This window comes from Oryzias melastigma, linkage group LG5 (assembly GCF_002922805.2).
Source record: "Oryzias melastigma strain HK-1 linkage group LG5, ASM292280v2, whole genome shotgun sequence".
In the NCBI taxonomy this organism is placed as follows: domain Eukaryota; kingdom Metazoa; phylum Chordata; class Actinopteri; order Beloniformes; family Adrianichthyidae; genus Oryzias; species Oryzias melastigma.
The window spans coordinates 31,227,053-31,347,621 of NC_050516.1; the positions used below are offsets into that span (position 1 = coordinate 31,227,053).

At 38.8% G+C, this 120,569-nt stretch overlaps 6 protein-coding genes across 13 annotated transcripts in view; 3 read left to right on the forward strand and 3 right to left on the reverse strand.

Moving 5' to 3' along the window:
- Positions 1-40,026, forward strand: part of LOC112145700 (AMP deaminase 2) — a 42,184-nt gene extending 2,158 nt beyond the window's left edge. The window contains exons 1-18 of one of the 5 annotated variants that reach the window (XM_024271085.2): positions 1,484-2,215; positions 23,795-23,925; positions 25,368-25,498; positions 25,957-26,025; positions 27,487-27,598; positions 27,683-27,869; positions 28,690-28,831; positions 29,201-29,290; positions 29,379-29,508; positions 29,580-29,774; positions 33,433-33,564; positions 33,643-33,806; positions 34,020-34,146; positions 34,225-34,388; positions 35,487-35,607; positions 37,626-37,799; positions 37,869-37,979; positions 39,313-40,026. In XM_024271085.2, coding sequence (XP_024126853.1) covers positions 23,896-23,925; positions 25,368-25,498; positions 25,957-26,025; positions 27,487-27,598; positions 27,683-27,869; positions 28,690-28,831; positions 29,201-29,290; positions 29,379-29,508; positions 29,580-29,774; positions 33,433-33,564; positions 33,643-33,806; positions 34,020-34,146; positions 34,225-34,388; positions 35,487-35,607; positions 37,626-37,799; positions 37,869-37,979; positions 39,313-39,528 — 2,295 coding nt within the window. In that variant the 5' untranslated portion in view covers positions 1,484-2,215; positions 23,795-23,895 and the 3' untranslated portion in view covers positions 39,529-40,026. Of the gene's footprint in view, positions 1-1,483; positions 2,216-5,970; positions 6,341-17,139; positions 17,412-23,794; positions 23,926-25,367; positions 25,499-25,956; positions 26,026-27,486; positions 27,599-27,682; positions 27,870-28,689; positions 28,832-29,200; positions 29,291-29,378; positions 29,509-29,579; positions 29,775-33,432; positions 33,565-33,642; positions 33,807-34,019; positions 34,147-34,224; positions 34,389-35,486; positions 35,608-37,625; positions 37,800-37,868; positions 37,980-39,312 lie in introns of those variants that run through there. The other 4 variants (XM_024271081.1, XM_024271084.2, XM_024271083.2 and 1 more) reach the window with 4 other exon arrangements.
- Positions 40,027-42,826: 2,800 nt separating this feature from the next.
- Positions 42,827-59,878, reverse strand: eps8l3a (EPS8-like 3a). The gene is made up of 20 exons (XM_024271086.2): positions 59,364-59,878; positions 57,164-57,243; positions 57,002-57,075; positions 56,864-56,928; positions 56,623-56,781; positions 52,851-52,997; positions 52,697-52,761; positions 52,591-52,616; positions 50,133-50,248; positions 49,320-49,419; positions 49,171-49,244; positions 49,018-49,092; positions 47,054-47,199; positions 45,701-45,872; positions 45,506-45,633; positions 45,321-45,417; positions 45,144-45,248; positions 44,990-45,072; positions 43,142-43,274; positions 42,827-43,071 (listed from the first exon to the last, which is right to left on the reverse strand). Exons 2-20 carry the CDS (start codon positions 57,226-57,228, stop codon positions 43,060-43,062), a joined length of 1,842 nt encoding a protein of 613 aa, XP_024126854.1. The 5' UTR covers positions 57,229-57,243; positions 59,364-59,878; the 3' UTR covers positions 42,827-43,059.
- Positions 59,879-62,425: 2,547 nt separating this feature from the next.
- On the reverse strand, positions 62,426-73,587 carry irf6 (interferon regulatory factor 6). Its single transcript, XM_024271090.2, has 9 exons — positions 73,314-73,587; positions 72,953-73,127; positions 69,717-69,912; positions 69,506-69,595; positions 69,170-69,421; positions 67,945-68,337; positions 67,676-67,794; positions 63,267-63,498; positions 62,426-62,616 (listed from the first exon to the last, which is right to left on the reverse strand). The coding sequence occupies exons 2-8, from the start codon at positions 73,124-73,126 to the stop codon at positions 63,268-63,270; spliced, it is 1,455 nt and encodes a 484-aa protein (XP_024126858.1). The 5' UTR covers position 73,127; positions 73,314-73,587; the 3' UTR covers positions 62,426-62,616; position 63,267.
- An 11,481-nt stretch (positions 73,588-85,068) lies between these two features.
- Positions 85,069-99,567, forward strand: LOC112145808 (basic proline-rich protein). Its single transcript, XM_024271280.2, has 5 exons — positions 85,069-85,295; positions 87,924-88,012; positions 94,692-94,782; positions 96,763-98,839; positions 98,920-99,567. Exons 1-5 carry the CDS (start codon positions 85,217-85,219, stop codon positions 99,014-99,016), a joined length of 2,433 nt encoding a protein of 810 aa, XP_024127048.1. The 5' UTR covers positions 85,069-85,216; the 3' UTR covers positions 99,017-99,567.
- A 3,190-nt stretch (positions 99,568-102,757) lies between these two features.
- LOC112145444 (methylosome protein 50) lies at positions 102,758-114,208 on the reverse strand. Of its 3 annotated transcripts, none has more exons than XM_024270673.1 (11): positions 114,111-114,208; positions 113,766-113,950; positions 113,402-113,587; positions 111,779-111,917; positions 110,107-110,156; positions 108,809-108,879; positions 106,987-107,044; positions 103,709-103,780; positions 103,535-103,643; positions 103,392-103,460; positions 102,758-103,315 (listed from the first exon to the last, which is right to left on the reverse strand). In XM_024270673.1, the coding sequence occupies exons 2-11, from the start codon at positions 113,872-113,874 to the stop codon at positions 103,174-103,176; spliced, it is 1,005 nt and encodes a 334-aa protein (XP_024126441.1). In that variant the 5' UTR covers positions 113,875-113,950; positions 114,111-114,208; the 3' UTR covers positions 102,758-103,173. The 3 variants fall into 3 exon arrangements, with proteins under 3 accessions (XP_024126441.1, XP_024126442.1, XP_024126440.1); XM_024270674.2 differs by having other exon boundaries at positions 114,131-114,202; XM_024270672.2 differs by having other exon boundaries at positions 114,032-114,201.
- Positions 114,209-116,403: 2,195 nt separating this feature from the next.
- Positions 116,404-120,569, forward strand: part of LOC112144825 (protein polybromo-1) — a 28,131-nt gene continuing 23,965 nt past the window's right edge. For both annotated transcript variants that reach the window (XM_024269638.2, XM_024269640.2), the window contains exons 1-5: positions 116,404-116,558; positions 119,508-119,654; positions 119,732-119,829; positions 119,896-120,043; positions 120,109-120,255. In XM_024269638.2, coding sequence (XP_024125406.1) covers positions 119,517-119,654; positions 119,732-119,829; positions 119,896-120,043; positions 120,109-120,255 — 531 coding nt within the window. In that variant the 5' untranslated portion in view covers positions 116,404-116,558; positions 119,508-119,516. The remainder of the gene's footprint in view (positions 116,559-119,507; positions 119,655-119,731; positions 119,830-119,895; positions 120,044-120,108; positions 120,256-120,569) is intronic.

The window sequence follows — 120,569 nt, forward strand, 5'->3', positions numbered from 1 at the left end:
ATTTTCTTGTGAAAATCCTGATGCGGCCCGGCCTCACATAGATTCTGTCTCCAGCGGCCCCCGGCTGATTTGAGCTTGAGACCCCTGCCTTATAGTTTAGCAACACGCTAAGGTTTTTGGCTAATTTGTTATGTCCTGAGTTTTTCTGAAGGCTAATTTAGAGTTTAGCTAATATTTTAGCAACATGCTAACTATTTTTGGCTAATTTATTATTTGCTGAGTTTTTTTAGGCTAATTTAAAGTTTAACTTTTGTTTTAGGCTAACGTTTTTGACTAATTGAATATTACAATTAAACTAATAATAATAACTAGTTTAGTTTTCTGAGGAATTCTATACTATTTTGAATTTAGCTAGTATTTTAGCAACATGCTAACGTTTTTTGCTAATTTTTTACTGAGATTTTTTAGGCTAATTTCAAGTTTAGCTTTAATTTTAGCAACATGCTAGCGTTTTTGGCTAATTTATTATCTACGGATGTTTTTTTAGGTTTATTTAGAGTTTAGCTTTAATTTTAGCAACATGCTAAGGTCTTTGACTAATTTAGTTTACTGAGGAATTTTAGGCTATTTTTAAGTTTAGCTAGTATTTAAGCAACAAGTTAGCTTATCGGGCTAATTTGGCATCTACTAAGATTTTTTGAGCTAATTTGGAGTTCAGCTCATATTTAAGCGACACACTAAATATTTTTACAAAATTTTTTGTAAAAATGTATTAAGGATTTTTTAAGCAATTTTTATAAAAACAATTGAGGTCAACTTCAGCACTAATTGTTCTTTAACTGTTCAGTCTTTTTTGCAAATTTAATATTTTGCAAATAGCTTTTGCATTTTCAGCAAATCCTTTCAGCAATTAGAGTAAATTGTGTCACCATTAGGAAAAAACTTCAGCAACTATTTTCAGCCCAAAGCATTCACACTTGCATTATCGCAGGTAATGCAACCTTTCTAGTTATTCTTAATTTATTCTTCTGTACATTTTTAATTTGTAAAAACTCAATCACACTTTTAGCTAATTAAGAAATGTAACCCTTCAACTCTCCTTGGCTTGTTTACATTAAAAGTGGGGTCATCTGGACCCCACAAGACAGTGCGCTGAACTTTTTTTTATCATTGATTTTTGAGACATAAAATCCTGTCGACATTTGTCATGGAAGGAATCACACATCAATATGTGGCTGGAGTCATCTGGACCCCAAGGATAGCAGAAGGATTTGGTATCAAAACTTTCAGCTGGTTAACGACATTACATTACTGTTTATGCTTTTGATATTTGTGCACTTCATGGTTTTTAAGATTTTATGTAACTTAAGCAATTTTTCAGCCCCATTAAATGAAAGGACATTTTTTAATGTATATATTTTACACAATTAAACACATTCAGTATCTTCTTTGGTTTCTCTGCGTCCGGTACTGGGTTAAGGCTACGGTTAGGATACCGGTGCGGTCCACGTCCCGGTACCGATTTAGTCAAGTCCACATTTGTAAAAAGTCTGTGGGAATATGGGATTATTAGGAAAGAAAAGCACATTTGTTTGAAGGTTCCATTGTGATACTAATATTCAAGCATAATTTAGAGGTTAAAGTGGACAGGCTTGTATCTCTGTGGGGCCCGTTGACACCCTGAGGCCAGAATGTTCCTTTGAAAGCAGTGGGGATCGGTTCCGGTTCCCCTCGGACTCTGAAAAGGATGAAAAAGTGCTTTTCAGTCAGAATCCTTCAGGTTTGGCAGACCGCTCTGGAGAGGGATGAGTTCAGCTTTTTTCACACAAAACATCCCATTCTATTTTGAATAATCAGTGAAGCTTTTTAAAGCCAAATTTTCAAAATAAAAAATGACTAAATTTTATTCTCATTAAAGCACAAACAAGGGCTGTGTTTTGTTACTATCTACTGGTATCAAAATAATTAGTTGTGTAATATAAAAAGAGCCTTGTTACTGAAAAAAAAAAAAAAAACAGTTGAGTTTTTCCCTTGTGTTGGCCTCTGCAAACAAAGTGCTGAATTGCACCAGCTTTGCTCTGAAGGGGAAAAGGAGTAAAAAAAAAAAAAAAAACTTTAGCCTGCACAGTGGTCCCGTTTTTAGCTGAAAGGGCGTGCACACAGAACGCTTTCCCAGGCAGAGCACAAGCAAAAAGAGCCAGAGTGGAGCTGTTAAATTCTACGACTGCCTTCTGTTTCCTGCTGAAACCTGGTTTACCCCGTTTTTCAGGAATAGGTGAGATATTCCAGATTTCCTCTTTTTGAACAAAAAGAGGTTTATTGTTTTAGCTGCTGGAGCTCTGACAGATGGTGACTCTGAAGCTGTAGTGCTACAAAAATGTATTTTTCACTTTCTTTTGAGACATTTTTCAAGGTTTTGGTTGGAAAACTGCTCTCTGAAAAAATAATTAACATTATGTAAAGGTTAAGTTTGTTATCAAGGTTTTGACAATCTTAAAGAAATTATTGAGTTTGGACACAGATTTTTTTTTAACAGAATTGTTAGTACTCATCTGACAATGAAAGAAAAATCCACAATAATCACTGAAATAACTTTAATCTGGCAAAAAATACTTAGAAGAAGATCTGGACAGAAATGATTGCGTTCCTAAACTCGGTTGAACATGAGGACAGCATAAACTAAGATATTTTCTTTAACTGTCCTTAGTGTTGCTGTGAATAATGTTGCATATGTTCTTATGGAGTTCAGGATACCAGAGAACAGGTGGTCATAATGCCGTCTCCTGCAAAAATGAAAATAATACATGTTACTTTAGCAAAAAAAGAAGGAGCAGACTAAGTTGTTCCTTAATTCAATGGTTTTCTTGAGTCTTTTACCATAAACGATATCTATATATCTATATATATATATATATATATATATATATATAATCTTTTTTAACACTACAAAAACAAATTAATTATGAAATAGGAGTTATTTTGGAAAACTCTTTTATACCCGGTAGTGAAACGCTTCCATCTCTGAGGCTCCGCCTTTCGGTCCTTAAGGGTGCCGCCCATTTTATGACGTCAACCTAGAGCTGGCCCCGCCAGCCATCATCCATGGAAAAGAAAACAATAAAATGTAAAAACTAAAAATAGCGATGCGCATACTGTGTTGGCCAGGTGTTTATCCCCAAAATTTGGCACAGACAGAATGGTGAAGGCTAATCGGTTAATTTTGTGGTAGATTTTGGTAAAAAAAAATGCAGCCAACACCAGATGAAGATTTCAGGATTTATTGAAATGATGATTGCTGTGATTAGCACTGGTTGTGAACGTTTCTTTTCTCTTTGAAGCATCATCGATCTCCATATTCAAAATCCTTTCCCTCTAATCTGGATAACTTTCCTGCTCAATAATCCATGTTCAAACCAGTTCTTGTGATTCGTTGCTTACATTTTCCCCAAGGAAATAGTCTGTTCCCTTTCTCCTGCCGTCTTCCCAATATCAACCATCTACTTGCGCCATTCTTAGATAGTTTCAGGATCCATCCCAACATGTCGTGTAGATTCCTCACCAGAATGTCTTTGGTGTATGCCACTGCACGAAGTTTGAACTCTAAGTCAAATGAGTATTTCTTGGCCATCGCTAAATTGCTAGACAGCTGGCGTCTGCATGTGCACAAGCCGGGGGTGGGAGGGTTGGGGGCTCCCGAAGCTAGCGGTGATCACTGCTAGCTTCGTGTAGAAAGTGTTTGTGTTAGCCAGGGGGCGGAGCAGACTCTTCCTGAAAGGGGCGGCTCTCAACTTGTGATGTCAGCATGTGAGGACCTGCTCGTTTTTGTGGGTATGGGAGGGGCTGCTGTTGAGAGATCAGGTTTTTAGAGGATTACTCAGAAATGCATGAATGGATCAAAATATCACTTTGGGGTTCTTTATAGTGTTACATCCCTTATGGGTAAACCTGGCTCAGGTCTAGGGGTCTAGGTCTGTGCTGGTTCAAACTAAAAGGCAAAACAAAGGGAATTGGAACCTTGGCCAAACATAAAACAAGTCAGAGGGATTGCTGACCCGACCATGTCGACCATCTGAGTCAGCAGCTCCTGCTAATGGCTGCCTAACCAAAACCACCTGAAGAAAACAAACAAGACTACCAAGGTTCCAATCCTAAACTAAAATAACAAAACCAACAGTCTAAGACTGTTGAAGATAATGAGGGTAAAAGAATGAAACAAACCAGCATCACTAAAATCAAACCCCCAACTGCTACTCAGCCTCCTCCTCTGCTCCCCGCCTGCCTTGGTGAGGCCTCCTCTGCCTTAAATACCTGGCAGGTGCTAATTAAGATCATTTGCCCCACCTCCCAGATGAGCAGAATGGCAGGGAATGTTGAAAAGGTGCAACACAGCAGCAGCAGGACATAACAATAAGAATGAACATTATAACACACCTCAGAAAGTGGAATTTTCATGGAACGGCCCCTGTAAAGACAGACGCTGATGTATAACATGTTTTAGTGGCAATTTTTTAGATATGGAGGATATATTTATATATAAGTATAAATATGAAAGTTAACCTCTAAACAACCTTTCTAAGTATTTATTTATTCAAATAAAAGCAGATGAAAATATCCAATATGAAAAAGTTGTAATTGTGATGTTGAAAATACTCTGGTTCCACCAACAACTCACAGGCGAAGTTCTGATGAACTCCTGCTGCTCTGCAGACACAATCTCCTAGAAAATAAAGGATGAATGAATGAAATGGTTTATTTCAAGCAATCAGGTAATAATAAGTAAAATAACATCTTACATAATCAAAAGTTGATCGCTTGAAAGGGAGTGGGAGGAAGCGAACTTATATAATTCCACCCAGGTTCGACCATACCGTTATCTTTACATGAATTATCAACATCCAGTTCAGGACTTATTATCAAATATTTAAACCCTTCAATCATAGATTCAGGTTATTAAGGATCCTTAAGATCAGTGATGTAATTACATTTCCAACATCCACCGACAAGTTTTTAAAATTAATCTGTACCAAAAATCTAAATATAGTCAGACGATTATTATCAGGAAAAAAATCATCCACATCAATCAATACCAAAAATCCAAAGAATACCCAGATGGTTAATAATCAATAATAATAAAAGGATGAAAAAATTAAATAAAAAGACCACTGGAAATGCTTTGAAAATGGATAAGATGATTGGAGTGGGACTTTTCGAGATATTATTAGTTTACGCCACCAGGTGGAGATGTTTGTTCTTCCCAAACCCCCTTAAACACCCCGAGGAGAAACTTTAGGGTGAAAACTTCCCAAAAATCACCAACTATCATCAGAATTCCTCAGTAGTTTTTAGTTTTTTTAATTCATTTTTGTCAATTTAAATCCTTAAAGGTTTTACTTTTTATAATATACACATTCTGAAGCATATATGAAATAAAAATCAACCTAAATTCTGTAATCTTGTGTTTAAAAGGCGTTAAAGACAGATTGTGTGTGTCTAAAAATCAAGACTTTATGAAAATGATTAAAAGAAAGGTGTCTATTGTTGGTGTTTTGTTTTTAGGTGATAACTGCACTTTTAAAAGTGTAAACAGTGAAAGTAGTGCTGCTCCACAGCAGCAGCAGCAGCCGTGTGAAAGAGTTGCTTAAGCTGTCATGTGTTGCTCTGCCTTCCTGGGCATTGGCTGTCACTATTTATAAGACTTCATGTCAGGCAGCTCTGGCTGTGTGTGTCCAGGCTGTCCCCCTCAGAAGATTCCAGCAGAGGAGGTTCACCAGTGAGCCGGGGGCTGAGCTTATCTCCACCCCTCCATTTCTTTTGTTTTTCTTTCTTTCTTTTTGCTTCTCCGTCTGTTTGGATGATAGTTCCGATTATCTGGAGTGTCTTTCGGAGAACCTGAAGAACTTTTTGCCCTTTGCCCTCCTTGGCTGGGTGCAGTGGGAGCAGGCTGTCATGCTAGCAGCACACGTTAGCAATGCCCCTTTTATGGCTGCATCTCACCGCATCAACTACAGGAAGCTCTTTCCCTGGTTGCCAGGACAACCGCGGAGGATGGCCCTCAGCGAGGCCCTGCAAAGAGCGTTGTCGTGCAGTTTGCCTTCTGACCAGCTGCTGGGTGGGAGTGGGAGGAGCCAACTCTGCAGAGGAGCTTCCCCCAGCTCAGCGCGGGTCCCGCCGCCCCACTGCCCCATTCCGAGACATAGCCGGAGCATTGCTTCCCGAGCTGCTCTCTCCCTCCGCTGGTCCCTCCACAGCTCCAGCACACTTTGGTCCGGGGCAAACAGGAGCACCGATGTTAAGATGTCATCCTCATCCTCCTCTTCCTCTGCTGGTGATGCTCAAGGAAAACCTAAACCTGCATCAGCGCTCTACAAGAGAGCAAGCCTGCAGAGCAGCACCAGCCCCGGTGAGTGAAGATGACAGGGAGTCCCGAGGAAGGAGCGGGAACATGCAGACGTTAGGCAGCTCCAGAGTCCGAAAACAGACCAGTTCTAAATGAGGACTGGGTTTAGACGGGAGAATGTTAGTTTGTTGGGACAGCTTCACTAATCACTTTAGTGTGAATGCTTAGTCAGCATTCACACTAAAGTGATTCTCCTGATCCTTTCTGTACATTTCTTGGCACGAAGAACTCAATCACACTTTCTGCGATTTCAGCAATCTTGATATCAAAACGTTCAGCTCGTTCAGGACATTACTGTTTATGTTGTTGGTATTTATAAACTTTATACTTTTTTAAATATTGAACAAAATATTCTCCATATGAAATGAATGAGAACGTCTTCAAATTTCAACATTTTAAGTAAATTAGCAACAAGCCTTTAAATATATATTCACGGGATATGTTTTTATCTTGTATAGTTATTAAAAAAATGGAGTTTAGCTTACATTTTAGAGACATGCTAATGTTTTTAGCTAATTTGCTATTTACTGGGGTTCTGTAAGCTAGTTTAGAGTTCAGCTTTTATTTTAGCAACAGGCTAACGTTTTTGGCTAATTTAGTTTACTGAGAAATTTTAGGCTATTTTGGAGTTTAGCTAATATTTCAGCAACGAGCAAGTTTTTGGCTAATTTTGGATCTACTGAGGTTTTTTTATGCTAATTTGGAGTTTAGCTAATATTTTAGCAACATGCTAACGTTTTTGGCTAATTTGTTATCCATTGAGGTTTTTAAAGGCTAATTTAGAGTTTAGCTTCAGTTTTGACAACAGGCTAACATTTTTGACTAATTTAGTTTACCGATTTAATTTTGGCCTAATTTACAGTTTGGCTAATATTTAAGCTAGCTTTTTGGCTAATTTGAAATCTACTGAGGGTTTTTGTGCTAATTTGGAGTTTAGCTGATATTTTAGCAACAGGCTAACATTTTTGGCTAATTTGTTATCCATTGAGGTTTTTATAGGCTAATTTAGAGTTTAGCTTCAGTTTAGCAACAGGCTAATTTATTTTACTGATGAATGTCGGGCTATTTTAGAGTTTAGCTAATATTCAAGCAACAAGCTAGCTTTTGGGGTAATTTGACATCTACTTAGGATTTTTATGCTAATTTGGAGTTTAGCCAATATTTTACGCAACAAGCTAGTTTTTTTTTGGCTAATTTATTATCTACTGAGGGTTTTTAATGCTAATTTTGAGTTTAGCTAATATTTTAGCAAAATGCTAAAGTTTTTGGCTAATTAATTGTCTACTGATGTTTTCTTTTGCTTCTATTTTAGCAACAGGCTAAAATTTTTCCGATTTTAGTTTACTGAGGAATTTTAGGCTATTTTGGAGTTTATCTAATATTTAAGCAACGAGCTAGCTTTTTTGGCTAATTTAGCATCTACTGAGGTTTTTTTGGGGTATTTTGGAGTTTAGATCATATTTAAGCAACATACTAAATATTTTTGCAAATTGCCATGTATTAGGGATTATAAAGCAATTTTACTGCAATTTTTTTCAGAAATTTAGGTAAACTTCAGCGCTCTTTCATAATTCTTTAATGACATTTCAAGTCTTTTAGCAAATTTAATATTTTTGTAAATAGCTTTTGCATTTTTCAGAAAATCCCTTCAGCAATTAAAGTAAATTGCGTCACCATTTTCAGCAAGAAGCTTCAGCATCTTCATTGACAAATTTCAGCTAAAAGCATTCACATGAGCATTATCACAGGTAATGCAACTTTTCTAGTCTCATGTGTCTTTGTCAATTTGAACTCTTTAAGACCAGAGCTCTGGTGTTTATGTTCTTTGATTTACTGCAATTTTTTTTAATTGTTAACACGATAATTCCAGTAGATTTTGAAGGAGAAAAGCGGCTCACGCCGCTTTTCTCCTTCAAAATCTACTGGAATTATCGTGTTAATGGTTGAAAAGTTACAGTATGTTAAATATTTAGTGCTTAAGAAAACAGCTGAAAGTAAATGTTGATTTATTTTAAAGCCGTTAACTTGACAGACTTTCGCACAATGGAATGTTTGACGGAATGCAGCCGTACATCCTAAGCAGTAACTCTCTCTGACATTTACTTTCCGGCATTTGCTGAGGAAGCTTGCGCTTGCTGCAGTAATAAATAACTTAGAGCTTTCTCCAGCCATGCAGTCATTTAAGTCCTCTCAATTAGCCGCCTGACTGAGCGCCGTTCTCTTCCAGTCCATCTTCAGCAGCATATGCGGGACACCACCAAAGGTACTTCAGTCTGACCCCTTCACTGCATGTTTGCCTGAAAAATGACGGCTGGAAAACCGGATTGACTGAAGCTGTGGAGGAAGCTAAAGGAGTCGTAAATAATTAGCTTTGACATTTGTTTTTTACTTCTTTTAATTCTGCAGAAATCGCGTACATATTTTATACGTTTCATGGAAAAAATTGAGCATTCAGCTTTACCTTTTCTAAAATTTCTTCTTTATTTCTTGACTCATTTCGGTTAGAATGGAGCTCTACAACCTGATGTGGATTTTATCCCTCTGTTGTGACTGTACAGAAAAATTATAGTTATTTAAATAAATAATGGCTTTGTAGTCTTATTTGTTTTAATTAGGTTTAAATTTTCAAATTTCAGGTTTGTCAGTGGTTGTTTATTCGATAAATGTATCTTTTGCTGCAGTTTTTACAGAACGTAATTGCATTACATGTATAGATTTTTTAAATGAGATTGTACATCAGTGTTGTCATGTTTATATTTGGTAGTAAAAGGATGAATATGCACTAGGAGGTGTAACGGATCACAACACTCACGGTTCGGATCGTGTCACGGTTTTAGGGTCACGTTTCCGATTATTTCTCGGATCAGTAAAAAAGACAAAACAGTTTGTTAGTGACTCGATTAGTCGACTAATCTAAAAAAATAATCGGTGATTAGTCGACTATTAAAATGATCGTCTGTGGCAGCACTAACTGTGTGTTGCTCGTATGATTGTTCAGCACCCTTTGTTTTGTGGTTTTCTGTGTGACATGTGCTGTTGAATTTGTCAATAAAAAAAAAGTAACATAAAACCTATTAGAGTTTGTATAGTTCAGTGATATTTTTATTTAGATTTTTCAATTCCATAATATTTTGTTTCCTGATATTAGCTTGTATTATAACTTATTTAATATTTGAATTTATGTTATTTCTTCCATATACAATTAATGGTAACTTCTTAAAGCTCCATGATGTTTGAATGTGTTTCTGCTCTCTGTGACTCAAACCTGTGAAGTTTAGGAAACTGGAGGACCGCGTTAACTCCTCTGACCACTAGAGGGAGTTTATGGCATGGAAATGTTCAGTCATGGAATCTGCCTCTGCAAGTAGATATCAGTATCTCTGCTCTGTGCCTGACCTGCCTCCCAGCATTGCCGAGGACCAACTTGCTGTGTGTTTGGCTGGAAAATTCCAGAGCCTCCTTGTTCTGGGAATAGCTCGGTTGTTTTCCACGCTGTCTATTCTGGAAAAGAGATTTTGTAAAGCTGGACCCAAGGCCTTGAAAGGTGTCACACCAACCTGAAGGGGATGAAATGGCTCATAACATCTGCACAAACAAAGACACAGGCTCGACATTCTGCCAGCATCTCTCTGTGGGGTTATCAGTAACCCCTCCAACACTCGGTGGTTATGATGGGTTGAATTTCATTGCTAGAGTACAGTTAAGTAGACCGCTTTGGTGTGTTTCTGTTTCCAGAATGGCTCCAAACAAAGATCTCCTTTCATTTAATCCTCCCCATTTGATCTGGGATGAGCCGCCGTAAGCTGACGTTTGGTCCATAACTGGATTTTTATTGTCTCCTGACCTCAGTCAGTCGGCAAATTACGAAAAAAATCTGTTTGTTATACAAAAGTTTACGCTTTCTTTAGGAACATTTGGTTACTCTCAGTTCTTTATAGTAATCCAGTGTGATGTTGGAGGTCACACGCTTTGTTTGGATGCATGGATAGATTTTTCTGTCATTCATATGTGGTCTATTCTGAAGTTATATATCTCAACAACATCAAACCTATAATAACTATTAGCTCTTACAGCTTAGAGTTGAATCCTTGACCTACATTTAGTGTTGGCAACAAAATTCTGACCTTTTGATGTACAAGCGCTGCTGAGAATGCCGTGTTAAATGTGCCAAATGACAAAGTGTTTACCGCTGCTATATTCAGAGCAGTGACAAAGGGAGCATCTGTGGGGAGGATGATAATAAACAGCTTTATTAAAGACTATGTATATACACGTCTTTATATTGTTGCTCATTGTTCTCTTGTTGCTTGATGGCTTGCTCACTACAAAGTTTTGGGTTTGGTTGAATTCATGTCATAAAATACAAAGAGCAGTTAGTTCACTTACGATCCTGTGTGTTGTCCCAGGTCTGTAATGTTCTTCAGATACACTTTACCTATAAAGACAGAATAAAAAAAAAAAAAAAGAAGAATTTAGGAAATCCTATTGTCTCATTTAAAAAGAAAATGGAAAAGAAAAGTTTTGAGAGACCCAGTCTGATCATCTTTTGATCTATTTCTAAGTCATTCCCAGTGGTCTTTTAATTATAACTATGGCGTTTTTAAGCAAAATAATAAATTAACATTGTGTCATTTTCTAGGACATTCATTCATTCATTCATCTTCCAATCCGCTTCTTCCCTTTCGGGGTCGAGGGGGTGCCAGAGCCTAACCCGGCTACTGATGGGCGAAGGCGGGCTTCACGCTGGACAGGTCGCCAGTCTGTCGCAGATTTTCTAGGACATCTTTATTAGAAATGTACCTCCAAGCTGTTGGTGCTGAGTAAGCCTGTCCCTACTTCCCATCATCCCTCTGTTTACACTCTCTCCTGCTAGCTTACAGCCCCTCACACCACAACCTAACATTACCAGTGCAACAAAAATGGTGAGCTATACTGGAGATATCCAGACGTACAGTTTTGATCAGATTCCAGCTCAGACGAGGAAAACAAAGACGTTCATGAATTTATTTGTCTGGAAGTGGACGATCAGAATGGAGCAGAGCAGGGAATTGGTGACCCGCCATTATAGGTCGTCACTTTTTTCAATCTTTTTGAAATTAAATTTTTTTTATCTGATTCACAATGATTTGAATAAAAGAGTAATTCTTAGAAATGTGATGTTAAGCTTAGTTTTCTTTATCTATGTCCTCCATCATGAGAAAAATGCCACAAAAACATGTCAGAAACACAGTTTTCATCAGAGTGGGTCTGTAAAGAATGACAGAATAAACGATGTATCTCACAGGATTGTTGCTGTCCCGTCCTGTTGGTCAGTGAAACTTCTGTTCCCCTCGCCGAGTGATGCCCCAGCCTCTGGTCCCATCTATTTATCACACAAAGTGTATCTCTGGCCTGAGCTAAAGCTCTTTAATTATGGGATGTTGTTTAGTAAGGCGTGTAGTAGGTCCATCAGTCCTGCTGCTGGATTTCAATCCTGTAAATATTTCTGCTGCAGCTCTAGAGGTGTTACTGCTTGTTTTTGACTCCATCGATGTTTGTCTTTATGTCTGTGAGTAGTGTCATTGTGCGTGATACTCCTACAGTGCTTGGAGTTGACCCAGTTGGCCGTTGTCATGATGTTGTTAGTGGATTAAATTTTCCATTCTAAAGTAGATAATTTTGTTTCAAACTCAGGAGACTTTCTCTAAAACTTTCTCTTAAAATGAAAGCAAGAAGGAGAAAATCATCCATTCTCTCACCTGCGTTCTGTAGTGCTGGGATGAAGGTTTCTAGCCCGACTTCAAAAACCACATGGTGGGTTATTGTTTCTCTTTTGTATTGATGTTGACGTGGTGAACGAGCTGATGACAGATTTGTCATGTGATTGTTCCTCAGAACTCTCTTTTCTCCCATATTCAAGTGCATCTTTCAGAATTTATGAGGATTTTTGGAGATCATCCATCCTCCATTTTCTTACTTTTTTTCTCATTAATGTTTTTTATTGATTTTTTATTTTTTTCCCCATAAACCTGACAACAGCAAAAAAAAAAAAATTATCAGAGTATCAGATCAGTACAATTAGAGAAAAGAAAACTAGAAAATTTCCACAATTCAGCTGATGCAGTGGAAGAAGAGTTTTGTGTAGTTATAAATGTCATAAAACGGCTCCACATTCTTCTGTCTTTTCCTGGGTGTTGTTAGTCTTGGCGATCCAAATCTGAAATGAAGCAGTCTCTGTCATGAGTTTAACCCAGTCCATGAGCTGAGGTTTGTGGGGACTGCTCCAGTTCTCTACAATGAGTCTTGCAGCCACTAATGATCCAGCTATTACAAGCCCAAACAATTCTTTTGGAAATCCAAAAGGCCGAACAGATTCATCTCCCAACAGACATAGTTGTGGTAATTGAGGAATAGATAGTCCAACCATGCTTGAGATCGCTTCAGTCCAAAAAGGAAAAAGGACAATCCCAAAACATGTGAAGAAAAGTACCAGAATTATTTCCACATTTCCAACAGTTGTTCTCTCGCAACAGCCCATCTTAAACATCTTACCAGTGCACTATTTTATTTCTTATGGGACCGGGTCGCAGGAGTCTAAGCAAAGATGCCCAGACTTCCCTCTCCCCAGCCACTTCCTGCAGCTCCTCTGGGGGGAACCCGAGGTGTTCTGAGGCCAGCAGAGAGACGTAGTCTCTCTAGCATGTTCTGGGCCTTCGTCAGAGCCTCTGTCTAGTGGGACATGCCCGGAACTCCTCTCAGAGGAGTCCAGACCAGATCCAGCAAAAACATCAGCATTTTCCTCAGCATCTGCTGTTCCTTTGGCTTCATTGTTGGGTTTTCTTAGAATGGGATCCTTTACGTGTAAGACAGGAGTGTCCAAAGTCAGTCCTCGAGGGCCAGCTTCCTGCTGGTTTTCTAGAAACCCTGCCTCTTCAGCTGCAGGTGTGTTTGGCCAATAAGGAGCTTTAATGCCAGGTTGATTGGAAAACATGTAGGGCACTGGGCCTCGAGGCCTGGATTTGGACACCGCTGGTCTAAGATGAGCTATCACTTCAGTTACCTAAAGCTTGTACTTGTTTTCATCCATGAATCTCCTCTTTGGTCTTCTCCGGACCTCTTTCTTGGTATCTCCAACTTCAGCATTCCTTTACCAACATCATCAATCGATCAATCAATCACCATACTTTATTAATCCCAAGGGAAACTGGTGGACAACACATGCAAGACATATTGCACAATGGTGGGTAGCAGCCACGCAAATCTGGGGGTGTAGGTACCACATGTGCTCGGCCTGCAAGATCTGCTCGGGGGCTTGTGACTAGTGATGACGTGACACTACAGTAACTTAGACAAACGACTTAGATGTTTTGCACCGTTTTTCTGTACTGAAACATATGTTTATAATAAAGTTTATTTAAAAAAAAAATAAAGTGTTGAAACCTGGTCGTTCTATTATTTATTTTGCATTGACAGCTCCTTTACTGATGGCTGCTCTCCTCAGTGTTTATGTCACCGAGCAGAAAGTGAGCTGCATATTCCTGCGGGATTTCCTCCGGTCTGTGTGACTAAAAAGAAGTTCAACACTGCCAGGATGTATTTTGAAAAAAATTACAAGCGCATAACCACTTCTTTTTTCTCTTTTTTTTTATGTGCGACCAACAACAAGCTATCATGCTACTCCCGAGCACCCATTTTAGCATAAACTTCACGTTTCCAGCCTGATTTCTTTCTACTAAAATAACGATTAGTATCCTGTGATGATTCACCTCGATTGAATTATTTTGTTGTCGAGGTTTTTGCGGTTGATTGCAAATATTGCACCCCTTTTGTGATTCTTTGTGTATTTGTTCGGACCTCCTCGGTTCTTTACTCGGGAAGAGTCCGTGCATTGTTATGGCGGAAGTGTGTCATTTCCCGTGTCACGTGACAGTGGTCTAATGGTCTGGACCAATCGCAATCTTACTCGTCATCAAGCCGCAAGCCCCCGAGCCGATCTTGCAGCCTGAGCATATGTGGTACCATAGACTGTATACAAGAATGACAATAATTTTTACAGTCAATGTGTGGTACCCACACCGGCACCAAGTACCCAGAAAAGACACATGTGGAGGGGGCATCACTGTTCTCAACCGTCTCCGTCTGCTTCCTTGCATTTATCTCCAAACTCCTGCTATGAACTTTTCCTCTCATGTTTTCATTCCTGATGCGATCCTGTCCCTAACTGTAAGGGGTGGATAAACATGCTACGTTGAATTTTAGCCTCCTGTGGTGTGCCTGTGGTTACAGAATTCTCCTCTGATTTTATTTTTGGATCTAAGTGCCATCTGTTGGAAAACACACTGCTATTAAAGCCTTTTGGGGTTAACAAAAGCCCAAACAGAAAGTGAAAAGTTCCTGAAGCCTGTTAGTACTGTACCGTTCATGCCTAACAAGGGCCCATCCATACTTTCTCAGATTATCTTTAAAGATTTTCATTTAGAAAAACCTTACTTGGTCAAAAACTTTGTTCCACTTGATACAATTATTTATGTTAAATCTTTGGGAATGCAGTTGTAAGTTTCTATCTCATCTTCTGTGCTCTCCTGACACACAAACATCTGAAGAATCTGAGTTTTATTTCTAAGCTAAAAATTTTGGTCTACATGTCAAAAATAGGTCATTGGCTAAATATGCAGGAAACTCTTGAATGTTGTTTGACATCCGACACGTTTAAAATATGTGTGAAGTGTTTCTGTCGTTGTGTAGTTGAGTTTGTTGATCTGGACAGACCACATTCTTTTTATTGAGACTGCTGACAGAAGACACACAACTTTCTAACCGAACTGTATGTTTTCTTTCTTCATTCTTAGTGACATTTTAACCTTCTAATAAGGACAAATGTGCTCTTTAGGCTGATTGCTGCTCGGTGTTCCTTCGTTAATCATGCCAATTGTCTGAATTATTTTAACTAAGTATCTTCTTGACTATTTTGGATGTTACTAAGTTTTAGCCTCACTTTTATGGAGTTGTTAGTTCACACCACTGACTAGGGGTGTACCAATTAAATTTAACGATTCCATTAATATAATAGTTTTTAGTTGCAAATCTAAATATTAATTGATTTTGGTTCGTTTTGAATGATCCGATTGGATCAAATTCACTCACCTAAAATGGATCCAGGAGATCTTTATCCAAAACTTCCACCAGTGAGACTCAGAGATAAATACCTGGTACTGAACGGTGCAGGTGAAGTTTTCCAGATTCTGTGCATTTCTTGAAGATGATCAAGTGTAAATTAAATATATGTACAAACAAACATGTAAACAATAATGAATGTCAAATCCATTCACATTTTAGTTTGATAAAGTTCAGCCCACTGTTGTTTTTCATCCATTATTGGGACAATCTACCACACTGTATGGTCACAGGTCTTTGCTAAAATCAACCTTACCATTTTCTTTCTGTGGATTATCAACATCTGGTGCAGGACTTAATATCAAGTATTTATACCCTTCAATCATAGATTCAGGTTATTAAGGATCTTCAATATCAGTGATGTGATTAGCGCTGATAGCTTAGCCTTGAGTTCTAGGAGTGTTTCTATCTTAGCATCCATAAGAAGCAGTGGAGTTAGCTTAGCCTGTATGTCTGCTAACGCTGCTTTAAGCTCCGTCAAGTCGGCTTCTAGATTTTTCTTTGGTGCTGTTCAACTCTCCTTGCTGCAGAATTACCAGTTTTGCAGTAAAAGTTTGTAAACGGCTTTGAAAAGACGAAGAGTTTAGGAGAGTTAAAGACGCTCGTCTGCTCCCTCGTGAACCAGAACCCGAAAAAAAAGGAAGTTTCTGCTTCAACAAAATAAAGCTCCCATTTTTTCTTGATACGGATACTCTCATGTTAGAGCCAGATGTTGTCAGTAAGCAGTTATTGGTCTGAGACGACGTTTCTATGGCAACCACATGTTTAAAAATGGTATCAGAGCAACAAATGGTATTCTGACCAATAGAATGACTATTTATTTCTTGAAGGTTTCTGAAACCAGCAGGTACTTCCTGTTTGGAATGCCGGGGGGGAGGGGGGTCACTCAGTCCAGTTCTGATAGTCAGTGGTTGGTGGGGTATTGCCAGGAGTGCAAACCCCCCTTTAGGGATCACATGATCAGAAATCAATTTGGATGTTTATTTTGGGAGACTTTGCAGAACAATCAGTGATGAAGCTCAGCTCTGCAGCATTGTGTGGAATAATTACATGGCCCCAAGTGTAACCCCCCCCCAGCATTGTCGACGTAAACAGTTCTGTAAATAGAGGTGTCTCCCAGCTGATGAGGTGCAGACAAACAAACCATCAAGTCTTTGTCCCAGACAGAAGAAGTTCTTTTACAAAACACAAACGATCATGTGATTTTTCTCTTCTATTGTCAGAAATGCTCGGTAGTTCTATATATACGTTCTCGTTTACAGGAGATTCAGTTTGACCATCTGGCAGTAAATTAGACGTAATAGAATTTAAAGGTGAAAATGAAAAGTGGCTGTTGGGGAAAATGTTAGTTGCTTCAGTAAAAATCCACTCAGACAAAGAGGCAGAAGATCAAAAATCAATCTCCCTCCTTCTCTTAGACAGATCAGATTAGCAGCAGCCGGATTTCCCTGACTGATGCATTTGTGAGCGAGGAGAGGAGTGGGAGTGGCCACTGATTCAGAGCCTCCTCCATAATTACAGCACAATAAAGCAGAAGTGGTTCACCCGGATCCTTCCCTATTTTTTTCGGGGACATGGTATATTCCAACCCAGTATTTAAATCCGGGAGCTTTGCTGGCTTTGCCGTTCATGCTCTGAATGATCCAGGAAGCAGCTGACACAGAAACAGAAGTGACTCCGCAGTTCCCTGAAGGCAGCGGCAGTTACGGCTCAGGAAGGGCGGCAGAGCAGAGGGGGGAACTCCGGTTCTGGTGCCGGTGGGGCTCGTTGTGCACTCCGGTTTGCTCTTCCCTCCGTTGGCTGTCATTCTCTGTATCAGCGGGGGAGGGTGCAGCAGACGTCCCAGGCCTGGTTACATGTCCCAGCATCCCGCTGGCGCTCTGACAAGCCAACTCTGAGACTCACTGGCAGACAGACAGAGGTACCGTATCCTATGATAGCTGCTTAAAATGTGGTATTTCTAGAAGTTTGTGCTCCTCTTTGTGAGGTAATGCGTTCAAATCCTGTTCAGGAGATGTCAAGATGCAAGACTGAAACAGCAAGACAAACAAAGCACTTTTGTTTTGACAGATTTTTCTTAACCCCTTGAAGTTTTTGAGGAAAATTAAAAATAAAATAAACTGTTTAATTTTCATGTAACAAATTGCAGCTTAGTGTCAACTTCAGAACTGAAGCAAAAATCAGACAAACCTTTGACACTTTGGATTAGGATATTCTATTTCCTTCTAAGGTCCCAGTTTAAGTCCAGCTAAACATGATGACCTTCCTTATAATCTCTGTGGCGTGGACAGTGGCGGACTCAGCAGTTTGGGGGCCCCAGGCGAGCAGTAACATGGGGCCCCCCTAAATGTTTGTATTCATATTTTTAGTCAGGTTTTACAAAAGTAGGTCAAAAGAAACAAAATACTTTAAAAAATACTTAAAAATAGTTCACAGTGGACAGGTGTCAATTAAAGAGAAAAATTCTCAAAATGACTTTTTTTTTAATGAAAGAAAATAATATGTGAGGAAAAAAGTCGTACAATTATGAGAAAAGTGGCTTAAAAAGTTTTAATTGTACATGGGAGTTTTCTCAAAATAAAGTTAATTTCATGAAACAATTTTGGTTTTATTCTTGAATTTTTTGCCTTTTTTCACACAATTTTAGGATTTTATCTTTATTTAATTTTAGTTCTGTTGTTCTTTTTCCTGTTGTCTTTCTGCATTTTAGTAATTTTCTCGTTTACCTTTTTCTTTTTTTTCACATTACAACGCTTCACCTTACTTCAGAAGCTGCTTACTATTTTTGCTTGACAATATAATAATTTGTTATCCCAAAATAAGTGTTTCAACAAGTGTTAGGCTAAGCTGTATATGTATTGGCTATATTTGTATATATTGGTTATATTTATCTATTTTCTGTTAAATCGATTATAAATTGAGGTTTTGCCAAAAATATTATATTTGAAGGAATTTCAATAATTAATCTAAATTAAAAAAAAAAAAAAGTTGCATTATCTATATATTTAGTTGGTCTTAAATTAATTTATGTCAACAGAATTCAAATTGAATGTAATGGTCCCAGTATAAAGAAGGTTCTAGAACTGTACTGTCACTAAAGGCTTCATGTTGAGTCTTTAATCATCACATTTAAGAAAGTCTCTAATGTTGGAGTTTTTATTTTATTTGTCTTGTTTTTGTGTATTTGTGTCACACAGTGTGCTGCTGTCTTAGAGTTCATTTTCACTTCTATTTTCTTTTTTTCAAACCTGTATTTTCTGTCTCTGACCTTCATCATTTACTGGTTTTTCCAGCGGCACACTACTGAAATAACAATTCACCTCTTCATCTGTGGAGCTTTTCTAGCTTAACTGAATCACTTGGAATACTTTTACATTTCACTTTTTCTTTTTGGACTAGAAAACATTACTGATCGAGACTTGGAACCGATCTGCCGACTGAATGAAACGGTCTACATACAACAGATTCAGCTCGGCCGGCAGATGAGGAACATCTGGACACGAGTTTTAGAATGATGACACAAAGCTGGAAACGCTGCGTGTTAAAAAACAAACCTGTCAGCAAAAGTTCTTTTTAGGATATTCGTAGTTTGCTTTTAATGTCCTGTAGAAATATCTAGAGGGTCTCCAACATACGGTGGCCCTGAAGGGTCACAACACTTTAAGTTCACAACACGACACTTTAGTTTCACAACAAAGCAATACTTCAATTGCACAACACAACATTTTCGGGTCACAACACTTTAATTTCATAAAATAACACTTTCATTACACAACACAACATTTTCGGGTCACAAGACTTTAATTTCATAAAATAACACTTTCATTTCACAACACAACACTTGAATTTCCTAACACAACCCTTTGGGTCACAACGCTTTAGAGTTACAACTAGAGCTGTCAGGCGATTAAAATTTTTAATCGCGATTAATCGCATTTCTCGAGTCGACTCGCGATTAATCGCAAATTCATACGTGGCCTTTTTTTAAGGGGAAAAAAATGTGTGCTTCGTGGAATTTAGCAGTTCTACATTAATTATGAAAACAAGAATGACAAAATTAATAGTTTTCATCAGAAATACTTTATTTTGTAACATTGTATTGAGATAAACTTTCTTAACAATAAAAGGCTGTAACATAAAATGCCTAACAAAAGCCCAAGTCCAAGTGAAGGGCATTTTAAATTCAAAACTTCAATCAACGTTCAGTAAAATAAAATAAAAAACATCAAAAATAACATTTCCATAACACTTTCATGTTCATTTTTTGTCAGGACCAAATCTTTTCCTCCTCTCCTGAACTACAGTAATAAATGAAATAGAGATTTATCATTTCCAATTAACTTCTGTTTTTTAAAACATTAAAGACTGAGAAAAGCGGGATACTCTGTGGATAGTTTGACAGTCTGTTACTGCCGCCGCGTTCTCTGGCTGCAGCTCGATGCAGCGACGTGTCCAGCGGAGCTCACGCCATGAATATGCCGGCAGACAGACCGCTATGCTGGGGCTGGATCACGCTTAAACCTCCAGAACATTTAAAACGTCCCCCGGTGCGCTTGCTGTTCGGAACGTCGGGGGTCCGCAGCTCTCGGGACGCGGCGCCGGACGCGAGCCGGTACCACCAGACGTGGTACTGGACGCGAACCGGAGCCGGGTTAGGGTGCAGGAGCTCTCCAGGTCCTAGCGCCGGCCGGTTTTAGCTAGCAGCTCGGTGGTTGGAGACCCGCCTGTGATCTAATGAGAGCAGCCGGTGAGTTAGAGTGCGGGACGCCCGCGAGCGGTATAGAAAGGCACGTATGAGAAAAATCCGCGATTAATGCGTCAAAAAAATTGTCGGCGTCAAGCACATGTCAGATTAATGCGTTTTTAACGCGACAAATCTGACAGCCCTAGTTACAACACAACCCTTTAGGGTTCCAACCCTTTGGGGTCACAACACGTTATGTCAAAATAGAAGTTTGACCTACAACAAAGTTCAAGACACGACACTAGGGTCACACCACAACTTTAAGGTCACAAAACTTCAAGATCACAACACTTCAGGGTCACAACACAACACTTTAATTTCACAACCCTTTAGGGTTACAACACTTTAAAGTTACAACCCTTTAGGATTACAACACAACCCTTTGGGGTCACAACACGTTATGTCAAAATAGAAGTTTGACCTACAGCAGAAATTGAACTGCTTTTATTCTGAAATTTCCATGGGGCTAAACAGCCAACAGAAAGTTATGTATTACCAGATTTTGTGGTTTTGGTGAACTTAAAGTTTTGTGTTGTGGCCCTTCAGGGCCTCCGTACTAACACTTCACGGTAGCATATTTAAAGTCATTTGTTTTTAAAACGATAAAAAACAACCCAACAATCTGTAGTCTGTTGACAGGGACAGTTTGTGTATTTGTGTGTGAGCTGATTCTGATCCAGCGTCGTTTAAAGATATCATGGATCTGCTTTATAAGCTATCGGATCATCTGATCTTAAACCTGTTTGTTCAGGCACTCCTGGTGGGGTATTTCTGGAACCGTGTCGCTTCTGTTACTCTGGTTGATCTTTGTGTCTGAAAGTATCTGTTGTTATGAGAGTTCTGCTCCGTCTGAACCGGACCGCTCTGGACCAGCACACGACCGACACTAAAGTCACAATCCATGCTTGGCCTCTTTAAAACTCCTGCCCAGCTACAGAACAAGATGCTCCGTGTTCCTCAGTGGATTTCAGTCTGCAGAAGAACTTCTTCTGGCTTTTAGTGGGTCGATTTAATTATTTATTATTTTTTTCTGTTTTCTGATCTGCGGCGCTTGAGCTGTGGGTCTCCATGCTGGAGAGGGTCCGTCCACGCTCCTCTGTTCCTTCTGAGAGGACGTTTTATACTCACTTGTACATGTTTCATGGACGGTGAACGTTTGGAAGTGTTAGTTTAGTCATTCGTACAAGTGAAAATAGAAAAGATATCAAAATAGAGGTAAGCTGAAAGGATGTTTTGGGCTTTTTGATGGGAACTCTGCCGTTCTATGCAGGCAGAGAACAGCCGACAATCTTCCGGGCCGAGTTCATCCCCCCCGGAGCTTCCTCTGTGCAGCTGGGGGAGCACACAGCAATATGCTGGCGGAAGGACACCAACCGTCTCTGATCTGATGCTTCTCAGCAGCAAAAACTTTCTGCAGATAATTATTGTCGTTCAGGCTCTCCTGTTGGCGGTTTCTCTTGTTTTTTAAACTCATGGTTAGATTGTTTGGGTTGATGATGAAGTCTTCTGTGTCGTCAGAGAACTGGAGACGTTCTTCATCAAGATGAAAGAAACCGATGATGAAATATCCTCACAGTTACATGTAACTAGAACATTTACACTGACGACTGCTTCTCACTAACATTCACGGCATTTCTCCAAGTCCCATTATCCTTCATTTAAACTGTGACTTTGTACGTTTCCGTCTCAACCATCATTTGAGTCTCGTCTGTGGTGACACCCCCCAACATTTTTACTGCCAGACAGTTGTTTTTCTTTTTCTAAATACATCTTTTACTTTAGAGCGATCCTGCTTTACTCATATTTTATGTAAAGACGACCCTTACAAATAAAACAGAGCCAGTTTACAAACATTATTTTAAATACGACCTCAAATCTTGTACATTTACACAAAAAATTCGTAGCTGTCATATTACGAGAATAAAGTCATATTTTTATGACTTAAAACACCAAAGGCTAAATTTATGACTTTATAGATATAGATGGATGGATAAGCTTTATTCTGGACTCATAGTCCAGTCGGTGAACATGAATGGGACAACAATTAGCAGTACACATACTGTACCAGGAGTACACAAGAAGACTAAGAGGATAAATAAATAAAAATACAATAGTAAAAATCTACAGAAAATATTAAAAATAGTTATAAATACATTACTCATTACTTTAAATCTGGTAAATTTATGAGCATAAAAGTCGTACATTTACGAGATTAAAAGTCGTGCATTTATGAGAAAATGATTTGTAAATTTGAAACTTTAAAACAGGTATGACAAAAAGTAATAAATTTACCAGAAAAAACTAATATATTAAATTAAAAGTTGTACATTTATGAGGAAATGACTCATACATTTAAAACACATATATTTGCGAGAAAACACTCATAACTGGTAAATAACGAGAACAAAGTTGTAAAATTATGATTTAAAACGTCACAGGAATTTTTTTTGTTTTTTTTTTCCTGTAAATTTATGTGTTTTTAAAGTCGTGCATTTACAAGAAAAAAGTCGCATATTTGCATGTTTTTGTAACTGTCTTATACTTGTTTTTTTGTTAGGCCTTTTTCTAAATATTTCCTTTTTCTCAGAGCCCTCCTGCTTTATTCATATTTCATGTAAAGACAAACCTGAGACCTAAAATAGAGAAAAGTAAAGAGAGGTTTCTCTGAGCTGCCAAGTCACTCCACAGAAAAATGCTTGTTTAGTTTCCTGGAACACTAAAGTCATTTCTGGGTAAATTAAAGACGCATATTGAGCCTTCTCAAAATAAACTTTACTAATTCGGGTTAAGATTCTGCTTTTTTTTAAACAGAGAAGAGATTCTGTGTTTGTCTTCTCTAAAATGTATCCTGAACCAGGAGGGATGGTTTTCAGGATCAGTGAATTTCCAGATTGATTCCAGTGAAAACATTGATTAAAAGTTCTGATGACCCGATCAGATCTCCCAAAAGGCTTTGCAGCAGTTCTCTGTCCGTCTGGGAGCTCGGACTGATTTTGGAAATGCTTCTAAACTCTGCCGATCAGGTTCTTCTGTGGAGCCGGACATCATCGTGTAGTTCCTGCAGTTATTTCATTCAGATTTCTGATTGAATTTATTATTTCATGTAATTCATTTTAGTACGAATTAATTTCTTATATTTCTAATGTCAGACTTAATCATTTTAGTAATAAAAACAGTTTTTATAAACCTTTCTTCTAAACTAAACAAGCTTCTAGACTTTTATGAATAAATGTTGAATGGTTATATAAAAAAAAAAAAAACAATTGAAAAGCTGTTTTTATCCCCGCAAAGACTTAAAGCAGGACAAGAAGAGATTATTCAATAATAAAACTCATGGGTTTTAAGATTGAACTGATTAACTGATGATGCATTTTGTTTGTAAATATAATTTTAAGATGTTTGGTCGTATTTTTTTAAATCTAGCATTATTTTAAAGGGAAGAATTCCTCTTCAGTGTTGATTTTAGTGTCACTGGTTTTAAATCCTAAAACTGCTTCAGGTTTGTTAGTTTCAGGAAGACGCAGCAGCACGTTGAGAGTCTCTGCTGTTCTTCTCTGCAGACCTCCGTGGTGTTTCCGGGCCGAAGCCCCTCAAACCTCAGCGGTCCCTCCCAGGAACCCCCGTTTCCATCTCACACCCCCCCATCGACCTGCGCACATCAATGGAGGAAAAATACAAAGAGATCGCAGAGGTGAGGAGTCCAGGTGATGCATTCATGTGACGTCGTTTTAGAGGATTAGTTTACAAAGACTGAGACAAAAACTAAACTAGGTTTGTTTGAATAATATAAAAAGGATTTTAGATGAGATTCTTTTTACGATTGTGTATTAGCTGCAGTTTACAAACATTTTATTTTATTACTACTTTAAATCTTTTACATTAACGAAAAAAAAGTTGCAACTTTTAAATCGGGAGAATAAAGTCGTATATTTATGACTTAATAGGCTAAATTTATGACTTTTTTACTCAAATGTTTGTTTTAAAGTCGTAAATTTACGAGAGAAAAAACAAATTTACTAGATTAAGTCGTAAACTTGTGTTTTAAAGTTGTAAATGTATTACGGTACTTTAAATCTTTTAAATTTACGAGTTTTTTTTCTTACTCATGACTTTTTTTGTAGAAAAAAAATGCAAATTTACAAGATTTTTAGTCGTAAATTTACACGAAAAAAGTCACAAATTTAAAAGAAAAAATCTTAAATTTACAAGAAAAAAAGTGTACATTTATGGGATTAAAAGTCTTAAATTTGCTTGTTTTAAAGTCGTAAATTTTTACTTTAAATCTCATAAATTTACGCATAAAAAAGTAATTTTACACGTTTTTTTCTCGTAAATTTAAGAGATTTAAAGTCTAAAATTATGAAAAAAAGTTGAACATTTACAAGAAAAAAACGTGCAAATTTAGGAAATTTAAAAGTTGAAATTTACTAGGAAAAAAAATATTTATTTTTTGTGAAGAAATCGTAAATTTACGAGAGAAAATGTAATGAATTTGCAAGTTTTTTTTCTCGTAAATTTATGACAATTAAAGTCAAAATTTACGAGAAAAAATCGTATACATTTATGAGATTAAATTCTTAAATGTACGTGTTTTAAAGTCGTAATTTTTTTTACTTTAAGTGTTGTAAATTTTTTAGTAAAGTCAGTTTTTTTCTCGTGATTTCAAGAGATTTAATGTCTAGATTTATTTTTAAAAAGTTGAAAATTTATGAGAAAAAACCTTGTAAAATTACTAGATTTAAAGTCAAAATTTGCTGGGAAAAGAATCATAACTTTACAAGAAAAAAAAGTTTGCATTTAAAAGAAACAAAATTGTACTTTTACGAGAAAAAATTGAAAATTTGCGAAAAATAAACTCGTAATTTTCCTCTTTTTTTTGGTGGCCCTAATACTCCGTTGTATCTTTTTAAAGATTTGTCGACTTTCAGAAACAAAGAAAAAAGAGTTTTATAAATCCCAAATAATGCGTTGAAACAATTTTTTAAATGAAATAAATCTTCATCTTTCCTGCGTTTTTATCTTCACATAACAGACGGGTTTGTGTTTGTGTAAACCTCGCTGTCTTCCATACGTTTGTTTGTCCAAAGCTTTAATTAGACTCTATGACACCAAGTTTTATGACCCGTTCACCAGGAGCTGTTCACGCGCAGCATGGCGGAGAGCGAGATGCGCAGTGCGCCGTACGAGTTCCCCGAGGACAGCCCCATCGAGCAGCTGGAGGAGCGGCGGCACCGCCTGGAGAGGCAGATCAGTCAGGATATTAGGTGAGGAAACGCAAACAGACCGGCTTGTCATGGCGGGAACATCACGGTATTGACCCCGGACGGACAAACACACCCCCCTCCTCCCTCCTGTTAGACAGGATGCCGAGTTCATTCATGCACACGTTCTTATCAACGACTCACTAATACAGCCAGCAGGTTAATGAGCTGTGCACCACCTGCTCTTCTGTTACACCTCTACCTGTTCCAACTCTCCTCCAGAGGCGGGCTCTGTCTGTTAATGCTAACCGCACCACTAAGCCAATCATTGGGCGGTGACCCCCCCGGTAAGGCCGGGGTCGACTGTTGCTCCGATCTCTCTGCGTACATCTGTAGAACGCTTGGGTGTCGGCTTTTTGCTTGTAAATTGTGTCCTCCTTCTTGTGTGCTCACTTTCCTCTGGTGTTTGCCCCCCCCCCCGCCTTGCCCACACAATAACGCCCGCTCCGCATCACCCCAAGGCTTGAGCCAGAGATCTTGCTCCGCGCCAAACAGGACTTCATGAAAATCGACAGTGCTGCAGACCTCGAGTGAGTGAGCCTCAGTCTGCATGCTTCCTCTGCTGGTTTGACTCTGTTTTGCTTGATTGTTCTCTGAAAAGTAGATCTGACACCTTCATACTTATTTTCATAAACCTAAACTTTCAAAGCTTTTCTCAAGTCGTATGCAGAGAGAGCTAAAACTCAGAGTTGCTAAGCAACAGCCTCCAAGTATAAATGATTTAAAAGTCATTTGTTAAGAAGAGTGGACCAGCATTCCTGCAGAATCATCAACTATAGGAAACCTCTGAACTCAGTGTATTATAATAAGTCCACTAAGTCTTCCTGACAAGAGGACTAAATGTTTATTTCTCTCAATGAAATAAGATAAATCACATGTGAAAAGTGACTTTTACTGTGTTTGTATGTCTTTTACAGACTGTTCTTTCTTCTTATTTTGTCCATTTCTTTTAAGTGGACAAACCAACAAAATCTGCAAGAGATCAAATACTTATTCCCTCCAATGTATATTATTAAAGTGTAAATAATACTTTACATAAGTCTTTCTGAACATGCATCTCCCTCACTTGGTATTTAGGAAATATAGGAAGTCAGTTTTAACTGCACAGAGTGAAAGCTGCTGCAGAATTCACTCAGAAGGATTGAAGAGGCTGTTTAAATGATTTATGCATTTGATATTTCTCAGCACAACTATTGAGTTTACTGCAAATGCATCAACAATATTAACCAATCAGGCTTTCTGATGTGCTGCAGTTTGATGGAGTTTTTATTTCTTCTGTCAGAAGCCAAACGTTTACATCCACCGTTTGATTTCAGCTCCTGTTCATATTTATTACCTAAGATGAAATGATTCAAATGATAAAATGATGAAATGTGCATCTAAAGGAAGCAGAACTGCCTCATTATAAGACAGAGATTTAGCATAAATCAGTTCAGAAAACGTTTTCAGAACAGCTCATGCAGCTGACGGAGAAATAAGTGAACGCAGTTTCTAGCAGCTGAAGGTGTCAAACTCGCACTGCTGCATGCTGGGAAATACAGTACCCTTCACCGGAGCTCAAAGGTGACTTTCCTCATGAAGAGATGCAGTCTGCACTGTCAGGTCTGTGTTTGTACCAACAGCAGACTCAGCTGTGCATTGATGTTTAGTCGACTTTAAAAAACAAGTCCACCTTTATGAGTTAAAGTATCAGAATGATTATCAGTTTCAGACTCGGTTCTCTTAAACTCTTCAGGTTTGCTTCATACTAAACATGTTAAGCAGCTGCTCTACTGTGTTCTGTGAATGAACGTCTGTTTGTGGTGACGATTGTGTTCAGTTCACGGCATGAAAGTCTGAATCATTCCTGCATTTAGAGAACACTCTCCAGAAACCTTCAAAACAATCATGCTGACGTAGAACTTTCAGAATAAAAGCATCGCTCGCCCTTCTAGTTGAGTTTCAGAAGCTCCTCTCTGTTTCTGCTCCTTTAACTCTCTGTGTCCCAAAAGACTGATGAAGGACACGAGTGTGGACACCGTCCACATGGGCTTTCAGGAGAGACAGATGCCGCTGGAGAGGGAGTACCAGCGAGTCTCCATCTCTGGAGAGGAGAAGTGTGGGGTAGGACTCTCACTCCAGTCCGTTCTGCACAGAGTGACTCGAGTGAAGCGAGTCCTCCACGTTGTCATTATTGTGACTTCTCAGGTGCCCTTCACGGACCTCGTAGATGCTGCCAAATGTGTGGTGAAGGCGTTGTTCATCAGGGAGAAGTACATACACCGCTCCTTACAGACCTTCTGTAAGACCACGGCTCACGCGCTGCACGACCTCGGGACCAAGACTCTGGATCTGGGGATCTACGACGACGTTCCAGAGACGCCCGTAGATGCCGGTATGCCGTTCACGCTCCGGTTTGGAACATCCTCATATGGACACTTGTGGACTCTTTGGTCCATTTGTGTCTTTGAAACACAAACTTTAAAATATCTCTTCTTGTTGCATAAATATTTTACCATCCTTTAAAAATCTCAACCAATAAAATGTGAGGAATGATGATAAGATTGCATAACAGTCCAATCATTGGTCACTTTATTGGCCTTTTAAAATTATTACAAGATTGGAACGACTCGGAGTCACACGTGTCCTGATTTAAGGTAACTGTTCAAATCATTTAACAAACTAAAATCTTTCTAATTTCCAAATGTGCTTTTATTGTCTTAATTTGGTCGGTAAAAGACTCAAAGAGCAAAACCTCAACCTAGATTTACCTGCAATACCCAGATCAGCCACAGAATCAACACCAAACTCAAATCTATCCACCCATTTCAAAAATATTTTAGCACTCTAGTTGTTTTCATGTCACATAAATGACTCGTCTTCCTGCTGCTCCTCATCATTTCATTGGTCAGTTCGTTTGAAGTCTCGCCATGTTTGTGTTTCACATCCATTCACATTGTCGTAGTAAAACCTGCTGTTGGTGCAGATTTTTTACCAACCAGCTAAAGCTTTGAATTGTGGGAGATTTTCACCCCTTAACTGCATTTCATACAGTATATAAAGGTTGTCAACATGTTTTACACTTTGTTAGAAAGACAATGTTATCCCCAAATACATGACGAAGCCTAAAACTGCTTTGACTGAAGAGATGAAAGTCTTCATGACGACGTTCTTTGTAGTTTTCTGTCTCATAGTGTTTTTCTTTTCTCTCCCAGACGCTCCTGTCCATCCTCCCGTCTCAGAGACTCATCCGTACGACGACATGGACTCCATGATTCTGCCGCCCGACGCAGGATATGGATGCAAGATGGTGGATGGCGTGGTGCACGTGTTCACCAGGAGCTACAACATGGACAAGTACGGCGATGAACCCTCCATCATGATCATGTTTGCACAGAGTGATGAATGGTTTTACACCCAGTCTCTTGGTAAAACTCGGGTGTGTTCAGACCGGACACATTTGGTCTGTTTATTGAACCAGAGTTTGAGCCTCCAGGACCAGGAACCGCTCTTTGATCTTTCCAGGTGGTCTCGGTTTGTTTGATCGGGTTTGATACTATTGATCATCTAATAATAACTATTAGAAAAGACCAAACCAAAATGTAGTCTTTATGTTACTGATGTTTTCCTTTTGAAGAGGCTGGAAAAACAGTTGCATTAATAGTTTTAATTGCATGAAATATTATACATTTTCACTAAAGTGTAAATAACTTGTTTACTTCTCAGGAGCACAGAGCTGGAGCTGCTGTATCCAGATTTGAAAGAGTACATCGCAGACATGAACGTCATGATGTCCCTCATCATCAACGGGCCGGTGTAAGTTTCCTTGTGTCATATGTGGTGTAACGGCTTTTTAATATCACTCATGCCTATTTCTTTTTCTTCTTTTTGGAACGGCCCTCAGGAAGTCGTTCTGCTATCGCCGCCTGCAGTACCTGAGCTCTAAGTTTCAGATGCACATCCTCCTGAACGAGATGAAAGAGCTCGCAGCTCAAAAGAAGGTTCCTCACCGGGATTTCTACAACATCAGAAAGGCAAGAAAGTGCCGCCGTTATTTACAAACGTGTAAAAAGAAATCCCGCCTACAAACGCCGCTGTGTTGCAGGTGGACACGCACATCCACGCGTCGTCCTGCATGAACCAGAAGCATCTGCTGCGCTTCATCAAGAGAGCCATGAAGAAGTACCAAGGAGAGATCGTCCACGTGGAGTGCGGCCGCGGGCAGACGCTCAAGGACGTGTTTGAGAGCATGAACCTGACGGCCTACGACCTGAGCGTGGATACGCTGGACATGCACGCGGTGAGAGATGCCGTCTGTTGAGGTTAGGGGTGTTGCGGATCACAAAACTCACGGTTCGGATCGTGTCACGGTTTTAGGGTCACGGTTCGGATCACTTTTCGGATCAGTAAAAATTTAAAAAAAAAAACAACAAAAAAAACACAAACACCAACAACAACAACAACAACAACAACATGAAAGCTAAATTAATTTTTGGAAACGTTTCAAATCATATATTCAAAATGAATATAAAGTACTTCCCTTACACAAAAGTTCAAAACTTTTGCTCACTGAGGCCTATTTATTAAAACAAAAAATCTTTAAAGTTTGAACACAAGCAAAATGCTAAAACTTGTAGTTTCTGAATACATACAAATCTACAAAAACAGAGAAAAGAATGCTTAAAAATAGTTTTGAAAATACCAAATCTATCTGGTGTTCACTTGAAATACAAATGTTCTGATCCCACTCGCCAAATGGGGACATTTAAATATTTAAAATAATAATAATTATCTGTAAAACGTGGCACTGTTGCACCCGCTTTTCCTGGTGATCTTTTTGGCTTGCCATAAAATCATGTCCATTACGGATGTATTCTTTGAATCCAGAAATTGAAACGTGTACTGATGCTTTTATTCAGGTCTTAACATTAAATAAACCTGATATCTATCCATCCGCGTCAAGTTGAGTAAAGTTTGTGACGGAAGCTGCAGGGTTTTTCCTGGCTTAAAATAAGGTGGTGGTGTCTCGTGGGGACTTCAGATTTGTATACCTTAACAAGTTTATTTTATTATTATTATTATGTAACTTTATTGAACATTCTTTCAATTTACATATTTTACTATAGATCACCTCATTATAAAACAGAAATGTAACTAACAAGCCTAATTTTGATACACAATAAAACAACAAATTATTCTAGTTTGAAGCTCCATACAAAAGCTTCAGAAGAAACCCTCAAATTCATGGCCCCGCCCCCTTGTCCGTTTACGAGCACTCTCTCCTTTCCGCGCGGCAATAGACAGACTGTCTCCTTTTTTCTTTTTTCACGGAGGTTCTCCTCTAAATCAGGTGTTTAAACTCCTGATTTTAAAGCGTGTCTTCTCTCCCTTAAACTCTGTGGGTCTGACGGTAACAAACAGCTGTGGAAGAATAGTCCAGTCGGACCGAACCATTTTCAATTAAGAGGAAGGGGGGTCCACAGACGATGTTTCCAAAACAAAATATTTAAGTATTGTTACCTTGACATTAAAATCAAAATATTTGCGATTATATATTGGTTATTGGTTTACTGAAATTATTTTTTCTGTTGTATCATTTTGTCATCATTCGGGTCTCCGTGGACTCTCTCTCAGTCTGGGCTCCTAGAATCAGCCACATCCCCCCTTTTCCAGGAGCTGGTGGCGGCCGACACCAAATTCTCTATGCAGGAAAAGCTCTGAAAGCTCCGCCCACACGCAGCGGGAGATTCAGGAACAGACTTTAAGAAATAACCGTGAAGCTGTTACTTCAGCGCTGGTCAAAACAAAGAGGATTTACAGGAATTTGACAGAATTTCATTGATGTGAACGGACAATGAATAAAATTATGAGAGCCCGAGGTGTGTGCGCTCGCTGGGGGTGGGGGTCGGAGTGGTCCGCGGTACACACGTGTCCGAACCGTGTCCCGAACCGTGGCTTCTGATCCGTACGGACCACGGATAATCCGTGATCCGCAACACCCCTAGTTGAGGTGCATTCACACCGATGTGCCTGGTCAATGCGACCAGTTTCAATGTAAAGTCAGTGGAACAGACGCCACATGAGGCGATCTGAAGTCCTGCTGTACGATTTGAAAGACAGGTGCGGCGATGAGGTCTGCCAGCAGCTTGATTTAAGCAACGAGGCGCAAATTGGGCGACAGCCAAGATTTAAATACTTGAAGTTTGACTGGTCGCCACGTCGCCTCTACCAATCAGAAGCTCAACTTCGGGCATGTGACGTTTTAGTGACCTAATCAGCAGGTAGAATACTAATCCAAAGAAAACGTTTTTGTTCTGAACTTTCATCTATTTCATTTACCCATCAGAGCCGCAGGTTTTCAGTGCTCATCCGGCTACTTTGGGGTGAAGGCGGGATACGCTGTGGACAGATTAGCAGCTTTCGCTCCTGCGGCGGATTCACTCGCTCGATACGCCGACAGACAGAGAACCACTGCGGGGAGCGGAGGCTGCAGGCTCGGGTCTCATCCAGACATTTAAAAAATATTTTAAAAAAAATTTAAATTTTTTTCCCCCTTTGGGTAATACGAGACACAGAGACACAGAAACACCGTGGAAGCGGCTGTCATACAGACACAGCCTCTGTACCGGGAAAATCTTTTAATAATAATCATATAAACCCAAACATGGAGACATGATTACTGATGTTTTTATAGAAGTCTCCACAATAAATAAACCTGATTTCTTTCTCAACATCATTTGTGTCTTCCATACAATCTAAGTGACACGGTTCCTTATAACGGTGGTCCCGACCTTTTTGTGGCTGCAGACCGGTCAACCTATAAGGATTTTACCCTGGAGGGGGGTAATAATTATCATTTCACTCAGTCATTTGACATGTGTGCATGATTTATAAAGCCTCTTAATTTAGTGTCATGTCAGAATGTGGTTAAAATGAAGTTTAAAAAGAAAAAGATAACTTCAAAACATAAACAAAATGTAACCAGCAAATTGATTATTGATGCTCAGTAGGAAACAAACCAGACCACTTTGGAGCTCCATGCAAAAGCTTCGAATGAAACATTTAAACAAATACTCACTGCTTTTAGCGCTCAATCTAATCGAGAGAATCCGGTTGATTTTCAAAATAAAAGATTTCCGACTCAAAAAAAATTTAATAAATCAATTAATAACGGGTATAAGTTGTTGCCCAGTGGCAAGGGGTCCACGGACCGGGACCGGTCTGTGGACCAGTGGTTGGGCACCACTGCCTTATAGCATCATCCTAAATGAGTTAGCTGGTAGCTCCTCCCACATGCGGCTGCTCATCTCATTTAGAATGTGTGGAAGACACAGATGATGTTGTCAAATCTGGTTTATTTATTGTGAAAAGTTCTACAAAAACATTGGTAATCATGTCTCCTTGTTTGGGTTTATATAGTTTTTATTAAAAGATTTTCTGGGTACAGGGGCTGTGTCTGTATGTCGGCCGCTTCCACAGTGTTTCTGTGTCTCTGTGGCTGAGTTTGAAGGCTGAGAGGGAAAACATAAAATAATTTTTTCCTTTCTTTTTTTCAATGTTTCGATGAGACCTGAGCTGGCTCTCTGTCGGCTGGCATATGGAGCGAGTGAGCTCCGCTACGGGAGTGAAAACCACCAAAAACGTGGCCAAAGCTGAGTTCCTGATTGACAGATGCGACGCAGTAACCTGTCAAACTTCACATATTTAAATTTATCTGCGCCGCCAAATTTGCGCCTCGTTGCTCAAATCAAGATTGCAGCAGACCTTCGCACCGCGCCAGTCGCTCAAATCACGGCGCAAGGACCTCAGATCACCTCATGACGCGTCTGTTCCATTGACTTCACGCTGAAACTGGCCACCTCGACCTCACGAATCTCATTCGGTGTGAATGCACCTTTGGAGAGCAGATATAGCTCACAGAACTGGTAGAGATGTTAATAATGGTCTCCTTCCTTCAGGACCGAAACACGTTTCATCGATTTGATAAGTTCAACTCCAAGTACAACCCCATCGGAGAATCCATCCTCAGAGAGATCTTCATCAAGACCGACAACTACATTGAAGGAAAATACTTTGCACATATAGTAAAGGTGTGGAAAAAAATACAGGACATTCTGAACACAGTTGTTTATACTCAACTGATTTTTCTTCTTCTTTTTTTTTCTCAGGAGGTCATGTCTGACCTTGAGGAGAGCAAATACCAAAACTCTGAGCTGCGCCTGTCCATCTACGGCCGCTCCCGTGACGAGTGGGACCGGCTGGCTCAGTGGGCGGTCACTCACAGGGTGTACTCTGATAACGTGCGCTGGCTCGTCCAGGTGCCTCGACTCTTGTGAGTTCTTGTCTATTGAGAGGAAAAGACTGTCTGGTTTTATGAAAACGGGGAAACTTGTTCAAGTATTTATGGAAACATTGCTTATCTCAGCTGGATTCTCTTTTACCAGCCAGTCTGAGTTTTCCGGAGCTCAAATCAAAGTGTTTCCATGTAAAATCAATAAAAAAACCACGATAATACGTCTGTGACCACAGCTCCTGCTCTTTCTAGTGATGTGTACCACACAAAGAAGCAGCTGGCTAACTTCCAGGAGATGCTGGAGAACATCTTCATGCCTCTCTTTGAGGTCACCATCAATCCCCGCAGTCATCCTGAGCTGCACCTCTTCCTGGAACACGTGAGTGTCACTTCACCAGAAACCGGATCACCCCGACTGGCCCGCCGTCAGGGTGTCGCTCTCTCTGTGTGCGTCCAGGTGGTGGGCTTCGACAGCGTCGACGACGAGTCCAAACCCGAGCATCACATTTTCAACCTCGACAGTCCTTTACCTGCTGACTGGACTGAGGAAGACAACCCACCGTACTCCTACTACCTCTACTACACCTACGCCAACATGACCGTTCTCAACCAGCTCAGGAGGTACGAAAGGAGTCACAGTTATCATCTAAATCGTGGGACGAACAGGATAAACATTTACTGAACACTAAAACTACATTTCTGAAACTCTAAAACGTAACTTCTTAACACAATTGTGAACTAGATATATAACATTACCTGTGATAATGCAAGTGTGAATGCTGTGAGCTGAATTTGGCTGCTAAAGATGCTGATAGCTGAAGATGCTGAAATTGATAGCTAAAAGCGCTGAAGCTGATAGCCAGCTAAAATATTAGCTTAAAAGCCAAATTAGCCTAAAAGAAACCCAAACAAACTTAGGTTAGCTAAAACAGTTAGCATGCAGCTGAAAAAATAGCTAAACTTTAAAATATCCTAAAAACTGAAAAAAAGCCCAAATTAGCCAAAACAGCTAGCATTAAAATATTAGCCTAGCTACAAAACAGCCTAAAAAAACGTAAAAAGAAAATCAAAATTAGCCAAAACAGCTAGCATGTAGCTGAAATATTAAACTCCAAAAACAGCCTAAAAAACGTAAAAAGAAAAGCCTAAATTAGCTATAAAATAAAGTAGTTAGCATGTAGCTGAAATATTAGCTAAACTCCAAAACAGCCTAAAAATCTTAGTAAATGCCAAAATAGTTCAAAAATCTATCAGAATGTCAATTATTAAAACTTTAAAACTGTAACTTTTTAACATATGAATAATAAAAGGGCAGGAATATTATTCCAGAATAAATAAACTTAAACCTTAAATAACTTTCAATATTTTACTCTCCATAAAAATATATTTTGTCAAAATTAAAAAAGTTAGAAATAAGCCAAGATAACATCGGATCATTAATAACAATAAGATAAAATGATCTGGAGGGCCGGATAGAATAACCCGGAGGGCCGGATCCGGCCCCCGGGCCTTGACTTTGACACGTGTGATCTAAATACTCCGATTTTATCTCCTTTATTTGAGCTAATGTGAAACATAAAACGAAGGACCCAGCAGAGCTCCATCTCCTGTCAGGATCAGACCATCGACCGGATCAGTGAAGTTCTGACAACCTGCAGGCAGAATGAGGAGAAATCCCTGAAACGAGGAGTTAACCGTGAGTCCTTTGGTCTGACACAGGCAGCGAGGCCTCCACACGTTCGTGCTGCGCCCTCACTGTGGAGAAGCTGGTCCGATCCACCACCTGGTGTCAGGTTTCATGTTGTCAGAGAACATCTCCCACGGACTGCTGCTCCGAAAGGTCAGAACACCTCAACAGTCTGATTCATAGATACTTTGGAACGGTTTGAATCTGCTTATGGACCGATGTGCAAAAGTTTCTATTGTTTTTCAGGAGATAAACCTCTAACTCCTCTAAGAGGATCTTAACAGAAATCATCCCATACATGTAAATATAGTTTACTGGAAATGAAGTAATGACTACTTAAAAAAACAGATTATACAACTATATTTGTTAGATGTAACTTTATTACTAAATGTTGATGTATCTCTGTAATATTAATGATTGTGATTTTCCAACAAATCTTTATTTTTGTTCTGAAGTTTTAAAACAGAGTGACTGCAGATCCTCAAAACGTCTGTTTTGTTCTTCGTACTAACTTAATCCACAATCATTACAGAGCACAACATTGTAAAAGTAATAAATGTTAATGAGTCTTAACTCTTTATTTTTGTTTGTGAGTCGATTTATACGGGCACAAAGGCGGGGTGCTCGCATTGGGGGCGTGGCCAATTTTCTGGCCAATTTTGGGTTTTTTTGTTTTGTTTTGCAATAGGTTTTTTTTTTGTATATTTTTGTTTATATATTTTTGATACATTATTTATTTTTTAAATAATTTTTTCTTACTTTTCTATAAGAAAATTTTCTGTTTTGTAGATTTTTCTTTCTTCATCTACAACCGTTTTAGTCCTTAAAACAACACGTCTACAATATAGATTCCTCGAACATGTTGGTTCATTCTAAGAGAAAGAGTCGAGATATTAGAGATTTCTGTGTTTGTTTTAACAATGAGAACTTTTCATAGTTTTGAGATTGTTTATGGTAAGTTAAACTGCTATTGTTTCTCTAGGGTGTTTTCATGAACTTTTTATGTCTTTTATTCAAAAAAAAACTCTGTAACTCGTTTCTGCATCACCACAAACAAACAAAAAAGAATTTATACTAGACAATATGACCAATACTCCCCCAACGTTTTGCTCTGTAACATCTGTGGATAAAGTAGGAAGAACAGACTGGTGGTATCACGATGAACAGACTAAACAGACACAAATCATGTCTGTCACTCATGTTATCTTATCGTTTTCATGAGCTGATGAGATTAGTGCCCGACCTGTTTAGAGTCCTTTGATTTTGTATTCTTTAAAAAAAACTGACACAAAAAAAAACACCAGTTTTTTGTTTGTTTGTTTTAATTGAATTCAAAACACTCCTATAAAGTTGTAAACAAAGATTATAAGTAACATTTTTGGAGGAGATTCAAGAAAAAATATGTCTAAAATATTTGTAGTGAGCCCCTAAAATGGAGTAAAAAAAAATGTTTTCTAATATTTTTTAAAAATTTAGAAACAGTCAGTTACTGATGCTCACCAGATAGTAACTGGTGCTCACCCAACAGTATCTGGTGCGGACCAGATAGTAACCAGAAAAAAATGTAGAAAAAATCAGTGACTAGTGCTCACCAGATAGTCACTGGTGCATACTAGATACTAACCAGAATTTTTTTTTTTTAAAAAAACGGATAGTAACTGTGCGCACTAGGTAGTAACCAGAAAAAAGTTACTGGTGTGCACCAGATAGTATTTGGTGTGCACCAGATACTAACCAGAAAAAAGGGGAAAAAAACAGATAGTAACTGGTGTGCACCAGTTGGTAACCAGAGCATTTTTTTAGAAAAAACATCAGTGACAAGTGCTCACCAGATAGTATTTGGTTTGCACCAGATAGTCACTGGTGCACACTAGATACTAACCAGAAAAAAAGAACAGATAGTAACTGGTGCACACCAGATAGTAACCAGAAAAAAATTATAAAAAATCAGCTAGTGACTGGTACTCACTAGATAGTAACTGGTGCGCTTACCTGATAGTAACCAGAAAAAAAACGTAGAAAAAAAATCAGTATTCAGTATCCTGCTGGCAGGAAACGGATCAAGCGTCTTTTTAACTCGACATGAAGCTGAACAAAGCTGCAGTGACCCATCAAAGCTGCAGTTATCAGCTGGAGTGTCATGCTCTTTGTTCTCTCTGCGATGCATTCAGGCTCCAGTGCTCCAGTATCTGTACTACTTGGCTCAGGTTGGCATCGCCATGTCACCGCTGAGCAACAACAGCCTGTTCCTCAGCTACCACCGCAACCCACTGCCGGAGTATCTGTCCCGAGGCCTCATGATCTCCCTGTCCACCGATGACCCTCTTCAGTTCCACTTCACCAAAGTCAGTGCAGCCAAAGATGGTGTCGTCATGTTCTAGAGCAGGTTCCCACCAGTGTTCTTCTGTACGCAGGAACCTCTGATGGAAGAGTACAGCATCGCCGCTCAGGTGTGGAAACTGAGCTCCTGTGATATGTGTGAGCTGGCGAGGAACAGCGTCCTCATGAGCGGCTTCTCTCACAGGGTGAGTTTACCACACATTTTCAGCTCGCCAGGCTAAATTTACCATTAGTACCCACATGTTTTCTAAAGTAGCTTCCCAAGGATCCTCGAGAAGTTAGAAGGTTAAAATCCTGAGGAGGAGTTCAAATGTGTTCCTGGTACTAAAGGGGATTTTTTTAATTCAAGATTTGGTGCATACATCCAAGGTCAAAGGTCAATGAAACTTTGGCTGTAGACTCAACCTGGCAGTAATTTGTGAGAATCACTCCAACAAAAGATTGTTTTCCCATATTTGTCTTAAAATGTGAAAATCACCACAAAAAGGCCACCAAGCTGTAGGTCCCCATCCCATAATAATTCCTAGAACTGTCTTTGGATTTGTTAGTGGATTTTGAACTTTTTTTTATCCCCGTAGGAAATTTTTGCCTTAGCTGTTTTGGCTAACTTTAGCTTTAAAAAAAAAAAAAAAGTTTTTAGGCCTCTTTGGAGTTTAGCTAATATTTCAGTTACATGCTAGCTATTTTAGCTAATTTAGGAATTTTTTTTTCATTTTTTTTAGGCTACTTTTAGTTTAGCTAATATTTCAGCCGAATTCTAGCTGTTTTGGCTAATTTAGACATTTTTTGTTTTTTTTAGCCTGTTTTGGAATGTAGCTAATATTTGAGCTACCTGCTAGCTGTTTTGGCTAACCTAAGTTTTTTTTAGGGTATTTTGGAATTTAGCTAATATTTCAGCTGCATTCTAGCTGTTTTGGCTAATTTAGGCTTTTTCAGCTTTTTTTATTAGTCAACTAATTGGGAAAAACAATCGGTGAATAGTCGACTATTAAAATAATTGTTTGTGGCAGTATTAGTGTGAGCTGGTGCTGGGCGATGATGATACATGTCGTGTGGGTGATTTAAATATATATATATATATTGTGAAATAAAATTAAATATTGTGTCATTTTTCTTTTATTTCTAATGTTTTTATGTGTTTATTTTTATAGCAGAACTTTAGTGCAAACTTTTCTTTTCCCCCTAAAAAACTTGAACTGTGCACTCTAAAAATGTTTCTCATTTGTAATTATTCAGTTACAAGTTACTTGAAAAATAGTCAGAAAAAAGTAAGTAATGACATTTTTGTCAAATGTTTTTCAGAGAATAACTGAAGATACACTTCATAGTGGTTTATCGTGATATATATCGTTATTGTGATATAAAATAATTGATATCATGATATGGCCAGCACTCGTGTGAACTGAAAATGGATTAAAATAATCTGCGTGTGGGGAGTCAATCTGCTGCACACCCAATTTAAAGGACCAAAGTGGAATTTGAAGCCAGTGACGTCATAAAACTGTCCTCTGATTTCAGGCTAAGAGCTACTGGCTCGGCCCGAACTACTACAAGGAAGGTCCCGAGAGCAACGACATCCGCCGCACCAACGTTCCGGACATCCGCGTGGCGTACCGCAGCGAGACGCTGACGGAGGAGCTTCACCTCATCACTCACGCCGTGCGCACGGAGGAGCTGGACTCCATCGATGAGGAGGACTCGCTGACCATGGGTCCCGTCTCGGGCCGGCGCTGAAGCCTCGGCGCTGCTTCCTGCTCCGAACGCCAAGGTTACGCTGCCGCCTCGTTTCTGAGGGTCGGCGGTCGTCCACATCAGTCGTAGATTTTTTTTTTCGATCCCTGACATGGTCTTAAGTTCCCTCGATGACTCGTGGAAGGGGAGTCCAATTCACTTTTCCTTTGATTTGGTGTTTAGTCGACTAAGTCGAAGGTTTGCTGGGATCAACGTTCACCGTGGGTCATCGGGCCGGTCTCTGCATGCGTCGGTTTGCTCCCCCGCCCCGGATGACCCCCGTCGTGTCTGCTGTGACACACGGATGCACCGGCATGCCTAAACATCCTACAGTCACAGCTGAACTTCCACCGTGCAGTCCAGTCGCATATATATCTATGCTAGCTGCACTTGCACGACATATAGCGGACCGTCTTGGACCTGCGACAGCCCGCCATGGCGGCTGGTCGTCATACTTGCACAATAAACTCGTGTGTCTGAATGCTGCGGCGCTAAATTGTAGCCAAACACCGTTTTCTTTCTCTTTAATGTACCGAGCTTTTACAATCCTACGTTAATCCTTCTAGAAACTGTAGATCATCAAGCACGAAGAACTCGATGGCCTTGAAGAAAAGAGGAAATGTCTGGTGTCTGCCTGCAAACATTCCTTCTTTCAGGTGCACACAAACACGTCCAGAACCTGCTGGAGGTTCGGTCATGTGTTTAGTGTCTGTGTTTTAGAGCACAAATGAATGTCGGTGGTGAGGCGATTCCAGAACGATCTTCTGCATGCAGCACCAAGCCAAGACTGACCAGTGCCTTTTTCATTTGTAGCTCCTCAGCATGCACTTTTCCCCTGGTGGAACCGCCCCGCTGCATGCTTGTTCCTCTTTGGTTTCGGCATCCTTTCCTGCAGGCGTGCATGTCTGACGGCGTAATAGTTCAGCGCTGCCTGCAAGCTTCTGGATTCTGCCGACAGTCGAAAGCGCCGTAGAAGCGCTTTCCGGTTCCACCCTTCACACGCTCCGTCCCGTCAACCTGTGACCTCTAGAGAGAGTAGCATCAGTAGCAGGACCGGACCAGCAGCAACGTAAGCGTCCTTTGGTGTTGAGCTGTTAGAATGTGTGTGTCAAACACCAGTTATGAAGAGAAAACATTTTCAAAAAATAAAAGCAAATTTCTGACCCAGGAGTGTCAAAGTCAATCGGACAGGGAGCCAAAATCCAAAACACACCTTATGTCACGGGCCGATCAGGATCAACATTTAATGAACACTTGAAAACCAAATGTTTAAACTTTAAAACCGTAACTTGAGCATAATTATGAACTAATTCTGCTAGTGTGAATGCTGTGAGCTGAATTTGGCCGCGGAAGATGCTGAAATTGATAGCTAAAATCATTGAAGCTGATAGCTGAAAACACTGAAGCTATTTGCCAACTAAAATGTTAGATAAATGCAAAATTAGCCTAAACAACAAAAAGAAAAACTACTAAATTAGCCAAAACAGTTTGCTTGTTGCTGAAAAAAATCGCTAAACTTCAAAATAGCCCAAAAACTGAAAAAAAAACAAAACATCTAGCATGTAGCTGCAATATTAGCTAGGCTCCAAAATAGCCTAAAAAATCTCAGTAAATGTCAAAATAGTTCAAAAAGCAGCAGAATTTTATCCAATTCTAGTCAATTTTTGAAACTTTAAAACTTTTTAACATAATTATGAATAATAAAAAGACAGGAAAATTATTCCAGAATAAATCAACTTAAACATTAAATAACTCTCTGTGTTTTACTCTCCATAAAAAAATATTTTGTTAGTTAGAAATGTTAGAAACTTCGAAATAAGCACAAGATAACATCGAACCATCAGTAACAATAAAATAAAATGATCTCGAGGGTCGGATAGAATTACCCGGACGGCCGGATCCAGGGGGAGGGGCTAGATCGGCGGTTAAATTCATCTTTTTTGACCAAAATACAAGTGGGTGGGGAGTGAATTTACAAGTAATTTTATATAAATAAAACAGACAAACCTCTGCTTTGAGCTCATATTCTATGGAGCTAAATTGGGGCCAATATTATCTGAAATCCAAATGAAAAAAACAAAAACGATGTTTGGCCCAAAAAATGATGCGATGTCTTTAACGGGCCACAACAGGGCCAAAAGTTTTTAAACTGAAACTTTCACATTAGAAAAAAAAACAAAAAGAGTTAAAGGGGAAAAAAAATGTTTGAAACTGAAATTTTGAGTTTTTAAACCTAAAAAAAATATCATTTTAAGATGAAAATAAGTAAATTTTAGAATAGCAAACAGTTTTGGACATTATAATTTTTTTTTAATTTTCTTTGAAATTGTCCTGTGTGAATGTACAAAACAAAAACAAAACTACAGACAACCAGTTTCGCGTAGGTCATGTTGCCTTTATGTTACTGGTCCGGCCCACTTGAGACCAGAAGTTTGACACTCCTGGATTGGATCTTAGTTTGTTTGCAGGATGAGCAGCAGCGATGTTCTCTAACTCTGAACTTGTGTTCTGGAAGGTAAAATTAGACACTTTAAGGAGATGACCGTCGTAGTTAAAGCAGGTGTTGTTGTTGTTGTTGTTTTCTAGCACAGTCCTGATTTTACTGTTGTAGCCGTTCCTGATGTTTTTCCTGGAACTGAATTGGTAGATAGAAGAGGCCTGGATTAAAGTCGTTGCCTAGCAACCGACTAACATTAAAAAGGCAACTTGTTTTCCAGTTTTCTTCGTTTATGATTTGAAATCTTTTCTGCTTTAGGCTTTTTTTCTAATCTTCTGTGATTTATTATTGATGTTTGACCTCGTTTGTAGTTTTTACAGATTTCATCCCTGAAGTTTTACGTTTGATCACACCAGAAGTATTGACTCTAACAAACCCATCCGGCTCGTTTGAGCTTCTTCTCCTCCTCCATTTCATCCTACCTCACAAATGTCTCCATTCATACCTTCCTCTGACTAACGTTTAATCTCTTTAAATCAGGAACATTTAGTTGAAACTGTCGGGACTCATTTCAGACAAAAAATCTGCAATTTCCAACAAAACAACAACATCGTTTACTCTTCTAGAAACAGATCAGATGTTCAAACGTTCTCCTGTGGAGCTTCTGAAACTAAAACACAAATCAGGTCACTGCATTTCAGAGGCTTTTTAATCATTTAACCCACAGATTTCCTTCAATTGTCCGGCGACTCTGATTCCTGAAGACGTTCTTTGTTCTCTCCAAACTGTCAGAACTTTTCCACCGTTGTCACTTTTTCACCATGATGGTTTTGTTTGAAATAAAGCATGAGAAATCACCAAACATGAGTCCGAACATTTTATTAACATACATCTGTATATGTCACAGTTGCAGAAATCAGTTAAATTCTAAATTGTGGTATTTTTTGTATTTATTTACACTGATGCTCTGATTTATGTACAGAAAAACTTCTTTTAAAGTTGCGACAGACATTTTTAGTTTAAATAATACATATATTTCTCTTTAAGTTATGTTCTCTTCATGGTGTCCTGCAGCTTCGGTCTTGATCCAGGTTTATTTAACTGTTATTCTAAGGGTGGAAAAAACATGGATGTAAAACATGGACACGATCTGAAAGGGAAGCGACTGATGTGACTCACAGCCAGAGCGGAGCGGACCGCCTGCAGCTGGAAGAAGACACGTCCTCCCTCCTCCTGACAGACCGTCTTCAGCTCCTCGCGACTCATCCCCAGCAGCATGGAGCCGCTGAGCACGCCCAGACAGCGCACGGTGCTGCAGGGAGGCGCTGTGTTAGTTCACGTCAAACTTGTTCCTCCAGAGGAAACGTTCTAAATCGGCCTTCAGATAAACTCCAGACAGACGATTGGTTTCTGTTTGTCCGGCAGGTTACATCACACCACTTCAAAGCAGAAGCATCTGTCAGTTTGATTCACTTCAGGGCTAAATTTCTATTTTCATTTTGAATTTTTATGTTTTATCCTTCCCCATCAAGGCTGAAACCACAAAACAAAAACCTTCAAAGAAAACTGCATCAAATCTAAAAGGTGAAATGGTGTTTTAGAACAAATATTAATTTTCGGACAATTCAAGGCTGAAAATAAAACATGAAGGACACGAGCTGCACTCATCCTCATCCCCATCACAGATGCTGTCGTAAAGTTTCACTGAGTAACGAACTGAAGGAACAATTTGAGCTTCAGAGGTCAGAATGAAACGGCATCAGAGCGTATGGTGTTAAATTTACGCCAAAACTAACAAATGCAAACGTATATCGAACTCCACACACGCAATGAACATACTCCAGACGCGCAGGGATCGTACTCCAGGCCCGCAATAATCGTATTCCACGTGTGCAATGAACGTATTCCAGGCGCACAATGAATGTACTCCAGGCGCGCAATGAACGTACTCCAGGCGCGCAATGAACATACTCCAGGCGCGCAATGAACATACTCCAGGCGCGCAATGAACGTACCCCAGGCGCGTAATGAATGTACTCCAGACGTGCAATGAACGTACTCCAGGCGCGCAATGAACGTACTCCAGGCGCGCAATGAACATACTCCAGGCACGCAATGAATGTACTCCAGGCGTGCAATGAATGTACTCCACGTGTGCAATGAACATACTCCAGGCGCACAATGAATGTACTCCAGGCGCGCAATGAATGTACTCCACGTGTGCAATGAACGTATTCCAGGTGCGCAATGAACGTATTCCGGGCCCGCAATGAATGTACTCCAGGCGCGCAATGAACGTACTGCACGTGTGCAATGAACATACTCCAGGCGCGCAATTAACGTACCCCAGGCGCACAATGAACGTAATCCAGGTTGTTTCTTATGGTTTGATGACTCTTATGCATTCACTTGTTTTTACTTTTTATATAATTTCAAGAAGTTTTTATTTTAATAAATTATTTTTCATTTAATTGAAAATATTGTCCTAATTCATTTTTTATGTTTATCAAATAATTATAAAAGGACATTTTACAAAAACCTTTCACGGCGATTAAAAACAAGATGTTGAGGTTCATGTCACGTCCACAATTATGAAAAATATCGATATTGGTATTGATATCGGTGATATTGATCGGTATTGGATCGATACAGGTCAATGCCAGTAAAAAAACATTTTTGTCTGTTTGGTACTGATCCGAACCTAATAAGAGCAGCAGAGCCTTTTTTTCACCCTTTTAGGAACATTTGACACTACTTTGCATCATTACATCGTCGTTTTTTATTATAAATATGAATTAGATTTATTTTTTTGCACAAATAAATACAAAAATATTAAGATAAACTGGAATTTTCCCCAAATCGTTTTTTACTTTAACAGAAACTCATATGACTTTTTTTTTCACTTTCATTTTTCTCCTTCAGAATCTGCTGGAATTATTTTGTTAACAATTAAAAAGTGACAGTAAATCAAAGAATAAACATTGGAGCTCGGCTGTAAAATTGAAGTTAAAAACTCTGGATACTCACATTGGGCTGAAGCCTTTGTCTTCTAACCAGGCTTTTACCTCTGCTGGTTTGGACTTCTTTGTGAGGACAGGAGACGCCACAGCCTGTTGTGAAAGCAGGACATCCTTCTATCTGTCATCCTTCCTGCACGTTTGGAGTTCTGGAGTGTAAATACCTCATAGGGCTGCTCATCTTCATCCTCCAGGACGTTGTTGGGAACATAACCTTCCTCCCCTCTGCTGTTCCTCACCTTCCACCACTGCTTCGACTTGTCCAGCAGCTGAAAACACAGGAGACAAAGTTCTCCATGTTTGCATATGTGACTCCAGAACAGACAGAAACAGCTGTTTACCTCCACCATTTCTCCTCTTCTGACAGTGAGCTCTCTGGAGTTTCGGGAAATGAAATCGTGCTTGACACGCAGGTCACAGATTTTTATCTCAACTGGGCTGAAAAAAAAAACCAATTTCAATTCAGGTATTTTTGGTCTTTTTTTATTTTTATTTTTTTTGGAGAAAAGTGTGTGTCTGAGCGCACCGAGGCTTTTGTGGAGGCGGCTGCAGCCGTGGCTGAGGCTTTAGCTGCGGCTGTGGCTTCGGCTGCGGCTGCGGCTGCGACTGCGGCTTCGGCTGCGGCTGCGACTGCGGCTTGTGATTTCTGGGAATCTGCATATAAAACATGAGTCATCATGGTGGTTCTTTGTTATGTTTCGGCCAAAAAGTGAGAGGCGACCTCCTCGTTTTTGCTGCTAGGTTTATGTGAAGGTTTGAGGCTGGGTGGAGGTTCTGGACTGGCCTGTCGGCTCTCAGGTTCTGATCCCTCTGTGACTTCAGGAGGCTGCCAGCCGTCATAGAACTCCAGAGTGTATGTTGGGATGTCCTCATCGTCTTCAGGCCACTGAGTGCTGGGATTCAGTCAAAGATCTCAGTATGGATGGAACTAGAAAAGTTGCATTACCTGCGATAATGCTAGTGTGAAGCCTAGCTGAAAGGATTTACTGAAAATGCAAAAGTTATTTGCAAAATGTTAAGTTTGCTAAAAGACTCTGAAAAGAGCGCTGAAGTTGAGCTAAATTTATGAAAATATTGTGGTAAAATTGGATAAAAATCCTCAATCAGTGCCAATTTTGCAAAAATATTTAGTGTGTTAGCCTCCTCCAAAAAAATCTCTGTATATAACAAATTAGTCAAAAACGTTAGCATGTTGCTAAAATATTAGCTAAACTCCAAATTAGCCCAAAAAACCTCAGTAGAAAACAAATTAGCCAAAAAAGATAGTTCATTGCTTAAATACTAACTAAACTACAAAATAGCCTAAAATTCCTCCATAAACTAAATTAATCAATAACATTAGCATGTTGCTAAAATAGAAGCTAAACTCCAAATTAGCCTCCTCAGAAAACCTCTGTAGATAACAAATTAGCCAAAAACGTTAGCATCTTACTAAAATATTAGCTAAACTTCAAATTAGCCCAAAAAACTTCAAAAGATGCCAAATTAGCCACAAAAAGCTAGCTCGTTGATTAAATACTAGCTTAACTCCAAAATCCATTAATTTTTTTAGTAAATTAAATTAGACAAAAATGTTAGCATGTTGCTAAAATAGAAGCTAAAATTAGCCTGTAAAAACTTGAGTAGACACAAATTAGTCAAAAACTTTAGCATAAAGTAAAATAATAGATAAACTCCAAATTAGCCCCCAAAAAACTCAGTATATACCAAATTAGCCCCAAATAAATAGCTCATTGCTTTAATATTAGCTAAACTCTAAATTTTTTGAAAATTACTTTTAAAATTTCAAAACATAGCCCATGAATATATTTAAAGGTTTGTTGAAATCTAATTATTTTTTTAACATTTATTTGAAAAACTATAAAGTTTATGAATATAAAAAAAAAAAAAACACAAGTAATGTCCTGAAGAAAATGAACGTTTGATACCAAGATTTCTGAAATCACTGAATGTGTGATCAAATTTTTTAATGAGCAAAAAATATACCAAAAGAAGCAGGAGAATCACTTTAGTGAATGCTGACTAAGCAATCAAACTACTGCTCCCAGCGGGGACAGAGTTTGGGTTTTTGTACCTCGGGATGTTCCAGGGATCTCCCAGAGACTGCCACAGCTGGTCCTCCTCTGGCGTTGCCTCCTCACTCATGAAGCGGATACACTGAGGCGTGAAGAGGGGAGCGATGATGGTCTGAGACAGATTCTCAGGACAGTGAGGAATCACCTGAGAGGGAGAAACGAGTCACAGATCAGTCAAGTGGTTTGATCTTAAAGCAGCTGCGAGTCCAGGTCATGCCTAAAGGCCACTTCCTGATCAGGAAAAGTTTCCACGTTTACCAAACGATTGGATTTGACAGGATGTTCTCTGCACTGATTTTTTCTTTAAACAAATCAGCTTCATTTCCACTCTATAAAAGGTATTTGCAAACAGCAACCAGGTTGTGGTTCCTGTGCAAACACCGGAGATTTGCATTTATTGACACTGATGAACATTTTCCACAAGAATAAAAAAAGGAGCCATTCCCAGTTTGACTTAAACACCATGTCATAGAGAAACATTAAACTAGAAAAGTTGCATTACCTGCAATAATGCTAGTGTGAATTGAAAGTAGACTTTGCTGAAGATGCTGAAGCTTTTAGCTGAAAATGGTGACGCAATTTACTTTAATTCCTGATAGGATTTGGTGAAAATGCAAAAGCTATTTGCAAAATGTTAAATTTGCTAAAATACTGGAAATGTTGTTAAAGGGCTATGAAAGAGCGCTGAAGTTGACCAAAATTTCTGAAAAAAAATGTGGTAAAATGACTTAAAAATCCCTAATACATGCTAATTTAGTAAAAATATTTAGTGTGTTGCTTAAATATGAGCTAAACTTCAAATTAGCCCAAAAAACCTTAGTAGATGCAAAACTAATCAAAAAAAAAAAAAAAAAAAAAAAAAAAAAAAAGCTAGCACACTGCTTGACTACCAGCTAAACTCTAAAATAGCCTAAAATTCCCCAGTAAACTAAGTTAGTCAAATATGTTAGCATGTTGCTAAAATAGAAGCTAAACTCTGAATTAACATAAAAAAAATCAGTAGATAACAAATTAGCCAAAAACTTTAGCATGGTGTTAAAATGTTAGCTAAACTCCAAATTAGCATAAAAAGCTCAGGGGTTGTCAAATTAGCAAAAACAGAAAAAAAAAGCTAGCTTGTTGCTTAAAAACAAGCTAAACTCTAAATTAGCATAAAATTACTCAGTAAACTAAATTAGTCAAATATGTTAGCATGTTGCTAAAATAGAAGCTAAACTCTAAATTAGCCTATTAAAACCTTAGTAGATAACAAATTAGATAAAAACGTTAGCATGTTGCTAAAATATTAGCTAAACTCCAAATTACCATATAAAGCTCAGGGATGCCAAATTAGCAAAATAAATAAAAAGCTAGCTTGTTGTTTAAAAAAACAGCTAAACTCCAAAACAGCCTAAAATTCCTCAGTAAACTAAATTAGTCAAATATGTTAGCATGCTGCTAAAATAGAAGCTAAACTCTAAATTAGCCTATCAAAACCTCAGTAGATAACAAATTAGTCAAAAACGTTAGCATGTTACTAAAATATTAGATAAACTCCATTTTTTTTTAAAGTACACACAAAAAAATGTTGAACAATATCGGAGCTATCAAGTCACACAGTTTAGATCCAGATTCCAGCTCAGACGAGGAAAACAAAGATGTTTATGGATCTATTTGTCAGCAAGGGGCTGCATCAGAATGGAGTTTTTTGGAACATATTTTCTATATCACAAATGCAATCTTTTTCAGATGGCAGTCCTGATTCACTACAGTTTGAATGAAGAAATACTCAGAAATCCCATTTTAATCTTAATTTTCTTCATATACATGTCCTCCATCATCAGAAAAATTCCACAAGAACATGTTAACACCATAAAACACAATTTTAATCAGTCGGTCTTTAGTATAATTAATCCTGGTATTTGAAAGTGTTCTTAGGTAACATGAAATTACTTAAAAGAAAAATTAAATATACAAAACGTACATATTGTAATGTAGAGAAGAGGGAGTGCACAAAATCCGCCGCACTGGGATTATTGATCTTCCCGTTGAGCTCTCCCTGTCAAAGACAACTCATCATTACTGCCTGAGAGGTTTGGTCTGATGGAGCCATGAGAATATGTGAGAAGACACTAACCAGAAGGTTAAGACCATATTTAATTTTACGGAGACATGCCGCAAACTCCTCTGGAGAAGGCATTCCTTTGACAACTGAAACACATCACATAATCCACTGAAATGATTTATCTGGAGAATGATGTAAAATGAGAGATGCAAACAAATTACCTTTTTTCTTTTTCTTGTTTTTCTTTTGATTTTTGGCATCCACAGCCGCTATTTGCCCGATGAAGATCTCTACATCATTTAAAATATGATTTAAAATGTCCTGCAAAGAGACAAAAACAACCGGCTTTCAATCAAAATTGTAATTTCTTTTTAAAGATGTAAAAGAGCATCAACATTTCAAACAGTTCTGGATCGTTTAATTTAGAATTACAAGTTCTAAGGATGGATGGATGGATGTAGAGATGGATTAGTGGATGGATGGATGTAGAGATGGATGGATGGATTGATGGATGGATGTATGTATGGATGGATAGATGTAGAGATGGATGGATGGATGTAGAGATGGATTAGTGGATGGGTGGGTGGATGGATGTAGAGATGGATTAGTGGATGGATGGATGGATGGAAGGATGGATGGATGGGTGGATAGATTGATGGATGGATGGATGTAGAGATGGACGGATGGATGGATAGATGGATGGATGTAGAGATAGACAGATGGATGGATGGATGGATGGATGGATGTAGAGATGGATTGATGGATGGATGTAGAGATAGACGGATGTATGGATGGATGTAGAGATGGACGGATGGATGGATGGATGTAGAGATAGACGGATGGATGGGTGTAGAGATAGACAGATTGATGGATGGATGGATGGATGGATGGATGGATGTAGAGATAGACAGATGGATGGATGGATGTAGAGATGGATGGATGGATGTAGAGATAGACGGATGGATGGATGAATGTAGAGATAGACGGATGGATGGATGGATGTAGAGACGGATGGATGGATGAAGGGAACGCACCACATTCCTCTGTAGTTCTGTGTACGGTTTAGTAGACGGACGACTGGGAGGTTTTTCTTCGTACTCATCCTCATCAGGAGGTCCGTCCAGCTTCAACTCATCAAATTCATCATTTTCTTGACACAATGACAAAAAAGAGGATGATTTCATTCAACAATTGACCTTTTACCAACATTATTACCCATTTAACCTTCTGTTTGTAGATATTAAAGTAATGAAAATATCAGTTCAGGCTGAGAAGAACCCTGACAGTTTTGCAGTTTTGTTCCTTCTGCCACATACTTTCAAAATTACAGATACAATAATCAGGTCCACCTTTCTAACTCAACGCAAAATTCTAATCAGCCAATCACATGGCAGCAACTCAATGTATTCATTCATGTAGGCGATATAATGGTGTGGGGGTATTTTCTTGTCCCCCTTTGAGCCTCCTAGTACCAACTGATCATGGTTCCAATACTACAGTCTATCTGAGTATTGTTAATGACCATGTCCATCCCTTTATGACCACACGGGACCATCTTCTGATGCTACATCTTCTGAGAACAAGAACTAGAATTATCTCAGCAACTGTGTGAAACTATCATGTCAATATCACCAAACTCTCTGAGGAATGACTCCTTGTTGAATCTATGTCCCCAAGGATTAAGGCAGTTCTGCAGGTAAAGAGGAGGTCCAACCAGGTACTAGCAAGGTGGACCTAATAAAGTGGTAGTTGAGTGTAGTTGTGCTTGCAGATTCATTCTTCTTCTACCTTAGTTTCAAAGCCACACATGTGATCCACCAACAATAGTTTCTGTTCAGTAGGAGAAAATGTGGGTCCGGATGGGTTTGTCCACATTCTGTGGTGGCCCCACCTGTGTTTGCCCACTTTGGCTTAAGTAGGGACTCAGTGAGTTAGCTCGCTACACGAGCTAGTCCCCTTATAGACAGCGTAGCGTGCTAGCAACCTCCACTGTAGTAAGCTCCATTGTAGCAAGCTAGCGAGTTCTGCTGTAGAATGCTAGCAAACTTGTCTGTAGCGAGTTAGTGAGCTAGCAAGCTCTGTAGTAGCATACTAGCAAGCTCCCTTTTAGCAAGCTCTGTGGTAGCATACTAGTGAGGTCCTCTTGAGTGAGCAAAAAAACTCCACAGTAGTATGCTAGCGAGCTCCTCTGTAGTGAGTTAGCGAGCTCTGCTTTATCAAGCTTGCGAGCTCTGCTGTAGAATGCTAGCAAACTCGTCTGCAGGGAGTTAGTGAGCTCCTTTGTGTTCAGCTAGCAAGCTGTGCGGTAGCATACTAGCAAGCTCTTCTGTAGTGAGCTATCAAGCTCCACTGAAGTACGCTAGTGAGTTCCTCTTTAGCAAGCTCCTCTGTAGCGAGCTCCACTACACTGTAGCATGCTAGCAAGCTCATATGTAGCGAGCTCTGCTGTAGAATGCTACAAAGCTCAACTGTATCGAGTTACCGAACTCCTTTGTATCGAGCTAGCGAGCTCCGCTGTACCGAGCTAGCAAGCTCCACTCTAGTATGCTAGTAAGCTCCTCTGTATCGAGCTAGTGAGCTCTACTGTAGTGAAGTAGCAAGCTCCACTGTATCAAGCTAGCGAACACCTTTGTATCAAGCTGGTGAACTCCGTTGTAGCGAGCATTCAAGTATGCTACTACCCTCCTCTTTAGCAAGCTAGCGAGCTCCTCTGTGGCAAGCTAGCGAGCCCCTCTGTATCGAGTTCGCAAGCTCCACTGTATCAAGGTAGCGAACTAGCGAGCTCATCTGTATTGAGCTAACGAGCTCCTCTGTATCCAGCTAGCGAGCTCCGTTGTATCGAGCTAGCGAGCTCCTATGTATCAAGCTAGTGAGCTGCTCTATATCGAGCTAGCGAGCTCCGTTGTATCGAGCTAGCGAGCTCCTTTGTATCAAGCTAGTGAGCTGCTCTATATCAAGCTAGCGAGCTCCGTTGTATCGAGCTAGCGAGCTCCTTTGTATCAAGCTAGCGAGCTCCGTTGCATCGAGCTAGCGAGCTCCTTTGTGTCAAGCTAGCGAGCTGCTCTATATCAAGCTAGCGAGCTCCTTTGTATCGAGCTAGCGAGCTGCTGTATATCGAGCTAGTGAGGTCCTTTGTATCAAACTAGCGAGCTCCTTCGTATCAAGCTAGCAAGCTCCGTTGTATCAAGCTAGTGAGCTGCTCTATATTGAGCTAGCGAGCTCCTTTGTATCGAGCTTGTGAGCTCCGTTGCAGCTCGCTGGCCACTGAGTTCCCACTTTAGCCAAAGTGGGCAAATACAGGTGCGGCCACCACAGAAACTGTAGACAAACCCATTCGGGGTCCACATTTTCTGCCACTCTTAAACCATATGGGCCCACTTAGCCTTGCTGGCTGGAACCATTTGCATCACAAACTGCATGTTCTGTTTGAAGTTCCTCTCAGATTTTTGATGTTTTTACTGTAATAACTGTAAAGCTGGACGAGGTTCTCACCATGTTGTCTCTGCTCTCTTCCATTGCTGCTTCCAAAAACAAGAAAGGAACCCATTAAAAAAAAGACCAATGAAGTTAAACTTGATTCACATTGTTTTTACTGTACCTGTAGTCTGAGGCCTCAAACCTGTTTTCTAGAGCTCGCTTTAGATCCTTCTCCACATAATCTGCCTGGAAACAGGAAACAGTACTTCTGTTCAGTCCATCAAACCTCATGGTGGGATTTCCTAAATAACTATTGACCTCCTGCACATCCTCACCCGGATTTCCTCGCACTGGAACATGAAGATGGTGGTGGGTTTTCGGCGCAGCTGCACCGACACGATGAGGAGGGAGCTGAAGCCTTCAGTGTTCAGCACGGCGTCCAGCTCCAGGATGTCACTGAGGGAAATGGACTCCAGCTCCTCCTAAAACGCACACGTGTGCATGAGCTTCTATTTGGGCTTGAAAAGATGAATCTGAAGATACTTCAGTTGTTACAAAAACTTTGACTTTTGCTAAGGACTGGTGATTAGTCTACCACAACTATTTTAAGATGCTTTTATCCCAAAAGCCGAAACATTTCTTCTCTATTCTACTAAAACACAATGAAAATTTGCTATTTCTGATCTGCAGAAAATGGAGAAAATTGGTTATCTTGCGCTTATTTCTAACTTGAATAATTTTGACAAAATATATTTTCATGGAGGGTAAAATATTGAAAGTTATTTAAGGTTTAAGTTAATTTATTCTGGAATAATATTCCTGCCTTTTTATTATTCATATTTATGCTAAAAGTTACAGTTAAAAATTGGCATTCTGATAGCTTTTTGGAATATTTTGGCATTTTAGATTTTTTTTAGGACATTTTTTCTAATATTTACTAATACTTCCGCTACATGCTAACTTTTTTGGATTTAGGCTAATATATACACGTAGGCTGTTTTGGCTAATTTAGGCTTTTTTTCAGTTTTTCTGGATATTTTGAACGTTTATTTTTTCTGCCTCATGATAGCTGCTTTGGCTAACCTAAGGTTTTTTATTTTTATGTTTTTTGGACTAATTTGGCATTTAGCTAATATTTTAGCTGACTATCAGCTTCAGTGTTTTTAGCTATCAATTTCAGCATCTCCAGCAGCCAAATTCAGCTTACAGCATTCACACTATCACAGGTAATGCTGCATATCTAGTTCATAATTATGTTAAAAAGTTACGGTTTTTAAGTTTTAAAAATGTAGTTTTAGAGTCTCCAATAAGTGTTTATCCTGTTCAGTCTGCGACCTAACGTGTGTTTTGGATTTTGGCCCCTTGTGCGATTGAGTTCGGCACTCCTGCGTTAACACTTGAGGCGACACCGGTGACGCTTAAACACAAAATCTTTAACATTCTGGAATGTTTCAGCAGTTAAACTGTTAAAGGTTGAAACATTACAGTAAATCAAAGAAAATAAACACTGGATCTCTGGTGTTAAAGGGTTAAATAATAACAGAAGTACAACACCAAAACTACTACTACTCAAATAGTGACGCCAGAGGAAGCCGACGAAGAACCGAATAACCACAAAAACCAATGTAAAAAATTACAGGGCTAGAAAATCCACTGGAGCAGAAGAAATTCCAGCTTCAACAAGCATCCAGGTCAGACTAAGGAAAAGATTCCACCCAGGAATTCTCCTCCTTTCCTACTGTTTTGTGGAGCGGAAACCCCTAAAGTCCCACTCCAACCATATTTGGATTTGATTTACCATCATCCCTTTGTTTACAGTCTCTCCCACCCTTTAGCAAAAAGCAGTACACCTGAAATTTAAATTATTAAAGGGTGACCAAACAGGTAAAGTTGGAGGCTGACTCCGCCCCCAGCCAAAATGTGAAAATCCAGTCAGAGGGGTGGAGCTTGGGGGCAGGACTGTTATCATTACTGGAGCTACAGATCATGGCGTCAGACTACCTGAAACTTACATGGTTTGACCTATCACAAAATTCATCTGTAATACTTCAATTCAACCTGTAGGGGGCAGCACACCGACGGTTTTTGACTATGTTTTCAAGAATTAATCAATTTTATTTTAATTTATCAAAACTTTGGCAATGACCAACAGACAACACTTTTAAAGCCCCATTTATAGAATTCAAAAAACAAAAGAAGTTGATTTATGGTTTGGTTACGCTTTAAATTTACTTGAGTGTACTCCCACAATGGTTTTTAGATCTTTTCTAGCTTCAAATAAAAAGTCTAAATTTAACCTCATAGATTGTATTTCTCCTTTAAAAAAAAAAAAAAAATCACATGTAAACAGTTGGGGGCTCGTCCGGGATTTCAAAGAGTAGTAAGGGCCAATGTAAATTCCCCCCCTCTCCCTCAACTTCCATTTGTAGCGGAATTTCTCGTAAAAGTGGTGTCCTAAGTACTTTTTTATGATCCCACCCTCCAATTGGAGGGATACAGAGGCCACCGTGTCACGCTGTGCCGCGAAAGGGAAGCGCTTTTCTCCACGTGGATGTTCTCTGGAGCACAGAAGTTTACTTTTAAATCTGAGTCATGACTTTTTGTTGCAGCATGACCTTTTTAAAGTTATAGAACCGCTGTTGTTATGCATGTTCAAGTGCTGGAAGCTCCGCCCTAACGCTAGCTGACCGGCGACTATTGGCAACATCACTGAGCAAAAGTGACGTCCAGATCCAGAGACACTATTCTTCCATAACTCTCCGTTTGGAGGGCTCAATGAAGGGCTAGGGAGAAGGGAAGATTTTGGATTGGGCCGTGAGAGGATGTCCAACTTTGCTTCTGGGCCAAGTGCAAATGCACCACTGCAATTGAACGTCCTAAATTCTATCCTACCTATAAGTGCAGAATGTACGATGGAACTCGTCATTTTTTGACGTGCTGGTTGTTCCAATTAAATCAGGGGTCCCCGACCTCTGGGACGCAAATTGGTATCAGTCCAGTACTGGGACGTGGACCGCACCGGTATGCTTAACCCGGTACCAGGCACAAGTTGGTACCAGACGTGGATCAGTATTGGATGCAGATGAGAACCGGTTCCAGATGTAATACCGGTTCTGGACGCAGACCAGGCTAGAGTACCAGGATAGGGTCCCAGTACCAGCTGCGTCCCAATGTTCGGTTCGAGTTAAAAAGTTTTAAAGTTTTAAACATTTAGTTTTAGTGTGTTCATTAAAAGTTTGTCCTGTTCAGGCTGCGATCTAAGGTGTGATTTAAGCTCAGTGGCCTTGTAGTAGAGTGTCCGCCCTGAGATTGGACGGTCGTGGGTTCAAATCCTGGCCGAGTCATACCAAAGACTCAAAACATGGGACCCAGTGCCCCCCTGCTTGACACTCAGCACTAAGGAGTTGGACTGGGGGGTTAAACCACCAAATGGTTCCCGAGCGCGACTGTGTCTGCAACTCACCGCTCCCCCAGGGGATGGATCAAATGTGGAGAACAAATTTCACACACCTAGGCGCGTGACAAATAGTGGGACTTTAACTTAACTTTGGCCGCCTCTGTGATTGAGTTTGACACCCCTGATGTACATTTAGTGCGGAATAGATACTATCTGAATACTTCTTCAGACTAAATTGGAACATTTTAAGTTTACAATGTATAGATAGTGTTTAAAGAGTAAACTTTAAGTAAACTGTCTCACATTTAGAATGGACTGAGTATACTGTAGTACACATGACCCTTGTGTTATCCCAGGTATGTTGACGTTGGGAGTAGGGTCATCTAGACCCACACAACAGTGCGCTAATCTTTTTTTTTCAATAATTTTTGATTTTCACTGGCGTTTGTGTCAGACGTAAAATCCTGTCCACCTTCATCCACATTTGTCAGGATGGATTACACGTCAATTTAAGGCTTGGGTCATCTGGAACCCATAAGATAGCACAAGGATTAAACAGACTACTATTTGCCGAGGGACTTCAGCCTCTAACAACCCCCAATCTAAGCAACAAAAATGGCAAGATGCTTAAAAAACAACATTTGCATACAAAAGTCTTGCTTCCTGTAGGACTGACTTCACCGCATCACTGCTCCACTCATGCTGCTTACCTTCGTCTCAATGTCACTGAGCAGCAGGTTTGCCCCGTGCACCTCCAGCATCATGTTCTGACCCCACACTCGGCCCATCTGGTCCAGCAGCTTCAGGCGCTCCACACAGTCCCTGGCGTTCCTCAGATCCTTCCCGTCCAGATCACAGGTGAACAGGTGCTGCAGCAAACACCCATAAACACATGCTGGTGATCAGAGCCTGACTCCAGGAGCGCACGCTCCAGCTCGCCGGTCGCCGTACCTCCACCCTGTACTGGTTTTTCTCCATCATTTTGTTCACTGCAGCTGCGTAATGCCTCCTCTGTACTGTTGAGTCACAAATGACAGTTATGAGGGATTTCTCACTGATTCATAATAACCAGTGACTACAGTAACTCACAATAAATGGACTTTGCACTAGGCCTGGACAGATTCGATATTTCTGATGACGTCTCGTCCATCGTGGAATAACCACTGAGAAGCGCCACAGCAGACAGAGTTGGTGAAAGCGGTTTGAGGTGAAGAGACTCGATGGAAACAGGAGAAACTCAAAGATACGTACTTGGACCTCATCGATCCCGTGTAGCTGTTGGTGTCATAGCTGAAGGGACTGTTTTCCCTGAACATCCTGTCCACGGCAGCCTGCAGGGATTCACGTAAAACACACACACCATAAATGTCCCATGTTATGCTGACTCACCGACCATGCATCTGGAATTAAGCTGCTAATCATTTATCTAGGGCGTGTGTTTTATCGTCCCATTAAGGGAAAAGCCACTATAAAATAAAAGAATGCAGAGACTTTGAATCGGAATTTAAAAACACTAAAACAGCTTTTACACTGCTGCACGGCAGAAAGCATTTCAACATTCTTATAGTATTGTAAATGATCTGCAAGAACTAAATATGTCCACGTGGCTTCAGAATATATTATTATAGAGCATCATGTGTCAAAGTCAAGGCCCGGGGGCCGGATCCGGCCCTCCAGGTAATTCCATCCCGCCCTCCAGATCATTTTATTTTGTTGTTATTAATGACCCGATGTTATCTTGCACTTATTTCTGATTTGTAGAATTTTGACTAAATGTATTTTTATACAGAGTAAAATATTGAAAGTTATTTAAGGTTTAAGTTGATTTATTCTGGAATAAAATTCCTGGCTTTTTATTATTCAGAATTATGTTAAAAAGTTACGGTTTTAAAGTTTTAAAAACAGACATTCTGCTAGCTTTTTGGACTATTTTGGCATTTACTGAGATTTTTTAAGCTATTTTGAAGTTTAGATAATATTTCAGCTACATGCTAGCTTTTTTGGCTCATTTAGTTTTTTTTTTTTTTTTAAGTTTTTTAGGCTAATTTGGGAATTTAGCTAATATTTTAGCTGGCTATCACATTCAACATTTTCAGCTATTAGCTTCAATGATTTCAGCGACCAAATTCAGTTTACAGATTTCATTCTAGCATGATTGCAGGTACAATGCTATATATCTAGTTCAAAATTGTGTTAAAAAGTTATGGTTGTAAAGTTTTAAAAATTGGTATTCTGCTAGCTTTTTTTAGCATTTACTCTTTTAGAATATTTTGGATTTTAGCTAAAATTTCAGCTACATGCTAGTTTTTCTACCTAATTCAGGCTTTTTTAAATGTTTTTTAGGCTGTTTTAGAGTTACGCTAGCTGTTTTGGCTAATTTAGGCTTTTCTCAGTTTTTTTGGCTATTGAAGTTTAGCTATTTTTTTCAGCTACATGCTAGCTGTTTTGGCTAACCTAGGTTTTTTTCTTTTCTTTTTTAGGCTAGTTTCCTACGCTAATTTGGTATTTACCTAATATTTTAGCTGACTATCAGCTTCAGCGTTCTCAGCTATTAGCTTCAGTGATTTCATCTTCAGCAGCCAAATTCAAGTTACAGCTTTCACACTAGCATTATCGCAGGTAATGCTATATAATTATGTTAAAAAGTTACGGTTTCAAAGTTTTTTAAATTGGCATTCTGATAGCTTTTTGGACTTTTTTTTGGCATTTACTAAGATCTTTTTAGGCCTTTTTGGAGTTTAGGTATTTTTTCAGCTACATGCTAGCTATTATGGATAATTTGGGCTTTTTTTGTTTTTGATGCTTTTTTGAAGTTTAGTTAAGGTTTTAGGTACATGCTAGCTGTTTTAGCCAATTTAGGCTTTTTTAAGTTTTTAGGCTGTTTTAGAGTTAGGCTAATACTTACACGCTAGCTGTTTTGGCTAATTTAGACTTTTCTCAGTTTCTTTTTTTTTTGGCTATTGAGGTTTAGCTATTTTTCAGCTACATGCTAGCTGTTTTGGCTAACCTAGTTTTTTTTCTTTTTTAGGCTAGTTTTTTTAAGCTAATTTGGTATTTAGTTAATATTTTAGCTGTCTGTCAGCTTCAGCGTTCTCAGCTATTAGCTTCAGTGATTTCATCCTCAGCAGCTAGACTCAGCTTACAGCTTTCACACTAGCATTATCGCTGGTAATGTTATGTATCTAGTTCATAATTAAGTTAAAAAGTTACGGTTTTAAAGTTTTAAAAATGTCGTTTAATAAATGTTTATCCTGTTCGACCCGCGACCTCAGGTGTGTTTTGAATTTGGCTTCTTGAGCGATTGAGTTTGACTCTCCTTTCATAGAGAACAGAGAAACCATTATTTCTCTGATCCTGAAGTCTACGGACTGTCTCAAAGTATTAGCTCCTAATTACACATCATTTGCAGAAAAAAAAGAAAGATCCAGAACAATGTTAAGTCTTCACTTACCTTTGAAGCTGACTGTTTTTTTTTCCCCGAGTGTTTAATGTTCCTCAGAAGAAACCCAGTTCAGTTCATATTTCCCTCTGGCTCCTGGGCAGCATGCGCCTGGACTTCCTCGTGAAAGAAGAGAAGTGCAAAGTCCTGTGTCATTAAGTAAAGTGATCAGCAGGACGGGGAGTCGTCTCGGCTCAGGGAGGGAGGAGGGAGCTCAGAGGAATTACATCCCACTGGAGCAAAGATCAAGACGAAACTTTTTAAACCTTTGGGATTTTAAACATAATATTTGGGTTTTAAATGAATCTTTTCCAAGACAATAGTCTGAATGTCTTCAGTCTTGTTTGACCTTATATTAGTCAGGGTTCTTTATCCACCATTGGAGAATGTAAGAAAAAGATCAGGAAGATTAATCAGAGTTTTTCGTATATTTTTCTCAGCGGTTGTCTGGGTTTCCCGGTCTGCTTTAATATCATCTGATCTGGTATCAGGAAGCAAAACATTAACCAGAAAGATTTCCTCCATGATGTAATATGTGCTGGTTGCAGCATGGACACATTCTTAATGACTATTGTAGCATTGTAAAAGTATATTAGCCCTGTGACGCCTGTATTTATTTACAGCATTTAAAAAAAAGAACATTTACATTAGGGGCAGGAATCAATTAAACAATTAACTAATTAATTTGCAATTTTTTATTTTTAGTATTTAAGTAATAGTATTTACTAACCTCTTATTGTCTGCAAATAATCATAATAACAAGATTCAAGATTCAAGATCAACTTTATTTACTTTTTTTTTTAAACTTTTTTATAACCTTGGACCCATAGGAACCTATAGGGTTGAAATTTCATTTTTTGTCTGTTTAACTCTGGATTTTCAATATGAAAGACTACCTGCTCGTTGTTTGGTATCATTTTAATCAGCACAACCTCACCTATATAAACTACCTTTATTTTGTAATTTTTTCCTATTGTATTCTCCCAAGACCTAAAATCCTGCAAAAACAAAAAATTCCATCTGGGAAAAAGGAATTAATTTTGCTGTGGAAACAAAAGTCACATCAGGCAGCACAAAAAACAAGAATTTCTCAGTGCTGTCTGTTTGACATTTTTCCTGGAAATCTGTTTTTTTTTTTTTCTTTCAGCTTTTTCTTTTTTTTCCTCTTAAATTTTCATTATTGTGTTTGTGAAAAATAATAAAACACATTTTTTGGATCCAGCTGGGTTTCAGGTCAGTTCGGCTGGAATCTGCGACGTCGGTGGGTCGGACCATCGCGGAGAATCGCAGAGTTTCCGCAATTTTTGGACGGCGCAAGTGGTCATTATTGTAGAAAAATGAATGTTGGTCCCCTTCAAAAATAAAACAATGATCTGTTTCATTGTTGTTGGATTTCTACATTCATCTCCCGTTTAATTATTAAAATAAAAGATCAGTTTTGTCCAAAAAATACAAATAAATGCCATATTATCTCTTTAATTAATACAATCTCAATCACAGAATATTAAAGAAAGTTTATTTTAGACTGAGGCGCTGAATTTACAGCTGAACAGCAGGACGCCTGAGGGCATTAATACATTTTAACGCGTTAATTCGGTCGGATTATCTTTCCCAGCCCAAGTTTTTATATCTTTATATATATATATGGAGAGGCTAAATTAAGGTACTTTTGAAGCCAAAATTGTCTCAAAGCATCAAAAGGCATTAAGAGGTTTCTAGAATCTTGAATTTCTTTATATGTGTATTGCTTTTAACGGTGTTTATAATTTTTTATATTTGTACAGTCTCACTGAGAGTCATAAAGGGTGCTTTTAAATAAAATTATTATTATTAAATGTGTTCTTTAGAGGCAAAAATAAAGTGAAAGTTTTTTTAAGGTTGTAAAGTTTGTCTGCTCTCATGATATTGATCAAAACAAATAATTTACATCTGCTTTGTCAGATGTGGCCACATTCAAATGTCAAATCATTTCCTCTTCTCTGTTGCTATAATTGTTAAATTCATGTGTACTGTCTGCCTAATGTAAATACAAATGTTCCCTGAAATCTTATATTCACTAATAGAGTCATTTGGTCCATTTTCTTACAGAACAAAACCCTATTTATGCTTTAGCAGCCATTAAGACAACCATTTATAAAATTTAGATTTTAAATATTTACATTAATTTAATTATAACAGTTTTATGTTATTCTAAAACAATTTTAAGTTCTTTTAAGGTGTTCCTTTCAAAATAAAACACATCCTGTGTCAAATAAGATCCTCCTACTGCTGCAGATTTACTTTCAATATTAATTATTTTTAGGGCCGGAATTGTTTTAAAAAAAAGTTAGCTAATTAATCACAAACTTGGAAAAAATTAGTAGCGATTAATTGCCATCATTTTTTTTTTTGGTCTCAGTATTTGTCGACCACTTATCTGAGAATAATCACAATATGAAATTCCACACGAAACTCTAAATTTAGAACATTTATTTTTAATTACTGCTGTCAATTAGAAAAAAAACGGATTAATCGCAGTTTTGTGTTGGGATTAATCATTATTAATCACAATGTTTTACCAGGTAAAATGTATTAGTACAATAAGCGACCGGACCATGGATCAGATAGTCCTCCTTTGTGAAAAAGTGATCTAAACCACAAAAATAGCAAATATTAAGTGGTAAAAACCGATTGAATATTTATTTTGTGAGTGACGAAGGTATAAGCGGGATAATACCTAAAGAATTGTTTCTGGAAAAGTGAAGGACTGTTTCTTTGATTCATTTGCGTTAAAACATATTCTTTATCGCGTGCGTTAATGTTCACAATTCTAATTATTTTACAATAATTTTCTTTCAGAGTACTTTGCCTCTGAACATCAACTAGACAAAACTGTGCAGAAACAGACTCGGATGCAGTCAAGTGACCTTCCACTTTCACCTTTTTGAATTCTTGAATTTAAGATTTTTAATTAAGAAGAACCAAAGGAATCCAAATGCTCTGGATTCAAGGTCAGCTGTTATATTTGAAGATATTAACAGATTACTAGTTCACAAACAAATTTTTGATAAGAAAAAAAGATGTTTTGATAAAAGTTAATTGAAAAAAACAATTTTTATTATAGAAACAAACTATTAACATAGTCCACAGTTGCTCTCTCCTCCTCCACAGCCACCTTCAGGCTTCTTCTGGTGCTCCTTCACCTGCTGGCTCCAGTGTTGGACCATCAAGGAGATCACCGAGGCTTCATAAGAACAGCTTTAATACCAACAAACCTCTTTTACTCCTATAAAAAAACAAAGTTATGTAATCCTTTTTATTGATAAAATAAACATGCAGTTACAGAGCGTATATACAATCAGCGAGTCGTAAAACACAGTTCAGCATCCGAACAAAAATAGATGTGTGAAGCTGAGTGCTCCCTTTCAGACTGTCAGGACACGACAAACTCATCCAGAAAAATATCCTACAGGTAAATAGAAAACTAACATAACAGTCGAGGAGGAATTCTCTTCATGCCCTTTAAAAGTTCATGAACGTCTATGCATGGAAGTCCAGACAGGACCGCTGGATTCTTAGGAAATTTGATTTCTTTAAGGGAAAACACAAACAGCCTCTCTGGACTGAACGCTCAGACAATCCGATGTGAAAAACTAAAACACAGGGCAACATCTGTAACTTATTAACCATGATGAATGTTCCCTGCAGGAACAGGACTTTGGCCCATTCAAACACCACACCGGCGTTTTTACCATGTAGACTACAAGGCTCAACTTCTATGTACAAGGAAACATTTTCACAGTAAAAGTTTAACAGAGAGAGGCTGAGAAGTACTATGCATGCGTGCAGGTTCGATTACATGTTGAGTATTTCTTTCCTAACAGAAGTGAAAAAAGAAAAAAACACACATGCACAGTAGTGAACGGGGCAGGCCACCTCACTGAGTCTGCAGGGCCTGGGCAATGTTCAGGCCGGGGCCACCAGGCATGGCCCAGCCCTCCTGACCCTGGTGTGTCTGCAGTAGGCAGTACAGCTGCTTCAGGTGGGCCACGATGTTGTCCTTGATGTCTGGAATGGAAATCTGCAAGCGGACACTGCCGCTGTCAAAGGATCGGGTGCTGTCGTTGGAAAACATCTCGCTTATCATTCGGGCCACCACAGGAATGACCTGTGAAGAGAGAAGGGGTTACCATGGAAACGCAGATACCAAGGAATGTTGTTCCCTGTTGTTTCACTGAAGTGGATCTTTTGATTAAAGGGTAATACAACCAGACTGTTGGATGGAGGCTGACTCCACCCCCAGCCCAGATTTGAAAAATGCAACAAAAAAAGGGGGCGGGCTGAGTGGGGGGGTGTGGTTTGGATCTGTGATTGACAGTGAGGTTAGCTTGAGGTTACCTTCAATATGGAGAATGTTACAGTGCAAAACCTTTCTGTGGAGGCAGGCACTCGCGGCCCAGACCGAAGGGGACCTGTGTCTTGGCGGTAAAATGATGCTAGCATCATAGCTAATTGAAGATAACGTATTAAGCTAACAATCCAGAGTGAAATGTTCATTACAAATCCCTCAACAGGACAGATTTCTCTGGATTCAATGCCAACTAGTGCTGCCACAAATGATTATTTTAATAGTCGACTAATCGGGTCATGCACAAACTGGATGTAAAGCGCACATCTTAACCATCATTAGCTTTAAACTAACTAAAAACTAGATATATAGCATTAGCTGTGATAATTCTAGTGTGAATGCTGTAAACTGAATTTGACCGCTGAAGATGCTAGTGCTGATAGCTGAAATTTTCTGAAGCTAATAGCCGTGAATGATGAAGCTGATAGTCAGCTAAAATATTAGTTAAATACCAATTTTGCCTAAAAACTGAAAAAAATCCTAAATTAGCCAAAATAGCTAGCATGTAGCTGCAATATTAGCTGAACTTCAAAACAGCTACCGTATTTTTCGGACTATAAGTCGCACCGGAGTATAAGTCGCAGGGGCCAAAAAATGCATAATGAAGAAGAAAAAACCATACATAAGTCGCACTGGAGTATAAGTCGCATTTTTTTAAGTAATTTATTTTACAAACTGGTTGAAAAAAACGATCTTACATCATCCTGGAAGGTAAGTTATAACATTCAGAAGTGAATAGAAAACACATATTCACATATTAGCATCATGAAAAAAACGAAAAGGTGTAGCATTTATATAACATAACAGTTTTATTTAACTATAGCCTCAAGAACTCATCAACTTTGTATCTTTACTGTAATTAATTGCACACAATCTCACTCCATATCACTAAATCTGTTAAATTCTTTGTCCTCTGTGTCACGTCTGAATAATGAAAGTAAATAAAGTAATTGCATAGATCACCATAAGAGGGCACTCTAGACTTACGGTCCATATCTCATCTCATTAAAAATTCGTATATAAGTCGCACTGGAGTATAAGTCGCAGGGACATTCAATCTATGAAAAAAACCGCGACTTATAGTCCGGAAAATACGGTAAACTAAAAAAAAAAAAATTCGTAATTAGCCAAAATAGCTAGCATGAAGCTGAAATATAAGCTGAACTCCAAAACAGCTAAACTAAAAAAATAAAATAAATCCGTAATTAGCCAAAATAGCTAACATATAGATTAAATATTAGCTAAAATCCAAAATAGCCTAAAAAAACGTAAAAAGTGCCAAAATATTTTAAAAGCTAGCATAATGTTAGTATAACTTTCAACTTAACTACCCTGACTCCATTATAATACAAAGTAACGACGAATCGACTATTAAATTAGTCATCGACCATTTTAATAGTCGATTAGTCGTTGATTAATGCTAATGCTAATTACATTCAATCACTGATGATTAAGTTCAAAGACCACTGAAAGTTGTGTCATTCATTACCGAAAACGATGCACCTACGAGCCGTGCTAAAGCTAACACGACCGACCATTACAGAGTCAAAGATGGGCGGGGCTTTTATACCGGAGCTGCAGACCACGACGACGTGAAACTTCAGAAATTACGTGGGGCTTACACCAGTTGACCAATCACAAAATTCAATGGTAATAGCTCATTTCAACCTGTAGGGGGCAGCATAAATTATTATTTTCAGGAATGAAACTACCGGTAGTTTAAATTGTCAAAAATGTAGCACGGATGAACCGACAGCACTTTTAAAGCCCCATTTCTAGAGGTCAACAGCCAGAAAAAGTTTTTACTTTTTGGTTATCGTTTAAACATCTACTTTTGTCTGTGTTCAGCATCACAGAAGAAATGTTAACTTTTCTAACCAAACATAGAAACTAGGGAAAACATTGACTACAACCCATTCTGATGCATGAGGTCCACATAGACCAGGGGGTGAACTCCAGGGTTTGAGGGCTGCTGCGTTTGCAGAAAACATTTCACGGGCTACCAGGACCAGGTGTGTTCAGCCTAGGGGTGTCTAATTACCCCATTACCCGTGATTAATCAATTATAGACAATAGTTTTTTTAATCATGTCAATCTAATTTGTATTACAGACATATTATCTTTTATGGAAGTGAGGAGGCATCAGCGGGCTGATGGTGTTAGATGGTTGCTTCTGCCAAGTCCACTCATTTCTTATAATTGACAAATTGACGTACATTATCCCACTTATACCATGGTCACCTATAAATAAATAAATATTAAATCCATTGTTAGTACTTTAATTTTGTATATTTTTTACATTTGAATAATTTTTCACAAAAAGCAGACAACTGAAACTGTGGCGCGGATCATGCTCAGCCTGCTCTTCAAAGTTCATCACAAGTTTAACAAAGCGTCATGGCAGAGGAAAAGTTCACATTTTAGCTCTTGTTTTTGTTCAGATGATGAAGCACAAGTTTGTATTGAAGAAATCACACCTCTTTGTGTGATCAACTGTGGAACAATGTATATATCATGGTATTAAGAAGAAGTTAATCGTCAATATTTTTGGATTGGTCATTAAATTGTTCCTACTGATTTTTGATGTATTAAATTAGAGCCCTCTGGACCAGATGTTTTTTTTTTCCTTATTGTTCAAGATTTTTTTTAAAAATCCCCTTGGTTGTGTAAAATGAAAAGTCTGTTATAGTAAAAAAAAAGTAATTACGCCAAAGTTTTTGGGGTATTTGGATCTTTAAATGAGCCACAATGTCACAAAAATTAATGAAAACCTTCAAAAAATAAGACTTTTCACGACCATAATATAATATTATATATATTTTACTATAATATATATTTTAATGCAATATGATATAATATAATATATTATATAATATAAAGAATTATATATATATATATATATATATATATATATGCCCTCTAACTCACCGGCTGCTCTCACTAGATCACGGGCGGGTCTCCAACCACCGAGCTGCGAGCTAAAACCGGCCGGCACTAGGACCTGGAGAGCTCCTGCACCCTAACCCGGCTCCGGTTCGCGTCCGGTCCCACGTCTGGTGGTACCGGCTCGCGTCCGGCGCCGCGTCCCGAGAGCTGCGGACCCCCGACATTCCGAACAGCAAGCGCACCGGGGGACGTTTTAAATGTTCTGGAGGTTTAAGCGTGATCCAGCCCCAGCATAGCGGTCTGTCTGCCGGCATATTCATCGTGAGCTCCGCTGGACACGTCGCTGCATCGAGCTGCAGCCAGAGAACGCGGCGGCAGTAACAGACTGTCAAACTATCCACAGTGTATCCCGCTTTTCTCAGTCTTTAATGTTTTAAAAAACAAAAGTTAATTGGAAATGATAAATCTCTATTTCATTTATTACTGTAGTTCAGCAGAGGAGGAAAAGATTTGGTCCTGACAAGAAATGAACATGAAAGTGTTATGAAAATTTAATTTTTGATGTTTTTCATTTTATTTTACTGAACGTTGATTGAAGTTTTGAATTTAAAATGCCCTTCACTTGGACTTGGGCTTTTGTTAGGCATTTTATGTTACAGCCTTTTATTGTAAGAAAGTTTATCTCAATACAATGTTACAAAATAAAGTATTTCTGATGAAAACTATTAATTTTGCCATTCTTGTTTTCATAATTAATGTAGAACTGCTAAATTCCACGAACCACACATTTTTTTTCCTTAAAAAAAGGCCACATGTAAATTTGCGATTAATCGTGAGTTAACTACGGACAATGCGATTAATCGCGATTAAAAAATGTAATCGCCTGACAGCTCTAGTATATATATGTATATATATCACATGGCAGTACTAGTTCAGCCAATTAAAACATGCCAGAGCAGATATGTTGGAAAACCAGCAGGAATGGCGTTTTCTGTCCCCACTCCGCTACACCGTATGACCGTCTGATGTCACTGAGGTCAGTGCTTCTCACCTGGACCATGATGAGCTTTCTCTCCCTGGGTCTTCCATCAGGCCACTCCTCCCCAAAACAAAGGCTGATTTCAAACGGAGGGGAGCTCGGTGACTGGCTACGTTGATGAGCGATCACATCTGCGTGTGGGTAAAAACAAAAAAGTCTCATTTATATTTGATTTAAGAAGTGGATTGCCTCAGAATCTGGATCTGGCTTTGCTTTGTGGCCCACGTTATTTAAAAAAAGTTTACTAATTTATTATTTACGGTGAAATAAAACAAACTTACCAGTAAGGAAAGACTCCAGAGAGAAAAGTTTGACCTTCCTCTGCCGCTCTATAAGATTCGGTGCCGCTGGGTTTGGAGCGCAGGGGCCGGACCAGTACACCTTACACTGGCAGAGGCGGATTGCGTAAATGTCATGTCCGCTGACCTCCAGAATCAGGCCTCGGTCCATCACATCCAGCAGGCGGTGAGTGAAGACCCTCTGCTTGTCATTGGCGATGTGTTCTGGGGACGGGAAGCGAAGCTGTTCCAGGTTGACCGGCCCGAACAGCTCCTCCTGGTTGACCATGGGTCCCAGGTCCCCGTAAAACAACCTGCAGCCATGCTGGTTGCTCACTGTCGCAGTGGGACACATCTCCTTCCCTCTGTACAGAAACTGCACCTCCAGGTCCGTCACTGGGTCAGAGACGGAGGGGAAATAAGGTTTTAGATCAAAGAAACACTGGGACAGGAGACAATCTGGATCAAGTCTGTGCTCTATCAACATGTCAAAAATTAACAATACAATGAGGGAGCCTTTTGTCCCTAAGCTATTTTGGGGAGAAAACAAAAGCATTGTTTCATCTCTTAGAAGTTTTAAGCTGTTTTAATTTCAGATCTTGCAAAATACCACAATTACTATAGTTAACATAAGTAGGAAAACTCTAAAATCACAAGGTCTGTGCTGCTCATTGCGTTCTGGTCCTGCTCAAGTCTCCAAGTCCTTCGAGGTCCACCCTAAAGGTGCATTCACACCGAACGCGTTCTGCCGCTCCAATGGTCCAGACGCACTCTGAGGAGAATTGAAGCCAGGGAGGGTGAGGCGGGGAGAGCGGGGCGGGAACCGGGGAGCGAAGTACTGAAATTGGCATCGATTAGGAACCGAAACCAAAGAACCGCTTCGGCACCAGAACCGCATAAATCCCCACCTACAGATCAGTGGCTTTCGCTCCTGCGGCGGAGCTCACTCGCTCCAGCAGACATAGAGATGATGCGGAGGTTGCCAGCTCGGGTCTCATCGAAACATTAAAAAAGGAAAAAGGACTCCTAATTCGCCAACAGCCCCGCCCACAACTCAGAGGTGAATTTTTTAATGAACTCTCCAAACGATTTTAAAAAGAACAAAAAAAAAAATGTTTTCTACAAACTTCATGATGACACTTAAAAGACCACTATAGGAAGGATTTGACAGTAGATCAACATTTGATGGGAGCAGGTCTTTAAAGACCCACAAAACTAAATCGCTTACTTGGGAGGGAACTGATCCACATTTCCGGAGAGGCAAAGAATGAATCAGTCAGAGGGGTGGGCTGAAGAATGGGATCAGGAAGAGGAGCAGGAGCCAGGTCAGCCATGGGTGTAACCTGCATCTCCACATCTGGGGGCTCGATTTTGACGGGCTCCTCTTTGGGCCAGGCCTCGTTAGAGGAGGGACAGCTGGGTGGCGGCATGGAGGACTCTGAGCCCATTGGAGACCACATGATGTGTGGTGAGGGGGTGCCTGAATGGAGGAGGAAAAAGTGGGAATTAGTTGTAGCTTCTGTTTTACAACTACATCTGCAACACTGAGGCTACAGCCTCTCACCGTTGGATGGGTACGGAGGAAGAGACTCTGGCGTGTTTGGAAGATCTTCTTCACCATCATCATTATCACCTGGTGTCCAAGATCCAGCATCTGAGCAACATGCATCAACAAGCAAAACTTCAATAAGTCGACATAATGTTGGGTCCCAGTGACCCTAAAAGGGATTCGGCGGGTTTGGAAAATGGACGGACATGGACTCCTCCTCACTCACCCTGGTTACTGGAAGGCTGCGGAATGTCGCACACGTCATAGATCTTCAGAGGGTTCATGGGGACCTCTTTGGTGCCGTCATAAATGAGGTTGAATTCTCTGCTTTTATTCAAGGCGCACCGAAGCTGAGCCTTCCACTTTGCAGGATCGGGTTCATCCACTCCCTCCTGGAACTTCCCGGTCTCCACGGCCCACGCCTGAAGGAGAAGTCAGACGGGGATCGGTTACATCTGTGGTACGCCGCTGGTTTTAATCCAAATCCCCTTTGACTAGTATTTAGTGTGGCATCTTTCACAAACACATGACGTTCATAGACATTCATAAAAAATGCTTTTATTAAAAAAAAAGGAAAAGCATTAAAATGAATAACAAATACAAATAAATAGCAAACAGAAAGATAATTTATTGTAAATGACAAATAAAAATCAATATAAGTGAGAAACACTTTGCTTAGGGAAGCTGTCTTAATTTTTTGATTAAACAAATTTCAAATAATAATCAAAAGATATATTTAAAGTCCTGCTATAACAATTTTTTTTCTTTTTAAAACCCCCCAAGTAGTGTTTTAATTATGATTACGAAGTTTTTAACCTAAATACCATAACCTAAATGTTGATCTGAAGCCTTATTCCAAAATCTCCTCTGAGGGGGCGTGGCTTTTGGAGCTCCGCCCCCAAACCCCCCTGTCTGATTATGATAGTTCTGTGTAAATCTTCACCAAAAACATCCATCAATCTGGGTAATGTCCAGCCGTATGGTTCTGATCCGGATGTCAGCTGGACAAGGAAGTGAAGATCTTCATGGACAGAACTTCCTCCAAAATCCTGATTCTTTCTCCTTCCAGTTCACCAAAGACTCTTTAGCTAATTCTCCAATGTTTATTGACTGTGATCAATACATTCAATCATTGGTTTCTCAGAGTTCTTGATAAAATAATCAAAGCTAACATCAAAATGCTCTTTCATTGATTTACAATCCTTTCCAACTGCGGTCAAATGAGCCGCCGTTCACATTTCCGTGGTCACATCAAGAAGCTCCGTGGAGTCTGGTGGAGATTTTCCAGCGTTCTCAGTCCTGCTACCGTAAGTATTGGATGAAACTCACACCAAAAATCCAGTGATGCTGATTTGACCACAGAAATGTGAACGGCGGCTCATTTGACTGCAGTCAATGTGAAGATACCATCTTCTCTTCTCCAGAACCTGAACTAGACACTAGGAACAGATGAGGGTTTAGTGCATGTGCAGCAGAGCTGTTGATGGAAAGAAGATCATTCATTCAAACAGAGTCTGTCCAAGACAGTTTGATTGATTTGAAAGGAGAAATACTCAGAAATGCAAAACCATAAAGATTTATTTTGACATTTGTTCTCTTTAAGAAAATGTCACACATACATGTTAAAAATTCAAAAAACAGGATTTTCATCAGAGGGGAATTCACCTAAGTTTTAGATGGGTTTCATGCTGTAGCAGCTCTATTGTATTTTGCTGTTTAAAAAAAAAAAAACGAATGAAAATTATGTAGCTAAAATGCATATATGGCATTTTTCTGATAATCAAATGTATAGATAAAGAAATTAATCGTAAAAATGCAATTCTGAATTATTATTTTTATTCAAATCCTTATGAATCAGAAGCAGATGAAAACATGCTGCTGGAAAAAGCTTGTAGCAGTGACGTAGAAGCTACTACGGCAAGCCACGAGCTCCCTGTTCCGCTCCATTCTAATACCGAGGTGAAGTTAGTTGGATATTGGATATTCGACAGACATTCGCTCTGGGCGTAGTTAGGGACCGTCAACAAATTAAAGTTTTACCATCAGCAAATGAAGGTTTTTCTTCAACAGCTTCTACGTTTTTATACTTAAATGGTCCTAATCACTCTAGAATATTAAAGTTAGCTCTGACCTATCAGGGTCAGCAATTAACATTCATTTTGGATTCTTTTCCTAATTTTAGTCATTTTTTTAATGCAAATTTAAACATTTTTTTTCAATAGCTTTCAGGTTTTTATTCCTAATTTGTCCAAATCACTCTAGAATGTTAAAGTTAACTTAGATCTATGGGGGTCAGCAATTTAGATTAACTTTAGGTGCTTTTTCTATTTTTAATCAATTTTTTACTGTAAATGTACGCGTTTTTCTTCAATAGCTTTGAGGTTTTTATAACTAATTGGTCCAAATCACTCTTGAATATTGAAGTTAGCTGAGATCTATCGGGGTCAGCAATTTAGATTGACCTTTGGAGTCTTTTCCTATTTTTTGTTAATTTTTTACTGTAAACTTACGCGTTTTTCTTCAATAGCTTTCAGGTTTTTATAACTAATTGGTCCAAATCACTCTAGAATGTTAAAGTTAGCTAAGATCTATCGGGGTCAGCAATTTAGATTCACTTTGTGTGCTATCTCTATTTTTTGTCAATTTTTTACTGTAAATGTATGCGTTTTTCTTCAATAGCTTTCATGATTTTATTCCTAATTGGTCCAAATCACTCTAGAATATTGAAGTTAACTAAGATCTATCGGGGTCAGCAATTTAGATTCACTTTGGAGTCTTTTCCTCTTTTTTGTTAATTTTTTACTGTAAACTTACGCGTTTTTCTTCAATAGCTTTCATGATTTTATTCCTAATTGGTCCAAATCACTCTAGAATATTGAAGTTAGCTAAGATCTATCGGGGTCAGCAATTTAGATTGACCTTTGATGCTTTTACTATTTTTTGTCAATTTTTTACAGTAAATGTACGCGTTTTTCTTCAATAGCTTTCAGGTTTTCATAACTAATTGGTCCAAATCACTCTAGAATGTTAAAGTTAGCTAAGATCTATCGGGGTCAGCAATTTAGATTCACTTTGGGTGCTTTTCCTTAGACAAATAGATCCATGAACGTCTTTGTTTCCTCGTCTGAGCTGGAATCTGGATCTCAACTGTACGGCTCAGATATTGTCCTTTTTGCTGCAGCTGTAATGTTAGATTGGGGTTGAGAGGGGCTGTAAGCTAGTGGGAGTAAGTGTAAACAAATGGATGTTGGGAAGTGGGGGTGGGCTTACGCCTCGCCAACAACTCAGAGGCTAATTTCAGATGAACTCCTGGCGCTCTGCAGAAGTTTTTAAAATTTGGCTAAAAATTGAATAATTTAAAGATGACTGGTTTGAGTTTTATTATAACAAATCATAAATTTGAATACAACTTTAGGATAAGTACGTGTATAGTAAAATATTTGTTTGGATTGGGTTCTTTACCTTGAATATGGTGTCCTCGTCCTCGTGCTGGGGTGTGTGGCGCGTGGCGTGTTTCCATGGGATCTTGAAGCGCATGGCCTCGCGGTCAATCCACTCCAGACCCGGATACCGTCCGCTGTTCACCTGAGCGACCAGCCAGGGCTTGAGGCGCACGCGGCGGGGGGTCACCGACATCCTGACAGACAGACAGACAGACAGACAGACAGGAGGGAAAGCTCCTTCAGCCGCCCTGAACGCCTCACAGCTGCTCGGCCTCGCGGTGACCTCCAGCAGGTCGCTGCCCCTCTCTGCACGCGCGAGCCCGACAGGTGTTGTGGGGTAGATACAACCAACAAACCGACACCAAGAGCGACAGCCATACCTGAGCAGAAGCAGGAAGTGGGAGAGGTCTGCCAACAGCTGCAAATAAACGCCGTTTGTTTTCCTCCAAACTCTCCGGAAAAACCCGAAGTTTCCCGAAGGATTCCTCGACGGGACGAACCGATTAAAAACAACAAATGTAGAAAAGGTTTATCTCGGAAAAGCTGCAAACAAACAGCCGGTGTTTTTCCTCCGATTCGGACCGTCCTCTCCTTCCGCCTTACCGAAACTCAGGTACAGGCGTGACGTCACACCGGTGACACACCTTTCCCGAACAGCCGGGCGAGAGTAAAGCAGCAGGCATGTAGACAGGACACGTTTACACGAAAATGTTTGCTGAATATTAGATTTTTATATTTAAACAGCCTTAAAATGTGTATTTACAATAATAAAAATAATAGTAATGTTTTAAGTTTGGAATCAAATGTCATAAATAGGGTTTATTATGTGTGTGTGCACTGTAGGTGGAGTCAGGTATGAGGTGGAGCTGACAGGTGGACGTTTGTAAGGATCCAGTCAAATCTAAAAACAGCAGCATCACAACAAACTCCACCCTGAAACCTTCCCGAGCGTGACTGCGTCCGATCATCTCCTGGTTTCAGGTTGACGCTCATAATGTGGTAACCATGGTGACCGTGGTTGTAAAGTTACCTTCTGGGCAGGAAGAAAACCTCATTCAAACGTAAATGTTTGAATATGTTCATTTAATGACAGTTTACTGGAATGTGTATTCTGGAGATGAATCACCCTTCGTATTATGATAGAAATATCAATATTTTTGAGTTTTTTAAGCATTTAATCAACTCAAAACTATATAGTTTAATATAAGAAATAAGAAAAATATCTGTCCAGCCTAATTTAGAAAACAGATTTTTCACTATTTACAATGAGTTAGGGATTTGGTTTTGATATTATTAATAATGGTTTTAACCTCCAAATAAAATACAAATACCCGCTATTACTATAGCTAAGAAAACTCATCAATTGGAAACCAAAACATCACATCAAATGTTAATCATTGGACCAACCATCTCATACAACATATTCATTTTGAAAAAAAATCACATCTGCTAAAAAAGTACTATATCATTATTCAAAAACATTGGGATTTCTTTTATCAATAACTTTAAATTATATGATATTTTAGAATACTCCTAAAATTCTTATATGGGAAGAAAAGAAGGATAGATTATACATTGGGTTATTTATCGCATCTGTTCATTCATTGATTTGGTACACTTATATATATATAGATTCGGGGTGCGAATATTAACGCACTCCACGGCATGAGTTAAAACATTTCATTGGGTGTTATCCCGCTTATCCTATGGTCACTCACAAAATAAATAAATATTCGATCAGTTTTTAGTACTTTATTCTTGCTATATTTGTGGTTTTGATCACATTTTCACAGAAAGCTGACTATCTGATCCATGGTCCGATGCCATATTATGCAAGTAAATTTCACCTGGTAAAACATTGCGATTAATCGTGATTAATCCCAACACAAAAGTGCGATTAATATGTTTTTTTTTTGTAATCGATTGACAGCAGTCATTTAAAATAAATGTTCTAAATGTAAAGTTTTATGTGTGATTTCATATTGTGATTATTCACAGATAATAAGTGGTCGGCAAATACTGAGACTTAAAAAAAAAAAATTATAGTGAATAATTGCGATTAATTTTTTCCAGGTCTGCCATTAACTAGTGAATTTTTTACCGAAAATATATATATATACACTCGTTTGTTGTACTGTTTGCTAAATGTAAATATATATATATATAGATATTAATAATGAATTAGAATAAACATAATTTTCATTAGTTAGATATTTATCATCCCAAGAATTAGGACGATAATAAAAATAGCCCCAAACCACAAAAACATATCATGCCAATAGCTGGTATTGTTGCAAGTGACTTCAATGACAGCTTGACATTGACGTCTCTTGCTTCTCACTAGACTCATTGCGTTCCACTCTTCCACAAGTTCTACATGCAGTTCTAGCAGGTCACTTTGGTGCGAGGTCATCCAGTGTCTGCTTCAGCTGGTGTCAGGTGTTGGGGGGTTCTGGTGGATTTCAGGGTTGGTTCTATGATGTCTCTGAGGTAAGAACCTGCAGTGACTGGACCATCTAAGTACAACCAGCAACTCTGATGACCATCATTTGACCCAACATTCATCAATGAACAGGACGGTGGACTTTTACTGGATTTTCCAGGTCACATGGTCGTGTATCCGTTGTAAATCTTGGTAGTGGTGTCTTGGTTTCAGTCTGTCGTTCAAGTCAAAGCGTTGGAGTCGGTTGTGAACGGTTTGTCTGTAAGCTTTAGTCCTCTCACATCTGGTAAACGGCCTGCGGCTGTGTGGCGTTTGCTAAACTATATCTGAGGTCAAAGGTCCGTAGGTTCTGGTCATGGTCTGTCTCTTGTCCTGGTCTGTAAACACCTGACTGTCTACTCCCAACCTGAAGACCAGGTGGTGCTGTTCATCCGTCAAACAACGTCGTGACTGTTTGAATGATGAACTTGAAATAACTCACTGACAAAATCAGATTTTTAGACCCACAGAATGTTGACATTGATGCCACATTTAAAAAGATTTCTCTGGTTTTGTATCCAATCAGTAATACACACTGTACACAGTGTGACCGTTGTGTGGAAAAACACAGAATATGTGTTTCTATCACCACAGTCAGTGTCCTGAAAATCTGTCAAGTGAAACAAACACGACATCCATGTTCACAATATTTCTAACTTGTTGTGTAGGGATGGGGATCCATAAACACTTCCAGAAACGATTCGATCCGATTTTTTTCGCTTCTTTCAATCCATTCAGTTCAAGTTATTCTATTTTGAGTTTACACATTTAGACTCATTTGTTTAGAATTACATTAATAATCTATAATATGTGTTGAATATATTCATATTATTCTGATACAGCTCACATACTGTAACATTAGAGAAATAATGAGATTGTTAATATCATCCAGAGTTACATGGATTCTCTAAGGAGAAGTTCTAACAAAAATGTTCAGATCATTAACATTATGAACATTGTTCTGCTTCTCCTGGAGGACGTTTCAGTTTGACCACTAGGTGGCGATCGCGCTACAGCAGTACACCTTATTCCAGAAGAAGAAGAAAGTATGAACTAACAATAGTACTTCAGACCACAAATGGTTACTTCAACAAATAAGAGTTTGGAAAATCATACCTGTGAGTTTATAAAGATGTTCATTCAGTCAGCAATGTATGTTCACGTCGACCAAGTGTTAGCATTAGCCGCCGTATGAGAAATTTCATTAAACGTTAGCATCAAGCTATCGGACTTTAGCTTTATGTGTTAGATCGATCTATATTTTTAAGGATCGATTATTGATCTATGAAGATTAAATCGATTTTATCAACACAGCCCTATTATTGTGAGTAATTTTGTTTCTATGAGAGTACAAATCATGTGAAGTGCCTCAGGGTTCTAGTCTTGTACCTCTACTATTCAACTAGTAGGTTCTCTTTCTGAATCCGATCATCTGCACTTATAATGTTTTACATCACATGATCACTAATCAGGGGTCAATATTTCCTCCCTAACTGAATTTATATTTACAAAACACTCTTTCTCTTTTAAAATGCTTCACTTCCACAAGTTTTCTTGTATTTTTAATTTTAGCGTGAATTATTAATGCTGCCAAATCCTTTTGTTGAACTGGCAGAAACTTGTCTTCCATGGATTTTTTAAACGATTCTGCTAATGATCAGTTCCTTCAGTCAACAGTTCAAACAAACACAAATATTCTGAGACTCAAGACAATGGATCACTGATACTACCAGAGCCATGGAATTGAATAGCAGCATAACTTTCTGATTAATCATTGTTTTCCATCAATGCTGGATATAACGCTTGTGGAATCCACACAAAACCAGAACAGTTTGAGGAAAAGATTTCTTAGTTAGTTTTCATTAAATAAAGACATTTACTTCCTTTTCTCAGACCACCAGAACAAGTTCAAGGAAATCCAAAGGGAACGTTCTTTTTAAACATTACAGAAACACTCATGGAGGAGCAAACAGCTGAATCATTTACACACCTCACCCTTTTAATGTTCACCAAAATGTGTTTACACCTAAACTGTAACAGTAGCAACCATGGATAAAGGCTAAACTGGCTGATGAGGTCATCTATGTGTCTCTCTGTGGAAAAAATGTGTCTAAAAGTACAAACATTTGGACTATATATGTTTCAGTCACAGTTGAAACCATGGTTGTAAGGTTTCTAGATATAGGGCACATTTTAAGTTTCTAATTTAAACATTTAACAAACATTGATTTCTGAATTGAACTAATGAAACTTTAACCTTTTAACACCTGAGCTCCAGTTGATTTATTGCAACTTTTCAATTGTTAACGCGATCAACATAATTCCAGCAGATTTTGAAGAAGAAAAGCGAAACTTAGACCCTCCTTATTGGTCCTTAAAAAACCTGATTCCAGGAAAAATTAAAAAAAACCTTAGAGGTATCCACATGAAGGAGAGATCCTCTCCCAGGACGGACAGACGATGTACCCGGAGTGTTAAAGAAGAATGAACTTATCGAACTCTATAAATACGTATTTGAATTGTGTTCACCCAGATAGGACTGGGGGATGGGTGGGGGCCAAGGCGAGCCGGAGGCAAGGTCCACGGCCAAGAGCAGGAGCACAGAAGATCCACCTGGAATCTGAGATCTCTCGAGGAACAACACATGAATCACACTGCACCAAACAGAAGCACAGATAAAATCACAATAAAATAAAAAATAAAGAACAGAAGAGAAAAGAAGTAAATGAGAATAGAATCTTCCTTTGCTTCAAACTTCTAGCTTTACTTATTCTCTTTAGCATTTTAAAAATAATGTATTTAAAAATCAAACAACGTGATTCCTACATTCATTTTCACATTTCGTCTCTACAGCTGAAGTGTTTTTATGTTGAACACTACAGAACAAACTGTGTCTGACTGACACATATGTGTGTTGTCTCACTGTATATGCTCCTTAATTTTACTATTTTTAACTCTTTTTCTATTTTTCTTTGCCTGCAGGTTTTAGTTGCCCCGCTGTTCTTGTGTTCATTGGAGTTGTTGTTTTGTGTGTTTTTACAGGCTTTTCTTCTTTTTCACTTTCCTTCTGCTCTCACTTTCTGTTCTGAACACAAAGAGTATGAAGAATACCTCTGACTGCACATTCCCCCATGCTATGAAACAGGTTTTGTGGGTCAAAAAGGGCTAAAATGAAAACGGTACACGGCCTTATCTACATGTCAGATTTATTTAGCAGCAGCAGATGTCAGCAGAGGGCTGTGTGTCAAATTCCATCTTTGTTTTTCTTTCTGGATCCGAGTTCACTTTGAAACACTAGCTTGATTCTTTGTTCATTTTTTATTTCCTATTTGCTCTCAAGCTAATTCTCTTCATGTCACCACGTCGCATGTTCAGAAATATTCAGAGAACCTCGCCTAAGCCTCACAGCTGCTAATAAAACGACCTCCAACAGCAAACTCTTAAACTCTAAGCATTAAATAAGTGACATATCCTCTACATGGTTTCTTAAATGACATTTTTCAGAACGAGACTCAAAGTTAAAACATGTTTATTCTGTCGTCTTTATCTCTCTTCACACATTCATGCGGGGGTCTGTGTGTGTTTTGTGGGGTAAGCTCTTCTTGCGCAACTCTTCAGCAAATATTTATTCAAAGACAAAACAGTTTTTGCTTCGGTAAAAACCAATCATCTGTCAGGATTTGTTCTTTATGAACCATTTTACCACTAGGAAACTAACAGACATGTTTAAGATGGAAAAACCCACTGCAGCACTAGAACGCTTGTTGTTTCTAGTGTAATAATGACCAAGAACAAGTATTATAACGTAAAGACCAAATCAGGTTATTTTTATGTTGAATTTTCTTAACATTTAGGTTAATAAAACAAATAGTTTTTCCATGAGGTTAACTGTTTTGGTGTTGAGAGAGGGCCAATGCTATTTATGTAAGAATGTAAGTATTTTATTTTGCTGATTTGTTCTTTTTGTCTGTCTACGGAGCTAAATTGGGACCAATATTATGTGAAACATGATAAAATAAATAATAAAAAAAGTGTAAATGTCCAAAACTTTTAAAATAAACTGAATTATTTTTAACTTCAAATGTTCTGTTTTTAACTTTTGAAAAAGAAGAGCAAAAAGAAACATTAAGTATACACTCAAAATAATAATGTTGCTAAACGTCAGCTAAAGAAAAAGTTAGAAAACATGAAAAAAACCAGAGGGACTTGAACTCACGTTTCCTGCATGAGAAAAGGCTGAAGTGCAAGAGATAACTGGAGCTCTAGAAGAGTTTTTGCCATTTTGTTGAAGTTTAAGGATGTTTTTGATGCCGGTATTTAACACAATAAGATGGCACTTTGAACGGGCTAGAATAGCATTTTGGATGCACGTTTGTACCTGATAAAACTGCTTTTTACAACGTCTTGGAACAAATTCCGACTATGATAGTACAGACAATACAGTCATTGAAAGTGAAAGTTTCAGATTCGAAAACGAAAAAATAGAGTTGAAAGTGAAAAAATGTTTTGAAATTGAAATTTTCAAACCTTAAAACAGAACATTTCAAGCTGAAATTAATTAAGTCTATTTAGAATAGCAAAAAAATGTGTTTTATATGGGTTTTAATTAATATTGGCCCCAATTTAGCTCCATACCTGTCTGCCGTTTGAAACCTGTGAAAAGACACAAACATGGAATGTGATTTGTGTGACAAACTCGTCTTGTACTAAAGTCCCGCTGAAAGGAATCAGCTGTTTAGCCCTTTATTTATACAGTTGAGGTCCACTGAGGGCAAACTTTTCAAGGACGTCTTGGTCACGCTCACACAGCTCCACAAATGCACCGGAGCGGCTTCACTGGAGCAAATCCCTCTTGCTCAAGGACACCACAGCGGGGTAAACACTGCTCTGCTTAGTCTTGGCCATTGACTGTAACCGAGAACTGGATCGAGTGAATGTGATGTCACTCAAAGAAAATGTTTTACTTTCAGCTCCAATCAAATGAAGTCAATTTAGTCGCCATAGTTCTGCGATAGGGACGCCGCCATGTTGGAACCAGGAAGAAGTGAGCAGTATAAGAGGGTTTGATTCAACATTTATGTGACAACAACTCTGGCCAATCAGAAGTAAGCTTGTTGGGAGGCCACACCCCTACCACCTGAAAGAGAATCTGCCAATCAAACATTTCGTACTTTTATTCAGGCATCTAAAATATATATATATATATATATATATATATATATATATATGTATATATATCATATTTTGAAAGATGCTAGGTTCTTTTTATATTTTTGCTTTTGTTTGTGCCAAAAATAGACATAATTCTTATTTATTATTATTAAAAAAAGAAGGTCATGAGTGCAAATCTAAATTTCTTAAAGACTAAAGTTAGACTATACTTCTCCTTCTAGGTTTGAATCAGTACAAAATAAATGAGCTTTTTTTACTGTTAAAGGTTGCCGATACCCGGCTGTAGTGAAATCACGGCTCATACCAGCGAAAACGAAAGATTGCAGTTGGTTTCATTTACAATCCAGCCCTGATATACCAGATCCAAATGGAATGCATAAATATTACTGCTGTTTGCTTCCTCATTTCCTCTTATGCTGGTTTCTGTACAAAGATGCTTTTTAACCCTTTAATCTTGAACTTTTCAACCATTAACATGTAATTCCAGCAGATTTTGAAGGAGAAAAGCGGCTCACGCCGCTTTTCTCCTTCAAAATCTGCTGGAATTACGTGTGAACAATTTAAAAAATGACAATCAAAGACCATAAACGCTGGAGCTCTGGTGTTAAAGGGTTAAAGACCTGCTCTCATGTGTTCAGTCACATTAAGGGGTCTCACATTTCAACCAGGACACTACCACATTTGTTACATCCCAAAATAAGACTTGAAAAGAACAAAAAAGTGACAAAAAGACGTCTCCTCCGAGCGCGTGACGCAGACATAGGAAACCGAAGAGAGAGACGGTCGTCACACACTGTCACTGCGGGCATGTTCAGTCTGTTCGACAGGTAAAACACCTGAGGCCTTTGTCAGCACATTCTTCACATTCTATTTCACAGAGCAGGAAGAATTCCCACGAAAGACGGCGAAACTGGATGGACCTGTGCGGTTTGTCTCGTACGAGGAGGTCCGGCAACAGACAGATCTGACAGAGACAAAGCAGTTTCTGGACCGCTGAACAACCCTATGATTATGTCATGAGTTAAATGCCTCCTTAATTGATCTTAAACACACACTGTGCTGTATATTTACGTAAAATCGTTAATATATAATCTTCACAAATCACTATGAAAAATGTGCAGGGATTTAATAATGTTAAACATCAAGACATATATGTTATTAATCACTTCCACAGAGGGCAACAAATGGTAAAAAAAAGAAAAAAAACATAAATATGGGGTAAGATAGCTATCAAATGAAATGTATTCATAAAGCCCCAAACTAAAATAACAAAACCCAGCAGTGAAAGACTGCTGAGGACAAAAAAGGACAAAACCAGCACAACTAAACCCTAAATCTCAGCTACCTCCTGCTCTGCTCCCTGCCTTGTGAGGCCGCCTCTGACTTACCTGGCAGGTGCTAATTAAGATTGTTTGCCCCACCTGCCAGGTGAGCAGAATGGCAGGGCATGTTAGAAAAAGGTGCAGCAGCAGCAGGACGAAACAACAACAACATTTAGTTTTTTGTTGTCTTGAATACAAATGTCTATTTTTGTCAAAAATAAGTCACAGGCTCATACATGGAGTCCCAGAACACCGATTCAACTCGTTGTGACTCATTTATTAAACTATGATAGAAGTACGATAGTTAAAAGAATCTAGCTCTGCTGGAAAAAAGAAAAAATATTAACAGGAAAAAATGAAAAAGAGAGAGATGCCGGTGTTGTATCAATGTACGTTTTCCCTGTTAGAACTTGTTTCTACGGTCTCAGACATCGTTCTGGAGGGAGGAACGTTCCTTGGAACAACACCGGCCGGCAGTGGGATATTAGCATGGGGGATATTAGCATGGGGGATATTAGCATGGGGGATATTAGCATGGGGGGTATTAGCATGGGGGATATTAGCATGGGGGTATTAGCATGGGGGATATTAGCATAGGGGTATTACCATGGGGGATATTAGCATAGGGGATATTAGCATGGGGGATATTAGCATGGGGGATATTAGCATAGGGGGTATTAGCATGGGGGATAGCTGACCCGTTATTCCAGGAACAGGCGGGGTGGGCGAGCCCACTCCAGCTCCTAGACCTGTCCAGATATACCCTCGCCTTCGCCCATCATAACCCGGGCCAGGTTCTAGCAGTACCAGGACCCCGAAAGGGATAGCTGGTTAAGAAAACGGATGGAAAAACAAAAACAGCTAAGCTAACTCGGAGTATTCTAATTGGTAGCCGACCGCAGCGATAGTTAAAAAGAAAGAAAAGTTACAAACAGAAAGAGAGTTAGGTATTGTGACCTTACATACTTTTTAAAATTTTTTATTTGTTTCTACCACCCCAACAGTTGGCTACCAGTTGGCATACTTTAGCTCCGAGTTAGCTTAGCTGTTATTGTCTTGTTCACATTAGCGCCAAAAAACAAGTTTTGTTCTTGTTATCAAATCATTTCAACAGGCGAGTTTTTTTTTTTTTTTTTTTTGCACAAGTGGATCGGGACGTCTGCTCCTTTTTTTTGTTCTGTTTTCCACCACTTTTGGGTCTAAAACGATCCATTCTTTACACAATCAGCTTTTGTAGTCCGACAACCACAAAACGCAGGCGGAGATCGCTGTATTCTGATCTGTTTTATTCCATTTTCAACAGAGTTATGATTTTTCCTTTATAGGATCAATAACATTCTAAAAAGTTCTATTTTGTTTCAGTTTAAAAAATAAACTTTAACACACATGCAGTTTGACGATCGGTGTTCCGGTGTGACGTGTTTTCGACAGTTTGTTACAGGAGAAATACGTGTTCAAAAAACAGAAAAAGAAAAAAAGTGGAATTCTAAAGAGACACGTTAGACGTAAAGTTAAATGTTGTATTCATATGTTTTTACTCTGAAGTTGTGCACAAAATATTGATTTGTAGACAGCTTTCTCTTCATGAATATATTTCGTTTTGACTGCTATTTTACCCCATAGGTACCCAAAAAAACACAAGAAATGAGTGGAAAAATAGCAGAAATTCTGGACTCATAGTAATTTGTGTTGTTAATTTATTGTGTTTTTATATAATTATACATACATATATTATACTTTGTACAGTGTCTGTGTTTTGAAAGGCGTTTTCAAATCAAATGCATTATTATTATTATTATTATTATTATTATTATTAATTTGTTAATTGGTAAAGATGATTCCAATAATCAAAACCACACAAAAGTTATGAAAACAATTAAAAAATGAGGAAAACTTTTTAAAAAACAGCAGAAATAAGGAAGAAAACTGTGTTTTTTTTTTTGCACTAATGTAAACTCAGTTGCATTTTTCCTTAGTGGCCATTGAACCTATAGAACTGCAACATAAACAGTAAATTTAAAGCATGTGAGAGGTGTTTAATGGATCGTTTAACTCTTAAAAATGTACCGCGCTTGAACAAAGAATGCCAGCAAGCAGCTGCTTGAAGTGATGACAGAAAAAAGTCATCAATCAGCTCAAACCGGAGAGGAGGACAGTAAAGGTGAGGCTGAAGGTGGGATTCTGTTTACACCTGTGATGTTCAGATTAGAGCAGGTTCGACTGTAATCTGATATAATGATGATATAATAAGTCGGAAATTCATAGAGTGCACCACCAAGGTTTTCCTTGTGCTTCTTAAACATGAAGGATGATAGGATTTTATCCAGGATTTTGCAGAAGATTATTAAAGCCTAAAACGACTGAAGTTGTGGCAGCTTTTGTGAAAAGTTGCATAAACAACGTTTTTGTGCTTTTATTTGACATAAATGGATCTGTGAAACCCCAAATCACGTCTTGGTCCTCCTTGCTCACAATAACTCAAATATTTCTGTATTGATTTAAACATACTTTAGAATAAAACAACATTTTGCAGAGAAAAAAAATATATATATTTTTTTAAATGCATAAGTGGGGTGTAATATCATGTATTATAATGATGTGGGAAAATAACAGAGGGCTGAACTTTATCAAACTAAAATGTGAATGGATTTACTTGTTTATTCACATATTTAATTTATTGTCTTGTAGAAATACAAGGAATTTGGAAAACTTCCCGTGTACTGTTCAGTACCAGGTATTTATCTCTGATTCTGGTGGAACTTTTGGATAAAGATCCATTTTAAGTCAGTGAATCGCATCGTTCAACATGAACCAAAAGGATCTGAATTGCATCATCAACCATAAATTATTATTTGAAACTCTAAAATGAATATTTACAAGTCTTTATTTTGAAACATCTGATCTTTGTGTTTAAAATTACTTTAAAAACAGTATATTTTACTTCCTTGTGTTACTCAAAGCAAGAAAACTTGAATGATTGTGCACAGACGTGCAGAAACCCTCCTTGGAGTAACGGAGTGTTCGGAGCTCTGCAGGTGACACCTGTGCTGGAATGTGAAAGGTGAGTCCAGGCCTCACCTGCTGCTCGCTGGGGGGAGGTGCATGTATCCCTGTAGGGCGGAGCTTCTCCATTTCCTGTGCCTGTCCTGGAAAGTGTTGAGCTTCTTGTCATTTGGAGCAGGTCCACCTGCAGTGCGGCGCACCTGCACCTGCCGCAGAGAACTCTCACCTGCGTGTTTCTCCGGATTTACCTGCCCCAGACGATGAGTCTTTGATCTGCAGGAGAAGACAAACCAGAAGAGCAACGATGAAGAAAAGGTCGCTGAACCTTCTGGGCCGGAAGAGCGAGTCCCTGTTCGGCCCCAGCGTGGAGGTGGAGGACCGAGGTGAGAGCGGAGCAGGTTTACTGTAAGGACGAGCAGGAATGAACAGAATGTCTTCAGGACGACCTTTGCACTTGCTGTTGACATGAACAGCTGTTCACAGCAGCTCAGTTTACGCTTAGAAATGCTGGTTACACATGTTTTTGCTTTAAAAGAACCAACTAATCTAACAAAAAAAATGTTTTAAATAAAAGTTCATCAGAATACTCATGTAGTTTTTACTAAATAAACTGAACATCCCAGAATATCCATATAATGTAGTTGTTCCCTGGTAATTGATGTGTCAATTACAGTTTTATATGGAAAATAAGTGTATTATTTGTACCATAAAAACTGAAAAAATCTAATATCTGTTTAAATGTTTAAATGGTTTGGAGCATTACTTAAAAAAATCAACATAATCTTTCTTTGTAGGAGTATTATAGTAGGATTTACTTCAGATTTTAGTTTTTGAAAAAATATTGATATTTCTTACACAAAATTAGCTTTTCTTTTCATGTTGAAGGTCTTATCTGCGATTGTTATTGTAAAGTGAGATGTTCTCATGCTGCTTCTGGTCTCTTTTGACCAGAGTTCTCAAACTCCATTTATTTGGGGCCGCTGAAGGTTAAATCTGGCCGAGGCGGGGCCGTACGGGGTTCCATTAGTGCCAAAAATATGTTTTTAAGATCACCGTCTATATCTTTGGTCCATTGACTATGTCTACGGAAGAAATTTATAGAACATTTGTTCATGTCTATGTACTACTAAGCAATGTCTTCTGCGTGTCCCGTGAAACGACACGAGCAAACGATGCTAGCAACGGTTGCTAAGGATTCTTCTGATCCAACGACAATAGCAAATGCAAAATTTTAAGCTAAAACATCACAAAGCAAACACATTTATCATTTAGAAGCGTGGACATGCAGAAGCGCTTGAAGTAGACATTGAATTTTCATTTTCAGGCAGGGGCCGCAAAATATTGACTTGGGGGCCGCAAATGGCCCGCGGGCCGCCAGTTTGAGACCCCTGGTCTATGTCTTTGGTCCATTGTCTATGTCTACTGAACAAGTTTATTGAACATTTGTTCATGTCTATGTTCCCATTAATCAATATCTTCTACGTGTCCTGTGAAACGACATGAGCTAACAACGCTAGCAACTGTTGCTAAGGACTTTTCTGGTGCAACGACAATCGCAAATGCAAAGTTTTAAGTTTAAAGCTGAAACATCACAAAGTAAGTACAAACTATCACAAGAAATTGCTTAGTAGACATTGAACTGTCATATTAAGACAGGGGCTGCAAATTATTGACTTGGGGGCCGTAAATGGCCCGTGGGCCACCAGTTTGAGATCCCTGGTCTATGTCTTTGGTCCATTGTCTATGTCTACTGAAGATGTTTATTGAACATTTGTTCATGTCTATGTACTACTAATCAATGTCTTCTGGATGTCCTGTAAAACGACATGAGCTAACGACGCTAGCAACTGTTGCTAAGGACTTTTCTGACGATCAGATCCAACGACAATAGCAAATGTAAAGTTTAAAGCTAAGACACTGCAAAGCAAATAAACATTTATCATCAAAGAAGTGTGGTCACACAGAAAATATTGTCTAGTAGACCTTGAACTTTCATTTTAAGGCGCAAAATATCGACTTGGGGGCCGCAAATGGCCCACGGGCCGCCAGTTTAGGACACCTGGTTTAGTCTATCCACAGATTTCCAGAGTCCTTGTCAGGTCTCTGAATCTTGCGATTAAGATACAAATAGATCTCCATCGTATAACATATTGCACATATTAATTCAGCCCATTTGTTGTTTCTTTGAAATGATTTCGTAGAGTTTTAGTGTAAACCGAGATTTATATCTGAGGTAAATAGAATGGAGCTTAGTCTTAACGCCGCTTTGAGGTATTCTTCCTTTGGTTTAAGTCGTTTGAATAGTTTTGTTTCTACTGGTGACAAGACCAATTGCTATGCAAAATTTCCAAATGACAAACATTTGTCTATTTAAATCAGGATGTGGTACAATAGGGAAACAAGTCATTTGGTGAGACTGGTTTGACACCCCAGATTAGTCATATGGAGCCACAACCTTGCATTTTCAGTGTTTGAAAGCGTCACAGCAGCGATATCCCAGGGATACAGGAAAAACTCTCTGCTTTCTGGCATCCATTTTGGTTTGTGAAAGTGTAGCCAGAGGAAGTTCTCAGAGACTGAGTGCTTCTCACTCAGTTAATGAACAAAGACACTGAAGGACAGAACAGAAAACTTTCTCGCTTTTATTTTTTTCCCTCCAGTCAAGTCCTGTGACCATAGATTACATCAGTTCCAGTCAAGTTTAGTAGATTTAATCTGACTAAATGGCCAAAACTGACTGTAATTTTTTTAATTGATGACACGATCAGTGTAATTCCAGTAGATTCTGAAGGAGAAAAGTTCAGAATCTACTGGAATTACGCTGATCATGTTAAAAAGTTATAGTATGTTCGACACCTCAGGTGTTAAAGTCTTAAATATTGCATAAAAACACTGAATCGCCGTCTGCTTGTCCAACTCCTGAGGTCAGAAGTGAACTCCAACCACAGCCAAGAAACTGATCATCTCAAAGAGCTCATTGAAGAAATGTATCATTCCAATCTTCTCCTTAGATAACGTGGAGTTGTGGCTAGCTCCTTCTGCAATACCCGAGTCGGGGATGGCCAGTGTTCGGGCCAGACCCACAGTCAAGCATCTCCCTGTGAGTACATGTTTATCTCTTAAGCTGTGGTAACAAAGTTCTATTTATCTATAATTATTGATTAATAAAGAACTAGCTTGTCGCTAAATCTTGTATTAGCGGAAGATAACTGCACTCAGTTTTCAGTGTAAAACCTTTAGTTCCATAAAGAAAAATATCAATTTTGAGTAAATTTGAATCCTGATTTTTTTTTTTTTTGTTTGTTTGTTTAGACTGATCAGTTGGGGTTTCTATCTTTCCCTCTCACACGATTCGATACATAAAGGATTCAGCTAACTTTTTGGCGATACCATAAATTTCGATTCTTTTGCGAAAAACAGTCAAATGTAGTGCGTAATTCTATCCGGCCCTCCAGATCATTTTATTTTATTGTTATTAATGGCCCGATGTTATCTTGTGCGCATTTCTAACTTGTATAATTTAGTCAAAATATATTTTTATGGAGAGTAAAATACTGAAAGTTATTTAAGGTTTAAGTTAAATTATTCCTTATTGATATTCCTGCATTTTTAATATTCATTATTATATTAAAAGGTTATGGTTTTAAAGTTTTAAAAATTGGCATTCTGCTAGCTTTTTGGACTATTTTGGCCTTTATTACGATTTTTTTAGGCAATTTTGGAGTTTAGCTAATATTACAGCTACATGCTAGCAGTTTTGGCTAATTTAGGCTCTTCTTTTTAATTTTTTTTAGGCTGTTTTGGGGGTTAGCTAATGTTTCAGCTACATGCTAGCTGTTTTGGCTATTCTAGGGTTTTTCAGTTTTAGTTTTTATGCTGTTTTGAAGTTTAGCTTATATTTTTCTAAATGCTAGCTGTTTTAGCTAATTTAGTCTTTTCTTTTTAAAGTTTTTAGACTATTTTGGAGTTAGGCTAATATTTACATGCTAGCTCTTTTTGCTAATTTAGGCTATTTTTAAGTTTTTCTGGGTATTTTGAAGTTTAGCTATTTGCTCAGCTACATGCTAGCTGTTTTGGATAACACAAGTTTTTTTTTTAGTTTTTAGGCTAATTTGGTATTTAGCTAATAGTTTATAGCTATCAGCTTCAGCGTTTTCAGTTATCAGCTTCAGTGATTTTAGCTATCAATTTCAGCATCTTCAGCAGCCAAATTCAGCTTACAGCATTCACATTAGCATTATTGCAGGTAAAGCTATATATTTAGTTCATAATTAAGTTAAAAAGTTACACTTTTAAAGTTTTAAAATGTTACTTTTAGTGAGTTCAATAAATCTTTATCCTGTTCGTCCTGCGACTGAAGGTGTGTTTTAGATTTTGGCCCCTTGTGCGATTGAGTTTTGACACCTCTGATGTAGTACGTTCGCCTTTTTCTAGTGCTGTCCAAGTCTACAAATTTTAAAATCAAGTGCACTCGAAATTTCCAAAAAGTCTTTGCGAAAAACTAGCATGCATCGATCCTCATTAGATTAGCGAATATAGACCACAATGCATTGCAGTCGAAAAATTTCAAACAAAAAAACTTGTTTAAATGTAATTTTTGAATAAACCATCCACAGTTTCATCATCAGAACACAGTGGAGTTACAAATAAACGTTGTGAAATGTTTGTTTTTATTCGATTTTGACTCAGTGAAATTGGTGATGTCATATGCGGTGTCTAGAAAAACGAAACAAAGTAGTGAGCATGGTGTCCGAATTGTTTTTCAAATCCAGGACACCAGATAGTCCCTCACTATATAGTTTTTTAGTAATTAGGGGTTAGGGAGGAACTTCGGACATAACCTAGATATTTCTTATTCGTACAGCATTTGAAGCTATAAATAACAATGTATGACATTCGACAGAGAAATGTATTCAGGTATTGACTTAAAAGAAGCTTATGATTGGACGTCTTTTTGTTTGCATCGCATGAACATAAAAAGACAAAGACGACAAAAGAAACTGCAGTTTGCCAGGAATCCATGATTTACTTCTTGATTGATTTTATACCTTTTAACCAACATAATTTTGTTCATATATGTGGTTTTCAAACAATACTGCAGTTGCCTGATACATTTTTCTATACATATCTAATATCTTTTACATCGCAATTGTTTGGAATCTATTCAGGAAGTTGGCAGCCTTACTCAGTTCTTTGTGAAACTTCACGGAGGGAATACAGAAAAGTATTTCTCCTCAAATTACCTGCGTGAAGACTCACAAAATGGGAAGTTTTCCGATAGAACTTGAGCTTTGGGAAGTCATCTTATTTCCTTCTCATCATCCCACATGTGCCTGATTTTCTTGCAATAAGAGCAGGTCCGTGTGAAGAAAGTGTGACACAGCTCAAAAAAGATCTTTACAAAGCTGTTTCTCAGGAACTTTTGCTGCTATATACACCCTGATTATATTGCCAGTTACTCCAAGAAGTGCCAGTTTACAATGTAAAGATAAAAAGTAGGGCCGGGAATCGATTAAAATTAATTAATAATCGCAAACTGGGAAAAATTAATCTCAATTAATTTTTGAAATCGCAGTTATCGTGATTTATTGAAATCGTTTTTGGGAAATTTGGGGGATATTGCGATTAAAAATTAATCGTAATTAAAGATTAATCCCAATTTTTGAGAAATCTGGAAATTTGGGAAAATATCAACAGTTTAAAATTAATCCTGATGTGTGTTCTTTTTTTTTTAAGTATTTGTCGACCATTTTTTATGTGCGAATAATCACAAAATTAAATGTACACACAAAACTGTACGTTTAGCACATTGATTTTATTTTATTTATTTTATCTATAATTTTGTGTTGTGATCAAACACTATGAATCACAATGTTTTATATGAAAATTGGATAACAAAATGCAGCTTTTGACCAAAAATAGGCCACAGAGAAATGTTTCCATCATTGTCTGAAATGTTTAAATCTATCAAGTGTTCACTCAAATATTCCAAAAGTGTCATTTGTGAGCATGAGACAATTCACCAGTAAGATGAGCAGAACTCTAAAGACTTTTACGTCTACAGTATTACTCCAAGAATGTAGAGATGTTGGCGTACAGCCATAAGAAACAAACCTGCAGACCTGAACAAAAAAAAAATAAAATTCTGGTCACTACTCTATGTCACTGCGCACGCTGCTTTAAAAGTACATTTTCTTTCATCTTCTAGAAAAAAAGAGCTGAACTTTCTATCGTGATGATCAGCATTTATATTTCTTTCTTTTGTTGCTGCAGTCGAGCCTCGGTGACGCTTGTCGTGTTACCGTGACAACGCGCCTGACCACGGTTTAAATAGTCCGCTTTTTGTGAAAAAGCGACCTTAACCAAAAACAACAAGACTATAAAGTACTAAAAACTGATTGAATATTTATTATTTTTTATAAATAACCATGGTATAAATGGTAAAAAAAACAACAGTTTTTTAATGCGAAGGACTGCTGCTCCATGAAGTGCGATTAATAAATATGAATTCGTTAACCGTAAGTTGTTAATCTCGTAAAGTCATCAATAAAGTCTCCCACTGCAAGCTCAACTTCACTACATTTGTGCGGCAGCCACAACTATTCAGTCACTGATTTTCCCAAAACAAAAGGTTAACCAATCCATAAAAGGTGACAGGCCTCCCATTATCCCGTCAGGTGTGAACCAACACCTCATCTGCTCTCTGGCGTTCACACACCTTGTTGTCTGGGAGTGTTTCTGTGGCATGTGGACGTGGCACGCCCAGCAGCTCATGGGCAGGACGGCTGTGACTGCACCACCACAGAAAGTGAGTCACAGCGAAGAGAAAAGGCAGATTAAGCCAAACTAGATCACACACTCCTCGGCGCCACGCCCTCGGGCTGCGGTGCAGGGCTTTGAGAAGTGAGTGGCATTATTAGCCAAGCTGGTGTCATGTGGGGCGTGATCACAGTAGACACTAGTGTCGATGGACTTTGTTAACGTTAAAATGATCGTCGACACCGTGGAGGTTTATGCAGCAAATATGAAGTTGCTGCAGCACATATTGTTCATTCCAGTCGCAAGGTAACAAAATAAACTGCAAATGAAATAATTAATAATAATTTTGTTGACATGAAGCTAGTGCTGCCACAAACGATTATTTTAATAGTCGACAAATCAGTGATTATTTTTTCTGATTAGTCGACTAATCAGGTCGTATGCAAAGTGGATGTAAAGCACAAATCTTAACCATCATTAGCTTTAAACTAACTAATAATAAAGACAAAGAAGATGATAGTTTATTAAACTTTTAATGAATCGTGCAGCTTCTGTCCTTCACTAGTTTTTGGTATTAAAACAAGATTAAACTAGAAAATTTGCATTACCTGTGATAATGCTAGAGTGAATGCTTGTTGCTCAAAGAAGATGCTGAAGCTTTATGCTAAAAATGTCGAAGCAATTTGCTTTAATTGCTTCAGGGATTTACTGAACTTGCAAAATGTTAAATTTGCCAGAAGACTGGAAATTTAATTAGTATAAAAGAGCGCTGAAGTTGACATAATTTCTGAAAAATTTGTAGTAAAATTGCTTAAAAAAATCCTAACACATGCCAATTTTGCAAAATATTTAATGTGTTCCTTAAATATGTACTGAACTTAAAATGAGCCCAAAAAACCTTAGTAGATGCCAAATTAGCAAAAAAAAGTCAGCTTGTTGCTTAACTAAACTTAAAAGTAGCATGAAATTCCTCAGTAAACTAAATTAGTAAAAAACGTTAGCATTTCGTTAAATTAGCAGCTAAATTCTAAATTAGCGCCCCCGGAAACTAAATAAGTAAAAAAAAAAAAAAAAGAACGTTAGCATATTGGTAAAAAAGAAGCTCAACTCCAGTAAACTAAATCAGTCAAAAAAATTTGTTGCTAAAATATTAGCTAAACTACAAATTAGTATAAAAACACTCAGCAGATGCCAAATTAGCCAAAAAAATAGCTAGCACATTGCTTAAATACTAGCTAAACTTCAGCCTATAACTTCTCAATAAGCAAAATTAACTAAAAACATTATCCATCCATCTATCTATACTATTGCTCCTGCGTTGGGGCTGGTGTCCCACCCTGGTGCATCAAGCTGATAAGGTGATCATGTGATAACATAAAAAACGTTATTTTGCTAAATTATTAGCTAAAATCCAAAAAAGCCCAATTAGATATCAAATTAGCTAAAAAGCTAGCACATTGCTTTAATACTAGCTAAACTCTAAAATAGCCTAAAATTCCTCTTTAAACCAAATTAGTTTATAAAAGTTAGCATGTTGCTAATATAGAAGCTAAACTCTAAATTGGCCTATAAAACCTCAATAGATAACAAATTAACCAAAAAATGTTAGCATGTTGTTAAAATATTAGCTAAAACCATAAATGTGCATAAAAAACTTCAGAAGTTGACAAATTAGCCAAAAAGCTAGCACATTGCTTTAATACTAGCTAAACTCCAAAATAGCCTAAATTTCCTCAGAAAACTAAATTAGTCAAAAATGTTAGCTTGTTGCTAATATAGACGCTAAACTCTAAATTAGCCTCTAAAACCTCAGTAGATAACAAATTAGCCAAAAACGTTAGCATGTGGCTAAAATATTAGGTAAACTCCTTTTTTATATATATATATATAAAAGATTAAAACAAATCTCATGAATAGATTGAAAGGTTTGTTGCTAATCTACTTAAAATTTCTAAATTTGAAGACTTTCTCATTCATTTCTATGGGGCATATTTTGCTCAATATTTAAAAAAATATAAAGTTTATGAACACCAAAAATACAAGCAGTAATGTCCTGAACGAGGTGAACGTTTTGATTCCAAGATTGCTAAAATTCTTGAAAGCGTGATTGAGTTTTGCCGAAAACATACGGAAAAGAGCAGGAGAATCACTATAGTGTGAATTTTTACTAAGCATTCACACAAATAAATGAGCTCGGCGTCTGAAACAAGGAACTATTTTTCACAAAAGAAAAAGTTTTGGTCTCACTGACTCAAATATTAAAGTGATTTTTTTGATGCTGAACGCTCACAACTTTGTTCAACTTTACTACACTCTGACTCCATATACCAATAATATAAAGTAACGACTAATTGATTATTAAGTTGGTCGTCGACTATTTTATTAGTCGATTTGTCGACTAATCGTGGCAGCTCTACATGAAGCCCTTTGCAGTGAGAAGACATTGAAGGGTTTTTCAAGCAGCAAATATGCAGCTCAACCATGAGGATCTTTCTTGTGTCAACAGTCTGTGTTTATGTTTGATGGGTTTGGCTTCATTAAGATGTCAGTCGCATTTTTTCCCCTCTGGCTCGCACACGTAGAGTTGTGCACACAAACACGCAGGTCTCCAAGTGACAGCCAGTGACTCGGAGACAACATAGGTGGATCCGTCCATTCAACAATTGTTGCTCATGGCCAAATAATGTGACCGTGCATTTACTCCACCTACAGATTTGTTTTAACGGACCTGGCAGATTAGGTCAGAGACGACTTCATGGTGAAAGGCCGTTTCTGAGACTTTGGCAGCACCTTTTACTTCTCTTTACTCTGGTGATGCATCACAGTCTGGAGGAACACCAAGTGCTGCAATACCTGAAAACTGGTTGGGTAGCCTCCGGAGAAAAGCCTTGCCAGCTAAAACTTGGAAAAAAAAACAGCAAATGTTGTACAACAGAATGTTCTCTTTTATAATGACGTTCTGTTGAGTTTTGTTTCACGTCTGCTTCTTCTTCCGACAATGTCTTGTGTCTTCCTCACAGTCCTCGATGGAAAGTTTTCACGGATTCGCCGTCCCAACTCCCACCGTCCCTGTCCTGCCCCCTGCCAGCGGTCCTAAGGTCAACGGCTCAGGTAACCGTCCTGCTAACCCTCAGTGTTTACTTTAGGTTTATGGTGCCTGCAAGGCAGTCATCCGTGTCTTTGGAAAGGCTGAGGTCATTTATGGTCCTTGTAGTCAGACTCTGCTGATGGATCACAGCTATCAGAGGGGAGAATCATTCAGGTCGGGTAAATGTTTGGCCAGGCTTAATATCCGCCCTGAAAGTGTCCCAACTGCAGTAAATAAAAAAAAAGAATCATTTTATTTTTAAAGCTTAAATTAATGTTTTTTAATCATTTTTTGGTTTTATCATGTCCCACAACAGTTACTGACTGCAAGGACCGGATGTTTTTTTAGCTATTCTTCTTTTTTACGATGACTTTCAGGGAAAATGTGAATCCCACTACATACTCATAAACTCACCAAAATGTGCGCTCATGTAGCACAAAGCTAAATCAGGGTCAGACAGGCAAAAGTCGTTCATGAGCATGGGATCATCCAAGAAAAGACTAGAGCTGTCGGAGTTCAGGTGAGGGTCAGGGCAGGCAGCAATCAATCAAGGATAAAGCAGGGTCAGAAACAGAGGGTCAGGTCCAGATAGAAACGCTCAGTAATGCAGACAGGGTGGTACAAACAATACTTCGCACACAGCGAGGCTCTGTGGAGTGCTTAAGTTATCTTGTGGGTGATTGGCAAATGAGAGTCAGCCAAGTCGGTGACCAGAGGAGGAGACAGAGCCACCTTCAGAAAATATCACAAATCTCTAATTAAAGAAATAACTAAAAATATTCTAAAAAATATATTTAGATGTCCCAGACTTAAGACTTGATGGAAATTTTGTGGTAAAGTGTGAAATGTATCAGTTTTTTTCACAATATGAGAAAAAAAATGTTTTGTTTGAGCCATTTCCACCAAATTCCCCCCACATACCACCAGGTTAGGTCTTCAACCACAACGGTTGCTTCATTGACCTCTCATTGACTCTTTAGAATCTTTTAGAAATTTAAAAAACTCCTACGATTTTGATCTATCAGCTTCTAACTCTGCGAGCTTCTTTGGGAAGCTACTTGAGAAAAAATATAGGAATTAGAAGTTGTTGATTTTGTTAGGGTGGCGAGCTTGAAAAGTGGCGTTTCCCTGTGGCTGGCACATTTTTTACAGTAATGTTGTGAAAATCTAATATATGAGTCACTGGCTCAAGCTGAACTAAACATCATAACATATGATACAATTCTATTATGAATGTGGGTGGGGTTGACAAAAAAACATTGATGTGTATTATTTACTGGATTAAACAGGGTGTTGACGTCACCCATAGAATATGCCTTACCTGGGGCCCTCGCGAAATGAGGCTAAAGCCCGCCGCCATGGCTGCCTGTTTGTCTGCCCCCATTTTGTAAACGTTGGAGGTGGGGCCAGCAGACACCACATGCTTTTACTGAGGCTTCCAATGGTCAGTTTATAACTTGAATAACTTGCGATAAAGAAAAAATATCTTAAAAAAAATTAGGATCAAAAAGAAGATGTTAGAATTCATCAGAGCAAGAATCGTTGCCAAAAAAAAGAATGGTTGCCAAGGAAATCAGAAATGTTACTTTTGCCAATTCTTCTAAAACTTAAATAAATGTGTTTGTCATCCCTAGGCGACCAAAAAATGAAATGGTTGCTATGGAGAAAAAACTACAAATAAGCTGCCATTCTGAAACAAAGTTTTTTTTTTCATCAATTTGGCTCGTGCAGTTCTGACTAGGGCAGTTCTGACTAGGGTGACTGGAGAAGAAGAGGGAGAGAATAATGTGCATCTAGTAGCAGCTCATAAAGTGAGGTTGGATCAAAGGGGAGTGGCTTGGGTGGGGGCGGGCCATACTGATTTTATTTTTACTTTTTAAAAAGTTTCGTCTTTTGATTTTTTGCTTTCAACTTTTACCACCATTTCCACAAAAGAACTTTAACCACATCACACAAAACATTTCTCGTCCTTCATTCAGTTTTTTTTTGTTTGTTTCCTTTAGTGACCAAAGATCAGATGCCCAACGGGTCGGTTCTGTCCGGACCTTCTCTCTCCCCGAGTGAAGCATTTGTTCCTCCTCCTCCATCAATGGCACCTCCACCTCCTCCTCCTTCTGTGGCACCTCCAGCTCCTCCTAATGTTTTCGTCCCGCCTCCACCCGACTTTCTGGGCGACCTCAACACTCTGGACATGGCAGCCCTTCAACCTCCGTCAATGCCTGCACCAAACCCTCCTTTCACTCCACCAGCCACGAAGGAGGAGGATTTGTCCCTCCTAAAGCCACCTCCCATGGCCCCACCGAAGCCTCCATCCACCAGCTCCACTGGCTCTTCATCTTCTAGACCTCCCTCTGTCCCCATTTCAAAGGATCCACCACTCGTCTCACCACAGCCGCCTGCAGAGAGGCAACACAAGTCGTTCAAGACTCCGCCTCCGAAACCTTTAAGAACATCGTCGGCCTTCAGCTTCGACTCCCCACCGCACACTCCTGCACCAACACCCCCCCACCGCACAGCCACCGTCTCCACCTTCAATCCCCAAACCACTGCCAAGGTTTATGACATTCCAAAGACCACGTTTCTCAAAGACAGTGAGGATCACAGCGCTACTAAGCCCAAGCACATGCTGATCCTTGAGGACCCTGAATCTGGAGCCCCCGTTACTGTGCTTGTGAGTGGAGACAAAAAGGCCCCCGCAGTCGCGACACCCCCCACCAAACCAGTTCCTAAAGATGAGGAGAAGAAGTTAGAACCCATCCCGCCTCAGGCTCCTCTGCCTGAGACTCACAAGGAGCCCAAAACAAACACCGTGTCGAGTCAGTCCGAGACCCCTAAACCGCCGGAGTCTCCAAAGCTTCAGCGAGTGACCAACGTTCAGCTTCAGACCGGTCCAAATCAAAGCCGCCATGTCAGTCCAATCCTGGATCGTAAACTCCGGAATCTGAAGGCCAATGAAATCCCAGGAGCACGAGAGAACTCCTCCTCATCTTCATTGTCTCCATTAGCTCTCCTACAAGCAGCCAAGGAAAGAGAGAGACTCCGAACAAGTCAGCCTTTGTCACGGGAGAGCAGCACCAAGAGCGAGGCGTCCAGCTCTCACCGGAGCTCCTCCCCTTCAGGGTCCTTCACTGTCACCCCAGCAGCGGAATCGTCTTCTCCAGCTCCTGTGAGAGTGTTGGACAGGACAAAGCCTGCACAAATTCAGACTCCAGAAAAACCCAAAAGTCCTGCGCCATTCCGGGAACTTGTGCCTTCGTCCACTCCGGCCCCCAACAGACCCACAGCATCTTCACCGGTGTTACCTGAGCAGAAGCCGAGTCCAGCCCTCGACCCCGCAGACCCCCCAACCGAGGAGCTGAATATCCCCCTGCTGCCCCCGCCCCCAGAGTTTGATGATTTCAGCGATGTAACCCAGCCTCCCCCTGCTGTTTGCCCACCTGATCCACCAGTGAAGAAAAATACATCAGTTGTGGCTTCTCCAACCCCAGTCCCCGGACCTCCTTCCAAAACTGCTCCCTCTGCAAATCCACCACCTCCTCCAAACACTGCACCTCCTGCAAATCCACCACCTCCTTCCAAAACTGCTCCCTCTGCAAATCCACCACCTCCTCCAAACACTGCACCTCCTGGAAATCCACCACCTCCTCCAAAAACTGCTCCCTCTGCAAATCCACCACCTCCTCCAAACACTGCACCTCCTGCAAATCCAGCACCTCCTCCTCCTCCAACGCTCCCACGTCCTGACAAACACGTCAAACCAAAGCCTCAAGTCCAGACAAAGCCCAAACTGGAGCACAGTCAGCTCCCGACCGCTCAGTCTCCCAGCCAGGCAACTCTAGTCAGCATATTACAAAGGAAGATGTTGGAGATGGACCAGAAGATGACCCCGGTGAAGATGGCCGAGCCCACCGACGACTGGGTCACCAGTCCAAATGAGGACGACAAAAAGATCCCTGTAGTGGCCAGAGCCAAGCCCCAGAACCAAAGCACCCCTGTTCCCGGCAAAGCAACTACTCTGGACATGAAGGAGCTGGAGAACAAAGTGGTGAAAAAATACCAGAGCAGCAAAGCTCCTACCAGGTAAGAATGGCAGCCCTCAAACTAACAATCAGCTGCTCGTATGTTTGTTGATGTTCACTCTGTTTGTTTTCCCCTCACAGCAACGGGCCGCAGTTCAAACAGCAGTACGGCAAGACCTTCAACATCCGGCCTGGAACCAAACAGCCCATAACACTCGTTACTAACGGGGACACTTAGGGACCTCCCGAGTGAGCTTTTCATTTTCTTAAATCATGTGCTGTGTAGAGGTATTGTAGGGTTGTAAATGTAAAATACAATAATGTACAGTCTCATGACTAAACGTCCTTCTGCTGTTACATGTGTGATATTTAAGTTTTCTGACACAAATCTGTTCCTCACATTTACTGATCTGAAGCTTCATGTTGCTCTTCTGCAGTGGCTTTTTTAAATAAATGTAGCTATACATGTATATTTGAGCTTGTATGATAGTTAATAAAAATAGTTTTATGAACATTATTGTGTTTATTAGTTTGATTGTGTAAAGTAATCTACTGTTCTACTGCAAACCTACTAATCTACTGCAAACTACTGTTCTTCTTTATCATTCTTTTTCTTTTTCTTCTTATTCCTCTGGACGTTTTTTGTCTGCTTTTAACTTCTGCAATTTTTTTGTTTTTCTGCAATTCAACAAAACTGTTGCAATTTCTACCATTCAAATCCAAACTTTCTGCAGACATAACTTCTGCATTCTTTATGCTATTCTAAAAATTCAAACCTACTTGTTGCCTCTAAAGACCCACTCCAATGAAAATCCTCTTTTTGCTGTTTTTAACATGTTCTTATACCAATTTCATCATAAAGAAGGACATATAAAAGGGAAATGAAAGCTTTGAATTGCATTTCTGAGTATTTCTGTCACAGCTGGGTAAGCAGGAGGAAACCCAGATGTGGGAAAAAGTCACAAGCACATCAGAGGCAGAGTCCCAGGGCTTTTATTTACAAAAGCCATACAAAACAAACTTACAGAGCTCAGGAAGAACAAGCAGGAAACAAAACGAGGCGACACTGAGGGCTGTAGCAGAGTTCTTTAAATATGCAGAGCCTAATTACTGAAGTGCAGGCAGCTGTGACTGCTTCCTCAGGAGAATGAGAGTCACAGCAGCCTGCACAGACGCACAAGGAAAAAGGAAGCAGAACATGACCGTTTCTTTGTTAAAATAATTGTGAATCAGGATCAGATGAAAAAAAAATACAGTTTGAACAAGCTGTGACGCAGGTGCTACACTTTGAGGGGCTACAAGCTCCACCCCCTTCTGATCCATCCACTTCCAGACAAATAGATCCATGAACATCTTTGTTTTCTATATCCGACCTGGCATCTGGTTGAAAACTGTGCAAGTGCCTAGCTTCAATATTGCTCGCCATTTTTGTTCCACCGCTAATGTTATGTTGGGAGTGTGAGGAGATTTAAGCTAGCAGGAGAACGTGTATTTCTAATCCACTCCTGTCACTTTGTAGAAACTACGTCCTAGAAAACTTCGGTTTTTATTCCCATTTTGACTAAAATAACAAAATAATCATAATTAAAAGACCACAGGGAATGCTTTGAAAATAGATCAAAAGATGTCTGGAGTTGGTCTTTAACCTTTAAATACCGGAGTTCCAGTGCTGATGTTCTATGATTTACTGTAAATTTTTTATTGTCAGTTGAAAAGTTACAGTATGTTAAAGATTTTGTGTTGAAGCGTCACCGGCGACGCTTCAGGTGTTAAAGAGTTAAGGCTTATTTTTTAACCAATCGTTCTGTTTTCATGATACTTCCCTAAAACAATTTACAGTTTAACTTTTTTGATAGAATTTAGTCACAAACTCCTTCAATATTTAATCCAGATCAGGCTATCTAAACATAAAAGTTATAAAGTAACATTTAAAGTTAAAGTCCCAATAGTTGTCAAGAACCTCGGTGTGGGAAATTTGTTTTCCATCCCTGGGGGAGGGGTGAGGTGCAGACACAGCTGCGCTCTGTAACTATTTGATGGTTTAAGACCCCAATCCAACCCCTTATTAACACCGAGGGTCAAGCAGGGAGTCATGGATTTGAGCTCACAGCCTTCCAGTCTCAGGGCGGACACTCTACCATAAGGCCACAGAGCCTTTATAAATCCCATTCAAGTCTAGTACTCTACCAGTTCCAAATCCTGTGTAGTCCATAAACAAAACTGTGATATATTCTATAAAGCAAACACTGCAGTGGCCTAATTCAACCTTTATGAAGCCGAGATGCTGTAAAAAGATTAGCAATCAGCCATAACCAATCGTGTTTGACACGTTCTGCAACAGTCTGAACTGCGTGTGATAATTAGTAACCTAAGCTATAGTGTTATCAAATGGACGATGAGCAGCTTATCTTCATGGTAGAACACCTACAGTTCTCCGACCTGCTAACGGCTTTCTCACAGACACGATTAACACCAAGTCATCCAACAACGCTGACAGTTCTACTGTTTATGTGGAACTAAATACAGGCTGCTCTAAAAGCTTAATGTCTTCACTATGGAGACAGTGTTAAAAAGGGACTTTGAACATGCACTACTTTTACCATCCACTAGATGGTGCAGCAGCATGAGCGAGAGACAGTATTTTAAAACCGTCAATATTCCCTTAAGGGGGTCGTAACATGAAAAATCCACTTTTTTAAAAATCTTTAAAGTGTATTCTACTGTTCATTCTTCAGTATAAACAACCTCAAAGTGGTATTTTGATCCGTTCATGCATTTCTGAGTAATCCACTAAAAACCTGCAGTCTCAACAGCCCCTCCCATACCCACAAAAACGAGCAGGTCCTCACATGATGACATCACAAGCTGAGAGCCGCCCCCTCCAGGAAAAGGCTGCTCTGCCCCAGGCTATCCCCTGGTGGAGAAAAGGAAGAGACTATTCTTTGGTGGAGAAAGGGAGCAGGCCATTTCCTGGTGGAAAAAAGGGACAAGACTATTTTCTGGTGGAGAAAATGACAAGACTACTTACTGATGGAGGAAAGGAGCAGGTTATTTTTTGGTGGAAAAAGGGACAAGACTATTTACTGGTAGAGAAAGGGAGAAGACTATTCCTTGGTGGAGAGAAGGGGCAGGCTATTTTCTGGTGGGAAAAAGGGACAAAACTATTTTCTGCTGGAGAAAATGACAAGACTATTTACTGATGGAGAAAAGGAGCAGGCTATTTCCTGGTGGGAAAAGGGACAGGACTATTTACTGGCAGAGAAAATGAGCTGACTATTTTCTGGTGGAGAAAAGGAGCAGGCTATTTACTAGTGGAGAAAGGGACAAGACTATCTACTGGAAGAGAAAAGGAGAAGACTATTTACTGGTGGTATCTAGAGAAAGGGAGAAGACTATTTCCTGGTAAAAGTAGAGTGCGGCGATTTAGAACTGGTCTGAACATGGATTATTGAGCATAGAAGGAAAGGTGTGTGCGTCTCCAGGAAAGTGATGCACTTTAGAGCACAGTGATTTTTGATAAGGAGATTAGTGATGCCTCTAAGAGAACAGAAACGTTTATAGACAGTGCTAATCAGAACAATTTTCTCAGCATTTCAATAAGTCCTGAAATGTTCATATGGTGTTGTCTACATTTTTAGACCGAATTTCACCACAAAATGAACCGATTAGCCATCACCATTCTCTCTGGGCCAAATTTTGGGGATAAATGCCCGAACTACACACTATCCACATCAATTTATTTATTTATTTAGGACAGCTCTGGATGACATCATGAAGTGGGTGTCACCCTCAGGGAGCGAAAGGCGGAGCCTCACAGATTACAAAAATAACTAATTTTCCATAATTTGTTTTTTTTGTGCTAAAAATGTAATATATGGATATAGTTTACTCTGTAAGACTTAAGAAAATCCTGGTTTGGCTCCTTTAAGAAAAGGCTTCTGTTGATGGTTGAAGGAACACCACCCACCTGCAGACTGTGTCGTCTTTCAGAATGAAACAGCTTTATTGTGAAAGGATGTAATACAAAGAGGTAAATAAAAACAAAAGTGTTACAGGAGAAACGGTGACTGCATGTTTCTCTAAAAGTGTGAACATCTGTCTAACAAAACCAGTCTATCATGTGATCACGCTCCTTTGGGGTTTAGGGTGGATACGGCAGAACTCCTTCCACACTAAAAACGAATTCACCCTCATCTTAGGCTGTTCAGTCGTGGGACATGAGTTTAACAGAAAAAAAACAAAAACATTTGAAGGTGTCTTGCTGCCATCTAGAGTCAAAGTGGTGGAGAAATGTCTTCCTGTGCTTTGTTACAAAAAAAAGTTTGACTGAAAAGATACAGAAATGAGGTTTACTTTGAAAATCCACACAAACTCCTACAGAGTTCAAACGTCCCGTTAGGGGTTAGGAGGTCCAGCTGCTGCATCCACCGAGTGGTGAAGGACCAGATGATCCCAGCCCACCGTGGTGAGGCTGCCGGAGTCGCCATGGCGCCAGCACACTCCTTTGACGAAGTCCTGGTGTCTCCGATCTCGGAGGCTAAAACAAGCAAAGGCGTTGGTTCAATTCTACTCTCACACCGATGGAGATGAAGATGAAGGGAAATAAAACTCACATTTCTTGGAGGTCAGAGTTGAGAACGGCGAGAGAACCGTCATCACTGATGGAGGCCAGAAACGAGTCGCTGAGCAAATAAAAATGAAGGTTACTCAGCAGGATGAAAACGGTGCAGAGCGGTTTGAGGCGACGGATCTGAACCTGTGGGTGGAGAAGGCGAGCCCGTTCACCCTGCGACAGTGAACCTGCTCCACCCGAGCAGCGTCAGTACCCAGGAAGTCCTTCACGTGGACACTGCCGACTTCATCACCTGAGGAAAACAAATGAGCTGGAGCGGGAATCTGAGCGGAGCAAAGATCTGCTGGGGAAGCTTACCGACAGCTATGGTGCTTCTGTGGTGGGGGTGCCAGGCCACGACGGTGGGGGAGCAGCTGGCAGGTTTGATATCTGACATGAAAAAGTGTCAGTTTGATTAGAGTCCACCAATTCAGGACAGAAATACTCTGATCTGAAAGCCTTCACTCCCAGAAACCCCCACTGACCCTCCGATCTGGGTCATTTTTGACCCATCTTGTTGTACGTGGATTTGTAAATCATGCAATATATTTTGTGCATAAAAATATTTTCCAGAACTGATCTCTTCCTGTCTGGAGTGCCTCCGATTCGTGGCTCTCCCCTGAGCGCTGGTCCCAGTCACAGGGAAATCAGGAAAATATTTTTATTTTTTAAAGATTTACGTGTTTCAAAAATGCTTTTTTTTTAGACTTTTTTGAATTAATTATCAGGTATATTTGTTTAATAAAGTGAGAAAAATTATCACCAGATAATATTCACAATCTAAGATCAAAGCGGCTGATGAGAAAACTCTGATGACCCAGCATTCTAGCAGCATTTAAACGCATCACTCACAGACGAATTTTGGACACGTGTTTTTAATCGGTCATTTGTGCGTATTTTTTAAAGATTTGTGCGTGTAGTTAGTTTCAAGCTGTTGAAATATTAATTTGTGTATGTGTAAATTGTATTTTATTGTATTTTATTTTATTTTATACTTGCGCACAAATATATTGTATTAGTTACAGATGAGGAATCACACATGGACCAGTTGGGATGAGTGTTTTTTTATTTTCTCTCTCCATAGCAATATGCTCCTAAAAGTGTAATTTTAACTGTTAAAGTGCAGAATAATGTTAGATTTTAAGTATATAAACCAAAACAATTCAATGTCATCGGAAGTAACCGACTTTTCAAATTGTGTTTTTATTTTTAAAGTTAAACTATTTAGTGTTAAAAAAAAATATCCTCAAGTTCAGTTTACTGAACTAAATCGTAAAAAAAAAAAAAAAAGTGTTTTAAATATAGTCAAGAATTAATTTAAAAAATATACTGGATATTTAATTTGGAATATTTTAGAAAATGTTGAGAGGAAGAACTGGAACGAGAGTTTTTTAGGTTTTTCTACTAAAGATGAAAACAGTTTATAAAACGCGTCTGTTGGAAACATTGTAGTGAGTTTAGATTTAAGGATTGAAAGTGTTTTTTAGTTGTTCCTTTTTTACTCAGATCTTGTTGTGTCTTCATTTACCGCATATTATAACTAGGGCTGTCAGATTTGTCGTGTTAAAAACGCATTAATCTGACGTGTGCTTGATGCTGACAATTTTTTTGACGCATTAATCGCGAACTTTCTCATACGTGCCTTTCCATACCGCGCGCGGGCGTCCCGCACTCTAACTCTCCGGCTGCTCTCACTAGATCACGGGCGGGTCTCCAACCACCGAGCTGCTAGCTAAAACTGGCCGGCGCTAGGACCTGGAGAGCTCCTGCACTCTAACCCAGCTCCGGTTCGCGTCCAGTACCACGTCTGGTGGTACCGGCTCGCGTCCGGCGCCGCGTCCCGAGAGCTGCGGACCCCCGACGTTCTGAACAGCAAGCGCACCGGGGGACGTTTTAAATGTTCTGGAGGTTTAAGCGTGATCCAGCCCCAGCATAGCGGTCTGTCTGCCGGCATATTCATGGCGTGAGCTCCGCTGGACACGTCGCTGCATCGAGCTGCAGCCAGAGAACGCGGCGGCAGTAACAGACTTTCAAACTATCCACAGAGTATCCCGCTTTTCTCAGTCTTTAAGGTTTTAAAAAACAAAAGTTAATTGGAAATGATAAATCTCTATTTCATTTATTACTGTAGTTCAGCAGAGGAGGAAAAGATTTGGTCCTGACAAAAAATGAACATGAAAGTGTTATGGAAATTTTATTTTTGATGTTTTTTATTTTATTTTACTGAACGTTGATTGAAGTTTTGAATTTAAAATGCCCTTCACTTGGACTTGGGCTTTTGTTAGGCATTTTATGTTACAGCCTTTTATTGTTAAGGAAGTTTATCTCAATACAATGTTACAAAATAAAGTATTTCTGAAGAAAACTATTAATTTTGCCATTCTTGTTTTCATAATTAATGTAGAACTGCTAAATTCCACGAAGCACACACTTTTTCCTTAAAAAAGGCCACATATTAATTGCGATTAATCGCGAGTTAACTCCGAACAAAATGCGATATCGCGATTAAAATTTTTAATCGCCTGGCAGCTCTAATTATAACTGTAGTTAGCTGAACTTATGGATAGAAAAACTGGAGTACCTTTTATGTGATTTGTTGTAAAAGGATCCAAAACAAAAGTGATGTTTATGCTGAAGTTAAAAAGAAAGTTGAGAAACTAATAAGGGATAAATTGCTTATAAATCTTAGTGTTTTTATCTGTTGTGTTTTGTTTATTCTGATCTACTTTTATAAATAGAAGTCTAAATGCTGGATATTATTTAGAAAGTGATCATTTTATCAGGGCGAGGTTGGAGCTAAAAAATATGAGAGCAATGTGCATTTTAGTGGCATGGATTAAATGTTGCCAAAATCATCAACTTCATTTAAAAACAAATAAAGTGATTTAACACAGTTTAAACTGAACACATTGCTGTACATTAAAGGATAAACATAATAAAACAAATGGGTGAATAAAAACAGGAATTTCCATCCGTTTTGTGCTTGATCACACAAAATTACATGGAAATAACAGCCTTTTTAATCCAGTAAAATGACACACAATATATTAAATAGTAAAGAAAAGCAGCTCAATCTGTCACCTCCTAAACAACAACTGCAGACCTATTTCTAGTATTTGCTGCTGTGTGAAGAAGACAAACAGCTGCAGACTCGATCAGCTTTAGTCCAGAACTAATGAGAATAAAAACGTTCAAAGAAAACAGATCAGATAGAGAACTAGAGACCAGTGTGTAAAACAGCTCTAGATAAGATACGACTCCACAGACTCATGCTGTAAAAAAACTAAACATTCTTCACTATAATAAAATGTTTTGGTCTGAAATTTAAATTGACATTTGTCTCATCAGTCTGAGTTAAAAAAAAGCAGAAAATGAAATTTTGTTTGTGGTTTTTTCGGTTTGTTAAAGCCCCCGGTTCGTCTCGTTTATGAAGTCAGCTACTTCCTTCTGCAGTTAATGTCTGGCTCAAAGGGCAATAAAAGAAGGCTTTTCACAATTTCTGAAACTGTGATTTCGAAGCAAGTCCAGACAAAACAGATTCAACAAACACCAGATTACATTTGTCCTGAGCAGATCAGATCTTGCAGACGGCTTACCTATCCTAGAGGCTGGTTTATTTGGTTTCCTCATGTCCCAAATCAGCACACGGCCGTCCTGAGGATCCACGACACAGACTGAGTTTACATCCCAGCAACACACATTTGGTTTTTAATTCAGCGGGGGCCAGCGCTGCAAACAGCTCTGATCTAATTCCAGAGATCACCTGACTCAAATCTCGTGGGTCACGACTCAAATCTCGTGGGTCGCCACTCAAATCTCGTGGGTCGTGACTCAAATCTCGTAAGTTGCGACCAAACCTCGTCGTGACCAAATCTCTTTTGTCGCGACCTAAATCTCGAGGGTCCCGACTCAAATCTCGTAAGTTGCGACAAAACCTCGTCGTGACCAAATCTCTTTTGTCGCGACCTAAATCTCGAGGGTCACGACTCAAATCTCGCGGATTGCGAATCAAATCTCGTCAGTTGCGACCAAACCTTGTCACAACTCAAATCTCGTGGGTCGTGACCAAATCTCTTGTCGCAACTTAAATCTAGTGGGTCACGACTGGAATCTCACAAGTCGAATCTCGCAGGTCACGACTCAAATCTTGCAAGTCACGACTCAAATCTCATGACTCGAATCTTGCGGGTCACGACACGAATCTCGAGGGTCACGATTCGAATCTAGCGGAATGCAACTCAAATATCGTGCGTTGCAACCAAATTTTGTGGGTCACAAGTCAAATCTCGTGGGTCGCGACTCAAATCTCATGGGTCACAACTTAAATCTCATGGGTCATGAACCGAATCTCATGGGTCACGACTCGAATCTTGAGGGTCACGAATCAAATCTCGAGGGTCACGACTCGAATCTTGCGGATTGCGACCAAATTTCGTGGGTCACAATCAAATCTCGTGGGTCACGACCCGAATCTCACGGGTCGCCACTCAAATCTCGTGGGTTGCGACCCCAATCTCGTGGGTTGCGACCCCAATCTCGAGGGTCACGACTCGAATCTCGCGGATTGCAACTCAAATATCGTGCGTTGCGACCAAATCTCGTGGGTCACAATCAAATCTCGTGGGTCAAAACCAAATCTCGTGGGTCACGACCCGAATCTCGCGGGTCGCGACTCCAATCTCGTGGGTCGCGACTCCAATCTCGTGGGTCGCAACTCCAATCTCGTGGGTCGCGACTCCAATCTTTTTTGTCCCGTCTTAAATTTCGTGGGTCGCCACTCAAATCTTGTGGGTCGTGACTCCAATCTCTTTTGTCCCGTCTTAAATTTCGTGGGTCGCCACTCAAATCTTGTGGGTCGTGACTCACCAGACGCGAGTCAGGCGAGCCGGAATTAGGTCAGAACTGTTTGCAGCGCCTGCCGTCTCTCTTTTATTTAGCAAAAGCAGATTCATATAAAAACGAGAAAGAAATGGAAAAACAAACAAAAGAAATATTTCAACTGCTTGTCTTACACTTTACTATTTTGTTGTTAAATGGAATTACCCAGAAGTCTCCTCTTCTTAGGGAATAAAGTGAATCATTGCTCTTTAAATTAATTTTCTCCGTATTACTCCAATAACAAAATGGTTCTGCTCTCATCAACCCTTTAACAGCAAACAGCAAAGTATGTTTATCACATTAATGTGTGAAGCTCTGGTGACAAAATCCATCATCAAAACGTTTCACCGTCACAGAAAGTGAAAAACTTGAGGCTGCTGACAGACAGATCTATCCCTTCTAGTCAATCTAGTCATGAGGACTGTAAACCACTAGAAGAATCTCAGCAACTCGATTCAGTCTCAAAGCCTGTGGGAGGAACCAAAGGAAGTCCCTGAAACCTGAAGAACCGCATGTCGACAGAAGGAATCGGTTTCATACTTGGCCACAGGAGATGAAGAGAGACGGGTCTGCGGGGCTGCAGGTCACACAGCTGACCGGCTGAGTGTGAACTGGAGGGAGAAAGGGAACACGTTTGTCCTCCTGCAAACACTCGTGCAGCTCTATGGACCTTTTCATGGCGACAGACCCGAAATGTGAATACTGACTTCTGGTCTTTGGATTTAGAAAACTGACAGCTGAACGCTGTTTGATACAATTAAATAATAAAACATAACCTTACCGATTTCAACAGAAAAATGTACAATATTTATTTCATTAATGTCCAGCTGAACTACATTTTCAAATCTAAACACAGATTTGAATAATCCTTCAATATTGGAGGTTTTATTGAAAATATGGACCTTTCATTTAAGCAGATATTCTAACAGGTTCTATTTGTTTGATGTTATTCACATGTGTTTTAAGGCTAAATGTAGTTGTTGTAATCAGAGGTATTTGTTGTTTTTTGGGGGTAATTGTAAAAATAGGAATGTTTACCAAGTGGCACAGTGAATATTTTATGAAGCCGTATTTTCAGCTTTCAAAATAAGAGCTTCAAGGACAAAAGTTCAAGTCTGGCTGTACGCATTTAGAAAATTACTTACAAATAATATTTTCCTTAAATATATTTTTGACAGATTATTTTGATCCTTGTTTACCTTTATTATCCTGCAGGGATCAGACACGGATATGAGTAACAAAGAGGAGCTACGTCAGAAAATAACACAACAGTTATTAGTTTTCTTTATCATCAGACACGTTGAAATCGTCTGACTTTAGTCTGTTTTTAGTGATTCATGAACACGGAAATGTAATCAACTTTAAAAGATCTGCAGATCTACGTCTCATTCCGTCGTGGAAAGCTAGCGTTAGCATTAGCATAAATTAGAAAAATAAAATCAAAATTACCTTCATAATCAAACCAGCAGCATTCAGTGAAGTTCCTGTAACCTTCGTCTAACTTTAACCGGGTTGTTGAGAGAAATAATCCTCGACTCGTTTAATATCATCCAGAGGAGCATTCTGAAGGAGGAATACGGACATTTGATCTGAGAGGGAAACCAAAACAGTGTTGTACATTTTTCTGTTAAAATTAGGTTACCTTTTATTATTTACATAGAATTTCATTAAACTGTGTTCAGCTGTCAGCTTTGCTGCTCTAAACCCGTAAACCAGAAGTCTCTCTGCACATGATCGGCATTTTGTGTGAAAATGGTCCATTTACAACAATGAAGAAAATCTTCATTTTGACTCCATCATCAGGAGTGCTACTGTTTACTGATCAAAGATCGTCTTACTGTTGTAGGTGGTCACAGCTGCTTCCTGACTGAGATCCCACACTTTGATCCTGCGATGAAAAAAGATTTATATTTTAGGAGGAATATCCGAGTCGTGAGGTCTCTTACAGTATTAAAAAAAACAGTTTTAAGCTGAAAATGATCATTTATGTAAAGGAAACGATTAGGTAAAGTCAGGGTGGAAATATATAAGTTCGTTTCCTTCCACTCTTTTAAGCAATCTATGATTTGATGCCTCGTTATCCCATATCTGACGTATCTTTGTTGATTGTTTTGCACATGCATTATAATTATTTTTCATTGCTTGAAATAAACCATTTCAAATCAAAACTTAAGATTACACACTGTAAACTGGTAAAAATTATTGAATATTAAATAATTATATATAAAAAAGATACATTTTAAAACTTGAAATTGTGTAAATTTAAAACTTGGATAAACTACAAATCATAAATATTTGTTTGTTTGCAACAGCTGCTGTTTTGTAGAATAAGAGAAATGAAAAACAAAAGTTCAAAATAAAAACAGATGCTAATAAAAATGATCCTTATAACATTTTGTAAAGAGCTCCAACGATTAGTCGACTAATCGACTATTAAAATAGCCGACAACTAATTTAATAGTCGTTACTTTATATTATATGGACTCAAAGTTTAGTAAAGTTGAACAAAGTTGTGATCGTTTAGCACCAAAAATAAACTTTTTTTATATATATTTGAGTCAATTAAACCAAAACTTTTTCTTTGGTTAAAAATAATTCCTTGTTTCAGAAGCCGACCTCGTTTGATTTAAGGTTTCTTTAATACCAGAAACTAATGAAGGACAGAGGCTCCACAATTCAAAGTTTAATAAACTACCGTCTTTATTGTCTTTATTTGTAGTTAAAGCTAATGATGGTTAAAATGTTTGCTTTACATCCACTTTACCAATGACCCAATTAGTCGACTAATCTAAAAAATAATCGGTGATTAGTCGACTCTTAGAATACTCGTTTGTGGCAGCCTTAATTTTGTAACAGTTTTAGGTACAGAGTTTAATTAACATTTTCAATATTTACTTTAAAATGCATTTTTTTCAAATGTGTAATTTTATCTTTCAAAATTTCAATTTTTCCTTTAAGTTTACTTTGTGTTTTTTTTCAGCTTAAAAAAAAATTTCAATTTTTTATTTTTTTGCCCAAATTTAGAGAGTTTATTTGTCAAATGTACAATTTTTCATCACTTTAAACCAGGGGTGTCAAACTCATTTTGGTTTAGGGGCCACAAAATAACCAACTTTTATCTGTGGCTTTGTTTTTGTTTTGTTTTTTTCTCAGTTGGAACAAACAAACTTAGCCTCATCACTTATTATTACATTGTTTATTATAATGACTTCAGGATCTCTTGTTATGCTGGTCCTGCGTTTCCTTTGCTCCATCTAGTGGCAGAATTGTGCATTGCACTTCTTTAAAGAACCGTAACTCGCCACAGGAATGGACTAGAAACTTGCTTTGATTTAACAACCATATATTTTTTTCTCTTCGTGATTGGGCCGGATCAAAGTATCTGACTGTATGTTTGACACTCGCTGTAGTTGAAGCTGTTGTAACAGTAATGACATCACAACGTCAAACCGTCCGAGTTCTGAGTTCATACTGACGTTTCCGTGGCTCAGCAGAGCACAGGAGTCTAACCTGCAGTCCATGCTGCCGGTGACGGCGCCGGTTGCTCCGGTGGGGCTCACGGTCGTCACGATGTGGTCGTGCTCGTGTTTGGTGAAGCGATTGACCAGCAGCCGCTCATCCTCCGCCAGCTCCCAAAGCTCCAGAGCACCTGAGGAGGAGCGGCTCAGGTAAAACACCAACCAGAACTTTAATCCTCCAAACCAACATGAACATACATCACTGAGGTTAATCCGTCCTAACACACAGCCCTTAAAATGAAATATTTAAATCCTGGATCTTAAACAAAGATGCGGGACGGAAGCTGTTAAGGGACAAACGTACATGAGATCATTGAACTGCAGTGAGATTATGATTTAATAAGTATGTTCAGGGGAAAAAATATGCAAATCATGTAGAAATAAATGAAACAAAGTTTTTAAAATAATAAAAGTAATAACAAATCTAAGGTATGTTTAATCACTAATACCGCCCTACAACTTCACACACTTATCTAACATTCTGTGATGTAAAAAGCAGGTCAACTAAACAAGAACGAATGCAGAAATACATCCAACTATTGGGGAGTATTCTGGATAAGTTAATAAATTCATTGATGCTAATAATTTCTGGAAAAACCTGATAAATTAGAAAATCAGCCTCTTAATCAAAATTAGAGTGCACTCTCTGTAATGTTTTTGTTCCACGGTTCAAATCAAACTTTATTTATAATGGACTATTCATGCATAGGTAACGTAACAGCATTCCCACAAGCTGAAATCAGCCGCTGAAGATGCTAGTGAGGATAGGTGAAGCTGTTGAAATTGAAAGCTGAAAAGGCTGAAGCTGATAGCCAGCTAAAATATTAGCTAAATGCTAAATTAGCCTTAAAAAAAGACCGAGTTAGTCAAAACAGCTAGCAAACAGCTGAAATATTAGCTAAGCTCTAAAATCGCCTGAAAAACTGAAAAATTTCCAAAATTAGCCAACTAGCATGTAGCTGAAATATTAGCTAAATATCAAATAGCTTAAAAACAAATTAAAAAAAAAGCCTAAATTAGCCCAAACAACTAGCATACAACTGAAATGTTAGCTCAACTCCAAATTAGCCTAAAAAAAGAAAGAAAAAAAAAAAAGAAAAAAAAAAATCTAAATTAGCCGAAACTGCTAGCATGCAGCTGGAATATTTGCTAAACCCCAAAATAGCCTAAAAAACTTAAAAAATCCCCAATTAGTCCAAAAAACTAGCTAAATGCTGTTATAACTTTAACTTTACTTCACTCTGACTCCATATAATATAAAGTAACAACTAATCGACTATCAAATTAGTCGTCGACTATTTTAATAGTCGATTAGTCGACCAATCATGACAGCCCCAATTTGTTTCAATACACACACCACTTAGAGATGTTTTGTTTTTTGTTTTTTAAGCGATTTATAAATTAAACCAATTTAAATTTGAATTTATTGACGGTCCCTAAGAAATGCTGCTGGACATTTGGGATGATATTCAACCTCTAACTTCACCGCAGTAGTCGGGATTGAACCTTGGCCTTCTTGCTGTGATGCAAGAAGAGTGCTAACCACTCCACCACAAGTCCAAGTCCATCCTTCAAACAAAAAAAAACACATTTTTTGTCTGAACTAGTGACTGACCTGAATCTGAAGCAGCAACAACAGCCTTCTCGGTCACCCACTTGACATCCGTGATTCCTGCCTCTGTCTGCACTCCCGCCCTGCAGAAGCCCTCGCTGGGGGCCTGCTCCGGCTCACTGTAGATCCACACAGATCCCTGCCAGTTCCTGCCCGAGAGGCTGGAGGCGCCCAGGAGCAGCGTGCCGTCTGCGGAAGGAAGGAGGAAAACAAACGTGGAGTCAAAAGAGCTGCTAAAATATCATGACACCAACAAATAATGACGACAACAATAATTTTACATGAAAGAAGAGGTGATTGCACAAACGATAAAGACGTGAAACCACGTGTTCATGATCCACCTGCAGTGAGCTGCTTCTCTTCCTACCTGCTCGGTACTGAGCCGCGCACAGATGCTTCTCCATACACGCCGGAGCATTTGGGGGAATATTCCAGCGGTTTTCCTTAATCATGTTTGTGTCGACAGCACTTTTCATCCACAGACTTTAGTTTCCCGTTAGGTCGGATGTTGTTGTCTGCAAACACCAGCGCTTAGCTTAACGCTAGCAGCAGCTAGCAAGAACAGAGCAAAGAAAACCTCGTTTTCCGTGTGTCGCCAAAAGAAAAATATTCAACCAGAAGCTTAAAACCAACCCTCTAGCCAATACATTAAATCATTTTTCGCGTCACGAATGAATGACAAAGAAATAATAAAGCATTAAACACGTGGTACCGGTGAGAAAAAAAAATCACATTTCCTTTGGAGGACTTCTTCGTTGGTGTTTCCTGTTCTTTTCCTCTGGTAGTGGCGTGGTCTGCACTGCCCTCTGCAGGCGAACAGGGTGAACTACAAAAATGTATACATTTAAGCTTTCTGAATGTGTTTGGGACATTGATGATTTGTAGTGAGAGTAAAATGTGATGGGGATCTAATCAGATTTAAATCTAATTATTAAAATAAATTATCCATGGTTAAAAATAAATAAATACGAGTTACTTGTCTTTTTCTGAGTAGTTTTTGCAAAAGAAAAAGCAAAAATTCACTGTCAAAGTAGTGGAGATTTCTCACTTAGCTTTAGAACTCAGTCAGGAAAGTACAGATTCATTGCGACGATTTGACTAAAATCATAATTTGTGGTTGCTGGTCCAATTCATGGTTGATATATGTTCATTTTGAACGATCCAATTCACCTAAACGTCCAGCAGTGTGACTCAGAGATAAATACCTGGTACTGAACAGTGCAAGTGAAGTTTTCCAGATTCCTTGTATGTCTTGCAAGTTAATCAAGTGTAAATCAAATATGTACACTAACAAACAAGTAAACGAGGATAAATGTCAAATCCATTCACATTTTAGTTTGATAAAGTTGCTTTTTACATCAGAGTAATCCAAAGGGAACGTTGTTAGAACATTCTTACACACTGTATGGTCATAGTTGTCCACTGTAACGGACTTGGTGGCTTCTACAATATAGTAAAATAAACCTCAATCCAAATTGTATTTTCCATTATTGAAATAATTGATTAATTTAATTTAAAATGATTTTATATTGAAAAGTTAATTTGATGAATAACTTGCCTCAGACAGATCGATCTGGTTGGGTAGTACGAATATGAATTTATTTATTAATTAAGACACTTAAACAAACACATTTCTTATAATAAAGTCACCAAAATCCCCAAACAGATGACGTAAGGATGCAGAAGTTCATAACCATTCTGGATTACTTGGTATATCATTATTAAAACTGAGCACATTTATCTTTGTGCTGTTAGAAACCATAAGGTTTTTCACTTGAGTCTATTTGAACATACAAACCCAGCCAGCAAGACCAGGTGGGGCCCAAATGATTTAAAAGTGGGCAGAAAATGTGGCCCCGGATGGGTTTGTCCTCAGTTTTTGTGGTGGTCCCATTCGGGGCCCAAATTTTATGGGGCGCACTTATGTGGAGCTAAATTGGAGCCAATATCAAATAAAACAAATTGAACAAAAATATAGATGTTTGGCCAAAAAAAATAACATGTCCAAAACTGCATCTCTACAGACAATACACCCATTTTCTGACCGTAATTATCAAAGTTCTCAGAGTCAGTGAATGCACAGGGACTGAAGTTAGTTACCATCTGTATTGATTTTGATTGGTCCTTCATGTTAAACCCGCCTCCACACCAACACGCCACAATAGGGCTAAAAGTTTTTGAAACAGAAAATTTCAGATTTAAAAACAAGCAAGAAAAAAAGAGTTGAAAGTGAAAAATGATTTGAAACTTAAAAAAGCTTTGAAATTTAAATTTTGAGTTTTAAAACCTAAGAAACAGGACATTTGAAGCTGAAAATTATCACGTTTATTTTAGAATAGCAAAAGTTTTGTACATTTGACCTATTTTTGTGCCAAACACCAATATATATATATATATATATATATATATATATATTTTCATTTTTTTTAAAAATTGGGTTTCAAATAATATTGGCACAAGTGTATTTCCATACATCCAGCCTTGCTGTCTGGGAAACACACATGGGAATCTGTATGATCAATTTAAAATTTTCACATATGAGAATGAAAATCAAGTATGGCTCTCAATTATGAGTTCTTATTTTCATTTTTGCATATATATTTTCTTTGTTTTTATTATATTATATTATATTATATAATATTATATTATATTATATGATATGATATGATATGATATGATATGATATGATATGATATTATATTATATTATATTATATTGTATTGTATTGTATTGTATTGTATTATATGATACTATATGATATTATTTTATATTATATTATATTATATTATATTATATTATATTATATTATATTATATTATATTATATTATATTATATTATATTATATTATCGTAAGTTTGTAAATGGTGCTGTTAAAATTTAAGTATCTTGTGTGGATAGTAACGTTATATTTATTTTATTAAAATGGTTTTCATCCATAAAAATAACTTATTGTCAGTAAAGGGTGTTACAATAATCATAAAATGATGTTCACATGCAGCCTCAGATTCACCGGGGTTCTGTCATCCAGACTTTATTGTGAAAGAGCAGAGCGGAAGTGATGATTAGGGATAATTTCACACTTGTGCTCTTCTGTCTAAAATCGATATGTGATTGGCTTTCCTCGGGGGTCTCGCGGCTTTGTCACCGTGGCCGTGGAAGGTAAGCCGCCGGGCCGGCCGTGTCAGGCGGCGGGAGTGAAGGCTTTCTTTCCCTCCGCCTGGCGTCACTTGGCGGCGTCTCCAGCCGTTTCCCGGTGATGTCTTTGTTGTTACTGAGAGAAATTTGAGGCCAACCTTTGACTGTAGCTAACGCTAGCTTCACCTGCGCGCGCGCGCGCTGACAGCCCCGGCGGCCGCGCTCGTTAGCTCCCCGCTGAAGGGCTCACCTGGCCCGCAGCCAGAGGCAGAGCCTCCAGACACAACATGCCAGGAATGGAGCGGAGCTCGGATTTCTTCCTGGAGAAAGAAGGATTTCAGGAATTCAGTCAAAAATATCTTTATTTAAATGTCATTTCAAGGACCAGATGTTGAAATATTCAAGTTCACATCAACCTAACATCTATTGTTATCATATTGATGCTGAAGTTCTGTTCAGGCTTTGGTTCTCTGCAGTTTGTGGGGATTTCCTGATTGATTAATTTTCCCTCACAGGAGAATCTTTATGTAAATGAAGTTCCACGAGGTTCTAAATGTAAAACATTTTCACTGAGATTCTTTTCCACCACCCACCTGGATCACATCAAACAATAATTTATGCATTTCTTTTCATTTTTTTAGTGACTGATTCATTAAAAAAATCTGTTTGAGATAAAAGTACGTCTCATGGCGGTTAGACTTTCTGGTGCGTTTAAGAAGTCTCACATATACTGTCCGATTTTATCTAAAAAAGTAAAATTATTTAAAGTGTTGTGAAAAATTAAAAACACTTGCATTAGAAACTGTAAAATATTCATTAAAAACCCCTGCGATCATCTTTTGAATTATCATAAAAGTTTTCTCAGTAACATTTTATTAAGATTATTCCAACATTTTATTTATTTTAGACAAAAAAAAATGTTTCTGGGACGGTAAAGTGGCAGTAGTACATTTGAAATACTGAGAATCACTGGGTACCTCGCGATGCGATATCTGGCTCACAATATTGATGATATCTCGATACTACGATAGTCGGTAAAAATGATCTCTGATAAGTCACAATATTTAGAAGAACACACATTTTTTAGAAAAATATATCCCCATTATTGTTTTTTTTTTAACTTGAACACAATCATAACTACATATATAACATTGTCTGCGATAATGCTAGAGTGAATGCTGTAAGCTGAATGTGGCAGCTGAAGATGTTAGTGCTGATAGCTAAAGATGCTTAAACTGATAGCTGAAAATACTGAAGCTCTTTGCAAGCTAAAATATAACCTAAATGCTAAATTAGCCTAAAAAAACTGGTACGAATGTCTAATTTAGTCATAGCAGTTAGCATGTAGCTGAAATATTAGAAAAACTCAAAGATTGCCTCAAAACATAAAAAAGCCAAAATTAGCCAAAACTGATAGCATGTAGCTGAAATATTCGCTAAACTTTAGAAAAGCCAAAAAAAAAAAAAAGAATGAAAAAGACAAAATAGCTAGCATGGGGCTGAAATTTTAGCTGAACTTCAAAATAGCATAAAAAAGAGAAAAAAGCCCAACTTAGCTAAAATAGCTGGCATGTAATATAGACGTTAGCTTAACTCCAAAATAGCCTAAAAACTGAAAAAGCCTAAATTACCTAAAATAGCTAGCATGTAGCTCAAACATTAGCTAAACTCCAAAATAGCTTAAATAACTGAAAAAAACTTAAATTAGCCAAAATAGCTAGCATGGAGTTGAATTATTAGTCAAACTCAAAACCAAAAAAAAAAACTGAAAAAAGCCTAAATTGGCCTAAACAGCTGGCATGGAGCTGAAATACTAGCTACATTTCAAAATAGCATAAAGACAGAAAAATGCCTAAATTACCCAAAACATCTAGTGTGTAGCTGAAATGTTAGCCAAACTCAAAATAGCATAAAAACAGAGAAAGCCCAAATTAGCAATAGCTGGCATGTAGCTAAAATATTAGCTAAACTTCAAAATAGACGATAAACTGAAAAAAAGGCGTAAATTATCCAAAACAGCTAGCATGCAGCTGAAATATTAGCTAAACTCCAACGTTGCCTTAAAACTGAAAAAAAGCTAAAATTAGCACAAAAAAAATAGCTAGCATGTAGCTGAAATACTAGCTACTGTTTACAATATCTGTAAGATCTTTATGAAACAGTGAGTTCAGTTGAGGAATGAAGGTCGTGAGTTTACTGACCATCCCTCTAGAGAAAACTTTTATCCTGTTTGTGATTGGTTCGTCCACTGCTGTGGCTAAACCGACCCGATTCATCCAAATCCTGTGACGGATGAAAAGCTAGTCGTCGTGACGTAGAAACCAGAAGCTCCACTCTGATGGAGAAAAATAGATCCATGATCGTCTGAGCTGGAATCTGGATCAAAACTGTACGGATGGATAACTCTGATATTTTTGTTAATGTTAGCTAAAGTTAGCTTGGGGTTGTGAAGTGCTGTAAGCTAGCAGGAGAGAGTGTAAACAAAGGAATCATGGGATATCATCGTTCCTTCTGCACCAACACCTCAGGGGGGGAAAAACTGATGAACTCCTGCCGCTTTGCAGAAACTATGTCTTCAAAAATGATAGAAGCTTTTTTAATGTGTGCTGAAATAATAATTAAAACAAAACACTGAGAATGATTTTACAATAATAAAAATATATAGTTAAATGTAGGTGATTTATGGCAGACATTTTTATTGAAGAAAAAAAAGATTAATTAAACTGTTTCTTCAAAAAAAGAAAATAAAATCTCTTCTGACAAACACTCATCTATTAAAAACTTACTGGTTCATACTACAGCTTAGTGCATTTTATATAGATCAGGGGCTGAGAATGAATGATGGTAAAACATGGACCTCATTGTCCACCAGGTGTTAGTTGTTCTTTAGGGGTTCAAACCGGATTCGAGTCGTTCAATTCAACCTTCCCGTTTTTATTTTCCTCTCTTCTCCGTCGTGTTTCGTCTTCTCAGGGAATCTCTATGGCTTTGAAAAGGAAACGAGCCTCATCCCCCTCCAGCAGCGTGAGTGGAGGAGATTTCGAGGATAGCCAGACTTCCATGGCGTCCGCTCCCGGGAGAAAGAGGAGACGGACTTCAAACATTCCTACTGTGGATCCGGTAACTTTGATAGAGTTGGGAGGGAGTGGATGATCCCACCGACGGAGGCGTTTAGAACGTTTCCCTCTTGTTTGCAGATTGCTGTCTGCCATGAACTGTACAACACAGTCAGAGACTATAAAGACGATCAGGGCAGGATGTTGTGTGAGCTCTTCATCAGAGCTCCGAAGAGGAGGTGAGGAACGCTCTTCCTTCATGTTTCATCATCTGGACATGTTGGATAATCTAAACTTTGTCTCAGGAACCAACCGGATTACTACCACGTTGTGTCTCAGCCCATCGACATGATGAAGATCCAGCAGAAGTTGAAGATGGAGGAGTATGATGATGTCGATCAGCTAACCAGCGACTTTCAGCTCCTGTTCAACAACACAAAGATGTATTATAAGGTAAGGTAAGAGGAATGAGATGTGTTCAGAGCCGTGAAAACATTCGTCTTTTTCCTGGGATCCAGACGGACAGTCCCGAATACAGAGCCGCCTGCAAGCTGTGGGACCTCTACCTGCGAACCAAAAACGAGTTTGTTCAGCGAGGAGAATACGAGGAGGACGATGAAGGATACGAGGCTCCGGAGAACCCCGGAGGCTCGACTGAAGATGAGGTGATGTTTGGAGGTTCATCAGAAAACTAGAAACGAAAAGATCTTCTTGGATTGTTGGCTTTCTGTTGTTTGATGTACGTTGATACATTTCAGAAAATATTTTAAAAAGTTCTTTATTTCAAGGTGTTTTTATGGTGGTCCTAAAGTGCAAATCGCACCAACGAATCACTCAACGCAAAAACATATTAAAGATCACAGCAATTGAAAAAGGAAAACAAATAAAACAAATACAGGGTTGTGTCAGGAAGGACATCTGTCCAAAACTAAAACGTGGATCAGGGAACGCTGATTTGCTCAGGCGAACCCTCAGGGAA

What these genes read in the sequence shown, in the direction of transcription:
- eps8l3a (XM_024271086.2), bottom strand. Translation starts at nt 57,228, where the DNA reads ATGTTCAGGGAAAACAGTCCCTTCAGCTATGACACCAACAGCTACACG. An exon ending in TTTGAGGCCTCAGACTACAG is followed by an intron (nt 52,617 to 52,696) that starts GTACAGTAAAAA and finishes TTTTGGAAGCAG; the next exon opens with CAATGGAAGAGAGCAGAGAC. An exon ending in AAGAGAGCAGAGACAACATG is followed by an intron (nt 50,249 to 52,590) that starts GTGAGAACCTCG and finishes CATTGTGTCAAG; the next exon opens with AAAATGATGAATTTGATGAG.
- irf6 (XM_024271090.2), bottom strand. Translation starts at nt 73,126, where the DNA reads ATGTCGGTGACCCCCCGCCGCGTGCGCCTCAAGCCCTGGCTGGTCGCT. An exon ending in GCAGCCTTCCAGTAACCAGG is followed by an intron (nt 69,596 to 69,716) that starts GTGAGTGAGGAG and finishes CATGTTGCTCAG; the next exon opens with ATGCTGGATCTTGGACACCA. An exon ending in TCTGGAGTCTTTCCTTACTG is followed by an intron (nt 67,795 to 67,944) that starts GTAAGTTTGTTT and finishes ACCCACACGCAG; the next exon opens with ATGTGATCGCTCATCAACGT.
- LOC112145444 (XM_024270673.1), bottom strand. Translation starts at nt 113,874, where the DNA reads ATGAAAAGTGCTGTCGACACAAACATGATTAAGGAAAACCGCTGGAAT. An exon ending in TGTTGCTGCTTCAGATTCAG is followed by an intron (nt 111,918 to 113,401) that starts GTCAGTCACTAG and finishes GCTCCTCCTCAG; the next exon opens with GTGCTCTGGAGCTTTGGGAG. An exon ending in TCTTCATCTCCTGTGGCCAA is followed by an intron (nt 107,045 to 108,808) that starts GTATGAAACCGA and finishes GTGGATCCTCAG; the next exon opens with GACGGCCGTGTGCTGATTTG.
- LOC112145808 (XM_024271280.2), top strand. Translation starts at nt 85,217, where the DNA reads ATGAAGAAAAGGTCGCTGAACCTTCTGGGCCGGAAGAGCGAGTCCCTG. An exon ending in CGTGGAGGTGGAGGACCGAG is followed by an intron (nt 85,296 to 87,923) that starts GTGAGAGCGGAG and finishes TCTTCTCCTTAG; the next exon opens with ATAACGTGGAGTTGTGGCTA. An exon ending in CCACAGTCAAGCATCTCCCT is followed by an intron (nt 88,013 to 94,691) that starts GTGAGTACATGT and finishes TCTTCCTCACAG; the next exon opens with TCCTCGATGGAAAGTTTTCA.